Source organism: Tachysurus vachellii, chromosome 13 (assembly GCF_030014155.1).
Source record: "Tachysurus vachellii isolate PV-2020 chromosome 13, HZAU_Pvac_v1, whole genome shotgun sequence".
NCBI classification, from domain to species: domain Eukaryota; kingdom Metazoa; phylum Chordata; class Actinopteri; order Siluriformes; family Bagridae; genus Tachysurus; species Tachysurus vachellii.
In genome coordinates, this window is record NC_083472.1 from 12,302,597 (window position 1) to 12,446,775 (window position 144,179).

The window sequence follows — 144,179 nt, forward strand, 5'->3', positions numbered from 1 at the left end:
TTTAGCTTCAGAAAGCAGGGGCTTTCTGTCATGCATTAGGGATTTGGGATACGCAAGAACATTGGAATGTAAGGCCTCATTCCAACAAGGGAAGAACAATCAGGTCACAAGTGAACCAGCAGAGCTGTGTATGATCGATGAACTTCAACTCGACGGTACAGCACGTTGAGGCGGACTAACAGTAGAGCCTAGCGAAGCTGTTGATGACACGTGAACAGAGCACCGTTCATTTGGAAGCAATTCCAAATGAAGGCCTCAAAACTAAGACAATTGAAGCGGCAGGAGACACGAAGAGTCTAAACCAGCAATGGTGTTTGCCATTACCAGGGAGAGCAACAGCACATGGCTGTTTGCATACACACAAACAAATGTGTGAGAGTCTATGCATGCATATGAGCATGCGCATACACACAGAAGCACACTCAGAGGTAAAAGTACACTTGGAGGAAGGTAGAGGGTAGATTTGGTGGAAGATTAATGCCATTTGAAAAATTCCAGGGATATATAAACATTTACAATGAATATACCACCTATAATCTACAGGCTTTTATTAATATTCGAAAAATACTTGATGTTACAGCAATCAGCAAACTTGATCATATAAGCCATTTGGAAAAACAGACACTAAATTTGCCCAAGTTCAGAGAAAAGTTGTTTAACGATAAAGCAGCAATGGCCCATAGGTGTTTGGACCAAAGTTTGCCTTTTTGTGAAATTACATGCAAAACACGCATTTAATTGTATAATGTTTACTTTCATTGTACTTTTACAACAATTATATTTTACTTTAAATCACAGAGCCAGTAACAGAAAAGAGAGAAATATAAATTGTAATGAATACTAAAGATTAGAAGGAAAAGGCAGCAAATCTCCAGACATCACGTCACAGCACCACTGTATTACAACAAAGAAAAAGCCTGTGCAAAAGCCTGGCTCATCTCTAGTCCCAAAAGACCTTGTCTCCATACCCTGTTCTTTGGTACTTCAAATGAACAGAGACAAGCTAGGATGTTCAGCTTGGAAACAACCTTTCCTCCTTCCTTGAAAAGTGATTTAGTGTTATGGAAACACCACAATAGCAACTTGTGGTACCAAAAGGGAGAAAAATACATACGTAATTTACAATATATACATCTCTCTGTGCAAACCCTAAAGCCATTTTATTTATCTTCCCTTTATCAGCAAACCAGCAGAAAAAGATGACTGATATAAACTTTGACAAAGCGTAGGTAAGATTGAAAGAAATGTGCCAGATGCCGAATTCGAAGGACAAGCCGCAGAACCGTGTGCGCATTTACAAGGAATAGAGCAAGAGGGGCCCACTGGCAAGATGAGGTCAAACCCGTGATCATGTTTCCAAGTCCACAATGCGACAACACAGCCATGATGATTCTGATATAGCTGCTGGGCTCAAGAAACTGGATAGCAGTGATGCTGGTGGGAAGAGCAGCATTATTAGCCAAGTGCAAAAAAATGGAAACCTACACCAAGGTATTATACTTTAGTCATGGACATCCTTTATCCCATCTCCAATGTGATACAGACAGCTATGTCGATAAATCATTGAGGCCTAGGAGTAGAAGTCAGATATGCAAAAGCTGGCAGATCAAATGTGGCCACCTCTGTTTACTCAGAGATATTCACCATTTTGTTTTCTCAAATTCCTTCAAAGATCATACTCCGGCTATAGGCAGGAACTGATTGATGATGCTATCAGGAATCACAGGCCATAGGAAGGAATCACCAATCGTGTGCAGGTTTAGTTCCATATATTGTGCTGGCTGTGAAATTGGATGATGGCTGAAAACCATGTGTGGGCACCTTTAAAGGCTTTCGATCCAGCAAACCTCTCTCCGCTCTGCCTGATAATTCCTGGTTATCAAAGTTTTATTTAGTTATTTGTCTGATGTCTTTATTTAAAAATTAAAAAAAATAAATAAAAGAATTCACCTGCACAGTAACGTCACACACACCACATGTCCAAAGAGGACTGTATGAAACAACTGCTGATAAATAAACTCAAAAAATCCACTGACCATCTTTTCATGCATTTAGACATGGTACTGATTTGATATCCAGTGTCAGTGTTTGGCTGATCGTGGCAGAAAATATTGGCTTGGATATCAGAGGAAGAACAAAAGAGAATGCGTCAGAACAGAATCTGTAACAAATCAAGCATGAAGTATCACAGAATTTCTTTTAGCTGAACAGAACGCAGACATGAAGCAAAGGAAAGAAATTGGGACACAAAAATAACCAATATGATACATACCTTCTTTGACTTATTGCCTAAAATTGTACACATTCAGACTTAATGATTTTGGGTATTTCAGTTTAAAAAAGTTTCATCAAAGGATAGTAAGAGTGTTTATATGGCCATTTTGGTTTTAAATGGCCATTATAAGTTAAGTGCTTCAATTAAAAACCCAAATTAAAAGCATTTTCTATTCGTTTGTTTTTTTTTTGTTTGTTTAGTTTTTTCCATTTCATTGTGTGGTCATCTGTAGGAAACATTGTCTTAAGCTTAAGAACCAGAGGTCATTTTACTCCCCTGCTCTTTTACTACACATCAAATCACCACTGTCTTTTAATCTTCTTCAGAAGACTTTATGACATGTTAAGAAGGTCTGTAAAAGTGGGCTTGGGGAAGTGAGGGTGAATTACCAGTTCGAGCAGAGATCTGGTCTTTGGCTCATCCCGGTGAAGCTTATGGGAATTATTAAGAGGGATTTACAGAGCTTCTCTATGTTAGCAAAGCTGGGGAATCTGCCCAAAACCCAAAGCAAATCCCTGGCCAATGTCCTTCCTCTGTCTCCACAGCCAAAAAATGTTTCTCGAGGACCATAAAAACACCATAGTTATTGGCACCGTCAATACTATTATTCCCATTAAGATCGTTAGTAGTGGACGGCAACTCTCTCAGGGCTTCGTTTTCAATGAAGGCCAACAAGGGAGTTTCAACGTTATGCCTGGTAAGGGAAGAGTACCATCAAAAACATCAAGTTCGAGACTGCGGGAGATGGTGGACACTATTACATGCACAGATATAATACAACACCGCAACGTCTCCATTCAAAATCTGCACGTTTTCGCTGCTGAGCAGTTTGCCTCTGCAACAGATCCAAAGAGCATGATTAAACATGACCTCGTAACAACAATGTCTGTCAAGGCAAACATACAAAACAAGTTTTGGTATTAAATTCAACTGAAAGAGCGAAGAGAGCAGAAAGAAAAATAATGAAGGGTAATAAAAGAGGAGAGACCAGACCTTGGCTGAGGCCTTGGAGCAAGCCAGAACAGATAAAATGGCCCAACAGAATGAGGACAAAGGAAAGAAAAGCTTCTAGATGTTAAGGCTAGATAAAAAGGAATGCCTGCATCAACACTTCCTACAAAGCCTGCTCTTTAAGACAAGGCAGGATGCGTGAGCCAAGTGAATGGGCCCCAGGGAACTCCACATGCAAATTGGAAGTGTTAACAAGGAGCTTCGGTGACAGCCTCTATCTGCCTTGTGGTGAGGAAAAGGCACAAGTTTGGAGGCAGATTTCACAAAGCATCAATCAGAAGTGAGTCTGCACTGTACCGCACAGCCTGGTTCACTCAGAGAAGAACAGAGACTTAAACAATGTCACCAGAGACACAAGCTTCAAAGCTGTTTGAGTGTAGGGGTACGGAAAGGTCAGTGAGCATATGTCTCAACCATACAGAAAAAGTATGTGTATATCGGTAAAAACAAAAACATAAGGGCCAGGACAAGGCTCCAGAGACATCCAGCTATTCCCCAAAAGTGTAACACTCAAACATGCTTGAATCACACAGAGTGCCAACTCCATCCTGAGTTCTGTTCTCATCCTCAGACTAGGCTTCTCTTCCATCAGACAAAATCCCCCTGTAAGTTAAACTTATTGGTGCAGCCCATCAATCCTCTGTTGGTGCAGGCTTTGTTGCTGCTCTGAGCTCCCAGTGTGTGGGTCTTGGTGGTCTCATGTGGAATGTATTTTGGGGTAGGGGGTGGGGGTTACCCAATTGTTCCTGCACACAGCATTTACCCCCTGCTGTGCCGTCATTCACTGGAGGCTGTGCAGGGAGAGTGCCGGGTAACCATGTGGAGAAACCAGCACAAAATTAATGTTACAGTTAAAGTTGGGCAACAAAATCTGGTTGTCTTTAGAGAAATAATAAGGCAAAACAGGATACAAGACTCATAATTTTACATTCAGCATTCAGAGACCACAGGTTTAGTCAAAATATTAAAGAAATTGTTGGCTCCCAAAAAGTCTACATGCATGGCCAGCTGAATTAGAAACTGATTTATAGCTTCCGGTTGTTCCACACATCATGAAGTAACATGATTTGCCCATTATCTAAGCCATGTGTTCCCATGTAGCACTGTAACCAGGCACCATAACATTAATTCCTTCATCTCATGTGCACGGACTAATCTAATGCGAATCACGTAAACCAACTATCAGAAATGTAAAGCCGACCATTTCAAGACTCATATGTGCTTTCACGCCCACTCACACTTTATGTAATGCGAGTCAATGTGTTTCATATCTTCTTTCTGATAGCCAAATAGTCCGCCAGCCACAAGGCTTGGCCATGACACAGGAACAGGTTGCAGCAAGGTCATTTCAGCCTCACCCATGGCCAGAGGCTTTAATTACCCTTACTGATATCTTCCTCCAGCTCAATAACAGTACCTCAAAAAGCCTGCCAATGCCCTAAAGTACAGACCTATATACATTTTGATTGAAGTGAATTTTCACCATCACAGATTGAAGTTAGTCTAAACGTACAACTGTACTAAAATGGCAAAATAAAGACAAAAAAATAGACAAAAATATATTATTCTAAACATGCATGATTCCAAATTTCAGAACATGTTTATTGTGCTCATTGTCCACTTTATCAGGAATACTAATTATCCCCACAGCCAATCATGTGGCAGCAGCACAATTCATACAATTCTGGAACTACAGCATTAGTTAATCTAAATAATGTGATCTCAGCTACACTGATAGTTGAGTACATCAGAGAATTTTAGAAACTGATGATCTAAGATTTTCACACAGTTTCACAGAATTGGGCAAAAAAAAAAAAAAAAAAAAAAAATCCAGAGTGGCAGATTTGTGGCAGGAAGTGCCTTGTTGAGAGAGCGGTGAGAGGAGAGTGGCCAGGCTGGTTCAAGCTGACAGAAAGAGTAACACAAATAAGCACTCTTTACAACAGTGGTGATCAGAAAAGCATTTTAGGAAAAGAAAAAAAAACGTGTTGAATCCTTCAGAGGATGGGCTCACCACATCAGCAGAAGACTACATTATGCTCCATGATGGATTCTGATGGAATTTCCACACACAATGATATGCTGCCAGCTACAGTGATGTGCTTGAAATTATTCTCTGCTAAGCAGAAAACAGACAGGTGCAAAGTCAAACATTTCAGTGGAGCAGAATGAGTTTTCCACACACTTCAACACATTAAAAGACACGCGCATACACACACATCTTTGAGCAGTGCTTCTGTTTTAGAATTTGTGCTTTTGAAGACAGTGAGGTTAGTAGAAAGGAGAGCAAGTTTTTTGCACAAGTTCTTTTAGCTTGTTATCTTGCTGACAACAGGGAGGAACGTTTCTGTTGAGCCAGGATCAATTTCCTTCATTGATACTGTTGATATTCTATTCTACCCATTACCTGACAAAAGCGTTAATCCTTAGTCACTGACAAAAAGAAATATAATTCCTGATGTATTTGCTCTTACCCAACACTAGAAAGAACACAAAGCTGCGTTCACATGGGTCCTGCTGTTTAACTGCCGCTGCATATTTTACATGTACCAAGAGAAAACTGACAGAATGCAGCTGGATTTACTTAAATATGCTCTGCATTATTAAATATGTTCTCATAGCAAAAAAAAGTATTATGATCGGTGAAACCAGGCAAAATGATCTTGATTGGTTTAGACAAGACAATTTCTAAAATCACGGTTCAATAAGTAAAACACTTGTGTGCTAATGAATGAAGCCCATTTATCAGCACAACTAATTTAAATGTTGAAAAAGTATTATAGTAGAAATATTGTTGATTTTACTAAACCTAATATATATTACCAGTCCACAGCACTTATGAGAGGAACTCAGAGGTAACAGCATTAAATGCAAAAAAGAGACTTTTTTTTATTTGGGGTTACAGAAATAACTACTATGGAATCCAATACACAGATTAAAATGTAGATGCCACTGATCAGGATGTATTAGTTCAACTTCTTTCTACATTAATTTGACGGTGTAAAGCAAAGAGGTGGATATGTTTTTTCATATTTTGGGCATGTCAGAACTGTTACTAGACTCAAGTCTTATCTTAGAAGTGATCTAGCAATTACTCAATTATTATCCAGACAGCAAGAAGGAAATAGACGGTGAACGGCATAAGCCAATAGAAGTTTCCAATAGAAAATGTCAACAACTATTTTAAGGTATTGGTTTCAAAAGCAGAGGTGTATACTACATCAGGAAGTGGTAGAGCTGTGGTAATTAGAACAAGAATGATCCTTCGAGCATACAGATGGTAGAGCCTTTCATCTTCATCACTGTCCATACCTGAGCCATGACATAAGACCCTGCTGCCAATATGAAGCAAAACAGGCTGCTCTAGCACAGGAAAAAGTGTTCCAATGTCTCCCAATAAGAAACTGTTGACACAAAGAGATACCAATCTGGTCAGTGCTAACCACTCTCCTTTTGAAGAGCCACTGCGCAGCAGGAACTTAACACACACGTTTTACAACATCTAGGCCAATCATCAACCATCACAAACAGTGGGGATTTTCTTTAAAAGGCCAAGACCCTCTCTGCTTTGGTTAGAAATGGGAGGGTGTGAAAGCATCAGACCTTAGTGGGGAACTGTGCATTTCAGGGCTAAAGTAGCTATGAAGTCCCCCAAGATATCATAATCCTTAGTATATTTCAAGCAGAAAGGATCTGAGGAGAGCAACTGGTTGGTGAATAAACATTTTAAGCCCCGGACTGTATAGTGAAGTGCAACAATTTTTCCATTAGTCTGTGGAAAATGAATTTCACTGCGTTTACAGACAGGCAGACTGTTCCTCTGGTCAACGGCCACCTCAAACCACAAACCTACTTATCTAAAGTTAACACAACCCCCAACAACAGTATAAGAGACCGACTACAGTTGGTTTCGGTATGAATGTGTAAAATCCTAATTTTGTCAAAGGAGGACTAAAGGAATAATATTACAGATGTATATATTTAAAAAAAGAGGGGGGGGGGGACACTCAATAATTTTTTAGCCCTGGATCATGTGCAAAACACCACAAGCACTAGGTCTTAATCGAAAGTAGTGAAATTTGTTGGGCAAATACTATAATTTTTTAACCGCAAGCCAAAAACAAAAGATGCTTGTGGCTGGAAGATCACTAGTCATATTAGACGTTTTAAACTGTGCTCTTCTTGTTTTGGTTCTATCTGGGTGAAGATGAAATGACAGAATTTAATAACACCATGTTCACAATACCTCCATTATTGAATTGTGTGATGAACAATACCAACAGGACAAAAAAATCTGCACAAAAAAAATGAAACATTTTATTTGGCCGGATTGGCTGGAACATACCAGCTGAAAAAAATGCAGAGGGCAAAAATAATAATACCCTTGCTGATTAATCACAGAAAAGTTGGCTTGGAAAGGATATAATTTTGGCCACCGATGCTGTGTTGGATGTACTGGGTCTAGCTGTGGATAAAATGTGGATTCAGGACCATGGAAATATAGAGAATAGATGTTTTGACTACCAGGTGAAAAGGGCCACTGCTGAAAGCCAAAACCAGAAGGGAACACTGACGGTTCAATTAAGTTCTCCTGTGGACCATTTTCACCATTGCAACTGGAGACATTGTTATACAAAAGCAGAGCTTTGTGTGTTCTCTTTCTGCTCTCTAAGAAGCCTCCACCCTTCAGTGACAGTAGACCTTGTTACTTGCGCTGGATCAATTATCTCAGACTCTTCTATTGACAAAGAAATGAGTCCAGGACATAACAGGGTCTACTGGGAGATACACACGTGCATGGAACCCAGACAAGGCATTAGAAAACATTCACACTAACCCTCATTACAAAACTGGAGTTGGACTACAATAAGAGATTATCAATGCAGGTGAATGGGGTACAATCAGACACATTTAACAGTACAGTGATACACCAGGGGAAACTCTGGGCTGTTGGCCCAGTGTAAAATACAAGGCAAATCACAAGTAAATGGCCTCCAGGATTTGAGACAGCTGTTCCACCTCACATGTGACACTACTTAGAGCTACTAAAACATATGATTCTACCTCCAAACGTTCCGTGATAACAGCTAAGCGATTGACAACAGATAAGTTAAAGTTGAAGGGGAAAAAAACAATTGTGTTATAACAAGTATGTGCAATCTGTGTGTCAACTGGACAGGATTCGTATAATAAATAATTACAATATTACATTATGTGGGTTTATGCCAGCAGGTAATTTTAATGTCAGTAAAAAAAATAACTGATGTGATCTTTCTAAACACAAACACAACCCACAAAAGAAAAATTACAGTTATGATTAAATTTGAATGAGATGAATATCATAGCACATACTCCCATCATATTTATATTACACTATTGTGCATCATCAGGTAGCAGGATTCCACACAAATAAGGGCTTCAGGAACTGCAAAAGTTATTAATTCATCACAAATCATACATTAATCTGTACGGGTGGTGAAGGGGAGAGAGATTGTGTCTGAATTTCTCTGGAAATTGGCTGATTTTACAAACAAACAATGAAATACAAATAAAAACTGAAAAACAAACATGGCACATTCACTCCATATCTGGGGGTTTTCCTGCCTTGGAATTTATATAGCATGTATTTAAAACTAGCAGATAGTAAAAATGATTACTTGTGTAAAATAAAAACCTGGTTTTTACAATATCACTAACAGGTAATTCAACTAGCATTGATTTAAATGTTAGGGGATAGAAAGAAGACTCTCCTGGTCCAGTCAAGTTTTTCTAAACTCTCAACTGCACAGTTGTACAATTGAGATAAGAGTAAGACAAATTGCATAAATGTAAATGTACATGCCAACCAATACAGTGGTATAGGAAACCTTATTCTCCTAGTGGTATGATTCTCACTTCAGATGAAGGAGGTCAAATACAAGACAAACCCGTGTGTGTGTGTGTGTGTGTGTGTGTGTGTGTGTGTGTGTGTGTGTGTGTGTGTAAAAAACAGAGTGGGGGGACTGGGTTCAGTGTGTTTCTTAACATATAGTCCAGATCACAGGACTGTCTTGAGAGCCGCAGCTGAGCCCCTAGGCAAGTAAAGCTAGGAAACATTGATGCATCATCGAAACATATTCTATTCGTTTCAATATTACTTTTGATTATAAACAGTCCAAAATAAATGCATGTAAATATTAAAACCACGGGTTTCCTTTACTCCAGGGGGAAGTTATAAACAGAGTGTATCCTGGAGCCAGCTTCACTGATCCCGAACACACAGACAAACTTAGAGTATTCACCCCCCATCATCCACCCCCACCTAGATAAAAATCACTACATTTACATGTCCATTATGGGCTACTACGATAAGATTTGGGTTAAGAATCGGAGAATTTAACTCCTTTTCGATTCTACGCGCATTGCAGACCCATGTGTGCGTGGTTAAGGGTTTACACTGGGGAAAAAAATAATATTAAAACAGGTTTTATCCTCCACACACCTCAGTGCTGCCCTGATTTGCTTCCTCATACAAAAGAAACAAGAGGCGCCGGTTTTCTCTACGTAAAATCATAGCAAGACGTTTAACCTCCCTGGTTAAAAGATAAAGCGTGTATTAACACCTAACTCTATATTAAACGGTCTTAGTGCTGCTTTTAAATGGTATCGCGAATATAAACTAGAAGTCTCTTTTGTGCTTCAGCAAACTTTTTCCACTCCAAGTCCGCGGTATGAACCGAGTAATAAGGAGCTGTATATCAGTTGTTCACTGCAGACGAGACAGACACAGCTGTGGAAAGGGTCGTAAAGGTGAGAAAAGGCCGAGAGAGGCTCTTACCGTATACTCCTTTGTTGGGGACGTCGTTACTGTTGAAGCCTTTGGAGCTGTAAGCGGTTCGGACTTCATTGCAGTTCTTTGACTTCTGTTCACTCGGACTGGCGGAGACCAAAATCAGTGCGGATAAACAAACTGCAAGCGCAACAATCGCCTTCATCGTTGTGTCCAACTGACAAAAAGGTTTAGGAAAACGCAGCCGAGCACAAAATACAAAGTTCTCCTCGGTTACAATGTGACTTCTGGAGCCGCGTCGGATTTCCACATGGAGATGCGCGGTCTCACGGCGAAGGCACACAAAGTTTTAGCGGCTCGACGGAGTTGTAGTTTCTGCTTTAAAAGTTGGTACGAGATTAAAAAAACGACTGGAGGAAAAGATAAAAGTATCTGCTTGTAAAAGAGTCGGTTTGTGCTCGCAGTCCGAACTTTCGCGTGAAAAAGCGAGTCGCCTGAGAGCCGCCGCGAACACACGGTAAAAACACACGACTCGCGTTAAAACGGCCTCGAAAACGCGTCCGCTGGAAGGTGTCCGCTGAGATTTCGATTCCGTCTGAAGAGAATAATCGTGAACAGAATTAAAAGTTTTTGTGAAGTTTTTTTTTTTTTTTCTTCTTCTTCTTCTTCCGAGCTCCGTGTAGTATTCAGGACGGGACGCTTTAAGGCTGGAGTCACTCGTCGTGTGCTCGAGCGTTGGCTGCGCGCGCGCGGTACGACGTCTTCGCGCGCTCACGTGAACGAAGTTCCAGACAAAGCGGCGTGCACGCGCAACACGCGTTCACCTGGAGTCCAACACGCTCAGGTAGCTGAAGACGGGGGGGAGGGGAAGGTTGGTGAGGGGAGGGGAGGCAGATAAACACAACTTAAGAAAAATGTTTACAAACTGAATTATAGTAAAAGGAAGGATTCTTTCTGGAACGAAGTCTTCTGTAATCATTCAACTTCATCGATTGAAAACTATTAATTCCTCATAATAATAAAAAATATAATAATATAACTGATTTATTTATGTGCCTCACACAATATAAAACACCTCAACTTGTATAGTTGTACCTCATTTTTACAGTTAAAATGAGACAGTCAGTGATTAATTAGCTCAGTCTCACACTAATATATGTGAGGAATATAATTTTTAGCTGTTAAATTTATCATAAGAATTTTTTTTAAATGGCCATGTCAAAAGTTTGACTCTATTGTAATTTACTTTTGCATGGATTTGGATGTGTTTTTGATCTTTGTCCTGCTGACCTGTGTGTAGCTTCATGGCACAGGTAAATTTCCATTAAATGTTTTCTGGTACTCCCTGTAGTCTATGATGCCATTTATGCTCACAGGGCTTTTAAAGGGGGAAAATGACCCACAAAATCACTCCACGGGACCTCCACCATACTTAACACTGAGAATCAGAGTCCTTCTTTCTACATCAAACCCTCCTTCAGTTTTTTATGTCATTAGACTTTGTTTTTGTCGCATGTGTCCACAGAACTACCCAATGGGATTCGGTCAAAGTTTCAGTAGGGTCTTTGTGGCTAGACAAAAGAAAAAGCACATCTTGCATATAGTTTGCTGGCAAGGAGGTGTATAAATGTTGATTTGAACATTTTGGTGACCTCAAAATGCTACTGTCATCTGTCCACAGTGATCTGTGGAGAACACTTTGGCTCTCTAACCATGCTCCTTGATGTGTGTGTCATCTTCTGGGCAGGTTTATTACAGCTCTGGTTGTTCTTCATAATTATTGCTCTAACAGTAGATTCAATTCTGTATCTATTTTTATAGCCATTGCTTTTTTATTTATGATATGTTTGTGTATCACCCGATCTTCCAAATGTTGACTCAAGCCTGTGTACTTATGTACGTCGCTCTGGATAACGGCTTCTGCCAAATGCTGTAAATATAAATGTAAATATGTATACCACAGTGACACAGGAAGTCACTATTGTTGGCTTAAGAGTTTCTGAACATTTCAACTTTAATATATATATGTGATTTTTACCATTAAATGTGATTTCGTGTGTGTATATGGAATAAGGGTTTTGTATTTTCGTTCTTCAACTTTAGTGTATATTAGTGTATCATATTAAGCTACTAAGTTAACCACTAAGATAACATAATATTTTTAGCCATTTTTTGAATATATACTGTGAATTCAAGTAATACCAGGCATGAAGGGACATTAATGAAATATTCTTCTCAGAATTATATCTGTGCTAATCATCATCCTAATTAATAAAAGATGATTTTGATGTACTCACACCATGAGAAGGGGAAGTGCAGAGAGATTGCATTTAGAATAAACCTGTACAATTCAATTCGGTTCAAATTTATCTGTATAGCGCATTTAACAATTGACATTGTCTCAAAGCAGCTTTACAGAACATAAACATAAAACAAAAGGTAATATAAAGAATAATATAAAGATTAATATAATAATATAGGTTATTTATATTTGCTATTTTAACTGAATCAAGATTGATGTTAGGATATTTATTGAACAGTCATTCTTAGCATGTTATTACCCATATTGATTGAAACCTTTATTGCCCCGAAGGGAATTTGTTTTGCACTCAAGGAAGCCACATTAACATCCAACAACATTACAAAATAGAAGACACAAAAAGTTTACAAAAAAACTATTACCAACTTATGTTGTTAGATAATGTAGAAGTGCATGATTCAGGTAATGTGTGACACATGAAAGCATTTTTCGTTATGGAAAAAGAGAAGGGCAAAAAAAAATAGCAGTGAATCGAAAACAAACAGCGAAAAAAATTCTTCAAGGTGCACAGCTAGTGTAGAGACGTGAATCAGAAAGGAAATGTCAAGGCTTTATAGGCACACATAAGGTAGCATTACTGCCATACCAAAACAATTGCTGTTGTCTTGTGAAGCATGACTCATCAGCAGCGAGTCTCTTGATTTTTTTCAAATATTTCAACATTTTTGCCACTCTTTTAACTGAATAATAAACATTTTTATATATTAGATTACAACATTACACTGCTACAATGATTTATGAAGAACTATGGACACAATAGAGTATGTGTCAAGGTTAGCCTGTATTATAGAGAAGCACAGATTTAAAACCTACAGTACTTGGCCAAAAAAGGTTATTCTGATTCTGATAGTATAAACCTGCAGATCACATTATATAGCCCTGAGCCACAAACATGCCGCCATCTGATATTTCTGCATGTCATGAAATGTGACATAGTCATATGAACACACAGAGTAGCAGTGGTTTGTCAGAGGCATTGCATTCCAAGTCATGTTTCTGTATTGTGACAGCTCACACAGACTTTCTCTTACTCTGAACTGATGTACGATCAGCATTCAGTTCTGTTTGTTATACATTTGAGTCAACTCTTTTGAATGTGTCAGACTATAGAAATTGAAAAAGAGTATGTCAGAGAAGAAAAAAAATAGTTCCACATTGAACACAAATAGCATTCGGTGACAATATGCTACCTCCAGCCCAGTGGTAAAAATGTAACATAGACATATTGCATAGCATAAACATAGTGACATCATAAATTGTGAAGAGATTCTCATGATGCGAGTCTCTGACATACATTTGTGTGTGTGGTTGGTGTGAGATTCCTGAGGTTTGGCTTGCTCAGTAAGTGAGAATGAGGGACAAATGGAAAATGCCAATGTTTAACAATTGATTAACATCTATATCACTAATTTACTAAACTACATTAAATCGTTGAATGTAATAAAATCACAGTTTTCCCAACATGGCCAACAGTCATTTTCTGTTGTTTTTTTGTACCCCAAAATTATATAAAAAAAACAACATTGCCCTTTGTGTAAAGGTCAATCTGATGTGGAGAATAAGCAAGTTTAATAGAATAACAGCATCAAAATGCAGACTCAACCTAAATAAATTGAGAGAAAAAAATATTTTGAATTTATCTTAAATTGCAAAATAAAAAGCATAAAACAATTAAAAATATAAAATGTAAGAATTTCAAAATCGAGTGTAGAAAGTATTTTTTGCTTTTTTGCATTTTTTTAAAGACATGACAATGATTTAGAAATTTATTCGCCTGATTCATCTAAAGTAGGCAGTCAAAAAAAGGTATGTTATTTCCTTTGCTGATATTTTGACAAGCCATTTGGTTCACCATGTGACCAAAAAGAGGCAATAATTCATGACTGATGGCAAAAGTTAGATTTAAAAAAAAGTGTAATTTATAGCCTCTTTAAATTAGACCCATGATTTATCACTTAATGTCACACTGGTAATCGTGTATTTATGCACTCTTGGCCTAAAGTATATTTTCCCACACCAAACTTCATCAAGAGCACACTTGGGGCCTCAACATGTCTGGATTTGTGAAAGCATGTGTATGTATCACTGCGGCTGTGTGTGTGTCTGCATGGTTTGGGGGAGGCTTTCAGCAACCTCGCATTCCAGCTATTGTGTCCCGCATTCCTCAGCCAGCCCCATTCATTCTGTGTGACTGTGGCTTGGAAAGTGGACGACCAATGGAAAGCCACTGAGGAGTTCTGGGGATCTGTTGACTATGGATGTGAAAGTGGGCCGGTGTTACTTTCAGTGGACAACAAAAGGTGAGCACTGTTTGCCTCAGAACTCTCACTAATGGACAAATTTGTGGCCCTGGAATTCCACAGAACATGAATAGGATTGAGTGTTAAAAAAGAAAGAGAGAGAGAGTTATACTTGTCTCAGGAATGGCTCTTCAGGTTCAAACAATCATCACTTTCATTAACATGTCAATAGGAACTAGCTAGTGTGAAACATTTTGTTACAGCTTGATATCACATGGCTGATACTTTACAATTAACCTGTATGAAACGTTACAAATAATCTATACAGAATAAGTTTTAGTGGATGAATCATTATCTCACTGCCATCTAACAATGAGCTGATAATATCTGCAAGAATTAGCCTAATTGATGTTCTCAGTAATAGATAAATCAGTCTACACTCAGTTCCCCAGTGTCCCATTCACCCCCACATAATATGGACCAGTTGACCCTAAAATTGGGTCGTCCTTGTATTGCCACTTTATTACCCTAAGAAAACATTCATCCTACGCATCTCAATGGGACTGTTTGCCTATTCTCCCATCCCATTAACATTCAGAGTGTAGGCAGGAGCTGGGGTCAACTCAGCTGCTGCCTCCCTCTGTCAAGCCCCCACTGGCCCAGGCCTGATAACCAGGCTTTCGTTACCATTCTAAAGGTTCTTCGTAAGTTCTGAGAGAAAGGCACAGCTAGAGACGGGCAAGCTTTATCTGGCTTTGAGGGAGAAAGGAGCAAGTGTGAGAATGCAAAAGACGCTGCCTCAGGGTGTGTGGCCCCATGGTCAGTTAGGTGGCCAGATTAGGCGGGTAATGGGAAATAAATTAGAGCCTTCTAAATACATTGGTGGGGGGCATTAGAAGGTAAACACTGAGGCAAAATGAGGTTTGTTTGTTGCCATTGGTGTGAAACTCTATAGTTGTGTCTGACACTTTTTTTTACAGATCAAAGGAGTCGATGACTGAGTAAGAAGATTGTATTTTGTTTATATAGTTGGCCTTGTGTGGCTCCTCATACCTTAATTAGTCTGCATTTTTGACACACACATGTGAAACTGGATATCAAAATAGGCGTCTTTGAGTTGCAGAGCAAAAACACACAAAACTTAAATAAAGATCCTCTGTGTCTCATTAACAAACAAGAAACCTTCTCTAAAACCACCGAGAAAATTCACATCACACTGTCAACATGTTTATTGAGTTTAATAAATATGAAAACTGTGAAATCAGAATGTAGTCACAAAACCAGAAAACCTCTTAATCTGGTTTGGATATGACACACTCTGTTTACCACACACTCTAAAAAAAAAACATCCATATTGACTTCCACAAATCACAACTACTGGTCATCCAAGTAGAAGTGCTGCAAATACAAGAAGAACCTGTCACTGAATGTTGAACAGAGCTGCCAAATGGCCTCAGATACTCGCCCACTACGCAGTCTGCTGTAATATAAACAACAATGAGGGAATCTGGTGTTTAATTACAGGACTTCTTAACACAATCCACTTTAGGCCAGTGTGTAGTAACTAACTTAATACCAACTGGATTTTAGATGTGATTTAATTCAAGTCCTTGATTGTTTACTTGAACTTACAATGACTATGGCTTTCTGATGAGATTGGAATGAGACATTTTTATTTACTTAACCTCATAGACTGCTATAGGTCCGGGCAACATATATTAGTGGATACTGGCTCGTTTCTTCAGACAAACTGTAGCTCAAAATAACGTATATGAGAATATTTAGTATTCTACTCTGTAAAAAAAAAAAAAAAAAAAAAATCTTTACATTTCCAATATTCATTTTAAAGCAAAATACTGTTTCTACTGTATTCTATTGTAAACAATTTGATCAGTGTATTTGTTTTCAATAAAATACCAGAAAAAACAATACATATTGGAATAATAATTGTTTTAATTAAAAATTGCCATCATGTCAACAACTAAATATTAGCGGATCTGATTCTACAACTCTTTTAGGTCAGTTTATCATAATCCCTCCTGGATTTTGTGATTTTGTGATCACAGAAACTAACTCAAAATCGAGCAAACTTGACAATATTTGAATTAGCTTGATCCTTTTTTGTGGATTTTCTGCAGATTTTGTTCAAGACGTGTCAAATGACATCATCATGACTTGCAGTAGTTTAAAGGATAGTTTACAAGTAGAATGCAGTGCTTGCAATTTCACCAATTCAAGCAGTGTTTCGGTATAAAAAAAGAAAAAAAAAAAAACAACTCACAAAAATCCCTGCATCAAAAGCAACCATTTTTGGCCACAACAATCACAAAGAAAACCCTCATGATCTCCTTTAGGTGCCAACTCCTACTAAGTCAATTTTAATTGTAAGTTTAAAAAGTAGTAAATTCAAATCCCAGTACAAACTACCAAACTGCACTGGTTTAATTTTAACCTTTAAGTTTCATCTAACCTTCAATAAAAGCGTGAGCCAAATGAGTCATTGGAACTGACAGATAAAATTTACAGTACATTACTGAAACAATGGTATACTGTAAAAATGTATAAACGTAATTACCTGTAAACATATGACAGTATTTTATTGTAAATATGCTCCATGATTATTTAGTATAAATTGTACAGTGAATTATTACAGTGTTCTGTAATACAGTAATATCTATTTACATGCCAATTTGAGCAACAAAGAAAAACACAGTTCAACACTTCAGCCATCAACACAGTGCCTCCTTTCTTGGATGCCATTGTCTTAGCAATTTGTAAATCAAAGCACAGACAAGAGGAGGACACTTAAGGTTGTCCACATGGGCCATATCTTTAATAAACCAGCTCCAGTACACATCAAAATATGAAATGTCCGCTCACTGCCAGAGTCAGAGAGAAAGTAGAGAGAGAAAGGATACAAAGAAGGAGATAAATATATGCCTCCAAAGAGAGAAAAAAATCAAAGTAAGAGTGATGAATGGGAAAAAAGATAGCAAGACTGAAAAGGGGAAAGTCACCATTCTAATAAACTGTTATCTCTCCAAATAAAATGTAGCTGGTGTCACCCTGCAGTGAGAAGATTTCACAACGACATACCAATCCCTTGATCTCCTGCAAGGATCATTTACTGCAGAGGAAATGAGTGTCAGAATTAGGATGCAACGTGGTGTGTGTGTGTGTGTGTTTGTGTGTGTGTGTGTGTGTTTGAGCATGTCCAGGAATCAGACAGACCCCATATCCACTATAGAAGCACTACATTTCCCCGGACCACATTAGTCACCGTCTTCCTCCTTTAGAAAATTCAATAAATTACAAAAACAGAAGGAAAAAATAGGGTTGAGTCCTTTACCTACAAGACGCTTGATTTTTTTTTGTGTAAAGCCATGTGTAAAACACCAGAGAACAAATAATGTCCCATTTAAAACAGATGACTGTACTGTGGGATACAAGCACAATGGGATAGGATGAGTTAGGATATGTGACGTATTTATCATGCTCTGGGAGAGTACGTCTTTAATGGTTTGGCAGCTGAACAGGTCCTTGTAGAATTACAAAAAAAACAGACATTCATTAAGTAAAAGCAGAGATAGCACACATAAAGGGAGAAAGAGTCTTCTGTCCTCAGTCTAGATCATCTTTCACTGTATGTACAAAGGTTTAGCTGTGGTGTCCTTTCAAATTCTCTGGCCAGTTTAAAGGACAGTAAGGAGTTGATGAAGATGGGTTCGGGAGTAGAGTCTGTGGAAAACAGACTGGAGGGTTCACTGGAATCCAAAGTGAAGGAGAATGATGAACAGAAAGAAGACACGGGCGGGGACATACAGGCCGTCTGCTGCTCCGGGGACAGATGCTCCGCCACGTGTGTCTGTCGCGAGTCTCGGGGTCAGGAGCAACTCGTGAAAGGTCAAGTCATCCATTGCCAAATTATCTGCCAGATCTGAAAAAGAGAGAAATAGGAGAAGACAGTAAGCACCCACACAATGTCTAATTTGAAGTGGAAAGAAAGGGTTAGCCTCTTAAATTAAGTGCAGATAAAAGCTTGAAAAGTTCTTTCACCATTTAAACTGCTACTCTTATGCTGGTATAACACTTTACAATTGTATACTGGTATAAGGCTATAACACTTTTAAAAATAAAAGTAAAATAAAAAAATCTCTTTCATTGAGAATATTATATTGATATATAGATGACATTCTAGAAAAAAGGGTAATAATTATTGTTTGGGAGCAAATGGAACAAAAAGCCACTTCTACATCTCCATCCATTCTTCTTCTACATTCTACACAAGGTTGCAAGAAACCTAGAGTCTATCCCACTGGACAAATTGTACATTGTGTCAACCCCTCACAGGACACAATCACATACACACACACCTGTTCACACACTATGGTTTTAGAGATGCCAATCAGCACAGCATGTCACTGGACTGGGAAGAAAACCAGAGTACCCCAGGAAACCCTCAAAGAGAACATGAAAACTTTGCCCATGCAAATGCTACTTTCCTCTGCATTATCTGATTTCTGTCATTGTGTGACCTTATTGTACACCTTTCAAGATGTTGTCTTGCCTTGCATGCCATCGCCCTCAAAACGAGACTAAAACATTTTTTAACTTATGCCAGTATCCCAAATTGGGGCACAGTATCTGAGAAATGCACAAGAGAGACAGATATAAGTAGGGAGTTATGAGAAAGGCCAAGAGGATATCAGTAATGAAAGAGCACTAAGGAGAGGCACTTCAGCTATGTGTGGAAGTGCCTCCTATCAAGCCAGCTGTGCAGAGCCTCATTCTTTTAAGACTACACACAGCATGTGCACAGAAACACACCATACACACAATACATATACTCATGCAACCAATGAAGCAGTAGATTTCTAACATAGCTTTCCTGTGATAGCAGAATACACTCCCTATTATCCCAGACACAACAATCACACACACACATACACACACACAAAGTACTCTATGCTTATACAAATTTAGCTGATTCATAATAAACCACACATATCACAAGAATCTAATATTAACTTGCATAAAAATACCATTGCATAAAAATGCATTAATGCCATTGTAACATTTTCCATCCACCCATCCATTTTCTCTACTATTTATCCTACACAGAGTCACAGGAATCTTTTAGCCAATCCAAGAGGACTATGGACACTATGGACAATTTAGTTAAGCCAATCATCCTACAGTGCAAGTCTTCGAACTAGGGGAGGAAACTAGAGTACCCAGAGGAAACCTTTGTAGCACAGAGAGACCATGTAAACTCCACACCCACAGGGTGGACGCAGAAATCAAACCCCCAACCCTGAAGGTGTGTGGTAAACCTGCTACTCCAGCAACTTTCATGAATACTGAAACATGAATTTAAATAGTAAATCTCTTAGTTTGATCAACTCTGACTTATGTTAGCAATACTTTATTGCTAAAAAAAAAAAGCAATTCTGTCGATGTCAGTTTGTTGCTAGAAGCACGGGCATGTTGAGTATTTCATCTTTGCAAACGACCAAAAACACATAATACAAATTCAACAGATAAATGAATAACATGTAATGTTTTTGGGTGTAGCATACACCCTACCTCCCCCAGACTATTATTTATTTACCCTAAAGTATATTAATTATAGTAAATGCTAGTCATTATTCAGTAACTACAGTACAACTAATAGAAAATGTTACGAGTGAGGACAAGAAGTCTGGAACCGCTGACTATGATTAAAATGAGATAAGAAAAAAACAAAACAGCCATGATTATTTACTTAACCAAATGGCAAGAGTGCCTGGGTCTCACCATATAAGGTCATTTGAGGAGTGGATGTACTTATTACTGTGTGTATGGCTGTAAGACATTTTTTATATAAGGGCATTGAATAAATCATTCACAAGAAGGTTTACAAAATAAACATATGTCCACATTTAATTTTGTTCTATGCATGTCATTCTAAACAAGGCCCCAGGCCACTGTACAGCACTGTGCTGTCACTGCTACAATTTTCGAGCTATTGCTCCACAGGGAGGAAGTCCACCATTTGCACAAGTGGCTGTGTGGTTCTGGGATTGGCAGGAAAGCCCGGAACATAATTAATTCTGGGTCTTAAGATCGGTTGGCAGTGAGAACCAGGCCGAGTGCAGGAAGGGCAAAGAGATGGGGGCCTAATCTTGGGGAGGTGTCTAAATGCCAAGGGGCCCATTTCAGTGCTGCCACCTATAAAATAGGGGAAGGGGGTGAACAAATAAAGCTTGGGTACTGGAAACTCCTTGAAATATCTTTGCAATTACGACAAAGCTTGAACGTGAGCCAGAGGACAATTAACTTTTTCTTCCCCTGCCTCTATGGCCAGGCCAGCGGTTAGGGCACACCTCTAGCCTGAAAGCCCGATTTGTCATTGTGACAGCAGCACACTGTACAGCCACTCCCATTAAAACAGACATGCAATTTGATACAGCGTTTATATACACTCACCCTGCTTAAGAAAAGCGAATAAACCAGCAAGGCAGGCATACAAGTGTGTAAGAGCATTGTTCAGGGAAGGTATGGTGAGCTGTGAAAAGGTATGAATCATGAAGTAAAAATCTTGGCCTTAAGAGACATTCACTGAGTAGTAAAACAAAAAGGGGCGGCTAACTGAAACTAAACACCACACACAACCAGTGTTCTATGGAAAGAGTAAACAGGGCAGAGTATTTTCTGGGTCCACTCGTGTGTCCCAGCTCCTTTATACTGGGACTAATGGGACCAGTGTGATGCACAAATATGTGTATGTGTCAGGGAAAAGGAGAAACAGACATCAGAAGGAAGTTTACTTCCTTTCTCAAGGCCGCAATAACAAGACTGTATATAGTAGCAAGGCTATAATAATTACGTCAAGTAATGTATAGATGTAGCAAGTCGACTACAAATATCAACAGCACCCTCACTGGTGGTGAATGTTACCAACAGGGAACATTGTGACACACAATACAGCAGGGTCGTCCTGGTGCTGGAACAGTCTACAACCCCCCACCATGCCTATCAGTTTCCCAGAGGATAACGCCCCAAGGGTCAGCGCTGTGCCATCAGGGTCTGCCTTGTGGTATCACAAAGTTGCGAGATCCTGTTACCACTCACAGTGAAAGGTCAAAAGGCAACTATTGATTGTTAATGGTGGGACATAACTGGCTCAATGGTAGTGGTGGACTATATCACACAAACGCACACAAAAACAAGTTTATGGCAAATCTTCAGAGTGGAGTTCAAGACAATATGTGATTCTGTAGAGAGAAACGCACTGTTTAGTTTTCTTGCAACATTGTAATGGTCAATGGTGTTTTGACTGTGAGCAACTTTATATATATTTATATATATATATCTGATATAAATTTTGTATATGTATCCATAAACCTGCTTTTTAATATGTCCATAAGTCATTTTAAATTATGGAATGAAAATATGCCTTTATTTTTGTCACATATTCATTACAGCACAATGAAATTCTTTCTTCATATATCCCAACTTTGGAGGTTAGGGTCAGAGCACAGGGTCAGCCGTAGAGAAGAGAGGGTTAAGGGCCTTGCTCAAGGGCCCAACAGTGGCAGCTTGGCAGTGCTGGGACTTGAACCCTGATCCTCAGATCAACAACCCAGAGCCTTAGCCGCTTGAGCTACCACGGCCCCTGAAAGGCTGTTAATCCAGCCAAAAAATAACAAATAAAAAACAAAAGATACTAAGCCTAATGAGCACAAACATCTAAATCTAATTGCAGTACAACATAAAAAGTAAGTACCTATGGTGTTCATGTCACAAAATGTATTAAATAACAATGCACTAACCTATTCCATCTGAAAAAAACACGCTAATATTCTCTCTGTGATTCTCTCTATTTCATATCCGTGATTTTTGTTTGAGAAAATAGTATCCATGTTTTGACAAAAAAAAAAAGAAGAAATGAAATCCTTATACTCCCAGCAGACTCCACTGTTACCCACATGTCAATTTATTGCAGAACATTCCTCAAATCATAAAAGCTCTCTAGGGAGACTTGGATAGTATACATTATACAAATTTCTCTCAGATGTTCCAGACAAAAGACAAACCTCCACCTGTACATCTACAGTGTTTATCCTGCAGGCCCGAGCTGGGTACAGGTGTGCCTCAGAACTGCATGGTCTATGGAATGTGAGTTTCCAAACACAGGTGCTTTTTATGAAATGGGAAATGGTTCATATTGCAGCTGCATTTGCCGAGCTCATGCTTATAAAAATACACATGAATGCAGTAATATTACTGAGGATCCCAATAGCTTAAATGGTCTTCTGATATCATATATTGCAACCAAGTAGCTTGAATACAATGTTTAAGGCAGACTTCTGCATAAATTAAACTGTCATCGAGACAGGTAGGACAGGGCGGACTATCAGCAGACAGTTCATATCTCCCCTAAACTAGATTAGCTCAAAGTCCTTTTCAGCTTGTCAGAAATGGTACATAATGGGACATAATTCTATCGTATGTGATAAGTGGCCCATTTCTGTTTACTTTGAAAAATGTAAAAGTAAATGATACAGGCTGCCAGAGGTCCTTTTTACTAAAACATTCTTGAAAGATAAGTCAGCATAGAAAAATCAGGCATGTCAAACAAGATACGTTTTTAAAACATCTGTCACACACACACACACACACACACACACACACACACACACACACACACACACACACACACGCACACAGTGTGATTTCTGTGATTATCAGGACAAGTGAACATGAACCAAAGTCACGTTTATCTGTTGGGACCACACTGAATAAAATGAAATTTTCAATAATTCTCTGGTTAAATTTCCAAAAAGTCTCTCAGTAGGGTTAAGTCTGAACACAAGCCATAACACTGTGCAATATGCAAGTCATCATGATTATCATTGTATTCAAAATGATGTGCGGGTAAACTACACATCAGAGAGACAAGGAAAACATCCCCCATGATGATTTATTCATTGTGTCGTAAACTTTTAAGAAAAAAACAGTAAGGAACAAAGACAAGTATAATGAATACGCTTGAAGTCAGAAAGTTTTGACTGTATGACAGTATGAGCAGAGAGCACAATTATAGACCAGCTAAAAAGTATTCAAAAATTTGCTCCATTAATTACATTAAATTGAAATGAGGCCTGAAAGCACATCGAGTGTTGTCAGAAAACAACGTTGAACTATTTTTCCATTTAAAGTCAATAGTTACTTAGTTACTGAAGTAGTAACAATTTTATACAATAGCTTTATCTCTTGCAATCAAAACCATAATCAAGGCACAATAAGACACACTGGCAAAAACACAGTAAACCTTAAATTTAAAGGTAATTTCTAACAGCATTTTACTGCAAACAGAACGCAAAGATTTTTAAAATTTTCTTTAGCTTCTTTCAGTTTCTTTATCATTTAAAAAAATATACTTCTTAAAAACTTTTTTGTACTATTTGTTCACATTTGGAAGAATGTTAAGATTACTGCATGGTTAATCGTTAACTGTGAATTGTACTTGAAATATTCTTTATATATTGCAAAGGCAATATTAGACTCTTTGCTTTAAAATTGTTTCAAAACTCATACAAGAGCATATTGTTTTCCGGTTTCTTATACCAGTAGTTATAAAATAACAACAAATTATATTTTCTAAAATCAGTAATTTTTAGAAACTCTTTAAAAATATAACAGATTAAAGATATTACAGAAGAATTCTGTAAAAAGATGCGATGTTACCATAGGATACTGTATTCGGCAATAACAGCGCTATACTGTAAATTTTGAATACAGAAGTAGTGCTTTGAAAATACAATAAATCATCCATTATATTACTGTAAATTTACAGAGAAAAGTTATAATATAAAAAATATAAATCTACTGATGGAGTTTCTTAGCTCTGTATTTTTGCTTAATTGGTTTAATTGGTTTAGTATTCATGTGTGTGCCTTGCGATGGGTTGGCACTCCGTCCAGGGTGCATCCTGCCTTGATGCCCGATGACGCCTGAGATTGGCACACAGCGGTAGAAAACGAGTGAGGTTTAGTATTCACTTCACTGATATTTACTGGTTATTTAGTAAAATTGCATGGTGCTTGAATATGAAGATGTCTGAACAATTCAATTAAGGCTGTGATGTAATCGTAGGAGCTAGTGGACTGATCAGGTCTTACTGTGGATGAGTGAGGAAAGGAATATGGAGAGAGAGAGAGTGTCTGTAAGCATTAAATCAAAGCAAATGAATATGTAGTATAATGGTCAGGAAAAATTAATTGCTCATGTGAGGGACTATATCACTTAACTGTTAATAAACTGACAATGCATCTTAGAAGAGTGTTGAAGAGCTCATGGTTATAATACAATTCCTGTCATCTTGCCTATTACAAAACATTTTGAATGAGCTGGAGGAGTGAAAACATTCATCAAGAAAGACAAGTGGAGAAGTCTGTAGCTGCAAAATAAAATCAGCCAAGACTACGGAGAAAACAAGAACGGCAAGGAGTTTGAGTGGAGATGTGCAAAGGGCAAGCCTCTTTGTCTCTCCTAATGACTCAAGCAGACTAATGCAGGAAATATGACTACATTTTTGGACATAATTGATTTCTTTCCCTTAAAGCTGGACCGCAGCAGCCCATGGCTAACATTCCTCACTGCTCTCCAATGGGCCCCATGGTGGGCCAAATGCAAGTCAACAGCTATTAATTAGACAAACTGGTGTTTGCAGAGGGATGACCAACACACCGCAGACATAATGCTGCTCTCAATAAACCCTGACACAATTAGATTTGCCCTTGTGTATTTATATCTCTGACCTTTTGCTAGAGACAAATCAAATGTTTAAAGCCAAAGACATAGGGGCTGATGAAGAAAGAAATACATGTATAATGTCCTTATAGAGACTGCATTATTGTTTAACCAATATAAATAGGAACATTTGGAGATTTGCCCTAACTAACTACATAGCAATGAGAAGATGTGAATATCGCTTAAAAAAAAAAACAACAACAAAAAAAGAATCTGAGGAGTAAGAAATGTTGCCAGTCGCTTTACAGGCCTGCTTCTGAAAATGTTTGTAGAGAAATGTTTCCAGATATTAATCATTATGGCTAATCTGGAGAGCTCAGGTGTGCTGAACAGATTGGGGGGGAAAAACACTAGTAGTTACACAACTTGCAGGAGAATGTAATACGTAATGCAGACACGAAACACAACGAGGAGTTGCATTCATTTCCCTCTGAGTCATCTAAACCATCACTGTTATTAATGTCCTAACTCTTAAAGCAGTTCCTATCAATGATCTTTGCTTCTCTGTTGAAGCTCCCAAGAAGTTCTTAAGCTTTGTAAAGATGAAATTATGACTAAAGAGAAAGAAGAAGCCTAGTAAACTGGTCAATGTACTTCTTTTTATTTAGCAGTATGTTTTGTACTCTCTAATACTTTTCAAGTATTTCAAGTATTCTGCAGAAAGTTCGTTTTTTTCTTATGTGTCACATACTGCCACATGCCACAATTATAATGATAACCACAAATGTATAAAGCAACTCTAGTTAGCTTGTTAGCATCAGGCTAGGTACCATTAATTATCCAGCTAGATTTAATGCCTCAAATCTGTTCATACTAAAAAAAAATAGAGGATTTCCTCACATTCTCAAGCACTATAGAGTTAAATGTTTAGAAAATAATGGTGATTATATGCATTATTATGAACCAGCTTTCTGAAAGACGCGAGTCAGGGAGTGAGACTTCAACAAAAGAGTTTAACCCATTTTTAACGGTACACTAGTGGAAATGACATTTTCAATCATAATAAAGAAAATAATTATTTTAAAAAAGTATCACTGCTTCAGAGTTAGCCAGTAAAGTCACTTAGTTTTAACATTTCCTTTCAGGTACTAGCCTGCATGGTCACTATAGGCATGAACAGAGGAGCCCAGATGCTTTCTTCTGGCATTAGTCTCTAGAGGTTGTAGTCATGTTGACAGACATACTACAAGAAGCCGTCTGGACTCAATTTGTTACGTCAAGAGCTCTTGCTCAAGTAAATAACACTCTTAAACAAACAAGCATGATATGTGAAAGAGAAAAGCAAGACTCTTGTGAATGGAGGAGGCTCCCTGTAGATTATGGTAAATATTGTTTGGATTTATTCAGGATTTTCTCTTCTCTTCTCACAGCTGAAGTCAGACTTCAGCCCATTTTCCCACCATTGTCATGACTGGCCTCCTAAAGTGCTCTATTATATGAAACAATGCAATGTGACAGGTTTAAATTCCCAGTGATCAACTTGTCTTATAGTGGGAACCAGCAAGAACCCTAAAATCATCTATAGAGGCCGTCCATCACGAGCTTGAGCGCATCAGGCCAGATGCTGTTTACACAGATGGTGGTTAAGTTTCATTATTTTTGTGAATGTGTGGTTGGACGTTTATGTGTGAGCTGTGCAAGAGTGGGAAGGGACTGGTGTTTATAAGCCAAGGAAGAGGGGAGGGAACACTGCACAATCCTCTAGATCTGTTGTGCCGTTCCTCAAGGCAAACTTCCGCTCACTACGATCAGAATGATTTGCAGATGAGATGGTGCCGCCACTGCAGCTTCCTCCCAGGAGGGAAACAACCCCTTTGCTTCATTTCTGTTTAATGAGCTCATTTTCCAAACAGGCCATTAACCAATTCAAATGTGACTCAACAGTACTATAGATAGACATTGTTGCACTATCTTTAAAGCTCCAATCCCCCAAAATTTGTCCGCCATATCAGATTACTGGACCATGTAGCGCACATGAATGTGATCGAATGCGTGCTCAACTGCCTTCCTTCAAAGTCTTCATGCTGTACCTTGACAGATCAGAGCTCAGCATTTTCCCACAGAATATTCTAAAACAAGTACCAGCACTGATATATCGTATCTCAGCATTGCCAATGGCAATGTAGTGGAAGTGTTTGTAATAAAATTCCTTTGTCTGATTGAGCAATTGGTTAAACAGCTTACGTGTGTCGCACCTGTCTCTTCCGGAAACCATAAACTACACGTTTTTTACGATATCGCTAGCCAGCCAGCTAACTACATCATATAAACAAACACATGATACATATCCACTAACAAACACTACATTTTGATCAAGTAGACCACAGACCCCTCAGAGTCCCCAGAGATATTTGTGAATTCTCACTCCTGCATTCTTCATGTGACGTTGCAACGTTATTATTCTGTATATTCCTGTATTGCTTTGGATCCTGATCCTGGCTCTTCTCAGTCTGTAGATAATCTGACTCTTTGCCTGAGCCTGACTAAGGATGAGGCTGATTAAAGCTTTGCCCTTTGGGTTTATTTGCCCTGACCTTACTCAGTGAACTCAACCCTGCATTTGTGATAAATACTTAAAACCATAAAGATGGATTTAAACTGCAATTGATATGAAAAATGTTGCTATGATTTCCTGGTTATGTGATTGCACTTTATTGACCATATATCATATAATGATAAATGGGGAATTATTTACAATCACACTGTCTGGTGTCACCCAGATAGGTTGCCTTTTTAGGTTCTTTCAAGAGTCCAACCACATATCATCTTAGGGAGTGGGTTTTCTTTTCACATTTTAAATAACAAACATTGATATAAACTAAAGAAGTAGAAATTATTAACAACAAAATCTATGAGCCTCTCAAAAAAATAATCATTCGCAAAAAGCCAGTGATTCTGAGGGAGTAAAGGTAGATACCCCAGACAGACTGCAAAAAGCCAGTGATTCCGAGGGAGTAAAGGTAGATACCCCAGACAGACTGCAAAAAGCCAGTGATTCTGAGGGAGTAAAGGTAGATACCCCAGACAGACTGCAAAAAGGAAGTTTTTTTAAGATTGCACAGTCAGTGGAAACAGTCCAAAACCAATGAAGAACTAACTGGGGTAATATTTTGGCCAAAAGAAATAGAACAAACATACACAAGAGTGTAATAAGAATCAGAATAAACCTTTATCATGGTTAGATGCATGTAAGAAACCATGACTCCTTTAAAAGGAGTCACAGTGCACCATTGTAGAGTAGGATATAGTACAATAAGCACACAAGTTATAGAGTAAACTCACAAACACCACTATCACTAGAGAATATTACAGAAGAGGACCAGAAAATAGAATTTAAACAAGAAACCTATAGCAGAAAGAAACTTTAAAAAGCTTCAGAGTGAAATGAAGAAAAAGTATAGACAAGCTATGGGCATTGCAAAGCAGATAAAGTCTATGAGCTAAGGCAAAGCGAGAGAAGGAAACATGACCTAGTTTAGAGAGAACCAAAAGCTTGCAAAGGCTAGAACATAAAACTTGCAGGGTGAATAATATGTCCGCAACCACAACAAGTGCCATAAGGGCTGAAATGTGACTAAACAAAAGCCAGATTAGGAGACAGGCTGAAATCTGAGCTGACAAAAATTGAAAAGGGGAACGTGCTTAAAATGTATATAAAGACACTGAAGACCACTGGGACTTCAGGGCAAGTTGGGTGATTATGTCATCTGGTATCAGCTTTTTTTTTTTGCTGTACTGGTTGACTGCAAACCGTTCTCATCTGAATCCAGCCTTTTGATTGAGAATTTATTGCTTCATTTGTAGTTAGATTGTGTGAGGTTGTCTGGGCCAATGTAGGTTAAAGAAGATTTCCCCCACAGGAGTTTTTAAAATTTAAATTTTAAATGTATAAATTCTGTAAAGCTGATTTGTGACAATCGTTTGTGACAATGTTCCCGAATAAAGCCTGTCTGTGTCCTGAGCCTTCCAACTAAAATAATCTTTATTTAATCCCACTGTTAGAACAACAAACCTCACTGCTAGCACTCCTCATGTACTATTATCACTCAACTGGTTCATAAAACAAATACAATTTTACAGTTCTGATGCCACGATGGCCGATAATTGACCAGAAAACTTCCTAATCAAATAAACTTCACTTATTGGTGTGAGAAATTCCAACTCACAAATCCACACTTACTAAAAGGCATCCTTTATTCAAAGTTATACATAAAATTGCATATAAAAAAAAAGACATATAAAAGAATCCCGAATTCTCTCCAGCGCATGCAAAGTGTAAAATTCAAACAGGAACTTTCGTACATTCATTTTAGCCATGCTCAAACATGCACACATTTTGAGAATCTGTCTTTCATCTTTTTTGGACTGACTCATTTAAGAGATCTGTATTAAGATCAAAATACCCGAATCCGATGTGAATATCTGAAGCAGGTCATCTCTCACGGTGTCCTCTTTGCCAACAGATTAATTCAATACAATTATGCAAATCTACAGCTACACCCGTGTTTGAGCTGTGGTTCAGAGATCTAATTAGTGTGCTCCATTTACAGCAAATGCCGTCTAATCTCGCTGATACATCTGAAGCATTTGGTAGAATGACAACTGATACTTAAGACAACAATACAGAGTCATACAGGAAAATAAAGGAAGACATTTCTGACATGCCCATTAAGCTGCGCACATTAAATATTAATATATTATTAATTAAGTTATAATTGTAAGCTCTGTCCTAAATGAATTTGCTCTTTGTTTGTTTTTTTGTTTTTGTTTCCATTTTTCTTTTCCCTCAACTTATTATCTCAAGTAAATCGTCCAAATTTTGTATGAAAAAATCTCTAAAAATAAAAGTAGGACAGTTTTATGCATTTTTATTTTTCGGTTGCCTAAATTATTTTTACCTAAGTCTTTATTCTTTGTTTTTTTGGTGAGTTTGAACTAAATTTGCAATCTGGCAATGACTTTGATCTTCATCCTAAAATGAATGACAAAAACCAAAACATTCTTTTTGCGTTCATGGTAAATGCTTAAAATATCTTTTGTATTTATATTTTGCAAGCTCTATTAAAAGCAAAGCCATAAATTGAAAAGGGAAATTAGGATTATTTGAACAAAACTTAACAGAGCAGAACATCTTGTGAATGATTAGTCAGAACACAACCCCATAAACCTACACGAAGGATTGTTTTAGTTTCACTGTCGTTACTGAATAATTATATAACAGGTACTAAATAAGCTGAATAAATAAATAAAACTTGCCATGACCTTAGAATTACTTTTACTCACAGCCCATAAAGATCCTCTTGGCATGCATAAAGTAATAGACATGGGGCATGTTAGCTGGCAAGCTGGCTCTTTGCTCCTCACCTATCAGGTGCTGAGGGTCAAAGGTGCCACATGGAGCTCATTAGCATTCCAGCCTCCAAAATGGAAGAAGCATGGGATAAGGTATGTGTATTTTGAAAAGAGGGAATGAGTGTGTGAGTGTGTGTGTGTGTGTGTGAGTGAGTGTGTGTGTATTCATTTGTGTGAGTCAAACAAACTTCTGTTGTCTGTCACTGTTTTTGGAGCTCCACTCCATCCTCCTTCTTGCCACTCACAGTGTTTGAGTAAATGTGTAGCAGCCTTGAGGCTCGGTAAAGGCCCTGGCTCTTGCAGAGAGCTGCATGTTTCACATTGCAGGCATATTTCCACGCTCTATTTTGCTAACCTCTGCCTGCTGATAAAGGGCCAAAGAGCACTGAAGGGAAAAAAAAAGAGCGCCTACACCACACTTACAGTGACCGAGTGTCTGCTGAGCACTGGAAAATAACAAGAGCTCATTTGACACGGAGCTCACTGTGTGGTGCAGAGCTAGGGCACTTCCAGTCCTACAGGGAAGCCTCTACCACATTGCTCAGGCACTATAGTGACAGATACATTTGTCAATTTTTCCTGGGTTATACAATGCAAAAATAATTAAACAGGGATATGAAATGCAAAGCAAATACATCTTTAACGTATACAAAGGTAAGGCACAACACTTCTTTCCAGAACTTTCCAAAACCATGCTCTATGGTAAGAATTGTCATACAAAGTAATATAAAGAGAAAGGAGAGAAAGGAGAGTAAAAGAAAGAAAGAAAGGAGAGTAGAGAGAGCTGGAAATAATGTTTGGGAGGGCCAATAAGGATCCAGGAAAGAAGGTACAGAGCAGCAATACAAGGCAACAAGACCTTTAAAGGCAACTGGCAAGCTCAGAGTAAATGTCTATCTGTTTGTCTGTCACCATAACATTAAAACCACCTGTCTAATATTCTGTAAATCCTCCTTGTGCTGCCAAAACAGCTTTCAGCCATGGACCCATGGACCCCACAAGAACTCTGAAGGTGTGTTGTGGTATCTGGCACAAAGACCTTAGCAGCAGATCCTTTAAGTCCTGTAAGTCATGAGGTGGAGCCTCCATGGGTCAGACTTGTTTGTCCAGCACATCCCACAGATGCTTAATCAGATTGAGATCTGAGGAATTCAGAGGCCAATCAAAACCTTGAACTCTTTGTCAAACCATTCCTGAACAATTTTTGCAGTGTAGCAGGGAACATTATCCTGCTGAATGAAGCCACTGTCATTAGGGAATACTGTTGCCATGAAGGAGCGTACATAGATCCGTATAGTCATCTTGTGTAAATGGACTAGAAATGCTAAGCCCCCAAAAACAAAAGCACCACCACTAATAGTGAGAGAACAAAATGAAAAGCTGGGGTTCTTGGCTTTCTAATGCAAAGTAGTAATACACAGCTTATCAGTGACAGTCATGTCATATGAATACACAAGTATTTCCCCTTTTTGTGTGCATTCGGGATCATCTTTTTCAACCCATGATGCTAATGCATTTGTTACGCATCATTAGCTTTGATGGAGAAGGCTCATATGAAATACAGTTACTGTTGTGATTAATGTGAATGACATGGATTACTTACAATATTATCTTTTTTATTTATTTATTTATTTATTTATTTATTTGTTTGTTTATTTATTTATTTACAAAATGCCTATAGAGAAGAAATAAAGCTATATAGACTTAACACAAGTCAAAAATATGTATGGGTTACAACTTTTTGAATTAGTATGTTTAGAATTTATCAGAATCATGGTATAAAGCCAGTAGAGCATTACACACTTCTACATCACACACACACAAAAAAAAATGCAGCTGCAGATTTGCCTTAAAAGGCATGTCTGCCTTTAATTGTAAGTGAGAGTTTGTGTGATCATGTATAATAGTTTATTTAGACTCACATTATTCTTAGTATGCTTTATTATGAGGCCTTGTGATATATCACGATTCTCAACACTGACAGTCTGTAGGTTGTTACTCTATTAACAGACATCAGACTTTAGCCGCCCATCTAATATTTATGATATTTATGGAAGCTATTACTGCTTCTACACCTTTACTATACCTGAGTGTATATAGAGTACAACCACTCAAACAAAGAGACTAATCAATTTAAAAAAATGTACAGGGCTGACTAGCACTTCATATGCTGCATTTGGTTTAAAAAATAAAATAAAAGCTTTTAATAAAGGAATTTGAGGTAAACACACTTGTCACTGTGATGGTAACCTCAATGATAAATGTTTTGTACCTTTACATAGAACGCTTCAAGTCCTAAAGTAAAATAAATGGCCTTTGAAAACACTACAAAGTTTCTTATATCTTACATTGATTGAACAACGTAGAACAAAAATGCACCTGACACTGTAGAGTCATGTTATCAGGTCCTTATGGGGACCTTAGCCCTGTCTCTATACATCGCTGGGTGCCTGGACTGGACACACACAGGCTGCCTGGCCTGGAATAGCTCGGTTGCCCTGGAATGCTGCACAGAATGCATCAGGGTTAATTCCATGTCCAGTGAGAGAATAGGGAGGGACTAGGTGGAGGGGTTAGGATGTCTGGAATCCTACGTCTGAGCGAAACACTATCGATCAATCACTTCAGACCGTCCCTGATGTGGTCAGCTGACTGACAGATCTGACTTAGCAAGGTCTGAGTGCAGGCCATAAGTTGTCTGCACCTTGTTGCTGACTTGCCAGTCGCCCCTTCTGGGGCTCTCTCTTCTCTGCAGATCTTTGTGAAACCAGATCCACGTCGTCTATCTCATGGCACCAGGCACAGACAGGCCTCCCATTACAAAATCTGCGTGCTGATGACCTTTGGCACACTGACCCCTCACTCCCTCAGGCCCACCTGCCCAAAATGGGATGAAGAGACTCAAGAGGTCAACCATATTTGACTAGGTCATCAGCAGCCACCAAGTTATCAGCTGCTATCTGTATACCTGCCTCACCAGGGACGCCCACAAGGTCTTCAATCAAGACAAACAGTTTCCCCCACACACAAATGCCTTGATGTATTTAAAGAAAAGTCCAGGACTGTTCCTCTAACAACTGGCCAAATTCTCTCCATTTTCCCTAATTATAGCCGTAAATCCACCCAGATAGGTTTTGGTAGTTTCCGAAAACATTTGGAGCACCGAACTGTGACATGAGTCTGTCTGGATTTACTGCCTGTGCACTCAGTGTAAGTGTTAATTATTAACTTTATCCACCCCTTTCATATTTACTGCACACACCAGGGTTACAGCCTCATGTCTCAGCTTCTGATGGTGCTACTCAAAGTGCTACAACAACATGGCCTGGCTGTGTTTGTTCAGCTGGGCCGGTTTTGTCAACCAGTATCAATCTCCTTGTTCCTACACTTCTCCTGTTATTCTTTGATTGTGTTTGGTTTCTTTACATTTCTATGCTTTGTTGGCTCTGAAGAGCTTTGCTTTGCATCAAGCGAAACCCCTCCTGTTTTCTGCCTTTCTGTGTTGTCCAACAACAAAAAGGTCAAAAAGCAACTGATAAAGATGAAGTACTCCCTAATTCTGTACAACGGAGGTGCAACCTTATAAAATTATCTATTGAAAATAGATGTTTAGGAGTACTAAAAAAACAAAAATGAATGTGTGTGGCAGATAATTAAATGCTAAATGAAGAAAACGAGTGACTGACTTGCAACAGGGCTGGGTGTTTAATGTTTCACTAGCATGATTTACTATCACGGGACAGGCAGACTTCATGGAAACATCAAATTCAAATACTGTTTCTAAATATGTACTACACAATCGACATTTAAATGTATAAAGCTTAAAAAAAAAGTACAACTGACCGGAAAAAATACGTAAACGTTTGCGTCGTGTTGGTGGACCGAGTCCTGAAACTCCAGCACATTCATCTTCATCATCACAGTCGCCACTTTCCAGACCTTCCTCATCCTCTACCCCTTGGTTCAGTCGGTCTGGATCTCTTCGTGCGGTGCCCCCTCCTGGGCGAGCCTTCCACCGCTTCTCCGGTGAAGTCACCATTCGTAAAAGCTGGGAAGACAAACAAGAGATAGTGGTTTACATCCAAACAGCAAAAAAGCTTCGCTGTGATCTCCAAATTTTCTAACTAAACTGTTCATACTGTGATGAACTGCTAAAAATGTTATAATACCAAGACGCTACCTCTGTCTCAGTGAATTAACAAATGAGTTCTCCAGAAGTGCCTTCTTCCATAAACTACTATATCTGAGTAATCATAGCATAAGAGGGCTGCTATTAACAAAGCAGATATTTTATTTTTTTACATTATATATTCAATGGTCACAAATAACTGTAATTTAGGTGCAGTTAGCAAGGGATGTGTAATTTGCTGGCAGACACTTCCAGTTGCGTGTCGTCCCAGTTAGACTCATGATGCAAGTCTGTGAAGCTTATTCTGACTGTTTAGCTGCACACCAGTCTACGGGAAGTACAACATGTTTAGAAATGTTTACTAAAAGGAATTTATATGGTGTTTGGAAACTACACCTTTAAACATAAATGCTACATACTAAACGTGTTTTTGCTAATAAGTTTATTGATAAGGTCGGTCAGTATATTTAACATGATTAGCATACTGATCATACAAAAAACACAATTTACCAACATAATCCTTGCACATATTTCCCGGTCAGGAACCAATATTTCCAATAAAAACAGTAGAATTGTTATTTGATATCAAATGTATAATACATGTAGTACTCATTTAAGGCTTGACGGATTAGCAGAATGCTTTTAAGCCATGCCAAAACAAAAAACAAAAAAACTGCAATTTTTCTTGAGCGGAAAATCTAATGTGGGAAAGTAACAGAAACAACATGGATGTTTTAATAAGTATTCTATAACAAACAAGTTCATTGGTTTGCCAAAGTAAATTACTCTACATTGCACGCCTTCCGCTTTTTTCCTTTCATCTTTGCCTGTCTTCTGACTCTTTCTTTTTTATTGATTTCCTTCCGATGTGCAAACGCAAGCATGTGCTTGTTGTTGGGTTGTTTTTTTTTTTTTTTTGTGAATTTTTTGTCAACAGGAGAAAATTGAGATCAGATGGGTCGTGCTTCAGACTGCTTTCCTTAAAAACAAATCTACAAGCCATGGCCCATGACAGGGACCTTAATAGGGCAAAAGGGAGTACACGATAATCATCAAACTGCATCACACAGAGAGAAACCTGCCGCAATAAGTTCTCCTACACACAACGCATCTGTGATTTTAATGCTGGCTTAATGCTGGGGATCAGTTAGGACGCACATACAACATTTTCCACCGTACTAAACAAGTACTAAACAAGCCTCCATTCAGGGCAAGATACTGGAGGCATACATGAGTCTCTCTCTCTCTCTCTCTCTCTCTCTTCCTGAAAGCACATCTACTGCTTCTGGCCAAAGAACCTTGTGGTAAACACTGATTCTTTTAAACAGGCAGCTCACCAAAGCTCACTCACACTGAAACAGCATCGTTCTGTATGAAGAAGTCCCAACCAGAGTGCACTCTAGAAGCAGTGGGGCTTTTTTCATAGTGCCAGCTACTGAGACTCCTTTCCACTGGGTACAAACTGTTCCACTGAATGTAAGCGAACGCAACACAAGCGTTCTTTTTTCAGAGACGAATGGGTCATTAATGCATCTGGCCCTCTTTTCACTTGGGGCTTTTCCAGTAAACCACAAACATTCTTCTCTTTCCCATATGTTTGATTTTTGGTGACAAACGTTTTTTAATGCATCCGGCTCTCTCTCTTGTTTAAGCAGCGGCTTTGCGTGTGCCGCATGTGCCAGAGGCCTCAATGCAAGTAGCTCTGAATTCCTTCCCAAAAATGGTTGCTTGGAAACAGTAGGAGCCACGCTGACCCGCAAAACAAATGAAACTAAAGGCAAACAGTCATAAAGAGGGAGCATGAGTGGCGGTTGAGGGGATTTCAAAACAAACCCCCAATAAAGTAGGCTGAGGTGAAAATAAGACGAAAAAAGCTTTCCTTCGCTTGGTGCCTTGTTTGACGTGAGGTTTGTGGAGAACAAGATACGCTGACAGAGACCATGAACTTCCCCTCACCCACTAACACGTGCAAACACACACACTCACACCGCACCCTGCTGCGGTGGCATGGAATGGTTGCACAGAAAGTGACGTTTTGCTCCAGGCAGCTGGGACGCAAGAAACACCACAAGAGGAAAAACCACCTACAATTCAGAATTCATTAAAAACTTTCTCTTGTGTGCGCGCGCACACACACACACACACACACACACACACACACAAAGTCACGATGCAAAAGGAATTGTCGGAGAAAACAAATAAATGAAAACATCTGAAAAATCAAGAACACGCTTTATATATTAGGAACAAAATCAATCCCCTTCCCCCCTCCTTTCTCTTTGTGGTTTGCAGGCAAGCGCCGCACAGATCCTCTGGAATGTTTCTGAGCTGAACAACAAGAAACATGCAATCAGTGTGTCTGTGAACCTCCTCTCCCATAGCAGCAAGTCACAATGGAAAACGAGTCGACTCAAAGGCCAGAATATGGTGCTGATGTTCAACATGGGGGAGAGACACACACAGGACCACAGGACAGCTGTGTTAACAATAAACTGCACCACTGTCCAGTCTACCAGTGGTTTTACACGATCAGCATACCTTAACCTGCAGTGTCAGGCTTTGTGTTATTCATACTCGCAGCCTTCAAAGACTAGCGACTCCTAAATCTTTCAGACGTTTCTCAAAATCATCCTTCTTCACAATGCTCATGTTTTAAATCACCACCTATGTCACCCATGTCATAAAATAAATATGTGAAGATATTAGGATGTAACTCATCTTTTCTGTTAATGTATCTCTGTCTGTCTGACAATTTCCCAAGAGCTGCATCAATCTTCCCAGGATTTCAACTCTAACTTGCACTTGCAGGAAATTACAACACAGCTCAGCTCAGCTCAGCACAGTGCACATGACTGATGTTTTGATGTTCTGATGGTGTGCAATGATAACGCTTCCATTGAAAAGTCAGCGCTGTGTGCAGAACCTCCCTGCCCTAATATCCACCTGATTTCCTCCTTGAACTTATCACTTTTCCATCAGTAAACGTAACCACTCCCAGATTTAGCGGTTCTTTTCCCTCTTTGGCTAATAATCTGAGTGTCTCCACCTCAACCGTAACTCCTGTTTACAGTAACATCTGCAGCGAGAGCCTAGCAGACTCCTTGTTCTCTAGCAAGAGCAGACATGTTTTTTTCCTGCTGTCTTTTGTAACCACAACACACAGCATGGAGGCGGTGAGTGAGAGACAGAATGTTGTTAAGGGCCACGGGTGAAGGACCCCAGAGGGAACCATGCCTGCGGTTTGGTCCCATGCGTCATGCGGCAGCATCTTATTCTCTGTGTGTGTCCAGCGTAATGTAGAGGCATCATCCTTTAATAAAACCTCGACCCTTGTGTATGGCTGTAAATGAAGGACTGACAAAAGCGAGTTTCCACCGCCACACTTTTTTGATAAGCATCTGGCTGTGCACATCCTCTCTCTGGACAAGCGTGGACATGAGAAGACGTGTAAAATTTCGTACAGCCTGTCGACTGGAGCTTAGATACAGAGAAGTTATGACTCCTACCATGACCCATGACTACACACCTTACACACTGTATTATTGTATGCTTTAATTAAGAACGGTATGAGCACTCTGATCTTTTCGGGGCACTTGAGTGTAAATTTGGTATTTTGGTATAAGGAGCTGAATAACCAAATAAGCTTAGTGCTTAAATGTGTAGGCTATTTTATTTTAATCTCAATTTCTGGAATTCTTCACATTGTTACATTATTATCTTGGATCTGCAGGGAATCCACATGAATGTGTGCACTATGAAATCTCCCTCTCTCACACACACACATGCGAACACACATACACATGCGCACACACTCTCACACACTCTCACACACACTCTCACTCTCTCACACACACACGCGTGCACACATGCACTCACATACACTCACACACACTCACTCACACAAACACACACACACTCACACAATCTCACACACACTCTCACTCACACAAACACACACACACACTCACACACACTCACACACACAATCTCACACACAATCTCACTCACACACACTCACACAAACACACACTCACACACACTCTCACTCACACACACACACACACACTCACTCACACACACACACACACACAATCTCACACACACTCTCACTCACACACACACTCACACAAACACACACACAGACACTCACTCACACACACACACACACTCACACACACACAATCTCACACACACTCTCACTCAGCTTAGTGCTTAAATGTGTAGGCTATTTTATTTTAATCTCAATTTCTGGAATTCTTCACATTGTTACATTATTATCTTGGATCTGCAGGGAATCCACATGAATGTGTGCACTATGAAATCTCCCTCTCTCACACACACACATGCGAACACACATACACATGCGCACACACTCTCACACACTCTCACACACACTCTCACTCTCTCACACACACACGCGTGCACACATGCACTCACATACACTCACACACACTCACTCACACAAACACACACACACACACAATCTCACACACACTCTCACTCACACAAACACACACACACACTCACACACACTCACACACACAATCTCACACACAATCTCACTCACACACACTCACACAAACACACACTCACACACACGCTCACTCACACACACACACACTCACTCACACACGCACACACACACAATCTCACACACACTCTCACTCACACACACTCACAAAAACACACACACAGACACTCACTCACACACACACACACACAATCTCACACACACTCTCACTCACACACACACACGCTTATCTGACTATCATTGTGAGAAATGTATGCTGACAATCATTAATGCAATTAATTAATTAGTTAACAAAGCAGGAGCTTTAACTGCAATAAAAATCTCCTCAAGCAAATCAGAAAAATGTCCCCACAAGGTCAAAGCTCTCATATATTCCTGTTCTTAGGGGAATATTTGGTCCCCACCAAAATATAAAAACATTTCCTCACATATAAACACAGTGTTTAAAGAAGTTATGGATATCTAGAAGAGTGGAAAAAGTCAAATTTAAGAAAAGAAATGTCTAGTTTTTCAACAAAACATAATTTTATTATAACTATATAGAATAGCACAGTGGTAAAGTGTCTATTGTGAAACACCAGTGTCATGGGTTTGAGCTTGGTGTTATTTTATTCAAGACTTGAATAAAATCATGCCGGATGTACTTTTTTCAAGTGTATAAGAAAGTGGTTGAAAGAAATAAATGTTTTCTGAGGTGTAGCTCATCGTAACATCGATAGATGAATGATCAGGAAGATGACATACCCACTTCCTTTAAAATTTTATTAAATGGGGGAAAAAAATCACTTTGCTCTATATATTTGTGTCTTCCCACATGTTCTCGGTTTTCCAATCTGTATTGAGAGCAGCCATGTGTAGTAGAGGAAGCTGAGACAGCTGTCACAAGATACACTCATACTCCATCATTAGTAAGTGTGCATGTGTGTGAGAGACAGACAGAGAGAGACAGAGAGAGAGAGAGAGAGAGAGAGAGAGAGAGAGAGAGAGAGGAGAGAGAGAGAGAGGAGAGAGAGGAGAGAGAGAGAGAGAGAGAGAGAGAGAGAGAGAGAGAGATATCCTGCTCCACTGGGCATTTAAAACTGGGTGTGTGCCACTTTTACAATGAATTACTATGCTCTCACCACAGTTTTCTAGGTCATGTTCAAATCTAAAACATGTTTTTTGGGATCCTAATATTCCTCCCTGCTCTCCCTTCAGCCTCGACTAGTGACGCATCTTCAACAGAACTTGATTATATATTTCTGTTCTGTAAATGCATACAAATTTCCACATATACAAATGGACAATAAAGATGTATTCAGCATATTCTTTTTTGTTTGTTTGTTTTTCATGAATTAAATTCTTATGAATTCCCAAAACTTAAACAAAAATGATCACCAATAAATGCATGTATTTGTCACATGAGAAACTGGGCCTGAAAAGGTCATCTTCTGATGTTTTGGTAGCTAAATCTGATTAGAGATTTCAAACAGAGCACACTCGCCTCTGGGTTCAAAACATTAGCAGTGCAATACTCAGAGTCATGAGATCTAGTCGCAGGAGTAGAGTCTGTTGTCTATTGATGTTACAAATGGTATCGAGGCAGTACAGAATCATCGCTACCAATATATGTTTAATAAGCTTTACAATTCGGTTGATTTATCTGAGTATTGAGGTTAAATAAGGATGAATATGACTGTAGGTCTAGTGGTTCTAGCATAAACTCGCTGTTGTTACCAATTTGTCAACCGGCAGCACACATACACAACCAAAGTCATTGTCTTGATTACATAGTGTACACTTTATGGAATTGAAGAACAGTATATAACAATATAATTTGATTGGTTTGGGCTCCACATGCATTAGGTCAAACATTTACATTTTATAGTAACAGCTCATTTGTGCCAAATCTGATGGATTTCCACATACTTTAAGGCTAATAAAAACATGATGCTATAGAACAAAGAAAAAGGTATAATGATTGATATGGTCCATGTGGATCACTGTAACAGTCTGTAAGGTGGCTTCACACTGGGATTTGTATTGAAGGTATCTCGCATCTCGAGTCTTCCAGTGCAACCATACTCAGGCCACCTCATGCGCTTCCTGTTCTACATTACAGCTTCCACATTATCAGTTTTTCATGTAAAACACACTTTCAGTTTCAGCTTTCAAATGCCAGTGTACAAGCCCCCCAAGTCTTCCTCAGTGAAAGAGAACAGCTTACACTTTGTGGTTTCTTGATGCCATGTTGCATTTCATTGACTTCATTGTCTTATGGACTTCAACGAAGAGGAAAAAAGTAAGGCTACTGAGTGAATGATTGTTTATAGCTGTTTTAATGTAAGTGATGACAGTAACAAAATTGTCTTCTTGACGTTCCTTGACATTAGATGTAATTATATTGTAATCATTGGCAAAAAGCTTAGTGATGTGTTGGAGGAAAATATCACATCAGGCCACATCACATCATACCCTGTTGTGTTTAATTCCTTGCAACATTGGTTTGTATCTTTAGTTATGGTTAAGTATATTATATATTTTTTGTATGATATTTTGTGGAACATGTCTTGCTGTAAATATAAATGTGGGGTTTGGCACTTATTTTCTAACATCAGGCTTACAGCTGATGCTAGTGACACTAAGCAGTCCTTTCACACTCAGTGTGTGTGAGATCGTTCTCCCTCGCTTCTCTCTCATTGTAGAGATGGAGGCAAGGGTCGAGAGGCCCCCATAACAAAAGGGAAGAGAGGCAGAGGGTCGCACGACCCTCGCAAGTAGACCCTATGATGACCTGGCATAGACAGGAAACAGGAAGTGGGACCTCTGACACTGCCGAGAGGCTCCCATTGTGCTTCCTGGAGTGAAAATTGCTGACGGAGGTCCACGTGAGCGCCACAGGACTTACACGAGCCATGAGAACAAACCAGTGCAGCCGAACTCTCCCAGGCAGCCCAGGGGAGGCTCCGATTACACTGCAGTGTGAGAAAGAATGCAAGAACGCTGCCACCTGTAGGCCTCTTCCTCTCCCAGGCCTAAGACTTGGAAAATGACCTGAGCTGCATATATGGGAAACATTTTGCACATGAAGAAGGAGGAGCGTCAAAGCTTTGAGAATTGGGGAAGAAAACCTGTAATTATCTTTAGGTATGTGATTCATTTGCTCAGCTTGTTTCCTTATTTATCAGGGTAGTCTACAGGGGTATAAATCATCTTTTCACTGACATTACCTAAAATCTGTTTAATTCAGGTCCTAAGATGATCACAAGTAAATGAATACATAAGTGCAATGCTATCTATAACAATTATGCTGATCTTTGCATTACCCTGCCTGGGGGAATGAGAACCGTGCTCCGGCCTTGACATCTATGAATGTATTATAATTCACATAGAGTCAGCTCCCCTACCGCATCCTTGCCGGGGGTCTGTTGTCGACCTACAATGGGGTAATTGCAGTCTGCCGTGGGGATTAAGTAGAAGATGGGAGGTAAAAGCTGGAAGAGGAGGGGTAGATCACCCTTGGGTTTCCGGGCTATAGGGGTAGGAACGGAGCAAGAGAGGGAGGACAGAAGAGGTTCAGCCTCATTAGCAGCCAACTAATTGGGAGGAAAAGACCTCACATTCTTCACATAACCTCCTAGCCTGCAGGGGAGAGAGTGACAGCGAGGAGTAAGTATGAGAGGATGAATAAGTACAAGAATGTGAGTCTGAGTTGTACAGCAGATGTATGGAGAGGAAGAGATCAGAGCGGTAAAACAAAGCAAGAGGACTCAGGGGTAGAAAAGTGGAAATAAACGAGAGACATCATGAGAAGCGAACGGTAAAGAGTCGAGGAAAGAGAAAAAGAGCTAGGTTAGCGTGGGGAAAGACAACTGTGGGAAAGATATGCAGGTTTCCATCTACTGAATATAAAAAGGCACCTATACAGAGAGGTGAGAAAAGGATGAAAGAGAGGAGGAGGGATGCAGGGAGGGGTGGGAAGCTTTAATTTCAGTGTCGAACCTCACCCCACGCTGCACCTCTGCCTATAATCGAGGGTCCAAAGCCAAGGATTTAGATCAAGTGACACACCTCACTAGAGGAACTGTCAGGCTTGTGCCCCCATCACATATCATATTATACAAGCTGACAACTGCTTCTTCCATCTGTAACCCCAGACTTCAGCAAGTGCTCCACTCAACAGAGAATTACAGATAGTAAGCTGTACCAAAATCTCTACAACCTCTATAACATCAGGGCATAGAGAGAGAGAGAAGGCAGTGAGAATTGCAGCTGACACCAACGTCCATTGCTTTGCCAAGCTAACATCAGAGAGATGCTACAGGTCCATCCCCTTCCAAACTACACACCAACAGCATGGTTTCTTTCCCCAGTTCATAGCAACTCTTACTAAACCACCTCAAATGTTTTTTTGCATTGCAGTTTGCACACACTGAAACATTTGCCTAATGTCTGCTGTCTCATATCCTGTCTCTGTGGAATCATAAAACCAACGCAATTTTAACCAGTTTGAGTAGCTTTCTTCAAGAAAAACTCCCAAAAAAAAAAGCAGCAGAAAAATCAAACATTTTTGATCCTCCAGGAGGGAACTTCTGATATAGGAGTAAAGTAAAAAAATCTCTATACAATATGTCATGAAAGGGCAGCATTCACAATGGCACTTACTTTTATCAATTTAGAAGAATGTCTGTTTGAATATTTCTCCACAATGCAAAAAAAAAAAAAAGATCAAATAAAGAAATAAATAATCAAATAATGAAAACTCCACCAAAGCTGTTTATGAACTACGTGCATAATAGAGAGCAGCAGCAAGAGGCAACAGGTCAAAGACAAAATCATAACAGAATGGATTTTATACTAGTCTGTTTGAACAGAATGGATTTTATACTAGTCTGTGTGTGTTAAACACATGAAAACATGAAGAGAGAATGAATTCAAATTTCCATCTGATTCAGAGAAATCATTTTTTTGTATGCAATGTAATACACATATACTGCACCATCGGCATATGTTCAGTTTTGTAGATTTGATCCTAATGTTTGCTCCCTAAAAACAATCCCACAGTGATCACTATGTTTCTTTCCTGGAAATGACCTCATAGTTTCTGATGCTTCTCAACTCTAAACAAAATTTCGGACAGACGCTTTCTCTTGCTGTTGTAGCGCTCATGTTACTGAGGTTAGTGATTTTTTAGTGACTTTTTCTTTATGCTTTGTTTAGGTCTAACAAATTTTAATTGTTTATAATGATTTTAAAGCTCTACATGCTAGCCAAAAATTCTGATTGAAGCATCATTACATGCATTTTAAACAACATAATGTCAAAGATATCGATCTTGCCTGTTCATAAATGCCAGTGGTGATGTTTTACAACATGGCTGTGTAGTCATGTCTCCAGAAATTGAGTCATCACTGTCCCTATGTGTTGTGAGCCAGGCGCCAAACTGTCCAAACGTGTCCAAACTTGTGTATACAATATACTGATTCACCACATAGGGAGGGGAAGACTTTTTTGAGACACACCCTAATTTGATTAAGTGTGAGTAGTTTAGACATCCAGAAGCAAGACTAAACTAAAAACACCTGACCAGCAACACAGTAAAACTGTCTATATTAAAACACAGCACAGTTTAGTTTTTTAATGTATTTTAACAGAATACCAAATATTTAAGTAAGGCCCTTTTCAGCATACTCTGCCCAAACCGTTGTGTGTGTGTGTGTGTGTGTGTGTGTGTGTGTGTGTGTGTGTGTGTGTGTTTGTCTGTATATTGAAAAGAGAAACAGAGAAGGAGAGGGATGTCAGGAACAGGACTGTACTTTTTCATATAACAAAGGAGATTACAAAGCAGAAAGGCCACATGGGAGGGATAGAAGAATGAAAAAGAAATGAACATGGATGGACCTAAGAGATGTAAGAAGTCAGAATGGCACCCCAGGACAAATTAAGAAGTCATGAAGTCCAGATGAAGAGAGAGTGAAAAGAAACAGAAATGCAAGGGAGAGGACATGATGAGGAGAATGATGCAAGTAGGGTGTACGCACTGCGAACGTAGGCGCAAGTAAGTCCTAAAGCACAAAATCTGTTGTTTTTTTTATTCCAACAACACATCTTAGTGACACCCCTAGTGCCTCTACACCTCTGAAGCTGTGCTCAAGCGCTTCTCAAAACCTAGCTCTGGAATCAAAGGCCAATCAGATAATTGAGGCATTTTAATGTGAACTGCAGTGCTTGCTGGGAGAGAGACTGCCCTCTGCAGTAATCCTATACTCTGGGAATTTCAACAGATGGTTTCAATGAAGGTAGAGACAGCAAGACATGTTACACAAATATTAAAATCTAATTCAACAATCAGTGTAAGCGAAACTACATGCATTGCTACAGAGTTCACAGATCACATAAGCACATGACGACAATCTGCAAGTCTTTTTCTCGGTTCTCCCCAGAGTGCCTGCAAGCAACACACTTATATAAACAAAAAACACAAGAAGAGATCTTCTAGGAATGAGACGAAAATCCTTCTCCAGCACTCTTCCTTTCCCACAGCACATTAAGCTGCCTGAAGCTCAACACTGAGCTTCTTTCAGTGCGTCCATACAGCAAATCTGTGATCATGTGATGCTGTTTGTGTTGTAACATGGAATTACTATTACTGTTTAATGTTTAAATGATCAATATATTATTTTGCACATAAGGTAGAAAGGTTCAGGGTGAAAGTGGAGGAAAAGGGGAGAGACAATAAAGAGAACAGGATAAAAAAGAGAGCAAGCTAGATGCTAACAGAAAACTGGATCAATGGATGGATGGATGGATGGATGGATAGATAAACACTAGATCTCTCACAACCTCCTAACCATTCAATCATTTTTCTTCAGTAACTGCTTTACTTGTGTAAAGAGTTAATACACACACTGGTATTCAGACCTCGGGCATAAGTACAACACGTACTTATACACGTCTTTGACAGTTAAACAGGATTTTTGCATTAAGGATGGAGTTTGCCTAAAACTCCAGATCCAAATTGTTAACTAAAGTTGATAAAATCAGATAGCTGCCAAGCACTTAGGAAAGAACACAGCAAGAGAAGGACTAGAATCAGAAACCAGAGGAGGAAAAAAGATCATAACCAAATAAACAATCTTAAACATCAAGGCATGTTATGTCAGATGATAAAGCTACTCTGATGTGATTCTTCATTACATTTTGTGTGTGTGTGTGTGTGTGTGTGTGTGTGAGAGAGAGAGAGAGAAGAGAGAGAGAGAGAGAGAGAACAGGTGTGCTTGATCAGTAATCAGCTGAGCTTGAACATGTGTGTTTGAAGTTTACCCTGACAGCCATTTTTGTAATCATTAGACTTTTTTTAATTGCCTCTTGCTTTGGTTGCAAATTAAATTTGACAGCAAAAAAACAATGATTTGCATTCTCGGTCTGTATTTTCTATCCCCCAGTTTTTGTGGCTGTGTTTTAAAGGCACTGGTCTACATTGTAACGGTGGCTAAGAAGTGGTCAGACCCTGGACTGGGACAAAACCATTACAGAAGAAAGAAGGAAAGAAAAAAAGAAAGGAAGATAGATAGATAGATAAAAAGACAGAGAGACAGACAGACAGACAGACAGACAGACAGACAGACAGACAGATAGATAGATAGATAGATAGATAGATAGATAGATAGATAGATAGATAGATAGATAGATAGATAGATAGATAGATAGAGCTAATATTGACATATTTAAATAGAAGTTTAAAGTCTCTGAGAACCAGTTCTTAGAGAACCAGTATCACTGTATGCATTGATAGAGACTTCTGTAAGTCACTTTGTATAAGGCCTTCTGCCAAAGAATGCAAATGTAAATGTAAATGTAAGTGAGAATATGTAATGGAAACTATTTGTTTGCTTTGCACAAAATCTGATTGGTGCTATTTTGAGCAAAGGAGACATAATCACAGTACACAGGACATGATTTGAAAACTACTTGATGTCAGCATACAGACAATTCAAAGAGGACTGATAATCACTCGATGACCTACTGTATATGTCCCTGAAAAAATATTGGACTCCTATGATTATTTATTGATGATTGTTGGTTTGACCTTTTACTGCTGCCTGTAAACAGGTTTAATACATTTTTGACCTAGATAAATCAGATTAAATGATCTTTTTTTAACATTTGAAGATCGTATTAATTATATAGTTGACAACTCACCAAGTCATCCGTGTACAGCTGGACAAATCTAAACACACAGGTGCATGTGGTGTGGGCCATATAAACATGTGTATAACATTATGTCCACAAACAAGTCTTCCTAATTCCTGAGCATCATTAAACAGCCGATAATTACTTTCATACAGAGAATGCACTTATACCTTCCAACAATATTTTCAGTGTCAAAGCAAACTTCAGCATCAATAAAAAGAAATTAGAGTTCAGCCTGCAGATAAGTTCTTTGCAGATAAGTATGTTCTTTGAATACTTGCCGAAACAAAATAGCTTCAGCACAATGTCATTTTATTTCCTAAGTTTATGGAAGCATGTTCACTTTTTTCACAACTTGGCCCGTCTCAGGCATTACATCAGCCACGTTTAGGCGTGAGAAAGCCAATCCTAGAGGAACGGAAAAGGCTAAAGTTCGCTGCTTTCTAATTGTCTGATGTATTTCTGGGTGTTTAGCACAATCCCCACTGTTACAGTGTCAGGAGAGGTGTTAATCTAAAACCAAACACTCTACACCTCCCTTCTACTGAGCTCCACCACTGCTAGACATCCACAAGCCATTAGAGAGAAGCCAGTCACGCTAGGCGTCTGAAACTATGTCTCTAAAGTTGTGGGGAAATTTAACTGTTCCATAAAAATGGTTCAGTCAACACCCAGAGTTGTTTAATAGTTATAAAGCCGTATCAGTGTTTCCCACAGATCTGAAATATACTTACATCAGGGGACTGAAGACTGGCAAGACGCTGTCGTGTACTAGCATGTTTTATATATATTTAAACAGATACTGTATAATGTATAGGACTGAAAGACATGACAGATATTAAAAATAAAAACGATTTCAAATCTCTCTCTCTCTCTCTCTCTCTCTCTCTCTCTCTGAAGAATTTGCCATTTTAAAGAGCTAGAGAGCAAGAATTGTTATAACCAGTACAAAGCAGTGTATGAACTGATTTCACTGACTAAAACTAAGTGAAAGAATAGCACATTATGACATGTTATCAATTATTTTGGTTAACATTTATAAGCAACATTACTTTATTCCTGAAGTCTGACTTCTTTGTTGGTTTGTGAACATTGGATATGATATCATCATGTACTCCGTTACTGCACAGAAAAAGAGCATTAAAGCAACTGTTTGTCTGCTTGTTCAGAAGGAAAAGAAGGTACACTCAGATTCATGCTGAATAGTTTATATAATTTTGGCTTGTGTGGTTGATTATTTAATTAAGTATGATTAAATATTTTTACCGCCCTTTTAATTTGTTGTGTTTCTCAGCAATGCTTCTTTTTTTTTTCAAGTTGTTTATCAGTTATTTGATTATGAGGTGATTTACAATGATTGACCCATTAACCGTTATGTCAACTTCAGACAGAGGAGAAGTGAAGCAAACTCAGTCCCCTAAACTTCCCACACCTCCTAGCTTAGATCTGCCTGCCTTTTAAATAAAAGCACCATGTTCATCCAATTGTAGAATGTCTACTGAAAGCAGAACAACAGCTAGATCTCCAATGTGGAGGTTTTTGTACAAACCCACCCATTATTGTGATCTCCGGTGCAGAATTCTGTAGATGCTATTTTATGGATAAATGTTACGGATAAATGTAGATTTGTTGGTTTAGAAAATATATTTTTAATGGCCCCATAGAATATGCAAGACTCAACCTGCTTTTTGAGTTATTATTTGATTTATTTAGGTGGTGTAGGAAAGCTTTTATACCGCAGGCTTTTATCTGTGGTGCAGGTTATTACAGTGAACCTTATCTGTCCTCTCATTTGTTTTTGTCTTTGAGCTATCTCGATTTCACTGAAAAAACGTAAAGACAAAAACAAATGAGGGGACATATTTGGTCGTCAATTACAGTAATACCGTTGTTTATTTCTTAGGTGGGAAATTTTAATGACTTAATTGTATAAGGAAATAAACTGCATGAGAATGTTAAAATTGTGTTAAAAGATGCTACTGCTGATGAATAAATAAGTGTAAAAAGAAAAAGTGTCCTATGAATACATTTGTAGTATGAATTGTATAAAATGTTTTTATCTCTCTCTCTCTCTCTCTCTCTCTCTCTGTCTGCGTTGTCACTGTCAATTTCTCTTAATGGATTAATCATTACAATGGTCATTAAACTGTGTGCAACACCAAATGATTACATAAGTGTTGGAACCATTTGAAATAGTATTGGCACACACATCTGGGGGACTGAAGAGATCAGATCTTGCCTAGCTGAGGGAACTGATCTCTGCTCTTACATTAAACAGACTCCAGTGAGGGACACTCACAGGCAGCATGTGATGAGCAGAGCTCCTGACTGTAGAAACCTCTCTGAGACCTGCTTTACTTGAGAGAAAAAAAACAGAACACATGCCTCACAAAAGACAAACTGTGTCAGGTCTCTGAAAATATATCAGATAAAACCCTACGCAATGGTCACACCGGACGTTAACTCAATGCCTGAGCTGCTGAACAGTCAATCTGTAATCTAGCAATTGTTCATCTTAAGAAAACAGAATAAAAACTGCAGTGTTTATGTGGTTGCTGTTAGAACATGTTGTTATCTGACTCATTGGGGCCTTCAGGACAGTGTATGATGAAGGTAGCTTGTGGAATTTGTATTGTGATGTAGTTGACCTAGTCTTTCATGCTGGTTGGTGTTGTTTGTGAAGGAATACCACAGCACTGTTTGTACTAAACTCCAATGTATATGTACAATATCGTAACTCCAAACCAGCATCTCTGAACTTTTTTCAGAAATATACAAACACAGGGTCCTTTCTGCTTGTGTGTGTGTGTGTGTTTAGAAGAGTAACAGATGTGTGCCTAGCCCATGTAGAAACTATGGTTCCTCCAAAGCACACTCAGATGCCTTAAGGAAGTCAGCAATCCTCATAGCCTCCAGACAGCTGATCCATGATCATATGATGAGTTTATGTGTGTTTATGTGTGTGTATGTGCGTGTGGGTTTGATTGGCAATTTGTGGTTATAGCAGCATGTCTTGGATGTCTATCTTCATTTGTCTAGCACTCCTTCCCAAGCCAAACCCAGGCTCCCCATCTTTTTGACGTAGAGTGGGGAAGAGAAGAAATCTGCTGGCATGAGGTAATGCAGTAGAGTAATTGAGAAAATGACAGCTTGTCCCTGAGGAGGAGTGAACCTACCCCAGTCCCCTGGACTTCCCCCTACATCCTGCTCAGATCTGCCTCTCCATACTGTTTAAACAAGAGCACCATGGTATTCCACTCAGACATGCCTGGTGAGCGCAGAGCAGCAATGGGCTTCTCTGTCTGTCTGTCTCTCTCTCTCTCTCTCTCTCACTCTCTCTCTATCTCTCGCTCTCTCTCTCTCTCGCTCTCTCTCTCTCTCTCTCTCACACACACACAAACAAATTCTCTTGTACATATACAACATGAATACACACAGACCGGCACTATTACAACATGTCCATAAACCTCAAGTCTCACTCAATGACGAACGTTAAACACAGCACAGCAGTGGTTTTCTCTCTCTCTCTCTCTCTCTCTCTCTCTCTCTCTCTCTCTCTCTCTCTCTCGTATACACACACACACACACACAGGAAGAGGCAATAATCCTGACTTATGGCTCTGTACACTGAGGTTTCAACACCACATAACTTTTGCTTTGACCAAGCAGATACAACTGAGTGGAACTGAGTCAAACAAGTGGAATTGACAGACCTCACAGCTCTCTCATGACGACCTGCTCGAGCCAAGAAGCTGCTTTTCTACCTAAGACAAGGGCTGCTGCTGCAGCACCCCCAAATTCCAGGATTCCTTTAACACCAATTGCTAACATAGTTAAATAGCAATAAAAATAGAAATTAAGTCATTTGATTAGTTTGTTTTAGCTTGAAGGCATCTTAAACTACAGTTATTTGCAACTAATTACAATATTTCATTCATTTTTGAAAGAGACATTGTGTTTTAACTAACTTTCATTTCTAATGTTAGGGAGCATCTATGAAACTCACTCTCCAGAACATAGAAGTTTATGATTTCAGGATTCTCAGTAACTTGACAAGCTGTGTCTTGCTAACTTCAAGACTGTGAAAAAAAGAGATCGATTTATTGACTGAAGACTTAAAGTAAAAATTCTAGTGGTTTAAATGATGCCACAGTAACATGTTCTTTGTTTCCCAATTTAAAGCAGAAGCGTAAAAATAATAAACATAAATAATGAAGAGACATGAAGATGGACGAGAGAAAAAGAGAGTGAGTGTGTGTGTGTGTTTCTAAGTGCTCAGTGACAAAGATGAATGGCTCTTATCTCAACACAACGCTGTGTCTCCAGAGCTGCTCTGTTTTACAGCCCAGTGTGTGTTAAGTTGAGGAAAAAAGTGATACAGAGAATAACAGCATGTGATAATGCTTTTGATATGAATTGAGGGTTGTGTTTCAACTCTGTGTGCATGTGTGTGTTTGTGTGTGTGTGTGTGTGTGTGTGTGTGTGTGTGTGTGTGTGTGTGTGTGTGTAGATTCACACTCACTTGGTTGATGTGTTTGAGTTTGTCAATGATCTGGCTGACGACCGGCTCGGGCTGCTTGTGTTTGGTGTCTGATCCATGAGGGTGGCTCTTCCTCGTCCCTGAACCTGAAAACCTATTGAAACACAACAGAGTCATTAGGCAAACACTTATAGGTCATGCGTGCCAGTAATTTAATTCCTATAACCATGTAAACCAAAGTTTAGTTATTAGAGTAAACATGGACTTTATTGCCATCTAGAGGTGAAATAAACAAAAAGACTCCAGGAATGTAATGATTTTATTTAATAAAATGATTAGATCAATGATATGAAATAATAAAGGACACAATTAGACAGGAAGTTAGAGCTCTCTCACAAGAGAACGGCTGTATGGTGTTTAGGTGGAGATTTGAATGTCACATACTTAAACTTAAAACAGATTTTTGATGTGAAGCTCTGTGACATGAACCGTCATGAAGGGTCATAAAATATATACATAGTTATATAAATATTTCTGGAACTTCTATATGTAGGATGTGGGTATGTGTGTGTTTGCTCTCTCTCTCCCTCCCTCCCTCCCTCCCTCTCTCTCTCTCTCTCTCTCTCTCTCTCTCTCTCTCTCTCTCTCTCTCTCTCTCCCTCTCTCTCTCTCTCTCTCTCTATCGCTCTCCCTCTCTCTGAGGACCAGTGAGGCTCATGTTCCAGTAGATTACCCCCTATTAAAATATAATTAGTGTTGATGCAAAGAGACTTGCCAGGACAGACACTGAGGCACACAGAAGCACTGAGCGACTGCTACAAATCCCACTCTGACACACAAATTAAACTTGTACTAACATTGCACTGCCAACCTTAAAACTCCACTAAAGTCAATAACACATTTCATCACCTGTTTGATTGCGGTACAGTGTGAGAATTACATACACACTGTGAATTTACAATAAGTGCCATCGGTAAATATAAATATACCGATGTATGATTCATCAAAAATCTGAGAGAGAGCGAGAGAGAGAGAGAGATAGAGGATAAAATATTCAAAGATATGAGATCATAAGCCATTCTTAGCAATGACATAACCCATCATCATTCACAGTTCCTCTTTGCCCTGTTTCTTCATTAAACCAAATTACATTTGCATACTTATTTATTCTGCTTCTTAGCCATGATGGCAGCCCACCTTCCACCCCTAATTATTACATTAATAATGCATACATCTATTCCAGAAGGAAGTATTATGGAGATAGAAAAGATGAACAAAGATGCTATACAAAGGTACTAGAGAGAGAGAGAGAGAGAGAGAGAGAGAGAGAGAGAGAGGTGTGGGGGGGGACTCAAAGTGTTCAATGGCGAAGGTGAATGGTTATTATCTCAATATGAATCAAATTTTTAAAGATTAATTAAGCAGCCTTGTTTCAGTATAAGTATACATCATCGCTGATGAATCCTGGGAAATTTTGAATTTTGAACTTTGAAGCCTTTATTTTATTTGTCTGTCTGGCACGAAATCGATCAAATTAAGTACTTCTGTTGTTTAAGTCCATTATGCTTCAATATAGATTCATTACACAAATCTAGGTTACAGAAGAGTGAAAGAAGGTATGATGTGAAAGAGATACTGACTCTATATAATAATTACCATGGCAACCAACAAACCAGAATTAACTAAGAGAATCTACCATGCTGACTTCCAGTTGGCCAAATGTATCTGCTAAATGTGCCCAGAATCTTCAGCTTTGTAATCATGTGTGCATACCAGAGAAGTCAGATGAAGGAGTAAATAAAGGGAAAGGTTTTGTTTTGAGGTTATTCTTTTCACAAAATATTTCTGAAGATCCTTTTCTCTATATCTTCTAGACACATCACACATCTGGAGAAACGCAAGGAGAAGAAAAAACAGTAGAAGGAGCAAGAAGAAGCATGTCTGTAAAAGGGTAAGGCACAGTCTCCAAAAAGAATCGCTGACTATCTGATGCTAAAGATTCATTGCTCTTCTGGGTATTATGTGAGTTTATCAGAGTCAGATCCACCGATCCACACCACTAGAACGAAAACACACCCATGACTGGAAGGAGAACAAGAATAAGGACAAGTGCAAGGATACTAGGATATGGTATAATTATAAATACACTGGAGAAGCATTCTCTAAATCTTTATTTGAATAATTTCTCTCACTTTGATCCCAGCATAACTAGAAGGTAACCACGAATAAGGAACTGAAGGAAAAAGAGCTGATGGATAAAGTCGAGTCTCCAGAGAGCATCTCTGACCTCCATTGTTCTTACATGATCCCAGAGGTTTAGGAAACCGAGTTAAACCTGCTTCAGAAATAGTAATCCTTGAAAAGTCACCTTCTTCACTGCTTCCTGTCTGTGTTTATCTGAATTATCAGCAAGTGTATGTGATTGGTTAAGAAATGTAGAAAAGGTTGTGTACTAATTACAGCAAATAAGTTCCCAAACACCAAAACGATGTGTGCAGCTGGATGAACACAATGTACCAGAATGCAACACAGACACTGTCAGGATCCAGGACATGAAGTGTATGGTGTATAGGGACCAATCAACGTGATGAACATGATGCAACACCGGGACACTGCAAAATCACCAAACTGCAATCCTATAGAAAATTGTGTGGATCAGCAGGTTTAAGACAGCGACGGCATCAAAACCTGACAGAATTGGCCCTATTATTAAGGTGAGCTGAGACGTAAACAATACACAGGCATTTCTTTAGCTGTCTCTTTCACACACTGCTTACACCACTCATATGGAGTTGTGAGGCTTTATTTTTCTGTCCCAGTTTATCTTTGAAATGATGAATGTTTTGCAGGGCAGCATGATGGTAACATGAGGAGAATCATCACCATGTATTCTTATGTACTCTTTAGTGCAGTGTTCTGTTTGTGATTCAACATTTTGATGGAATTTATAGTTCTGTGGTAAGCTTGAGGGAGCACAGCGATGCATCGTGTAGCGTTATCACATCACAGCATCAGGATCCCCAGTTCACACAGTGCAACACAACCCAGTATCTCCAAAACCACTGACTGAGTCTCACATACACATTTATATGCATTGCACTGGCATATAAATAGCAAGTTATTGCACACACACACACACACACAGATTATTGCACATGTACTTCAAGTAATTACTGTCCCACTAGAATAATCTGGAGATTATTTATAATAAGAAGAATAAGAATAACTATTATTAATATTATATACAAATTTAAAATACACCAAAATGAAGCACATTATGTGAAATTACTGAACCAAACTCCTTTCTCTTATTTAAGTGTTTGTGTCACTTCAGTTTTAATTATTTCGCAAATGTAATAAACTATTTAAAATTTTATTCATAAACCTGTCATTTCAAAACATCTCACATCGTTATCTACATATAGATAACGTCCCCAAAAGTAATTTCAGCTTATGCACATTTTCTGAATAACAAAACAATTTTAATATAAATGCTTCATTGCTCTCTAAGGGTTTAACATTTTTTGGGAGTGCAGAACTCCAGGGCTTTACACAGAACCTAAAGGTCGCTTGTTTTTATAGCACAAAGACTTGTACAATATATACAGTCAATTCCATGAATAACAAAATGAAAAACAATTACAAACATATTTTTTCTTCAACATATAAGCTCTTATTTACTCCATTTTCTCTCGAAAAAACACAAGTTTAAAAATATCTGCAAATAAATATTTCATAATCCACACCTAAAGAACTATCTAGAGAGATATTAACGTTAAAACACAAAATATTTCAGTATGCTTCTCATTCTTAAGTTGGTGACTGTGTTTATGCTTATACAACTTAGTCAACAACAGGATTTTTAACAGGATTTAAATCTGGAGATTAAGATTAAACATTAAGGGCTAAAATTTCATATACATCACATGATTTCTTCAGTTCCACAACAACCTGTTGTCTCCTCCTTAAAAGCTTTTTGGCTATATTTGGACAAATAAAAAAATCATATCTATAAAGATAAATACATATAGTCCTTTGTGGTGCCAATACCTTTATTACATGTTTGAGATAAAATACACTATATATATACACTATATATATATATATTTATATATATATATATATAAAATATATAATATGTACGTCAAATATACTCTTAGGATGTGTAGTAGACTTAATGGTCACACTAAAAGAACTCGTAAAGGGTCTATGTAAAAGCCTGCAATACAGTGATTCTCTGAAAGAGTCACAAGACCCCTTTTTTGTAAGCCTTAATTATCCAATAAACCTGTAACCTCTGACTGTTCCACTAAAATGACTTGGAAATAATCCAGAAGTTGAAAAGCATTTCACTGCATGTTGTACCCTGTATGTATGTGTATGTGACAAATAAAATTTGATTTGATGTGACTTTATTACTAGCAAATTATTATCTCATCAAAATGGTCAATTCCAGGCATCGGAACAATCTCTCCTACAGCAGAAGTTTGTCTCCAACTGTCTGCTTCTAATTATCTCTGGAAGGCAAATAAGTGACCACTGACATTATCTGACTGCTCATCATGGAACAGTGATTGCGCTCTGCAGCTGCTTTCTACTCCACTCATAACTACATCTCATATCTGAAGCACTTGAGCTAGCAGCTTAGCCATGTAATGCCGAAACTGACAAATAATAATAATAATAATAATAATAATAATAATAATAGTAATAATAATAATAATAATAATAATAATAATAATGATGATGATGTTGGGACGTGGTAGCGGACGTGGTTAAGGTGTTGGACTACTGATCACAAGGTTGTGAGTTCAAATCCCAGGGCCACCAGACTACTACTACTCCTTGGTCCCCGAGCAAGGCCCGTAAACCTCAATTGCTCAGCTGTATAAATGAGATAAATGTAAATTGCTCTGGATAAGGACGTCTGCGAAATGGCATAAATGTAAATAACACAACAGTAGTCAGGGAGCTGATAAGAGAGTTGGTCATTTTAAGGGCTGTCTCCCTCAATCACAAAATCATTCCAGTGCATTGGAAATTCATCCTTTAAAAATCCCTAAAAAAAACCACACTGAACAGCAAAAATCCAAGGAGCATCAATGCTCACTGTGATCCCTTGCTGTAAATAAACGTCTTATTTTCTGAAGCTTCTCGGCTCTGAAAGAGGTGGACAAACTCTCAGCCAACTTCATCTACAAATACTGTATAAGTAGCTTGTTATCAATGTTATGGCTATCAAATGATCACTTAGGTTAGAGATTTTTAACTTTGTTTCGTGTTATATATGGTTTGTCTGAGTCTAACAAAGTTTATGATTCAAAAACGTCCACTGAGTAACCTACAATCCGGCTTGAATTGCCAGGACAGAAACCTGTGTGATTAACCTGACAAATAAAATGGCATATAAAATTGAAATATATTAGATTAGGAAATTGAATCATCAGTGTCCTTACTAGTGTCCAACGTCATGTACACTATATATTGACTCACTGCCTATGGAACTATGGAAAAATCTCATACATAAAAACCACATCCACCAGCCATTACAGCAGCATGAACCAATTGAGTATGTAGACAGACACACAGAAATAAATAATAATACAATACAATAATATATTTCAATCCCAAATTGTTAAAGTTATAATGACATAATTCGAAAATTCTAACAGCATTAATGACATTGCACTCGAAAGACAAAGTTACAGAAGGTACAGGTGCAGAGACACAAGGCAAAGTGATATACAACAAACTCCATATTGGGTTCTGCTGGGTGAGTGCAGAGCCAGGCAGAAGCGGAGAATGAGATCGAAGGAGCAATTAAGCAAGCGGAGAGAGGCAACAGCTTCGAACGACATTAATAACCCTTCACGCAGCCTGAGTCAAGATTTACACCCTAATGCCTGTCAAGCGAAGGATGGAGTGTGCAGAGCTCATCACTTCTCAACAAACACAACCTTCAGCTCACCTACATCTACTCTATCTCTGCCTCAGGCACACAACACAACAAAACTCAACTGTCTACCATTTAAACCATCTCACAGCATTACATCATAATATGTTTCTTTGGTCAGACTGGCACATTGGCAATATCCCAGGAAGTAATGCAACAGGATAAATGCACATCATTCTGCTCTAAAATACATAGAGTAGAAAATAATAATAATAATAATAATAATAATAAAATGAAATAAAATAAATGGTGTATTTGTGTAGTGGGTGTGTACTGTAACAGGGCTGTCGTTCACTCACTTGTCTGTCATTTCCTGCCCGTTCCAGCAGAGGGTGCCGTTGAGTGCCGCTGGGTCTCGGCTGCACAGAGTCTCCCCGAGATTAGCGTAGAAGAAACCGAAGCCCCTCAGGCTCTGGATAAACTCTCTGTAAATACAAATGTATAAAGATTAGAAATATGAAATGGTGATGATTAACACACAAATATGAATTAGTTCTGAGAATTAAAACAGCAGCAAAAAGAGAAGAGAATAAAAAGAAGTTGAAGAAATCTGTGAAATCAGATCTCAGAAATTTCCCTATGATTCCAGGAAGAATAAAAGTTGATTTGTAGTGTTTTGATGGTAAATGGACATCATTGAGGATCAGAATGAACAGACTGCTGCTCAGGACCAGGTTTACTCATGTGTTCATCAGTGAGAGGGAGGGAGGAAGCCTGCAAGACGGAGAAGGCAGAAGGCAGCTCAATGTCACTGTCACGGCAGGAGACAAAGCCAGTGTTAATGAGCCTCTCTCTGTCAGCATCACCACACACAGGCAGACACACACACACACTCATTGTACATTCAGACCTACAGACACACCTGTGCAGATCAAATTCCTACATTTATAACTGGCCCCCACACACACACACTCTCTCACACACTCACACACACACACTCATTGTACATTTAGACCTACAGTCACACCTGTACAGATCAAATTCCCACATTTATAACTCACACACACTCACACACACACACACTCACACACAAACACACACTCACACTCACTGCACTTTTACACCCCCCCAACACACACTCACACACTTTTGACTAATAAACTGTCTTTATAGAGTTGAAATGTCAATGTTTTTGGACCACAATTCCTACATGTATAACTGCCACACACACACACACCAGACACACCCCAGACACACACACATCTCAGGTCAGCATTGCTCAAGCCATCATTAGGAGAAGAGTCCAGTCTGAGCTGTATGCAAGCCCTCTAGATGTCTAGGTGAAGGTTAAGGGCAGAATCAAAGGAGAGCACTCAACATTAAGAGTGTGTGTGTGTGTGTGTTGTGCTGAAGAGCTATCTATTACAGTTTGCCAGACTACTCTCAGAGCTGCGGATGTAAGAGACATCAGTGAACTGTTTGATTTCTACAAAAGGCACAGATGCACCATGAGTAGCTTCAATCATTATTTAGCCATTAGATACACTATTGACTTACTGTCATTTTTTTTTTTCTATTTTCAAAAGTGAAGCAATAAGGAACCCAACAGTGTAATATACTATAGCTATCTCAAGTAGTCTAGTGCATTGCGTTTGGTCTCGGCTGCCAAGGCTGTTACTTCAGAGGCCCTGTCCAGACTGAACAGCTTTAAGACAATGCATTTCATTTCAGTATTCAGCAAATACAAAACCTTGCTTATAGAAAATCTTATTTTAATTAAGAAGGATGTTTAAATCAATACTCTATTTACATGAATGTTAAATTTAATACCATATTCTAACTCATTTATAATAATGCAAATATAATTTTGTCAAGTAGCTTAGAAAGGAGTTTTGTACTGCCTAAAGGCACATGTAAAAAAAGTTTATATAGCAAAAATGCTTTTAAAAATAATTAAATAAAAGAATTGCCATCTCTCTGCAGTTTCGAATCAGGTCTGATTTTTATTTTTTTAACTGATAAATGTTTTTTCTCTCACTCACTTTCTGTAAACACTTTATCCTGGTCAGGGTGTTGAAGGGTTTATCCCAGGAAAAGTGGGTGTGAAGTAGAAATACACCAGATGACCCTCCGCTGAAGAGCAACTTGAAGGGGGGGGGGCACTTAGGGGCAATTTATCTTACCCAATCCCAGTACTAGCATGTTTCAGATTTAGAAGGAAACCAGAGAATTTGGAGGAAACCCATACATGCATAAACAATAGCCTGAGCTCAGGATCTAACCTGGGACCCTGGAGCTATGCCACCTGATAAGTGGTCTGTTTCTCAGACATATAGAAACATTTCCTGGAACTTATTATTATTCTGGAAAAAGTAATTTAGAAAGCTACAATTCGATTCATTCTACTGACACAAAAATACAGAAATCTAAGATACAAATCTACAGAGAAATAGAGGTTATGGCCAGTAATGGATTTTAATTTTAGCAAATGCTAAAGTTTGAACGTGATCGCTTTGTAACAAGATTAAAAAATATGGCTAAAAAACTGCCATGAAAAAGGATTTGCCCCTCTACTTTTGCACATTTTCCACAATAGTTTTAAATCCTCTTACAAAATGTAATACATGACAAGAAAAACATGAGCAAAAACAAAAAAAAGTTTCTTAATGATTGTTTCATTTATTGAAGATAAAACAACTGCAAATAAATGCACCTGATAATTGGAGATCAGAAATTTACACCATCTTTCACATCACTGTAGAGGAATTTTGGCTTACTTGTCTTTGAAGAATTGCTTTTATAATTCATCCACATTGGAGACTATTGGACATACACTGTCCGTTTAAGTACGCTCCAAACCTTAATTTGCTTTTGTCTGATCCATTCCAATGTAGACTAGCTATTGTGCCAATCACTGTAAAAATTGGACCTACTCCTTTAGGATTTTCTAGTAGCGAGCAGAATTCATGTTGCTCTCAATTATGTCTTAGGCCCTAAAGCAGTAGAGTTTTCCCACACCATCACTCTAGCACTACCATGTTGTTGTTGTCATGATGTATTTTATCACAAAATTCTGTGTTAACTTCATGTCTAATGTAATGAGACCCATGTCTTTCAAAAAGTTCCATGTTCAACTAGTCCACTGTACATTATCTCCAAAGGTCTGGAGGTCATCAAATGGCTTTTTGGCAAACATAAGGCAAGCTTTTATGTTCTCTTTGTCAGCAGTGATTATCATCTTGCATATTTTCCATGAATACCGTTTTGCCTTTCTAAATGTGGAATCGTGAATACTACATTCTTGCAAGCCCGGCCTCTTCTGAGAAGCTTCAGCACTGTTCCAGGTTTTCTCCATTTGGAGATAATAGCTCTCGCTGTGGTTCACTGGATTCCCAGAACCTCAAAAATGGCTTTGCAACCCTTTTGAGGTTGATGTATTTCAGTAACCTTATTTTTCATTCAACAGGGCTGAATTCTTCTACGTGTCATGGCTGCACCAAAGCCGGTGCATAACTAAGATTCCCATCACCGCACCTCAATAAATCAAGTCACATGACTGCATTCACCTGTTATATGTTTTGGGTTTAATAAACACTAGTCTAAGAGACCAGTCTTGCACAGCACTCATTGTTTCGCATTTGTCTATTGTCTCAAAAGCGCAGTTAATGATTTGGTGTATAACTTTGTGCTGTATGAATCATTTGTTTGTCATTGAAACAGAATCTGTACTTTGCACTCTGTCGTTGCCCCACATCCCTGATGCTGGGTATGTCTAGACTACCTAAAGCCAGTTGTCAGTTACACTTAAGTGATTGATTGAATAACTAAGGTGGGAATTACTTTCACAAAGGGCCAGTTGATGTTGGGTAACATTTTTCATTCAGTAAATGAAATGATAGGTGCAGTCCCAATCCCAATGATGTCAGTCATCGGTGGCCAGCAGGGCAAAAAAGGCAAGTGTGTCAGAATTATAATAACACTATCTGATTAATAAAACACAAACATTTTGTCAAGAATTTACAACACAGACCACTACAGTATCCATTGTAACAATGGTGTCAAATGGGTCCTAATTTTTCCTCTGACCTTAACAAGTTTATCTTCTGATTCTTAAGAGGTCCTCTCTATTTCTGTCATCCAGTAGATTTCTAAAAGTTACTCTTGGCTCAATAAGAATTTAATATTGTCTTAATCACAAAAATATTTTTTTTGTATTCATATAAGTAAAACTATATGAATTGTTAATATGGTCCTTGCTAAGTTCATTAATAGGCCTCTAATGGAATTTGAACGGAAAATAGCACAAAATATTGTGGCTCGGATGCAGGGCAACACCTCTACGCATCTGTATTACACACTGTGCTACTTTAGTACAGGAAACACAACCATTCATTCAACCATTACCTGCGTTGTCCAGAAAGAGTCTCATCTGGATCGAAGTTGACGGGCTGAATGACTAACGCCGGCTCCACTGGTGATGTCACTGCACGAGCCTTGCGTTTGGGCGTGTGTGAACACATGCTGCTCACCTAAAAAACAAAGAGAATATTTAGGTCTACATGCCTGTTTACTGTCCCAAAACAAATATCCATATGACTACACCTCTGGTGACACACTGTGCTATTAAATACATTGTGTTGTACACTAGTGTGTAGCTTTGAACAGCTTTAAACATTTCATTCAGAGATGAGGCTGTGAAAGGAAAAAAAATTCAAACTTTTTTAAATTGCCCGTGTCAACTTGTAGTGTCCCCTGGGGGAATTCCCGCTGGCATCTTAAGGGCCTTCCAAGTGCGTGATGTAAACAGATTTGGAACGCAGGGCAAGACATTAATGAGCCAGAAAGGCCTGAAACTTTTTTCCCCTTATTCAGCTAATCACTTGGCTCACCGCACAGCCTTCTTCTCTAGTTTGTTTATTTGGGCGACGTGTGACAATAGGATTTACATAACAAAGCTACACCGCTGTCATGCTAGTCAGCTACTTGCACCTTGTTCTTTCACTAATCATCATCCTGTGCAGCTTCTTGTTCTCTCTGATAAACAGCATTGTTGTAATATGGGACAACATCATCATATTAAACACAGAGGCCCTTCTCTGTGCAGGGATGATAATAGAAAGTGTCTATTGTATTCAGGTGCAATAAAAATGCAAATGCATGTTACTGTTTAGCTTGTGCTTTAATGAATTGCTGGTGGATTAATTTCCCAGGGGGGTTGGGAACTTAATTCTTAATTCTGGACTGAATTCTGCGTTGTAATGTTAGGAGCTAATTGTGCCCGGCTGGCTGTAAGTGAATATGTGCAATACACCAGCTGCAGAATACCAACGGGACCAAACATCGCACTTCGACGTCTTCATCAAAAGGTGAGAGAAGAGAAGACATGCACACACATTTACATATGCACACACACAAGCACAAACACACACAGACACACAAAGCTCAGTTGCAAAAATCAGAATGTGAAAGGTGTAAGAATGAAGATGACAAACACATCTTTATCTTTTAACATATCTTCCACCTTTCAAGGGAAAAAGAAAGCAACAGAAAATGCTTACTGAAACACGGGAGTAACTGACGTCTGAAGGACTTTTGCTGTATTTCATCAAAACGCATTGCGGTAATTGTATTGCTTTGTATAATGCAGTGGTGTATTTCAGCTGTATGCTAAGTTTGTGGTTATGTTTTAGCGACATTGGTGTAACATGCAGTTTTGAATTCATATAGCCACAAACGCCCAAAGATAAACATTCATTAGCTTTAACTGGGATTTCAGTTATTTTCTGTTCTTTTCTCAGCACAAGGATGTCCAGTTATTATACAATGAAACACGAATAGTCCTTTACATTGTGTTGTTTGTGTTTGCACTAAATGTATTTTTTGTAAAGAGGTAGTTTTCACATGCTCTTCTTCTATTATCTCCTCTTTTCTAACCTCATTCCATTGTTAATTGTTGTTTTATATTGAACACATTGTTTCTCACATCATGTAACATTTACAGTATGTGGCATGCAGAAGTACAGATAATGGGAATATTAAATAAATTAATATTAAATCCAGAAATAAATAATACACTTCAAAATGTGCTATAATAAAAAATATTAAATAAAAGGGAACCATCTTGATGTTTTATTTCTTATAAACTGTACATTTAACAACAAAAAATATCAAATTATTTTAAAATGTTACACTTTTGGTACAGGGGCTAAACATTTTTGAACATTGAAGATTTTCGAGGTCAAATTTGTCCCATATCTAATATCTGAATTGGATTTTTAAGTACATGAAATTGTGAAACTGCACATGCCATGTGTATAGTATGGGGAAGTACAAGGGTTTTCAGGGGTCACCTTGACACCAGAACTGTCTGTGTTCCACCACATTTGTCCTGGTTTCCACTGAGACAAGCATCTGTTGCTCTGTGAAGGGCTGAGAGCAGGAAGCGTTACCTGTGACAACTTTTACATCTCATGTAAAGTCAGATGCTCCTACAAAATCCCAATGGTGGGCACTGTGAGAGAGGCACCACCTCTTAAATTAACTGAACACTGTATTGTATGCTTTATCTGTTAAACAAGTTTGTTTCTGTTGTCACTTATGCTATAACTAATTTAACTAAATTATAACTATATTCTATGTTATATATTTAATCATTCCATTACCCCTTTCTCTCTTTCTCTCTTTATTGATTGAAATTAAGACATATCTTGTCAAGCAAACCACAAACCCAACTGTCCTGAAGACTTCCCTATGATGGAAAACGTAAAGTTACTGTTTTATCTGTTACTGTAGAAAATGCGGACACTGGAGACTCCTTCCAGAAATGGCAAACAATTATCTCCTCAATGAACAAAACACACACACACACACACACACACACACACACACACACACACACACACACCTCCCCCACATTTTCAGCCAAGTTAATGTTGGCCTGTCCCACCCACTAACCAACTCTCACCTATAACAAGAGAACTACCAAACCCTGAAGATTTGGCAAATACATGCTTCCTCTGAGACATTTAAATCCAACCTCTGCTTTTCTGGACACTCAAAGGAAAGTACTATCTACTCTGTTCTGCATAAACAAGCTCACAGTTACCAAAGGATGTTGTTTCTCTTATTGAAAGAGGGAAGCAGTAATGCAACTCCTTCCTCCGCTGACATACACACCACACAGGATACTGTGTTAGATGTCACTATACAAATCATTATATATTATAAAGATGGCATTAATATAAACTTGTCATTTATTTGGCTCTAAGGAATGTATCAGAGCTGGAGTTCCAGAAAAAAACATTTGAGCTCTGTGATACAACCATCAATGTAAATCAATAGAAACTCTTTCTACAAGACAAAGCCACAGGAGAGTAGAATTTTGCTGAAGCTCGTGAAGAGACAGGAAGTGAGAAGGTGATCACACTATTCATAACAATTTAAATTCAGATTTATATTCGATCCTGATGCAACATGCTGCATATTAGTGTAAGTCCAAAATATCTCTGCAACACTCACACTATACGCACACACACACACACACACTTTTGCATCCAAACACACACTAATTCACAGCTATGGCACACTCTCTTCTCCTAATGCTCTTCCACTTGCTTGCTCTGGGGAAATCTTTAGTGGCCAGCCTCTCCCAGTGTAATTTTGTGTGTGCAGAGAGGCCTTTTCCGCCCCTGGCCTTGATTAATGTGGGGCTTGTGATTTTCCTCAGAGGTTGACGGCTGCACGTGTGGGACTCAGGGGACCTGTGGCACAGGGGAAAGCGTAGGTGAGATTGTTTCTCTCATTAGCAGAGTATTATTAACACGGAGAAGCAGCAGCTATACTGGATAAGACCACTGAGGGGATAAGAGCGATGTCAGCGAGGGTTCTGAAATATCTACCAACAATCTTTTATCTGTACTTCACACACCCAGAGAGCGGAGGAAAACACAGCACTCAGTAAATACACAGTCACAGTGTGTATCCCCAGTCATCAGTTACAGGAATACTCCAAAGCATTTCAACTTAATCTCATCCTACTGTATCTGTAGGTATGTCTGATTAATGTGACCATTTTGATTTGGATCCCTGCAGTGGGAAAATAATATAATTATCAACATTATCAAGACAGCTATCGTGTTTCAAGTAAATGAGTTTTCCTAACTTCATAACTTTATAGAGACTGGATAATGCAAACCATCTTACAAAACACAGTGAATGTTTCCAATGGTCCATGTGGGTTTTTCAGGATTCTCCAGGTTCCTCTCAAGCAACATGCTGCTAAGTAGTAAATGCTATTTGTGAATTAGTGTATGAACATGTGAATGTGTGTGTGTACATAAAACCCTAACCGGGGTGTATTCCTGGCTTGCATTCTTGGGATAGGTGACAAATTTACCACCACTGAGATACAGAGCTTAGTAATGATAATAAACAAATTAATACACTCATGAATTCATCAATGCTATTTGTAAATTAGGATGTTTGGATGGAACAGCTTTGAGATTTTCTTATGTCATGTTTATGTCATACTGAATTCATGTTATCTAATCAGCCAATCATGTGGCAGCAACACAATGCATAAAAGCATGCAGATGCAGCTCAAAAGCTTCAGTTACTGTTCAAAACATAAGAGTGGGAAAATGTGATCTCTGTGACTAACCATGGCATGGTTTTTGTGCCAGATGGTCTGGTTTGAGTATTTCAGAAATCTCCTGTGATGAAAGAGGCCACAGGATAATGACCAGACTGGTTTGAGCTGACAGGAAGGAGGTACACAAAAAAGCACTTTTTACAACCTTGGTGAGCAGAAGAACCTCCTAAGTTTGAGGAGGATGAGCTATAACCGCAGAGGACCACAATTTCCACAAAGCCTTCAACAGATCTAGGTTTGATGTTCTGTGCAGGCTGAGATGCTTTTCTGCTCACCACGGTTGTAAAGAGTGATTATTTAAGTTACTACATCCTTCTTAACAGATCAAACCAATCTGGCTATTGTCCCCTGTCCTTTCTATCAAAGGTATTTCCACCCAACAAGGTGGGTGACCAGCATCTCTTGACCAGCATCTTCAGATTCACTTTGCATTGTCCTGCTGCCATCTGATTGGCCGATGGAATAACAATGTGAGCAGATGTGAGTTCTCAGTTTTCTGACCTTTATTATCTTGATACAGGAAAACATATTATGCAATCATACCAACATTACAGAAGCAGCAAATATAGATAAGGTTGAAAAACAAACGGAAATAACATTGTCTTGGTCATAGATTATTGAATGCAGGTCATAGATTATTGAATGCAGCATAAAGGTTTGCCTGGAAAATAAGCTATAAATGAACTCGAAAGAACAGTCTGCTTTATGGAAATAAATAATGCAGCTGGCTAACTGTTCTTGTTATGCCCACGCTACAACTTTCTGACATCTTTGGAGAAGTCGGCAAAATTGGTCCACTGAGGAGTGAATAATACTGGAAACTCAGAGTGTGCTAGACAGATATATATTCATATTTTTATTTTTTCCTCTATGATGTGAAGTGGACAATCGAGTCTCCTTACTGCAGCCATACGCAGTCATCCGCATTCACCGCCCTCCAGTTCCTGTGAACATTCTAGCGGTAAATTTGTAAGTATCCCTTCTTTCTTTCTTTCTTTCTTTCTTTCTTTCTTTCTTTCTTTCTTTCTTTCTTTCTTTCCCTAGAGACATATGCACATCAAACTCTCTAATATCTACTCTCTAAAAAGTCTTGTCCTTGAAATCACTCCCCAATGCCTGAAAAATGTTTTTCCTCCAACATTTCTCATCAGATCATCATTAGTTTTCTACTTCTGCTCAGTAACTGGTAAAAATAGTGCTTCATAAATCATGCACCATCTTTTTGTCCCTTTTTCTCACACACAAATGTAATAGACATTAGTAAAAAAAAAGAAAGAAAGAAAGAAAGAAAGAAAGAAAGAAAGAAAGAAAGAAAGAAAGAATAGTTGGGTTGCCATCTTGGTTCAGATGTGATACAACAGTGTTTAAGCAGGAACGAGATCAACTAAAAGCACATAATCAATCTGAAAAACAGGCAGTACTCTTGTCCACAACCAAGAGTTTCTGTCTTTACGACTGATTAAAACCAACAGCTTCAGACTGCTTTCCATTGACAAACGATCAGTGTTCTTACATCTCCTAAATATAGAACCTGGTTCACTCCTCTGGTTACATGCTATAATCAATAGAAGACAGTTTATTTCTTTATACTCAAAACTCTCAGCTCTAAACCACAGACACATAAACACATGCACTTAGATTCTTTTAACAGTAGGACTGCGTTACATATCTGCATTAGCTTGCAGTCAAGGTCAAGGACACTGTAATATGAAGCTGTACTCTGATGTTGTCGTGATGCCAGTGCTCCAGTGATGCCAGTGCCAGTGCACTATGTCCACATCGATGCCCTCCTCCCTATCACCTACATGTGACCAAGTGTATTTAAGTATTATGTTGTTTTCTCTGTACCTTATTTAATGAAATAGTAAACTATAGAAAACTATAGCACACTACGCTTTTTGGATATGGCTGTTAGTGGCTTAGGCAAGAACTGATTTAAGGAAGAGATGAGGAAATATATTTTAGCAAAAACATGGCATGAGTTGTAAATTACAAGGATTAGTCTGACACACTCATGGATTTTGGGTAGACGCCAGACAGTAGAAGCAGTGATGGCAGACATATATTTATCATTTAAGCCAACAACCAATAAAGATGCCCCATAAAATACCTTTAAAACAGTTTGACTGACCGAAAATGATTAAAATAAGACTCTAGTAATTGGGGAAATTAGTTTTTAATCTCATACAATCAGATCTGCATTTTTTTTCTCCTTCTACAGTAAAAGCTGAAGTACTTCATCAGCTGTGCCCTTGGTATCACTATGTTCATAATCTGGTGTTCAAACAGTAACAGGACAATTGGATACTCTTGTTGTTGGTTATTACCTAAAAATGGGATTAATCAAAGAAGTCTATATAGTGCAAGTCTGTTCATTTGTTTAATCCCATTTTTAGGTAATAGCTACTATATATATATATATATATATATATATATATATATATATATATATATATATATATATATATATATATATATATATATATAAATATATATATATATATATATATATATATATATATATATATATATATATATATATTTGACCAGCAATTATTAATTTCTGTACTTCTACCACAGCGTGTCCATTGATCTTACTCACCTGATTCTAATTATTTTATTTCTCAGCCCTTTTGTGAATAAGTCAGAGCAGAACAGAGACAAAATAAATGCTGAGTATGAGGACTTTAAGACTGGGAGTCATTTTGGTGTTGTGTAAGTAGAGTAAGAGTAAGAGCCTTATTGTTAGACATTTTAAACTCTAGAAAACATTCCTTTGATGTGTTGATGCATGTGTGCATGCACCTTAGGGTTTGTCTGAATACAAATAATGTTTTCCTAACAGATATAAATACAAATACAAGTAGGAGGTGCACCGTCAGATTTCTGTTTGTTTTTTTCCTTAGAAAGCCTCTCAAAAAAAACTAAATGCATGCATCTAGAATGAGACTATAACAAAACAGTTTCTCAAGCAAATGGTATTTGCTTTCATGAAGACACATATAGACGGACACTGAACTATGCAATACATTTATTTACTTTACATAAGTTTTAAACAAGGCTATTAGTTTGTTTAGATTTAAATATATATATATATATAGGGCTTGTGTGTAGTAATTGAAAAAAGAATTAATCTTTACTTGCACCTTACTGTCCAGTCAGCGCTATACTCTGTGTACACTTTTGTAGGTTATTGCATTGTCCATCTTGCACTGTCTGCACTTTATGTTGAACTGCATTAGTGTACTTAGTTCTTAGTTCCATGTTATTGTACGTAGCTTTGTTCTTTATGAGCACCACGGCCCTGGAGGAACATTGTTTCATTTCACTGTGTACTGTACCAGCTATATAAGGTTGAAATGACAATAAAAGCTTCTTGATTCTGTTGACTCTTGATAGAATCCACTGAGCACACTGACAGTGCTGGCTCTTACAGTATTTTCCATTGTGGTAGGGTGTATATAGACCATGCTGACACTGTGTTTAAATCCAAATATGTATGGATATGGACATCTGGAACATTGAACAGATACAGATAGTTAAATTGGGTTACACTCCTACTAACCTGATGAGATTGGATAGATTATAGCCAAAAATAAATTCAACTTTGTTGCTTAGTTGCTAAAGATCACACCCACATCAAATCATGGGGAGCCTGATAATTACCTGATGTGTTGAATCAGGTGTTTTAAAGCAGGGAAAGCCCTCAAATGTGCAGCATGTGACCTTTCACGTCTGGAGTCTGACATAGTTTCACACCACGTTATAGATGCAAACAAAAATGCTGTTGCAGCAACTGGATTGCTGCTGACATTTCACACTTTAACATGGAGCTGAAATAAAATGAAATGCTGTATACTGTATGCAATGCCTCCATCTAGTGCTCTTAGAACTGAAGCCTGGACTGAGTAGACATTTCTCAACATAAAACATGCTGAAATACATTCAAATATTGCATATGCAGAGGACAAACAAATCCTCAAATTTCAAACACTGCACATGCACCAACATATACACACACAACCATGCAACTCACACACACACACACACACACACACATACACACACCAGACAATATCAAGTATCAAGCGGTAGAATCAAAACAGCATAATTTCAGACACACAGCTGAGAATTTTATTTACACTCATGTGAAAAAGAAAGTACACCCTCTTGAATTCCATTGAGTCCTATCAGGACATAACAAAAAAAATACTATGGTGCTTAGCAGGTCTTAGTTAGGTAAATATAATCTCAAATATACAACACCACATAAAATTTTACACCATGTCATTATTTACTGAACAGAAATGAAACCAAAACAAAGTCATGAGTCAAGTTACACCCTTACTGCTTCTATAGGAAGTAAAAGCAAGTAGGTATTGCTAATGAAATGCCCTGTGTAATTGATCATCAGCAAATGTTACCACCTCTATAAAAGCAGAAGTTTTGGCAGTTTGCTGGTCTCGAGCATTCAGTTGTGCAACCTTAATTCCTATGGAAGTAGTAAGGGTGTACTTAGTTTTTCACATATGGTAAAGTGTAAAACCAATGAGAATTCAAGACGGTGTACTTTCTTTTCCACATGAATGTAGTAAAGATTTTATGCAAGTAATAGACAGGTATAGGTTTATTATGTTCACGTGTGTGTCTGATAGACTTATAGGTGTTAAATATACCACCATGCAGAAACCAGATACAGAGCAAGATCTGAGCCAGCAGTTTTTCAATATTTCATGAGCATTTGCCCTTATGCACACAAGAGCAACTGGAGTGTGTTATTGCTGTTTAACTCCTTGCGCCCCACTGAAAGGATCACCACTGAGCAGCAAGACGAAATGCACTTGAGAGCTTGTCAGGTACTGCACTGCTTTATGGAAAGTGCTGGATACAGATGTGCTGTTAAAGCATTTTAGAGTGTAGTTAACCTGCGTGAAGGTAAAGAGTCACACAGCCTGTGGAGAATGTTAGTCATCTTTTTAAATTCCAAATATATGCAAATCAGATGTCACTCATTTCTTCAGGGCTGTATCAGTTAATAGAATAATACAGTGATTTTGAAAGCTTATCTCTGCACAACACATCTATAGTGTATGTGAAATTAACACAGCCCGAACAGTGACACGTTTCCTTGTACTGAGAAAAGAAAGGGAAATTTACTCACTTCTAACTGCAGACTAAAGTCAGTTGTATGACAGATTATGATGGACGAGTTCCCTTAAACTAAGATGAATGTGTTTGTTAGTTCAACATTCTGGTATAATATGAGCCTTTCCTGCCTGTACAAAAAGCAGTAGAATATTAAACAGGGAATTAGCATACATGATTGTGTAAGAAACATGGATCAGCTACCTATGAATACCTGCCATACTATTTAAAGAAAAAAATGATGTCTATATATAACTGACCTGTGCATTCACCCTGTTCTTGGCCCCCACAATGTGTCTGAGCGCCATCCGGATGATGACATGTAGCCTGAGCACCACTGCCTCAATGTCCTGTCCTCCTCTCATAGCAGCTGCCAAAGTGCCCAATCCCTCCACATAAGCCCTCCAATGTGGCTGCACCTCAGCTGCGCCCCCAAGACAGGTGCCCATAGTTACAAGACACGCTGCCTTACATGGTCGTGCCTCCATCAGCCCTTGACACAGTGGACAGTACCACAGGCGAAGCAGTGCCCGGCCACACTCCCGTCCTGCCTTCAGGTGCTGCGTGGTGTTTACCACCTCGATGCCCAGGTTCAGCGCCTGAAGGAAGAGACGCGTGGCCAGCAGGGAACGTGAGAGGCGCGTCATCATTAGCTTAGGGTAAGAGCCGAATGCTGAGACCTCACGCCACGTCCTCTGCATGCACTCCTCTGATATTCCTGCTGCTGCCCCATTGTCCAAGAGGCGGCGATAGGCAAGAGGAAAGAGACGTGAGAAGAAGGAAATCACCATGTCGTCCACATTTGCATCAGAGCCAAGGATGTAGAGGGACATTTCCATGAAGAGCTGAGTGGCAGCACCATTGGCTCCACTCCCCAGGCCGGGAAACTCCTCCCTCAGCAGGGTGAGAGTAGAGTTACGACCCAAGCGCAACACCATGTCAAAGGCCTCTGAGAGATGAGAGTGAGTGAGAGAGAGAGAGACAGAGAGACAGAGAGAGAAACCATTTATATCAATTTATTTATTTATATGTATATGCCTAATTAATCCTGTAATCCTGCTTGAAATGTTTATTCTCCCATTGTTATTCATAGTTAATGTTTATATATTACACATCAGAAAACATCTAAACATTAAATCTGATTAAAGTCCCCGGGGCTCTACAGTTGACTACAGACGACAGACAACAAAAACACTCTAAAGCTTCCCATCTTTCCATATCAAATGAAAACCCCAGTTTTCAGAAGTGACCTTCCTGAACAACAAAGGCTGCTTTTCAACAGTTTTAAATACTTAAAAGGAGAGAATTTATCCACACTGGAGGCTGTTTGAGTTGCTGAGCCTCAAAGATGCTGAGAGAAGAAAACAGCACAAATTGTAAGCCATAGCTCAGAAATAATCAGATGCATATGAGAGCTCTCAGTGGAGTCTTATCAGTGCAGAAGCAAAGAAGGGCTCCTTTCCAAATCCACACCAGCAAGCGGAGAGAGGGGAGTTGCAGTGAGAAGCTGAGATTTAGGAACATGAAGAGACAGAATAAGATAGACGGGTTAGATGAGGAAGGCATATCAGTGTGTGTGAGTAACTCATCAAGTATGTAGAATCTTGTTGGTGTACAGCATATTTCTTGTACTCATTCGATCAGAAATGGACCATCACTGACACAGCACACATTGCCCAATGTTGTTGGGCCTTAATCACATTTTATTCATATATCATTTATAGTAGCATTTACACAAGATTTTTTTTATTCACAAAAATTATAGGGGAGTGTAAACTATTTCAATTCCTGCCTCTGTCCTGCATTAACAGAGTTTCATGTTTGAGGGTTTCTTTCTCAAGTCCAAAGACATGCTGTGTAGGCTGATTGGCATCTCTAAATTGTCTGTAGTGTGTAAATGGTTGTGTGAATGTGTGTGTGTGTGTGCACACAATTGTGCCCCATGATGACTTGGCACCCTACACAGGGTGTCCTCTACTTTGTGTCTCAAGTACCCTGGGATATGCTCCAGGTTCCCTATTACCCTGTGTTGGACAAGTAGTACAGAAAATGGATGAATGGATGAATGGATGGATGGATGGTTGGATGGTTAGATGGTTGGAAAATCTTCAAGTTCAGAAAAACCTTTCTCCCTGTGTGTTAACTCCTCATAAGGAAATTAACAAATGAAACCTTGACTGATCAGATTCAAATCACATAAATTCGAAATACTGCACTATTATATAATTCAGTGTCAACTTTTTGTATTTTAATTACCCAAACATTTTATGAAAATACTGTGAAACCCAATCGTTTTATATGAATGGCATTAACTAAAGAAAAATTAAATATGATACATGAAAGAAGGAAAGAAAATCCACTAACGTTATAAGACAGCGATCTGATACGTCTCAAACTGCATTGTGCTGTACTCCTTAGTGTATTCCTATCATCGGGCTTCAACCATTCATACCTGCCTGATGCTCGTCCAACACGGGATCGGAGGGGATGCACCCTCACTTTGTGGCCGACAGTCTCAAGAAACTTTGCTTTGAATTTTTCACGTCTGCTCAACATCCAAATGATGTTTAGCTTGGCTCTGGATTTTGGCCTTTTCAGGCAGTGTAAGTGTGTATTTATAATAAATGCAAGTCAAATTAACTTCCACTTCTACGTCTGAAAATGTATCGTGGGCGTTTCTGAAAACTGTGGTTTGTGTTGAAATGAGACACGCCTACACTGTTAGTTCACCTTGTAGGTGTACAGTTTGAGAATATTTTTATCCATGCCCAAAATGTGTTAATCATTATCTAACTCATCATCAGTGGCAGTTTCTAGGCCCAGAGCTGCTGTTAATTGGATATTTTTTGATGCCTGACTATTCTTAACCTTGACAGTGACATCCCAGGAACTGTATCAAACATGACTATATTCGGGCCATGGCTATGCTGAAAATGGGCCACCACCCAGAAATAACTAATCACGGTTCAAATGGCTCTTTTACAATAATAAATAGAAATAATTGGGCAGTAGCAATTGTACAAAAAAATCAGCTATATGATAAATATATATAATAAATCAATCGATTCTCTGTATTAACAAATTAACCAATAAAAAAATCAGTTATTTTAATAAAGGAAATTTTAGTGAAATAATTGAGTGAAATAATAAAACTTAGGAAAGAGATCCTGAAAAAATATGCCTCATTAATGAACAGGTCAGAGAGGCTGAAGGTGATCCAAAAGAGTGGAGACTCTAATTAGGCCACACTCCTGGAGTGCCGTGACATCAGCATGCTGCTAAGCAGTCTGTTTTCAGCTGCAATCATTAACTGAACCATCCATCTCAACCAGCGAGTACTGCTGTCAGGGGCCAAGGCTGTTACTAAATCAATCCAAGCTGGACGAATCTATAACATACACTGATAAACATAAATCCCTAAACTGTAAAAGGGTTACTAACAAAGACTAAGACTAACAAAAACAAGGTTAGTAACCTCTTCATGCAGCCGGGTGAAGGTCGATTTAGCAAGTGTTTACAAGCTCATGCTAATGGTGCTGCAAATCCTATTGTTGGGGTTGCTAGATAAAGGCTGGTCCCAATTTTTAAAAGGTTATAAAACCTTATAAAAAACTTTGAAAATTAGAAACATGTTCCATCTGAAGTACAACAGTATAAATGCACCTGGAGCCTGAGGCTAGACCCTACAACCTAAATCATTTTTGCTCACCTTAGCAGATACAAAACTGCATCATTTCCTTTTGGAGCCTGCAGACATTGCGAAAGTAGATTATAAGAAAAATGATAGAAATTTTCATATCTCAAAAACCAAAAAGAATTGTCATATAGTGTATTAGCCATGATGGTTTTAAAATTACCCCCAGAGCCTAGCTTCCGGCACCTAATAGCTCACAAAGTGTAATGGCATGCTGATTAGAGTAATGTAGAGGAAGTGTGTTGCTTGGTATTGAAACACATGAACACATGAAACACATCAAACACAGCTGTACTGCCGGGTGATGGTCTCAGAGATGATGGAAAGTTTTAAACTGGTCGGTAGAACAATCTCTGTTGACCTGAAGAGCCTCATACTGCCTTTAAAAAGTCAGCTTACTAAAACAAATGCTCTAAAAGAAAAGGAAAGTGAGAACTAAACACACACCTTGCTTAAAGAACACACAAATACACAAAAGCAAGTGTACTCACAAACTGTTAAGCAAATACATTAATTGATGTAATATACATTATTGAAAAGGACAACAATTGGACTTATTACACACACGCACACACTACACAAGTATACAATGTGAACCATTCACATAAAAAAGAAATGCATATGCATATGCATTCTTGTCACAGTATTTTTGGATGCATTTGAAATAAACACTATTTAGTGCTTTATGTTTTGTCTTTTTTTAAATACCTAAAATACTTGATGATTTAGTGCTTAACACATTTGATATGCACCTCCAGGGCACTTGGGGTATAGTGTTTGCATGTACTATACTCCTGTGTATAGTGTTTGCATGTTTTTGCTGTGCTTTACTGGTTTCCTCCAGGTACTCCAGTTTCCTTCCTAAGTCTAAATACATGCACTATAGAAGTATAGGCCTCTTTAAATTGTCTGTAGTTTGTGTGTGTGTGTGTGTGTGTGTGTGTGTGTGTGTGTGTGTGTGTGTGTGTTATTGTTGGGACTCATAGCAGGACGCAATGTTCCCCGCTTTCTCCCCCCTGAGTCCCATGGCACAGACTCCAGTTTCCCTGTGTAGGAAAAGCTGTACAGAAAATGACTGACTGGCTATTTGACCTTGGGTGGAGAGGATAATTCTGGGAGATTCTGGGAGTAACTTTCAAATCCCTGACTAACTTAAAGTAAGAAAAAGCAATGGAGCAGATTTGCTTCTGACTACTGTGCTGCAAAGAAAACAAACATAACTCCTCTAACAGGATGTATAATAAGAATTTAAACAATTTCACACTATCAGTGATGCCATTTACCCATTTACTATTCAACAGACTTTTTTTCTAGCTAATTTGCATCCTAACTAGCAGACAAATTGAAGCTTACGGCTATAGTAAGCTCTCAACAACACAAAGATTAAAAAATGGCAGCAAGTTAACAAGAATAATTTAATAACCAAAGAGATAGTATCTATTCCAGTCCACCAAATATCATACATCACTCCTACTTTCTTGTATCGCTAGATTATTTTCAACTGGAAAGTTTGTAATGTTTATACTTCTGAGTGCTTTCATGGGCCTCATTCAAATAGAATTTACACAAGAAATTTGTTATTCATGAACGACCGGAAATTCAGAACAGCTGCATTCATGTCTCTGACTGTGTGTAAATGTACACATAAAAAGTCTAACTAATGCAAACATAGACCGATCGACTTCGATTATAAAGTTTGCATGGATTTGTGCACATTTAGATATGGATTCAAGTCAAGATTAAAGTGCATTCAGCAGACGCTCTTACCCAGAGAAAATTCTAGAAGTGTTATCAAAAACATATCCTCATGCTAGTTCACTAGGTCAGGGGCTAAGAACCAACATAAACCCATGAATTAGAAAAAATGAAGCTAGTCTTTCAATTATGACAAAGAAAGACAGACTGGTCTGTCTGTGCAGATCCGTAAAGCCATAAACACATGCCTCAGATGAAGGAAGATTTACTGCATGTCAGGATGAAAGCTGGATTTTAAATCATTTCTGTTTGTCACCGCATTTTCTTTTAATGCTGCGTGACACTTTCAGCATCTCGGCCAAGACTATTTTAAAATAACTGGTTTGCTTATGTTATGTGTGTCACATTTGGAGGCGGAGAGGATGCAAGTGCAGGTAAGCAGTGTATTAGGAACAGAAATGAAGTACAAAAACAGGCAAAGATCAGGTGATTTACAAGAAGAAAGTAAAAAATATGGCACGCATAAAAACGGCAAGGGAGGTGTGGATAATAAACCAGTGTAAAGAATACAAAACTAGTGGCTTGATAAGAGCAGAATAAATACTATTGAAACTGGACCTGGACCTGCTGCACACACTACACATAAGGATTTATATGAACAAACAAAATCAAGAGGTAAACTCAAAGCAGGTGCAGGAAAAAAGGACAAAAAACCTGTGCTGACATAAACAAAAGAAACACATGAATACCCTGGCTGTGTAGCTCGACTTGCAGTGCTTATCACCTGGACTATTTTCTCGTCACCTCACTAAATTCACACCCAGTTCACCTTTTCAGGTGCTCTTATGCTGCTAAATATTTTTTACTGGTATAGAAATGAGTCAAAATGACTTCTACTTCAGCCTTTTCTTTTCACCGCTGAGTAATCGTTTTGTGTTTCCAGGTGTCTAATTGCTTGACCACTAAATGTAAATAAGCTGCATCAGGAACATGCTTTGCACTTTATGGCTGATCATCATGTGCACATGAGTACAAAGATGATCAGCACTTCCGAAGAATTTGTAAATCCAGCATTAAATAAAGTTCAGTTTAGCTTAAGCAAACGTTCATGCAGTTTGTTTTTCCAATTTATGGTCAGATTTTGCTCTTTGTATTTATCTTTTTTAAACCTTTTCTCTGAATACAAGTTTGTCCCTGCATTTGGATTTGACACAGATTGTTACAGACAGTGCCAGTGTTTGACTTACTGATTGAAAGCATAGCACAGTGTGGTTTCTGAAGGATACGAAGCGATACTGATCATCCATCAAAATGCTAATATTACCCTGATCAACTGAAGTGTCACTACTGAAATCATCACTGCTGGTCTCCTTTTAAATTTACTGCATTTTCAAATATCATTTTTCCTTGATTGCCTAAAATGTGCAGTGTGCAGTCTAACCCTAACCCTATCTTATCATACTGTATCTTGATGTTTTTTGCCTATCCCTGCTCACTTTAATTTCAGTAAAACTCAGGGAAATAAATCACACAGAGAAGCTCTGTGTAGAACCAGATCATGTCCAACATATATGAGTATAAAAAAGAGACATCTCAATTCAGTAGCTTCTCTCCTTCATATAGACTTCTACAGCCTAAAGACAAATCATGTTTGAATCACTTAGAGATGACTAATAGAAGAGAGGAGGAAAATAACAGAGAGAGAGAGAGAGAGAGAGAGAGAGAGAGAGAGAGAGAGAGAGAGAGAGAGAGATAATCCCTTTTAATGCAATGCTTTATTTTAGTAAAAGGGTCATACAGATCAGTTGAACTGTGCACTGTTCATCATTTTTCTGATCAGAGGGTCTAAATCCAGGGGCAGGTCCCATATCAGGTATCCTCTAATGGAGTAAGCAAAGTTGCCTAACACAGCATGGACATGTAGTGAACAGAGAACTCTTATCTTTTCTAATGGATTACACATCCCCTTTACCGGGGCACTGCTATGGCGTGACCTCATTGAACAGAAAGCTTCTGCCCGATAATGCTCTTTATAGAAAGAGAAGAATCAGCTGTATGAAGGATGAAGTATATACAGTCTATGTATCTGTGGAAAAGGAAGATTTATGTAGAGAGGAAAGTGTACAGCGCACTGAAGGACAACAGATTAACTAAAACTTTTATTTCCATTTTACTCAGAGATACTGCTTATCTAAATTATTACACTATTAATGAGCTATTAGCATAGCAGATAAATGCTTGGTTGTCTTATCCTTTAAACTATGGGCATGTTCTTTAGAGAAGAGAGCATCAAATGAATCAAAACTCACTGATTTTGGAATTTACTAAGTGCACACAATTAACCGTCAATGCACAGTATGAAAAAATAAAATGCTAACTATTACGATATGCTGAATCAAGTACTCTGTCATATGCTGTTCAATAATTAAAGGTGTAAACCAAATTTTTTAATTAAACCAAATAGTTGCAGTAATGTATTGGCAATCTTCTCGTCATCTTGTCTTTGTAATTAATATACAGTATACATCACTGGATTAGTCTTTGTATTTTAAAATTGTTTCTTGCTTTTATGCTATGTCTATTACATCTGACAGCAAATACAAAACATGTGCTGTGTCTTTATATTCCTACTACACGATTATAAGGTAAGCAAAAAGCAGTATACCTAAAGAGTAGTATATCTTCAGTATTCATAAAACAGTAGGCGAGAAAACCCTGGATGATTTACTGCTTTTGCCGAGATTCTACAGAATGGAAACAATGAATACTGTACATAAGCCAATGGATATATCTTATAAGCCAATGGGACTGGAGCAGAAGCTGTCAGAATCACAAATGGCGGAAGGCAACACATCAGCTCTTTTTAAGTGTAAGTGATATAGGTATTAACCTTGGTCCTTATGGTTAAAATGTACTTGTTTAACAACACCTGAATAAATTCTTCATTTGTTGAAGGTTTAAACAAGAAATTTGTTTTTTCTGCAGTTATGATGACATCGTAAGTCATATTACAATGGCAACATGGTGGATGTAGTGTAAAATGTACTGACTGTATTTATATTATGCACATACAGTAGACTAAATAGTATGTACTGTATCAGTAACTGAGCACGTGGTCTGCTTCTTCAATCTGGATTTTATATCCTGGATTATCCCTGATCTGTCTCCTGCCTTAAAGGTACAGTAAGAGCTTATGTTTAAATGCAATGGTCTAAAAGCTATTGAAAACTCAGACTTCAACATCTCCTTCTCTAAAATGGTGTGAACTACACTCGGCTTACTCTGAATACTTTAATGAAAAAAAAACATTTCCCTGCATAAACAATAACTTTTGAACTTAATTTACCAACTCAGAATATGGCATGTGTATATAAACAGCCAAACTTGTATTTCTTTGTACCTTCATAAAGACAGAAAACCTTTGCAAAAATGCAAACAAATCCAAAAACAGCAAAGGCTAGATGATAATAAAAACTCTCTCAATCACTCTAATCTCACAGCTAAATGACTCACCAACAAAGGATCTAATTTCTACTTAGTCTGGCCATTTATCACTAATGTCAATAGATGTGTAACCAAGTAGCAGTGATATACCATATCTGAGCAAAAAATAGATGAGCATCAGCTTCGACCACCCACTGGAGGTGGATTATGGTCTCCGTCACGAATTTCCAGCAGTCTCACAGCAGTTTAGTGTGCTATGAGCATTGCATTGGTGTCTTTTTTTCAGGTTCATTTCTGTTCACACTCCCATGTGCTATTCTTTCTGTTCTAGTCCTGTCTCCTCTCCATTGTGTTCTGCTGCTCTGATTTTAGTCCTTAATTAGTTTGTCTATTTATACCCTGATATTTATTTGTCTCATCGCAAAAAGTATTATCGTGCGTTTCTTGCTGTAACTCTGAGCCTTGTTTTCATGCTCTAGTTTCTTTTGTGTTGACCCATTCCTGTTTATTTTGGCTTACGTTTATGGACATGCCTACGATTACCTTGTCTGCCTGTTTTCTGACTTTAAGTATGGACTTTCGAGATTTGCTCTAATAAAGCAAATGCTTTATTACCTTTGGGCCATACCTTCTCTTGTCTAGTCCTATTTAATGAAGCCATATTCCTTGACCAATATATGGTGATGTGGAGCTGTAATTAGACCTAATGACTCCCACAAGCAGCTCATACCATTATGGAGCTATACTTACAGACTCTGAAATGAACATACATTAGTTTGACAGACACCATTTAGCTTTTTTTTGTCTCATTGTTAGTCATGTGATTTTGCCCCGATGAACACCTAAACAGAAATATTCATTTGTATTCGGCTTTAATCGATATGTCCGTGTACTTGGTGCTCATCTAAACAAGTTGCTTGTCCCAGCTGACAGGCATGCAATGGTAATCCCAACTCTGCTACACAGACAATTCGGACATCAATCAGAAGCCTGTGAACTCATTATCCCTGCTAGGGGCAGATCATCAATAAATTAGCTGTGCAACGAGCACAATCAATTTCCCTGATGGAGTGTCACCTCTAGCCGCCAGGGAGAGCGATGAGGAGGAGCGGCGCCACCTGGCCATCGCAGCTAATACAGTCACTACCTGCCAGCTGAGAGCCACGCTCCATATATCACCTAAACATTCTGTTCATTCCCACTGGCTTCATTGATTAGAAGCAAGAAGCTTACGCAGAGCAGAAAGGATGATGGACGGCTCCTAATCACTTAGAGCTCAAGTGTAACCTGAGAAGACACTGGACACACCTGTGGAAGAGCGTCTGCGGGTTTAGCGTGAAGCGAATTGCATCTGACCACCAGGGTGCTGCAGAGATTTGTGCGGGAACACAGCTCACACTGAGAGGGGGTTGGTGCTTCCAGGAAGACAGGAGACAGAGTTCTGGTAAGGGCGCAATACCATCGTTCAGACCAGAGACCAACGCAGCGACGGATCATCAGATGAGAGCATTAAGTTACTCACTTTCCCAAGCCATCGCTCATCTCCGCCGGCTGCTATCACTCTCAGACAAATGGGCTGCTATAAACAGATGGATTTCTGACCTGAACACAGCAGCAGATTCTGCTCTATCTTTCTTCATTATCTTGTAGCAGTGTGGATATTCTGCTCTGAGCATTCTGCTCTGAAATCAGAGCATAAACATTGCTAAAAATTGTCTCTTGTTTTTAATTCACAAGAAACTCATGGTGTGTGTATAAGGCATAGTGTGCATCTGAGGCCAAAAATACCAGCAAATTTCCATTATCCACACAGCATTATTAAGGAACCCTGGTCATCCTAGCCACTCTTTCTTTGGCCTTATACCATCTGGCAGGTCTTTGCACTTTAACTCTATAGAACTTTCCTCTCAGAGTATCATTACATTTTTATTTACTTGGGGATTTGTGTTGGTACTGTATGAATGCAAATATCAGTGTGTTTGTGGATGTAGGCTGTGTATATGTCTTTGTATATTTATTGTTCCTATTTCCTTTTACTCAAGTATGCATTTTATTATCACAATGCATCCCAGAGGCTTAAAATGTGCCAGACATGGCAGCTTTAAACGTGCCAGAACTTGCCCAGAGAGCCTTGCTTTGAAACCCTAATCAAAGGCAGCCAGAGTCAAGTGATGGCAATCTCACAGTCACATGAAACACTCAATAAAACTTGAGTCACAGCCATTTCTTCAAAGTCCTTTTCTGTGAATGTCTACTATGCTTCATGTTGTATACGTCTGATGAACACACAACTCAATTCATTAGCATTCAGCTTTGTTCGGATTTTAACACACAGACAGACTGAAAAGAGCAAGCCAAGACCACAGAGTACAAAAAGAAATACGGCCACAAAGAAAACAAGTGAATCCACAAATGACAGAAAGACTCCAGTCTCTGCTCTCTGGCCTACCTTTCTACAGATGGCATTTGTTTTAAAATAAATAGGAAAGCTCACCCCACACCTCTCCTCCTCTCCTCAAGCTTTTTCATCTTTCTTCCTGGTTCTGTCATTTCTAAATATCACACCCATCCATCCAACTACTCTCTCTCTCCTTACTGCATTTTATTTCTCGGGTAGATCTTATTTAGCACTACACACACATATTAGCTACTGGATTTATATTAATAGAAGGCTTTAGTATGAGTAATGAAGAGATAATGAATGAAAACTTGCTTCCTTTTTGAAGCAGGTCTTAAAAGGCAGATAAAAGAGCATGGTGCTGAATTTAAAAGCAGAGCAGTGAGGGGATAGGGGCAGGGTTTGAAGTGCTTGCGCCAGATGTAACACAGACAGAGAAGGTAGCTGGGGGAGAGGAAGAGCGTATACGGGAGACGGCAAAAGAAATACAGAAAGACACACAAATTTAAAAAAGAAGAAGTCACTTGTGCTCAGTCCATCAAAAGTGAATGTAGACACGAAGAGCTCTGTATCTTTATGTTTCCTATTTCTACATTCTCTGAATCTGAACTTCTCACACAACATTGCATACATTCACTCGAACATGGAGATCAGCACATTTACGCATTCTATAAACACTTCATTATCCGGTATATTTATTGTTATCACTGAAGAGTTAATAAGGAAAATTAACTGAGCAAAGAACAACACCAGTCACACGGTCAATAAAGTTTAACCACGACAGCAAGCTGGCATTTCGTGCTTGGTTTTCTTCTACCTCATAGCACTGACAAAAATCTCTATTACTCTTGTGCAGTGTATTTTTCTTCTTCTCAAGCCATAAGCCTTTTTTTTTAATGCAGTCTTATGTTTATAAAATTATCATTTCTTTACTTATGCGTTTTTTAATCTCTAAGAGCATTTTGCTATTATGTTATCTGTTAAAAAAGACTCAGGTTTAATTGCAGCTGCTGTATTTTACCATCAGTTTATTAAAATGTACAGCAATGTTGATAATGAGGATTCAGAACTACAACCTTTACACTAACCATTGTAGTTGTGTAGTTTTATCCAATGTTCACATACTGGGACATTTTACTACAAAGTTTCCTGAACATTTTGTGCTACATCATTCTGAGTTCCATCTCTAAAGGGATTTTAGATTTTAGCAATTTTATAGATCTTGGTATTAATATACAAATGTATTTGACTTAGGAACTTGTTCATCCATTTATCATATGTAAACTCTTTATCCTTGTCAGGCCTTCATAGTCTACCCCTAAACCCAAGTCATAAAGCAGGACAATTTATGCCATGCACACCGAGATTCAATCTAACCTAGCCACGCTGCCTATATGCATGTTTTTGGACAGAAGGAGGAAGCTGAAGAACCTACAGTAGAGGAAACCCATGTGAACACAGGAGCTGTGAGGTCCTGAATTTAACAAATATATTTCACACAAACATTTACCGATATCCCAAGAGCTGTCCTCACATTCCAGTATGAGTGAGTTTCTGTTCATAAAACGTGCAGGGAAACTAAGTGCAGTTCTTGGCTCCCCATGTAGTAGAGATCAGGCTGAAAAATAAATGTTCAATGCTATTTTTTGAATCCTCGCCTGTATTGTTTGGTCCATTACAGTGATACATTGCTAGAAGCCACCAGTGTGTTTTTGCACAATTTATTAATCAGTTTATTTTAATAAGCTTAAAGCTTTGGTGATAATTTATTCCGGTTTTTCAGTCTCATGCTGACCTGCTTTACTGGCATAAACAGATAACAGTTAAAAAAATAAATGTAAATGCCACATCTTGAATTTATTTTTAGATTCTTTTGTATATAAATAGGACGAAATGATATATTTCATCTGAAGCCAGTTAACCAGTCCTGTCCTCTGTGGCCACATGGAATGGGTGATGAGATATAAGAACGAAAGCTCTTTTTATATACGTTACATCTAGCATTTAGTTTCGGTATATTTCAATTAAGGCAAACATTCTCTACTTTTAAGAGAACAGACTATGTTGCATTTTAGAGCATATGCTCTAAGGTACAGAGGCAAAACGAAAAAAAAAAAAGGAACAACGTTCATGTTTTTTTCAGGCTCCTCTGTACTGTATATAATTAACCTCCATTTCCAGTGTCATGAGTTTGAGGCAGTGTAATTCAAGCAGGACAGATTTACCTGCTTGATACGCAAGACCACTCAAGTGGAAGGAAGCGTGACTGTCAGCTTCAAGTCTGCTTTGATCCTGGGTAAAGTCGGGTTCCTTCATAAATAAACAGTTGTAGAATGTGAATGTGCACTGACATAAAACATGTCTAAATTAGTGATTTGCTTGCAGAAAATCACAGAATCATTTGTTCAAAGAAAAATTATAAATGATAAGATCAGAATTTTGAACAATGCGTGTTTGCAGAACGCAATCATGTGCACATGTGGAATATAATACATGTGGAATATAATACGTGTCAAAATGCTGCCCATTACCCTGCGTGCGCAGGATAATGGACAGCATTTTGACACGTATTATATTCCACATGCACACAGGAGAGGCTTTTTCAGACATTACTATCATCAGTAAAAGCTTCACAAGGTTGAATATACTCCTTTAAATATTCTGCTTTAAATGGTTCACTATGGCCAATTATTACATTTGATTTCTTCTTTGTCTTTTGTTTCGTTACAGGCCGAAAATCCATCACACATACTTTCAAGAGCAAAGCCTTTCAAATTTAATCAGATTTCTAAATGCCATATTCATTACTATACCAACAGAAGGCATTGAAATCAAATGTGAAAAAGTCAAAACGGTGCCGTGGGGTAGGCACTTAAATCAGATTGTCATCGGACTTAGCTCGACTGCCTGCTTCAGATGATGGAGCAGGAAGCAGTTTTGAAAGATTCTGTCTTCTAGAAGGCAGCGTTGCCGTTATTAGCTCTGATCCACGGCCCCTCCGGCTCCTAGAGGGAGCTGATCCCCCAGCTGACTAGGACATTAGTTCCACCCCGCAGAGCACTGCTCAAGTGAGAACGGCCAGTCAGGTAAGATCCATATCTCAGCGCCGCTTTGACAGGTCTCTCTGTCAGCTCTGATAAATGCAGCATGCGTAAAAAGCGCTGCAGGTTTAGGACGAGATCAAAAGACCAAATTTCCTGCTTCAATAAAAACAATTTTGAGCTGTACATGCAGAGCCAATGTCCAACCGTGTGTTCTAGTTAGCAGAGCTCAGGTATGATAATCAAAATTGGACAGCGTTGAGGTGGAAAGAGCCTAGGAAAAGTGACAAAAACTGCTAAAGGGTCTGTATGCTGGTAGGACAGCTGTTTGATGTGATTAAACGTTTGCTGTCACTAATAAGCACCTCTGTGAGATGAGTCGGGCTTTAAACCATGTTTCTTTACTACAAAGTGATCCTTCAAAATGGGTATTTTTCCCTGCACTTACTGTGCATTCAGACATGAGAGAAAACCAATGGCTCGGCAGGAGCGGAGAATAATTTTCACCTAGCGGTTGGCAAGCTCTTCCTGGTCATGAAAAATCCCCCCTCTGAGTCACACTTATTTACAGGCACAACTGGAGAAGTGTTTACAGTTATTTTGCCCATATCCCTCCAGGAAACTGATTTCCACCACGTCTGATTAAAAATGCTCAAGCTGGGCATATCTTTGTAATTCATGTGCGCTTGAATGAATATCCAAAAAAAGAGGAATGTTGTCTGTGAGATAGGAAAAACATGTACATGTGCATATTATACTGACTGTGCATCAGCTGGCAAAAAGGTGTGTGTGTGTATCTACAACAAAAAAAAGAGCAGAACAGGATGAGAAAAAGCCAATCCACCCACACGGCTGTGAAATGATTAGAGAAGCAGACCTCTCGGTTAGTTTGTTTGCCTCTTGTTAGGTTGATAGGAATACCATTAGCATAGATGCTCCATGCATGGCATCACCCCTGAAAACCTGCGTCTCTCCAGCTATCACTCTCCTCCACCTCTCTTTTTCACTTTCAAACTGAGTCACATCTTTTTCCGTCTTACCTATTTGAATTAGGCTGCAATATTTACGTATTATATATGTGCTTTATTTATAACGATGCAGTCTATTTAATTCTAGTGAATGGAACATAAACATCAGTAAAAGTATAAGAAGTAAAACAAATTAAGCGGTTGTGTTTGGGGTAACAGTGGGTATTAATCTTAAATACACTGTGCCTCTTATTACACTGTCTATACATCTTCTGTTCATGTGCTCACCTCAGCATTCTATACAATATTACTTGAACCTCTCAGCACAAACAATAACTACATCTTTCCTTTTAATCATAGAAGCGGTCAGGAGGGAGAAGAGAGAGAGACTCCCTCACCCTTTCTGCTGCTCTCTCTGGCTTCAAATTTTTTCCCCTCATCTTCTTTTACACCATATCTCCTTCTCTCTCTTGCTCCCCAAAGTCATAATGATGAATGGGTGAGAGCTGGCATCTGGACGCCCACCGGCAAGAAGCGAGGCCGTTTTCAGCGGCTCTCCTAGATCTGGATGGAAAGGAGATTAATTAATCCAGCAAACTGGGAGGCAGGACACTCTGGGTATAACACTGTGTGTGTGAGGAATGAGGTTGATGAGGTCTTTAAATAAACGCCACAAAGGTACATAGAAGAGCAGCCAGAGGCAAGGCATACCAGTCTGTCCTTGACCTCTCAGCACATAAACACAAATTTCACCATCATCTGTTCCCAACCAAGGGGGAGGGTAATGTATGGAGGGCTATTCTTAAACACTCAGCATGGCATTACTCCCCTCATCAGCACAGCATCGCAATACTGTGATGAAGACGTAAATGATCCGTCTGCCCTCACAACAACTCCGTCCTTCAGACCTGCCGAATATGCCCTTCCCAGCTCCATCCTGCTATGGGGAGGGAACTCTCAGGACTGAGTCATCTATCCACACTCTATGGCAGGCCTGCGCCTGAAAAAAAAACTTCTTTTTGTCCAGCTGACTGAGTCATTTGTTTTAAAAACGACAACTTCAGGAGACAAAAGAACCTTCTATAAAAACTTGTCTTTCTCTAAACATGACAAAGTGAAGTGTGTGGTTTTAAAACAGAATGCAACTAAGCTTGTTTGGTACTTGATTTGAACAAATATCCCCTTAGGAACAAGTTCAGAGTAGACACCAACACACACAAACTAACCCACTAACCCACTGAGTCCTGTGTACTAGACAATAATCACAAACATTGCCTGTGCAGAACTGCAGACATGGCTGAAGAGACAGAAAGTTGACCCAATCTGGGAAAAGACCTTGGAATTTTGAAAAAAAAAAAAGGATGGAGGGATATTCCCATTTGTCTCCCATCCCAATGGACAAGCGCAGTGACCCACATAGAGCAGACTGGAATAGCTACAGGGCTGGGGAACAACAGAGATGAAAGATTGAGTCAGAGAGAATGGGGCTGTTGAAATAAAATGGTCCTTTTCTGTAGCATCTCTTACAGTTAAACCCTAAATACCATAAATATCACAGGGTAAGGCAAAGGCATGTGCACTTTCAGCCCGAGAAAAAGAAAAATCCTGGGAGGCACAGTGTACTACTAACAACATCAAGTGTGTATGTGAGTAAAAAGATCAACATGGCAACAAGGTTTAACTAGTACAGACAATAACAATGTAATTAGCACATTCACGTGCCTGTTGATAAACCACTTTGAAATCTGCATCAATCCAAAAATAATCCACAGACATTTGTATCAATCTAGTTATTTTAAACACCTTAATTTTAAATCTCAGTGAGAAAACACACTGCAGTGAATGGACCATGTCAGACACATACACACTCAATGGATGGTATTATCCTGTTATTGGATGAATGGGAGTTATTATCCTGTTATTATTTTCTTGCCTTTCACAGCAGAATTTTTTTTTCGTTCAAAGCAAAATTCATATCCTTCATATCTTTTTTGGTGGAGTTGCTTTGAATAGCACCCCAAGCCATATAAAAGCAGAGAATAATAACAGGAGAGGACAAAAGAAAAGAAAGGTCACTGTGTCCTTGTGGAGGTGAAGTAGCCCAGTATTCCTCTCTCTTTAAAACGTAACAAATGCACTTTCATAACATAGCTTTCTGGTGCCATCAAGAAACAGCATTGAAAAGAGAGAAAAAGAGAAACTGAAGAGAGAAAGAGAATTTTGATTACAGGCTTAAAAGACCTGACATGCCAAAGTGTGTTACCAAATATAACACTTATCTTCTAATATGTGCAGACAAAATATATACTGTAAAATAAAAGTGTACAGTATTAGCTTCGATTTAGGGCAAGATAGAGTTATCAAAGAAATGGTAAAAAGAGTAGATCTTTCACTACAAATTTCCTCCTTAACTGTGAGGGCTAATCACATGCATGCAACAACCAACACACACCATGGCCTGTCTTTTATGTACAGGTAAGCTTATAGCTAAATTTCCTTTATGTCACACTACTGCATTGTGCCTTACTGACTTTAATATTCTAAACTATCAACCGACTTCAATCTCCTACTTGCATACTGCAAAAATGTTCAACAAATCCATCTTAGAAACAAAGGTCACTGCTCAGATACTTTTTAAATACTTTCACTCATTTTGATTAAGTGCAGCCTGCATGTTAGCAGCCTGACCCATTTCTACAAAAGAACCACAGCAGAACCTTAGCAACTCATCCAGAAGGTGTTGAAACAGAACACTCAAAAGCTTCCCACGGGTTTGCTGGCTATTGCAGCACAGGAAATACAATCATCTCTATTGGCTAACTGGTATAAGCTTGCCCAAAGGTCCTGTGGGTTACTTTGCTGATCTCCCCTTGACTTAATGCTCCATTGATTTGGTTTTCTCAACATCAACCCCAGAACACTTACTTTGTTTCATTAGCAGTGGCTCTGATGACATTCTCCACAGAGACCCAGGACCTCTGAATATTTACATGTAACTCACACAACCTACTATGAACCAGAAGCTGAACCAGGTCAGGTTTATTAACTTACACCCTCTCCAGACTCTCTGTATTTAATGCTGATTCCAAACTAATAACCACAAATACAACAAACAAATCCATTTTTTTTGCCAATCCAAATCCAAATTGTCTGCAGCTGAGCTACACTTTTCACATGAGTTAGTCTAGTACTAGGCTATTCGTATATTCGAGAGATTTATTCATTATAAGTGGAGACAAGCTTCTTCATGTGATGAACAATCCATTGCACTTTAATAGACTAACAAAAGATGCAAAGCTACATTTTTATCTGCACACATTCTTTACATTTATCCTTTAAAACTCTAAAGGTATAATCCCAGACAAGAATTCAAGAAGACACAAGACTTAGTTGATAGTAAATGTTCAAAAAAGGATGAAGCAGATGAAGAGAGTTGGAAAAAAGATGAAAAATTTAGAGTGACGCATTTAAAAAACTGATGATACTAAGAGTGTTGAGCTCAAAAAGAGATGGTTATAGAAAAGTCATATGAACTCAAAGGCATGTATGAAGTATCATCTTTGGCAGATAAAATAAAAGGAAGAGGAAGACAAAGTCTGAATAAAGCTCAAAGTTCAAATATTAAAGAGACATAAACATAGTAGAAATTTAAGACCTTGGGTACCATATCCCTACTGGAACTGTCCATAGTGCTGAAAATTCGACTTTTGTGTGTGTGTGCGTGTGTGTGTGTGTGTGTGTGTGTGTGTGTGCGCGTGTGTGTGTGTGTGGCAACAACCTGACAGTCAGAGGTCTCTCTCATGTCTCTCCCCTGTCTCTCACACACAAAGTGGATAGCACTGAAGTAAAACTGAAGACCCCAAGGACACCAGGACGCATTTGAAGCCAAAGCCAGCCCTGAAAGCTATATTCACACATCGGCCAGAGTTACTGAGAGGCCATGGATAGAATCGAACACTTCATAAGTGCCCCATGTGTGCCACAAACAAGTCTGGCAATCACTAGGAGGTCTAGTAAGCTATGCATGGATAACTCCTCAGCACTCCCCATGCCTACAGCTCTGGCCACAAGCCACACATTGGGACTAATTTGTTCTCTTGCTGTCAATTCAATTGCAGTGTGTCATGGTGAGCCCTCAGACAGTGGGGAATCCCAAAGCAATGGAGAGACAAACACAGGGAGTGAGCCTATACGTTTTGGCTAATCTAACAGACTCATCTTAGTTTCTACCTGTGTGATGGGGATCATTTGTACTCACAGATGAGCATCACTGTGATCTTAACCACCAGGTTAAGCACAAAACAAAGACCTAAAACAATGCCTTTCTCAACTCTTTTAAGCAGCAAGCTGATATTCCTTTCTTAAGGAAGCCACTGCTTAATAAGTTGCAGATTAAAATCAATTCAAGGCTGATACTGACAGACATCAGGGAGCAGATCTGCTGCTTTAGGTCACGATCAGAGCAGTACGAAGATGGAGAGCTGTGGTAAAAGGGCTGACTGTAGAGAACAGCAGAGAAGCCGTTTCTGGGTAATGGATGGATCCTGAAATGCTGAAGGCAACCTCCTGCAGTGCCTAGTAGGACATTTGTATCCAGTTCCAAACAGAAATCAGACACTCTTTCTCCCTTTTTCTTTCATAGGACACCTGATAGAGGCCATATTTAGGCACAAATGGTATACCTTAACTTGGCTGAATATGTCTGCTTGGGCAGATAGAAGATTATGGATATAGCACCACCATAACAACAGATCATCTGTGCATTACTCATAATGTATAAATATATTCACAATCTATTGTTTACCTCGATGTGATGTGAGCCGGTAAGCAAGTCAACACCTAACCTGTCAAACCCTACACATCAAAAGACTTCAGTTCTACCTGCAATATTCATATATAGGCGGTGAATACCAGCTCTCCACAGAGCTTTAGTTTATTTGTCACTGTTCAAAAGACATTCATGCTCCGCAGCTGAGCACTAATGAGGACAGTGAAATGTTAAACTCAGCAAGCAGCTTTGGCCCAGACATAACACGATCACACACAAAATATCCCAGCTACCCCCTGCTGGACATTTCCCTGGACACATACACACACATGCAGCAAGCCAGACAGTAGCATGCCTGAGAAACAAATCAATATTTTAAACTTATACTGTACCTAAAGCTCAGCAATCATTTACACAAATATCGTGGTCATTTTAGGTACCAATTACAACTGAGTAAGTATATAAAATGGAACAATATAAGAACTAGCTGGTGTGGTGGTTTGTTCACTGAGAGAATGTAAAGTGCCATGTAAAGAAGGAAGACAAAAATATGGCTCGTGTAATTACTCTGGCTGTGATCCAATCATTCGGCCTCCCTGATCCGACCACCTGTTGGCACACAGAGCTGTCTGAGGCAGGTTAATTAGACAAGCTGGAGCGGTAAGAGATAGTAAACAGATCGTGAGCTAGTCACTAACTAACAAGAAGATGCTCTCAAACACCCACACCCAAACATTCATGCCTGTCCACCCACTACTCCATCATCAAACAGGCATATAGCCACATATTGAGGGAAAGCATACCCAGCAGCACCTGCTCAGTTTGGCAGTGGCAGATTAAACAGAGGAGTGAATTTGCAGATGTCTAATGATCAGCTGCATTCTGGCACAAAGTCACCTCCTCTACACAGCAGTAAAGCTGACTCATTCGCTTAAACACTGAGAGACTTCTATTAAGGTTATGTGTGAATGTGAAGCATTCAGAAGACCTTGTCCACATTGTTAGTATCAGAGTGTATAGTGAGTTTGACCCTGCTATAAGTGAGAATGTAGATTTGGGTGCATTTTTCGATTTTATGAAATAAATTAAATTTGTAAAGCTAAAATACACAAGGCCATCACAGAGCACCATCCATACATGCATTGATTCTGGAAATCACACCCATTTTGAGAACTTATTTCTGACTTTAAGGGAGAAATATTTCTATGGCAATGATATCTTTTTCTTTTATCTCTTTCATTTTCTATGGTAGATATGGCAACAAATGCAAGTTTCTTTCACCAAAAAAAATGTAAAAACAATCAAAAGGATTAAAGGAGAGGAAAGAAAAAAAGAAGAGAGAAAGGGAAGATTATTTTAGACATGATGTAGTTGCCAAAATAATGTGACAAAACAGACAAAGGTCTATAGTGGAACATAAGTTAAAAACACATGTACAGATTCTAAGACTGGTGCTAGCCATCTGTATGGAAAGAAAGAAAGAAAGAAAGAAAGAAAGAAAGAAAGAAAGAAAGAAAGAAAGAAAGAAAGAAAGAACAGATATATAGCAATGAATGAAGGCAAGAGTAAGAGTAAGGTAGAGCAAAATAATCTTGGGAAAAAAGCAGAGGGTTCATTAAGACACCGCCAGGCTTGGAGATATGTGAAGCTGCTGGACAGAGAGATAAGTGTTGAGAGGTGTGCTGAACATGTCAAACAGTGCAGCATACAGCCAAAACACGGCCCACAGCCAAAGAAGAAGTGTCAATAAATGAAAGAGCTGAAGGCCAGGCAGCTAGTGAGCAACTCAACTGACGAAGAGAAAATCAGTAGACCCTCTAGCAATACTCTCTTCTTTTCATTTATCTATCCAGTCCAAACATACCGGGACTGTTAAACGCTGATGCTCATTCAGGGTTTTTGGTTCAACAATGTTAACTCCAACATAAATTTACTCCTGTAGAGAATTAATTTGCTCTTCCTCTGGTCTTCAGACGAGCCAGCATAAATCTCATTACTATTCCTAACAAATCTACAGCAAACAATTCTGTTTAGCACTAATTAGAATCACAGCTACAGAATTACTCCTTCCTCTAAAACCAGGGTCTACTTTTAATTGTTAATCTACATTAAAACCTTTTTTATCCCTTACCCTGGATAAGGCATGCTAATAGATTTTCACAAACACTCAGTAGCTGAGAGGCATTTTTGTTTTCATTAACAATACACTCTTAGGAGTTCAAGATTGTGTACACTCCAAACACTTCCCACACTCTGTCAGACCCCAGATGCTTCTCAGAGTCTTTAGATAACTCCAAAAAGGTACTAGTGGGTTGTAAAACAAGTCCAGCCATATGCCCCTAAAGACACAGCCACATCTTGCTTTTAATGTTTTGGGTATTATTGGGTATAGCTCACACACTGGAGGCTCATACTAAAGTGGCAGACAACGAAGGGGGCTCTGCCTAATGGCTTTTAATTCTCTGCCCTGAGGTGACAAATCTGCCATTAATGAGCAAGCCTCTTTAACAAACACCTCTGATGTTAGACGGCTAGAGGTTTCAGTCAACATTCCTCCATCTACTGAATGCTTTATAGTAAAATTCCTCCTGCTGTTGATGTGCTTTTACAAACAAATGCTTTTTCAAAACAAAAAAAAAGGCAAAGCTAAGCACTGGAGCTGTTAGCATGGTAGATATCACTAAAAACAATGAAACAATAGAAAGAAAATGGAAAGTGGGAGGACTGATGCAAATGGACCCGCTGGGAAAATGCAGTATGGTGCTCTGCAGGGGTCCTTATTTGAGATCCAATACCATACAGCACAATTACACACAAAAAAAACATACCCATGCGCTGAATTGTGTTAAGCAAGGACATAGTGACATGACTCACACTCTGCCTTCGCCTGGTTATCAAAGTAAGATGACGTGCAGATGGCACATACACACATCACACTTTCAAAGAGCTTAATTCCCTCCGAGGGCCCAGGTGAAAATGTGGAGTATGTGTGAGACGTGTGTGTAGTGTATAACGTGTGAAAACGGCAAAGGTAACAGATGGTGCAGTGGAGGCCAGCACAGACCATAGCAGCATGACGGTAACAGGATGGCCAGTCGGCCTCGAGCAGCATGGTCACAACAGAGCAGAAGCCACACGGCAGGACACTGAGCTTATTCTCACAGCTACAGGAAGCATGGTCACTCTCAACCAATCACAAAGCCACACACATAAAGGAAATAGAGTGGGGGGTTGTGGGGGGATGTAGGCAGCAATGTTTTAACAGGTCTGCTCTCAACAGGAGGTGGAGGGTCTGAGGGAGAATGGAAATTAAGATAAGAGGAGGATATGAAAAGTAAAAAAGACAGCAGGTCTGTGACTAGATGAACATGCAAAAAAAGGAGAAAGGAATTTAGAATAGGTCACGTCATAGTTAATGTACTGAGCCATTTCATTTACTGAATAATTCAGCTAGTGGGTTAAGAGTGCAAGTGTCAAGTACAGAGTTCAGACTCTCCACATCCTGTGTGACATGCTCACATCATGCCATACAGAAAATCTCCAGTGTGCCATTAAAACTACATGAACCTGTGACCTTTATATGACTTCTCATACAGTAAGAATATGCAGATACGGGAAAAGCAGCACACTCTTGACAGGACTAGGATGTTGAATTGACTAAAAACTTGATCTCATGTACAGTTCACTTCCTTTAAATGTCCTATCATGAAACAGAAAAAAATGTCTATGTCGATCTAAGGAAAGTCTTTCAGTTATTTTTCAGTCAATTTCAACCAAATTATTGACACCTAGTTTTGACTGTTTTTGCACCGCTAATGTAATAACAAATCAAATTTTAAATAAATATTAGTGGAAGTGACCAGCTGGCATCATGCCATATACACCACAGCAACCCATATTTGCCATTAACTGCATTACCAATGATCCGTCAAGGATTACCTTAAAATTCTGACTTCACTTGACCTCCGGAGTGCCGCAATCACCCTCATTTCCCTAGTGCGTGAGAGAGTGTGAGGATGAGTGACGGGGTGATCCTCTGAGCCCCGGCATGCCCTGCTCTTCAGGGGAGCCCAGCAGCATGTTCAGCCTCAGTAAACAGCTAAAGTGGTAAGAGATCCTTAATAATTAATGGATGAAAATTCCCCTAGCCAGCCAGAGGTCTGGCCACAGCCCATGCCCTCAACACTGCCGTCAGCTTACACTTATTGCCTTCAGTGTCCACTGACCTGAAGTGAAAACACTAAAGTGCTAACAATGAATTCTATCAAAAGCAGATTTTTATTATGATGTTAGCAAATTCTGAAATCCTAAAGGAGAAATGCTTTAAGTTTATAAACCTATTATTTACTGGCCAGTGTGGGAGAGACTTTAGATCAAAATATTATTCACCATTATGAGAAATAGTTTAATTGTTGCTTTGAGTTCTCAGATAAAACTTGGTGCCAATAGCTTACCTAAAGAATGTTGATGAAAAGGATAATGAACCAAAGAATGCGTAAGAGCATTAAAAGGTCTGGGACAGCCATTCTGTATACGCTGTATCTTCACTGTGAAGATACTGCATCTAGAACTTTACCCTCTTTTTTAAACACATAATCTGCTGCATCGGTGTCAGTCAAGAAGGGAATACATTATGAATAAAAGGGCACTCAATCTGGACAAAATCAATACTAACATGGTCCAATTTAACTGCTCCAGCACAAGGGACCCTGTTTGTCTGCCATCTCGCTTCACCATATAAGCATACACACACACACACACACACACACACACACACATCTTCCTATACAGCATGCAAGCAGTTATCTGTCTCTTTCAGCATCACAAAAAGCAGGATACCTGCTTTTCATTGGAGACTCAATCTCACCAGTACAATGCAGGCGTTCACAAACAAGGACAGAAAGGGCAGCAAACTACTCATCTACTTCCCATTTATCCACCCATCAGGATCCATCCATCAGTATGAGGGTCTGACTGCTGCTGTCAGGGGCCAGAATCATGAAGACAGAGGGTGATTGGGCATGGCAGACAGCTGCCTTCATCATGCCAGTTAGTTCCGGGTTTGTACTTTGAGTTCAGTTTCATAGTGGACAGAAAAACTGACAAGCATCTATTAAACAGGCCGACTCTTTTTCAAAAAGAACTTTAAACGTAAGAAGTGAAAAAGAGGACATTGGCCACAGTCTCAGGCCACTGGCTGACTTCACATGTTGCATAAGCTGCTCAATATTGTAAGGTACTGAATGAAAAATACATTGACTGGATGTTAAATACATGGGCAGATCAGGGGCAAAAGAAATCTTCAGTGACAAGGTAAGGATGAATAACACAAACATCCACATGAAAGGGGCCATCGTGAAATGACTAAGGTGTCAAAAACCATGAACTACACAAGCTACAGAATGCAAAAATGTTTGCCATTAAATGTATACGTGTAGCAACACCTGAGCCCAGACATGTGTTTGTAGCCTTGAACTTTAACAACAACAGCAAGTTAACTATATGAGCCCAACTATGATTGGGAAGCTCCTACACACAATACTGTAATAACATACTTAGCATAGCATAGGAAACAAAAAAGTATTTTAAAGAAAAGCTTCATTTTATACTGTCAGAGTGCTCAATCCACACTTTGATTAAGATTAAAAAGAATTTTGGATTAATCAAGATTACAAGACAATATCCACCCCATCTATCTAATACACAATTCCATTATATAAATATTTCTCCCTTAAAGTCTGCAAGATGAAGCCTAATTACACACGGTTCTGTGAAGAAAGGCTTAAGAAATAATTTAGCATTACTTCAAAACGTTCCTTGTTTTCAGCATTCAGAAGCATGATATGCCAGTCATGTATTTTTCGATGCTTTATAATTGTAAGCAGTAAGAATCAATCGTACATTTGGTGCACATGCCATAAGAAAAAAACAGCATCAGGCGAAATGTCCTGTTTGTCCTTTTCTGCTTGTTTTCTTGCGTTCTCCCGCTAACTTGGACATCACTATAAAGCATTTCATTGCCGTAATCAAGGACTCAGCTTTCACCTTTCTGCTGTGATCATTTGGCTGCTGGTGTACCTTTCCCAGCTCCGGCTTAAATAAAAATGCTAATTCACCCTATGAAGTGCTTGCTGCACTATCAACAGAGAGGCAGCTGCTGAAGTTAGAGAGAATGGACCAAATCAAACGACAGACGGACAATTACACACACGAACACACAAAATGCACAGAAAAGTGGGTGTGTTTTTTTTTCCAGCAGAGAGTGAAAATGGTAATATTATGCATGACAAAGCATATGATGATAGCCAGGTGAGATGAGCTAATAAGGGAGGTGCAGATAGCATTAATGGGGGATTTACAAGTGTTCCAAGAGGATTTTAAACATGGTCACCACTACATTGACTCTAGTGACAGAACTGGGACATAATGAACATGGTGGGTTTAGTTCTGATATTAAGATCTCTTGTGTTGACCTAGAAGCACAGGTGAGAATAAGAGCTGATCTACATAAAGTCAGAAGCAAAAAAGCATTTTCCGTTATTAGAGGACATTTGCCCTCAGCTTCTCAGGATTTCTCAGCTGTGTCTCTGGGGCTCTCTCCATCTCTCACTCTCACCATCTGCTTCCTCGGGACTCCAATCCCCCGCTCCACTGCTCCTTTTCACTCACAAACCACAAACATTCAAACTACGTGCTATTTCAGAAATAGCTGCTACACCACAATCAATTCAGTATTCTTTGTGGTATTCCTAATAGACAGACAAGCACCATGTCTGAAAGATCTACCAGAGTGGTCTACCAGCACTTTCACTCCAGTATTAACTTTCCGGTCGGTACTGACCACACAATGCCTTCAATGACCAAAAATTTAACTTGTGCCTAAATAAATCATATTTATTTAAAAAAAAAGTGCCCAAATTCTTTCCATAAATATTTTTTATTCATAATATCACCGTGTTGCACTCAAACCTGCCAATAGGAAGATATCCGAGTATGGCTTTTAAATACCCTAAGAATCATTCATTTGGTAAATGTCTGAAAACATTAAATGTGTGAAACCCCTTAAATACTGGAACCATTTCAGTATAATTTATTTAGAAAGTCTAAAATCTGTGGGGGACACGGTGGCTTAGTGGTTAGCACGTTTGCCTCATACCTCCAGGGTTGGGGGTTCGATTCCCGCCTCCGCCTTGTGTGTGTGGAGTTTGCATGTTCTCCCCGTGCCTCGGGGGTTTCCTCCGGGTACTCCGGTTTCATCCCCCGGTCCAAAGACATGCATGGTAGGTTGATTGGCATCTCTGGAAAAGTGTCCGTAGTGTGTAAGTGCGTGAGTGAATGAGAGTGTGTGTGTGTGCCCTGCGATGGGTTGGCACTCTTTCCAGGGTGTAGGCACAGGCTCCCCGTGACCCGAGAATAGTTCGGATAAGCGGTAGAAAATGAATGAATGAATGAATGAATAAAATCTGAGGCAGTGAACAGTGTGGAGAACAGCCCGTTAGAATCTGAAATCAAGAAATCAAATTCATTACACAAAGCAGATCCCTGAATCCGGTTTAGAATCATATAAACATCTGTGTCTAAGAAAAATTATTTTGCATTTCAAACAGAAAAAATAAACATGGTCCCTAGTGATGCACAGTATAATTTTTATATACAATTTATTTATTTATATAAATATATTTATATAAATTTTTTTTTATATAAAATATTTTTTGCACTATAGTTCCAGAACACCTGTGTCTACCCAACCAGCTGTACCTCCATTATTTTTGTGGCACAAAGTCATAATAGACAGCACTCAATTTAATTTTCACAAGAAAGCATGACTTGGAACCAGCAAGCTCATCTGTGATCAAACGTCATTCAGTGTCTGACCCTGAACCATGAAATCTCCTACATCCAACAACTGATTGCAAGCAATTAAAGTCATGTAGTATATGCATGCCAGTAATTTTGAGTTCGTTAAACTGCACTCGGGTTAAAATAATGTCTATTTTGTGTCACTATTTGTTGACCATATAAATATGTATGTATTGGGTATTCTGATTGGTGTTCCATTGTGGGAATATTCTCACTTTGTGCCGTATTCCTGAGAATATACTCTCGATCCACTGCATCCCTGACCAGGATAAATGAAGACAACTGACTGAATTAATTAATACACTAATACTATCTATATCTACTATTCCATTGTTTTTGTCCCCAGCAACAATGTCATATAGAATCCACCCAAAAACAGCCAACTATGTATTTATGGGGAAAAGGGATTTCAGTGTTACATTCCCAAACAGGTTCTACTTTTTTCCTAAAAGGAAAACTTTCCCTTAGAGGAACATACTGGAGAACCTTTAGAGTGCTAAATGAAACCTGCCTAAATCTTAGGAATATTAGATAGCTTGGCTTATCCAGTGTGGCTAACATTCCAGCCTGGTCTAGGTGTCTCCAGCTACAAAAACAACCATAAAACAACCAAGTTGGAAAACTAATTATAAGTTGATTGCAAAAGATGCAATAATGACCAGTCTATTCATGCTCATCAGGCAAATGATGCACAAAGGGCTTGTTTGTGGGATGCTGCTGCCTCTTTTACCATCATTAAGCTATTAAATTTGCCCCAGGCGATGAGAAAACAACTTCAAAAGGCTTGCATGTCTGGTTGTTATTGGGTTATGGCAAAACTTCCACAGCGAAGTAAATTACTCTAATGATTGAGTGAGACAGGATTTATAAAACAAAACACAAGTACGACTGCAAAAGAGCAACAATTCTAAAAAGGAAGCATAGTGAAAAAAATTATTGTTAAGGACATAGAGTTGAGACATACTAATGAGGACAGAACATCCTGTGCATTAGGGTCATTACTGTAACTCTGAGGGAAGATGTCTAATTGCAAGAAGTGTTTCTTGGTGTGACTACTTGTAGAATGAATGAGGTAAATGTTTCTGCTAATTAAAGCTAATTCAGAGGAGAGGGTATTGTGTCAATGATGTTAGCTGGTTATGAGAGTTTTTTTAATGAGATCCATATATTCATATGCACCAGGGTTACTTAAAATACGCTAATAACCTCTGACACACCTGAAGCTCCACATTCTCCCAACTTAACTTCCTGTAAACTTCTATAGATCATTCTTCTATAGAGATTCCATACCCACTTCCTGCTTCTAGCCTAGCTGTGTAGCACAGCATAGAAGCCATGCAGCAATATGTTAACTGTGTGCTAATTTTGGTTGGTTTCAGGAGTAGCCATGTTGTGTATTGTTTTACTGTTTGTCAAGTTTGCACTAAAATCTGATAGTAGTGTTAACCTAATTCATACATTCCCTCCTGTAACAATAGCAGGGTCTCATTGGATTCAGAGTGTATTCCGGAACCGATTGAGTGGCAAGATGAGAATACACACTGTATGGGACACCAGTCTGTCTCATGCCTGGCTTAACCTAATATACTTGTTAATTGAATTTACTTATTAACTGATTTTCTTCCGCCATTTCCGCAGCAGCTCATACAAAATGTTTTTTAGTCTGTTCTTCAAATGTTCTGCAAATATTCTTTGTATTTTGCTCAGATCAAATCGTTCCTACGGTCAGCAGCTAGTCAAAACAAACACACATCAATCCTAAACTGTATGTGTGTCTTACCAACACTGTTAAAAGAAGACAATTGTACAGAATGTTTTTAGATACTATGGCATTACAATTTCCCTTCACTAGAACTAATGGTCTGTTAAGCCAGGTCCATGAAGACGTGGGTTGGAGTGGAAAAACTCGAGTGAGCTATACAGAGAACTGACCTCAACTCCATTTCCCTTCACCCAACACTTCACTGACCTCACTAATGCTCTTGTGGATGAGTTAAATGTTAAATGTCTGAAAAATCCCTACAGCCATGCTCCAAACTGTAGCAGAGAGTCTTCCCATAAGGGTGGAGTTATAATAACAGAAAAGGGGAACTAAATCTGGAATGGAATGTTCTTAAAAACACATGATGGTGATGGTCAGATGTCCATAAACTTTTGCCCATGGAGTGTAGTCTTTAAATATTTCACACACAACTGAGGGAAAAATGCGCTAAAATAGAAATAGAATGTATCCTGATCTTTACTATAGCCAATGTGTTTTAACTTATCTTGTGATGACCTCGAACAGGGAGCAGCCGAAGGAAGAAAAGAAAAAAAATGTCTTTACATAGTCCTTCTCACACCTTTATATTTAATTTATAGATGTGAAAAATTGGAGAGCTAATGACTTAATTGTTTGGACTGTGACCCAATTAAATGGCTCTGATTTTGAATCATGCTGTGGATGGAGAAATTTGGTGTGGCTACATTTTATTAGAATTTTCTTGTGTGTATTTTTCAATTTTCTTGCATTTCAAGAAATCATGAAAAATATATTATCAAAAAGCATTCTCAGCATAAACACGGTAAACCCAGATTAAATCCTTTATTCCTGTCCTAGGAATTACATGTTAATTTGTTGTTGTTTTTTAATGAATAAGGGAAGGTGTAAATTAGTCCTGTCTTTAAGCAGCTAAACAAAGCCTGGTGTAGCATAAAAAAATCCCCCCAAGCTCAGCCGCTGGAATAAAACTGTCAGTCACTATAAATGGCATGCAGGTTACAAAAAACTGATTAAGATTATCATCTTTTATTTTGTAGCATTTCCATTATCACTAATTAGCCTGTAAATATTCTTTGCAAATCACATACTTTAATGAACAAGATGTAATTTGAACACATAACAAAATGTGCCTTCGAGTATGTAGTATGTAAGTAGGATTTTATGTTACGTTTAGCAAAAAAGGAAGTGACTGTTACCCAATGGCGAGTAATATAAGCCCATTTATTAAAAAGTACAGTTTCCAGGAGGAGTTGTATTTAAAAAAAAAATTTTTTTTGTTCCATTACACACTAAATGAACAGACACCTCTTACAGGAAATATGAAGAAAATATTTATTTGTCAAATACAGCTAGATAATTAGGAGTTAAATGGTAAGAACATAACAGCCTGCTTATGTGACATGCTGCACTGTTTCTTCTTACTTAATCTTGCTATAAATGTGTCCAAGAAGATAAAACACAGAAAAATAGATAATCATGTAAAAGCATGTCATTGTTGAGCTTCTTCAAGCTCTGAGCATATAGTTCCTTTATGCAGGTTTTCCTAATTAAGTAGGTCAGTTGAAGTCCAAAACCTTGATTAAGGGTTCTGTTGTGATATTGTCGGAAACAGTTATCAGTATTTGAGTCTAGTTTAATCGCTGCATATATGCACATCTGTGCAATTAAGCAAAGGTAAATATTTGCTAGCGCATTCTATGAAGAAGATATAGCGTGACTGTATACACAGCTGTTTTTAAAATGCCTGTGTTAAGCAATTGTAATGAGAATGGAAAATGTAAATCAAGCTGTCTCTTGGACTAAGAGGCTTATGTTGTTGTATTCACTATAAAGAATACAGTGTTCCTAAATACAACCAGAGCAAAAAGAGGAGCGCTAAGAAAACTAGCTGTGCTCAGAAGTGATGCAAGCGGCTTGTCATCAGATCCCTGGGAAAGTCCCAGTGACAGAGCCTCTTAACTTTTATGATTGTTTGACAAAGTTGACTTCAAAGGAATAAACCTTTAGCCGTGTTTTGCGGCACGATAAAACAGCCAGGTTGGCTTGGGGAGGGGCAGTAGGGGCTCATGGGAGTAAAGGACGAGAAAGGAAGATGCTGGAGTGGAGAGGGGAAGCCCTTTGATCTGTCTCTACAGCAAAAACTACAAAAAGATAAAAAGCAATGGGGAGAGACGAGTAGAGAAGATTGTAAGCAAAGCTCACTCTCTACTCCCCAAAGGATGGTGCTGGGGCAAAAAAAGAAGAGAAAAGAGCAGGCTGTTTTAGAGATCTGCCTGCTTAGGGAGTTATTCCAAGCCTGTCACTGAAGTAATTTGCATTGAACCACATTCCATAAGCAGAAAAGGGTCCAGCCACCACCAGTGCATCTAACATTGTTAGTATAAAGCAATTACCTGAGGCTACCAACTCATACCAGATAAGACAATTTGTTTAAGTGGCAGGTCAGTAGATCCATTATAGGTCGTCTTATGTGTATTAACCTGTAAGATAACCTACTCTGCAACCCCTAGCTGCTAGCATCGTATACTGAAGGGACCGACCTTGAAAGAGAGCTGCGTTCTGGATGATGAGGAGTTTGAGCTGGGCGCTGCTGGACTGCAGATTTGACTCCAAGTTCTGTTTGGCGGTGAGGAGGTAACGCTCTTCCATTTTGCGAGAGCAGCAAGTGAGGCCTTTCGACTGGCAAACTTGCAGGTCTGAGCCTGTTAGAGAGAGAGAGAGAGAGAGAGAGAGAGAGAGAGAGAGAGAGAGGTGTTTGTACTTCATCAGTCAAAAAAAGTAAATAGACTTCTGTAATGTTCTATGCAATCCTCCTGAGACAGTGTTTGTTTAATGACTTAGGCTAGCAGAAGAACAACAGTAAATTGGCTGTTTTAAACAAGCAAATGCTTAAATAAGCTACATGGACCAGCAACCAAATCAAGTTTTTTTTATCAAGCAAAACCAAATTCCCAATTATATATACATACAGGAAGTTTGACATTCACATACATATGCATGTTACTCCCACCAGAGAACATTATATTTGGCACTACTCTAATGAGCAGTCCGTGGACAATTTCTCTTGTTTTCCTTCTGCAAATTTTCAATCCCAAGCGTCATAGAGCTAAAACTACTGTGTCATCAAAATAAAAATACATGCTATGTGACACCCATAAAGACATCCATGCACAATCCAGCATGCAGTATATAAAAACCTTACCCCATTTACATCAACCCAACTACTACAACTACTACGGTCTAATTGCAAATCAATCCATGCATTGCTGCTAGGCAGATCAGTCTCACAAGAACCACAATAAGGTATGAAAAAAGTACAGTTGTTGTAAGCCACGATGCAGAAAAGTAAGAAACCTGTAAGTAAATAAGTGAATAAAGTAAAGTACCCTGGGAATGTAAGCCGACAACATTATTTTCCACAACACGTGTACTGTGTGTGGCAGTGGAACATTTGATGGAAGAGTTGATGCCTTACTGCAAATAACAGCACTGAAATAATAATAATAATGATAATAAAAAAAGAGTCATATTGTGTTTTCCATGAACGGCTGATGACGTAACATAACACAAACGCACCGGGTTCAACAGAATCAAGTGAGTCTGAAACCCGACCAATGCTGTGAGGGTGCAAATGTGCCCAGTGTGAAAACAGTGTGCAGCATCTTTCCTTCCTGGAGTAACAAAGTTTCTTGATTCTCAACAGTCACAAGGTGCTGATTAGTTTTCTTTTACAGCATGAATCCGGCAGTAGTGTAAATTAGTAGGATTTCCACCACAGGTAAGAGTTTTTGAACTTTCTTTTTTTAAAAATAGATAGGTTGGTGAGGAGCAACTGTGTAATGCTGATTTTTGGACATTTCACAACATAAAATATAGAAAGAAACAGTTAATATTATGGCATACAGTCGTATATGAAAAAGATCTGGACCAGACATAATTTATTCTTACTTCAGAATTACTTTAGCTCATTTTTAGGAATGCATAGCTCAGACCCTGTGATATTGGGCAGAACTAAAATGTTTTAATTAACTTTTACAGTCTGTTCCTTTCCTTCTAGCTGGAAGTCACAGACCATTAATTCTATATGCAGCATTTCCTAATTTTAAAGCATTGTTCCTAAATAATTAGAGCACTTCTGCAGCAGAATTGTGGTCTCTGTCAAAACCATACCGGGTTAAAATAAATGAATTGCACTTGTTTGTTGAAAGCTTTGCACCAAAGTTCCTCTGCTTTTAATTCTGAAGGACCATGACCCTGCTCGGCTCTGTTGGAACTTGTTACTCTGATTTATAACCACTAGTCAGCTAATTATTAAACATGTTGTAAAATAAATGAGAAACGTTGTGAGCTGAACAAGACCTGAAAAACCGATAAACACTGCGGTATTATTGCACACAGTGATACTTCTGCTGTAAACTGGAGGACTGTTTACAGGCTGCCACACTTTAAATGTCGCTCAAATTTACACAAAAAAACAACATGGCATATAAGTGAAGCTTCATGTCAAAATGTAAACTAACCAAGGAATAAAAAAAAATTAGCAATTTCTTCTGGTCAAACGGAAGTATGGGACTAGAAATGAATCTCATTAGGAACATCTCATGCAGATGGATTACCTAAATGATCACAGTGACGGCTGATTCGTTGGCAGCCGTTACAGCGGGCCTGTCTACTTAAGGATCGTAATTGGATTTACAAGGTTCCAGCGAATGAGACAACATGGTAACTTAAGCTTTGTTCTTCACATTATAACCATCCAAATTGTGAGCCTCAACAGAAGGACTTTATTTAAAAATAAAGCAAATCAATTTGAATATATGACCATGTTGTGTGAAGACACTAGCCACATTAACAAACAAGAAAAAAAGAATTCTAGAGTAGAAAATGGCAATAATAAATTGTACATAAGTACAGAATTTATGGCCCGTAACATAATTTTCTGACAAAAATCTGCATTGTGCAATGATTTACTGTATATGCACCACAATAAACTTTTAGATGTTTGCAGAGCATCTATTTCTTTCGCAGAGCTGAACGGCAGAGAGGTGACTTGTGTGTCTTTGAGCTGCTAAGGGGGTGGATCTAGTCTGATTAATGGTGCTATGAACAACCATCAGATGTGTCAAAATTTGTCACAGTGCAGACAGGGGGTGAAGATGATAGCGAGATGAAGAACGGGTATGAAGGGAGGAGGGAAAGGGTGGATGGTAGGGAATGACACAGTTTAGAGAGAGACAAAAGATATCTGTACTACTACGCAAGGGTCTGTGTGAAGCAATCTGGAAAAACACCACAGGTATCTATATATAGGTGTTAGATCACATGGGGCCATGGGGACAATAGATTAACACCATACGTGACTGATGCTGACAGATGCCAACAGGCAATAGAATGATAGCTAGACAAGTCTAAGAAGTGATAAAAGAAATTTCAGTTCAGTTTCAGAAATTATATTTTTAATACATACAGTGAAACAGAAAAGGTTCGTAGATGCAACAATGAGGAATGGAAGTCTGGATGCAAACACTTAGGTCATGTTTTATTCCAAATACAAGTTTAAAGAAAATTAAACCTTTATTAAAAAGAACGGATTCTGAAGTTTCAAAATTTAAAATTACCAGCACAAGTCTTTCAGGCAAATTGCTTCATTTGGCAAAGTTAATTTGCTTAATTTTGCAGAACTAATTTATCAGTTATTGAATGGGGCTTTAGTGCAGCAGATGCAGCCCCAGGCTCCAGACTCCTAAAGAATACCCTAAGGACCTCCAGCATCCTAGAGTCTCTGATGAGAGTTCACATCCAATATCCAGAAATGCTACAGTGTTTGCTTTCAGCTCAATTCAAGATAATCATTCTCATGAGCTCAAAGTTTCATGGTGCTCTTTGCTCCTTATTCCTATCATTGTTACAGGATGACTTTCAGTGAGCCACCAAAAAAAAATATCTATCCATGGCTTTGGTGATTTCCATGTAACATTTTAACATGCAAAATAGATATTCCTTATGCCGTATGCTTCAGATGCAGAGAGGATAAGATAACCTAAGTGTCATTTGTTAGCCCCTTCAATTGTTTGTGATTGTTGTGTCCCAAAATGCTCGACTTCGCAATGCAGCTTGCAGTGTTCTCTGTGCTTGTTTTTGTGAAAAACAACACTGCAAGCACAGGATTCTTCTTTTAATCTACTACCAATAAAGGCACATATGTAATCACTGATGTTGATAGCTGTACTCATGATGGATTCATGTGAACCAAAGAGGTCTTTGGCGGAATGCACGTTGTGATGTCACACAACACGTCTTGGCTAAACTTGAAGAAAATCTGTGGTAGTTCAGAAAAGTTGAAAGCTCCTCTGAATTTTTTAGAGTTTTCTTGACTTGCGATCGTAAAATCCTGAATGGAATGATTTAAAATTGTAGGATAGGCAGTCAAAAGTAACATGAGGTATTACTAGAAGAAATATAATGCAGATCTTGCAAAAACTTGGGATACTAACATAATTTAACAAGATGAGTGAATAAATGCATTATCCTTCAAATATATGCAAATTCTTCACAAACCCACAACCCACCCACACCTTTAAATGAATTGGAACTTATTCTGAAAAACACACACGTACACACACAAGCCACATTATGAAAGAAAAAACAGCAAGGGAGAAGCTGCCACATTGGCCAGCTACTGACTTTTGTGCTCACACTGACAGGTTTAATATCCTAAATCAATACTTGCAAAAGATTGGCGACAGATACAATCAAGTTAATTTTAGACTGCAGGCCAAATTTATTAAGCTGTCAATAGCAAACTGCAAACGGAGAAAGAGCAGGTATTAAAGGATGACAAAAGCAGGCAGATTTGGTAATTATCTGCAGCAAAACAGACAATTTCTGCCTGTCTATTGTGCGGAGTTGATAAATGTATTTCATTAGAAAAGTTTGGAGCAGAGAATAGTGAAAGTCTATGAGGACAGATTATTCCCCACAGTGACACATGAACAAAGACTGTATCATACTATCTAAATAAAGCCTGCTCTTGGGGACTGATGGTAAAGGATGAAACTGTATGTAGACAGGAAGGAGAAAGCTTCTGCATAAGGCCTTATAGATAAATCATTCTGTCTCATTGTTCACAGTGTACAGTGTTATACATGCTCTTTTACTTTTTACACTATCCCCCTTCTATGGTCACCATTACTGGCAGGTAGCATTCTATGAGCAACCAACACATCTCTTTCCTTACCCAGTTTTATTTTAAACATCCACCACCTTCTGTTTCTTCACAGTGTGCGGCTTTTTACCGTGAGCACTCACTGTCTACCCTGCATAAAAACAGCACAATATGCATGAGGATGCATTATTAAAGAAAGCCACCTTGGCAAATCAGCAACTTTTCTGTCAGAGTTAATTAAAGTAGATTATACAGTAACTCCACCTGACCATTCTTCTGCACCACCTTTAAAAGAAACACTTCCGGCCTTCCTGAATTCACTTCTCCTGCAGTGTGATCCATGTTCCTATATTCAGTAAATACCTCTGCAAAACACAGATGAGCAATCACTTCCAGTTCCTGGGGCTAGTGCATACATCTCATCCAGCTACTCCTCCCTCCCAGCTGGGAGACATGGAGGACCACCAAACTCTATGCATACCCAATTTCCTAGGCAACTATCAGCATAGAGTAATGACACCTTAAAATGTATTTAGTAAAAAGAAAAAAAAAGGGATAAGAGCAACATGAAAGTTGTTTGGTTGAATACACTACATTATGAATACTAATGAATAAAAAGGCAGGGTAAGAATATTTTAATCATCAAGGCAATTTTAATAGTGCTACAGCTAGAAATATTGGTGTTAGACTGCTAAAGAGTATAAAAATGTAGCAATTTATGCTACTGATGCAAAATTTTAGGAACCCCTGAGAATTTCCATGATTTTCATTTATAAATATTTGGGTGTTTGAATCAGAAATTTCATTTTGATCTATCAAATAACTGAAGGACACAGTAATATTTCAGTGCAATATGCAACAATGTGCAAATATTACTGTGTCCTTCAGTTATTTGATAGATCAAAATGAAATTGCTGATCCAAACACCCAAATATTTATTAATGAAAATCATGGAAATTGTCAGGGGTTCTAAAACTTTTGCATACGACTGTATGTATTGACAAGTCGTGTTTGGATACTTATCACTTCAGCATCTTAAGGACATGTAAGAAATAATATAAGCTACTAACAGTAGGGCCCGTATTTTAACTTCTTTATATAAACAAGTACAGTCTTGATAGAAATCTCCAGGAGCTGAAGATGTTGCTTCACCCAGCCAAGTTTCAAGTTTCATATTTATTGTCATGTGTACATACAATGGACTTTTTCTGCTAAATTTGTACACTCCTGCCTAGACAAAAAAATGATGTAAACAGTGTCATAAAGAGGCATAGTGGGAGATATTGCACATATCTAGGACTATAAATTAACATAATATGAAAAGGGCATCAGCTTTCAAAATCCAAGATTATAATACTGTTATTAAATCTGAATTCTGAGGGCAAAACCAGACACTGCCAACATCCAGTTTTAGACTCAGATACTTTGCCCATAGATGACAGAACATCAGATACTTCTATATACTTATCTGACCACAGAGTTTTCGCACTTGGCTCACTTGGAGTGTTTGAGCCTCCTGGTGGTCCAGCGGCAGGATCCTGCGCTCTCATTGCTGTGGCCTGGGTTTGACTGCCACGAAGGAATCCAACCAAGCCACGGAAGAGTTAACTCTCAGTGCTGGTCCCAAGCCCAGATGAAATGGGAGGGTTGCATCAGGAAGGGAATCTGGTGTGAAACCTGCGCCAAATTTAATAAGTGAACCACGTGATCCATTGATCACGTCCATGAACAGGAAGCAGCCGAACTCACTTGGAGCATTTGTTCTGTAACCTGGTGTGTTTTGTCCATTGATTTGGTTAGTTTAGACATATATGAGCACGGCAATCGTGCTTGCATCCACACCAAAACAATCAACCTCTGCAAACAAACTCTGGAGAGATTCACTTGTGGTGAGAAAGCAAACCACCCTGTATAGCAATACATGCTGAAAACTGTCCGATTACATAGCGTGTTATGTAGCGTGTTAGGTTAATAGCTACAATATGATTCATGAGTTTGCTGATAAAAGGACTTGTCATGGCTATTCAACAACAAAGCACACCTCTTCATTTGAAAATGGCATATAATGGATTTTCTTTGAAATAGCTGAATTCGATGTTGTCCTGATGAAACCTTAATTCCTGTTCAGTCTGAGAAATTATAATGACTACGAGTAAAAAGAAAGCCACAGTAAGCTCACAGAGCTGCTGACTATCCATATTGATGGATAAGCTCTAAGAGCAGAACCCCAGTAAACTGAGCCAAAGCCAAAATGCAGCATTGTAACTATTTAAGGCCCATGTATTGGAATAAAGCAGAGATCCAAAGGTCTGAAAACCCTTCTGCACGCTGACTGGATCTGTGCACTTACCTCTCTATGCGCCTCGGTGCCCCGGTTTCCAAAAGAAAAACAAACTTATGAACACTGTCACATAATAGGGATATTGATGCAAAATATAGTAAGTAGATTACTTAAAGTTCACATAAAAGACTTCTTTAAAGACTCCCCAACCTACTTTGCTTGGTGAAGGCTAAACAAACTTGAAAGAAATCTAGTTTTGTGTGTATGGACACATGTAAACAGTCCATCTGTATTTGAGTGTGGACCAGACAGCTGAACCCTGATCTGTCAGATCTCGGGCCTCTATCCTTGTCCAAGTGTCCCATGGTTCATTTGTTGATGTGAACACAGGTGATTGTGAACAAGTATAGAGGTTGACGGGATAATCAGTATGACTGCTGTCACTGTGAAATACAGCATATAAATTGCTACAATATTCCTAAAAAATAAAGTCAACCCTCTTACTCCAAACCAAGAGATTTAGTTTCAGAGCACATGCATGTCAATGCACACTCAATTATTTTGTTTTTAAATGGCTTATACAAAATATAAGATACATGTTTTCATCTCTGTAGCACTTCTAACAATAAAAAAACAGCTCAATGAGTGTAGCAGAAATTGTTATTGAACCTAAGCTTCGGGCAGAAGTACCACATTATTAAATGGCAATCAACAATAATAGGCTATTATATCTTTTCCATAATAAAAACGCAGTTGGATGACCTTAAGAGGTAAAAAAAACCTTTATGAGGGCCATTAAGAAATGTCAAAGCACCCTGCAAAATTTTAGAGCAATCGTGAACATACCCTCTACATTTACTCTGTCTGAAATTTCTATTAATATGAAACCCAGTGAACCAAATCAAAGATACAATGCAAATAAATTCTAGTTTGGACTTTAGCTAGCAAACTAGGTGTAAAAACTGCCTACAAATTATTAGTGAACCAGTTGCAGCAGTCAGTCAGTCTAACTCATTATGTGATTTATATTTTTAAATGTTTAAAAAAAATCCTTCAAACTCTATAAAGCATCACCAATAAGATTTACAAATGAACACTTGGGATCTCACTGCACCATCTCAGCACCATGTCAGACTCCTGATAAAAATATAATGTAATTCTGAAGAACAAAAACATACATTCTAACTTGTGTTTATGTATTTCTGATGAATGTACCTCAGTCCTTACATACAGTGAGTAAGTATAAAGACAAGAGGCAGACTAGACTTTTGTTCTCCTTTCAGTCCTCACCATAATCAGATTAAGCCCTGAAAATCTATATGGATCTATGGTTTAATTGAAAGTCTGGTTTTAAACATTCCAAATAAATACCATTGCTGCAAGGAGGGCTAGGCCATCACCTTCACATAAACAACTCTAAATGATTTCACTGAAAGCCTGGCCCAAATCATTACAACATAATTACAGAAGCTCCAAGGACATTTAACATGATCCAAGAGTTTGACGCTACTCAAGGGGCTGTTTCAGGCACCCTGACACAAGAATGACAAGTTGCTCTACTTTTTTTCTTTTCCATCCAAAGACATAAAGCGTCTTATTTCTGCTTGTTGTATGAAGCTAAGCTCAATGGGGAATTAATTATTCAATGCATCCCTGAAAAATATTTAAGCATCATCTCTGTTGCTACAATGTCCTAGAAAACAACACTGCATCTCGGCACATGATGAATGCTTTCTACTTTTAAGAGCCACAAGAGCTCTAGTAATGCCGTACAATTAAGGCCATTAATACAAAAATGTCCGCATGCTAGAGGTCAACCTCATCCTAATGGTTTGATCCATTTGTGCTGATGGATAATAATTCAACTCTTTTCTCATTTACATGACACACTGTTGTGTTCTGTTCTGAGAGTGTGCTATGACTGTAAGCTAGATGCAGATTCTTCTTGTTCCCCCTGTATGGATCCCAGGACAGCCGTTTTCCAACTGGAGCTGACCTCCTCTCCTCTGCAACTAATTACTCCATTATTAATTAATTACTCAAGACTTGGAGGACCTTGTTACAGTAGTATTGAATGCCTTGTTCTAAAGATAATAGTCTTTTAGGAAGCCACAAAATGAAAAACGCAATACAACCAGTCTGAGATGTCTGTCAGGGAATTTGGTTTTAGATGTAATAGATGTTATTAAGAAAATGGCACATTAAGGGCAAGCAGTAAGGAAGTGACAAAAAGCTGAACATTGTTAAGTCAAGTTGTATTAGTGTGGGTGAAAAGTGTTAAGCCTGAAAGGACAGCAATTTGTCCTTCATGCTCTGACATCCAACTCTCATTAATATGTGCAAACCTATCCTCGTGGGCAGAGAGGCTGCAATGCATGACTTTTCCTCACCACAGAGGAGAGGTTAAAAAATCCACACTGGCTTTTTCGTTTTGTGCCCCTTGGCACCACATGCAGCATCATTAGAATTCAGCTCAATCTTGCTGTGTCTATGCACAGTGCCTATCCTTCTCTACTTCCAGCACAGACCAAGCACTAAGCCCCTCATCTCTATCTTGTGCATGCACACAAGCTCTCGTTCATGAACAGCAAAAGAAAAAAAAAGTTCAACGCCTGTATTTATAAACTACTACATTTCATCCCACTCAAAAACACCACTGGAGGCAGCAACTGGCAAAGATACTGACAAAGTAGTGAGTCTATATCCATGACTAATCTTCCCACATAGCAACATGGGCTTCAAATGGGTTCAGGTTTACTGGCATGTTAGCTGTGGAGTTAGATGGAATGTATTCCATGGAGACATGCTATAAGAAAATAAGAACAGCATGACAATGAGTTCATGATTACACGGCTTCCAGTCAGCATTTCAAGGGCTGAGCTATGAACTAAACACGACGTTAACAGAAACAAGGGAAACAGTATACTTTGGCTAAAGGGGATTTGTTAATAAGTTTTACTGTGTGATGGTATCCAGGAAGTGCAAAACAACAAATCAGTAAACACAAGAAAAAACAAACACAAACATTATCTCAAGAGAGAAAGGGTAGGTCTTTATTGAACCTTACTGCTGGTTTTGTGGGGTTTTTGTTTGTTTGTTTTCTTGTTTCTATGTCATTTTTTGGAGCATTTTTGGTACGTTTCACACTTTCAGGTCACCAATGGAATGCAGGTAAAAACTGCAATTTGAAATAATTAAGAATCAACACAGATGAACTTCTGGATGAAACCCTGATGAGTGTTAAATTCTCAAAGGAATGAACCCAGTCCTATGATGGACACAGCTGCACTGCAGAATGTACAGTTGCTCCTATTTCAATTAACATTAAGGTTTTCTGCATTCATTTACGACTCCAACGCTAGAGAGTTCCATTTGGGAGGTCGGTTAATACTGTTAAAACACTCTGACCCATGCTTCACAGTTATGTGTGGGAGGCAATGAAATGTTTCACAAAACCATCGCCACAGCCATTACTGTTTCACAAACCTGTTAACATGAGTGATGAGAGCATGTAATTGAGTGTGGAAAATCATATCTTCAATTTCTTTTTTACCGGTTTTGCAGTTTGTACTTTGTGTAAAATATTATAGCTTCATTGTCCCCATAATTGACATGGGTAGTGCAATTTGCCTCGCATTATTGCATAATCTGACATGCTACACACATCTTCTAGCATTTCAAACATGTGGCATGCATACAATTTCTACATTCAAAAGCCAAGTAAAGGGCAGAGTAATATTTGCTCAGTCTGTGACAGTCCTTCACAAAGATTAGTATAATTTTACATTGCCTGTGGCATGAAACTTTCCCCTCCAAAAAATAAGGTTTTTGGTGCTAACATGGTACTACATTTTGTTGATACATTTTGTTATAAAGACTGCACGTAAATAAACTATTTGCCGTGTAATATAGTTTGTTGAATTAACAATACTTCTAAAATACTGTACATGGCCAAATAATAATAACTAATGAATATAGCTAATTGTTAGCTAACCTTAGAAATCAAAAGAATTTTTAAAACATACTGAATTCTTTTTTTTTTCTTTTTATTTTAAAGCCATATAAACACATTATAATTGTTCTATAACCCGTATTATTCAATCCCCTGTGGTAACTTGATAAACACCAGTTTGTCCTGCAGGTGCATCGAGACATCAGCTTTTATATTTGATGGATCCACTCCAACAAGTTGATGCATAATACATGACAAGCTTTTAGGACAAGTATGTAGGACCACTTTGATACTTGTTTCCTGTTCCTGTAAGTTATTCCATTTCATTCCAGTCTAACCCCAGTGAGGTTCATATGTTAATATTCCTTCCTCTGAGGCAATAGAGTAATGGTGTACGCTAGGCTGTGCAAGCTCTTTTGTCCCATTTGCCGGACCTGATTTAAATTGCAAATATGTAGAATTCAAAAAAATTCAAGGAACATTATTTTTGATTAAATGCCACTATCGAAAGGATCGGGTTAGTTCTCTAAGAACGTACAGCCCTCCTCAAATTTCACACTATCAACTCATTCAAAATCTTCCCCACCACAGTAAATAAACATAAAATACAGTTTGTGTTTAACAGATTTTGCCTTTTAAACAAACAGTAAATTAGGCAATATCATGATTGTCGAAAGTTTAATTACTACTGTTTTATCTAAGATTTATGAACCCATTATATACAGTGACTTATCATCATTTTTACACTTAGTGACACTGATTTTGTACTGTGGTGTAATGCCAAACAATAACGTGTTTGTTGGGCCATTTCACACATTTCTGTGCAGTTGAAGAAGCACATCATACAAACCAACAAGGGAGATGTAAAACAGAGGGTCACTTAACCATTGTGTCCATTAGTTTATCTAAACTTCTCCGTTTTCTCCACTGGGAAATGTGGCTGCTCCAGTAAATTTACTACTTTAGCAGAGACTGCATACAAGACAGGAATACACTTACAATTCTCCCCAAGCAATACTAGCAATCTCTACACACTGATGTAGAATTATTACATCTGGAAATGTTGGGGAAATAGGCTACATGAGCTCTAAGAGAAACAACTACACACTTTGATAATTACTTGTCACATCTCTTCTCACCACTTTGTGGACACCTCTTTGTTGCAAAGAGCAGTGTGAAAATAATAGAGAAAAGAAAAGTAATGTATCCATGTGGCTTTGCGAGACTGATACATATGTAGACTACTTCGATTTTTCTCACTCTGTCAGATGAACCTGTTCTAAAAGCTGTTTAGAGACGTGCATGTGTTATTTACTGAGAAAACCAAAGATCTCTTTTTCCCAGCATGACTGATTTACCTGACACTGGGGTTTCCGGAGCCCACTTGGTGCCTGGATGCAGAAACTGGAAGGATGAGCGCACTTCGTGGCACTTCAGGATCTGACCGCTCGGCTCAGAAAGCGGCAAAAACAAAGCGCACAAAACCAAAGACCCGAAGAAGTTCGATCCGCTCATGGCCACAGAGAAAAAAAAATCAGAAATTGTAATTCAAAAAAAAAGTAGATTTTCTTGGTCACTCAGCATGAGACGTGTCCTGATTCGGATTCCGTCAAGCCTCTTGTTAGGACACAGCAGCCCACAAACTATTCTCCTGGTGGTCTTCCTCTAGATCAGCACGGATCCTTGTTACCAGGAGTTAAACAGCAGATCTGGGCTTGACATGAACAGTCTTCATGCTCCCGGTGTGTTCTTTTATAAACTCTCCTTCCATTGGCGACATCCACAGCTGAATGGTTGCCAGTTCTCGACAGAGGCGCGCACGTGTTGTGCGCTATAATATCGCCCTCCAGCGTGTATTCAGGATCACTCACAGAATGGGACAATATATCAGCGTTAATAGAAATAAAGTAGGCTTTAAATATAACGCTTGCGATTTCTTAATACAAACAATGTTTATAATTTAGACTATATGTGGATCATCATATTAATTACTTAGTAATATGTAAGCTGTGTAAGAACCAGATAAACCATCATAAACCTAATCTTCTCAGGAAAGTAGTGCTCATGTCAGACAAACAAATAAAAATGCATTCAAATTGTGTTTATTGTTCAATGGAAATCACTTTAAAACTTTGTATGTAATGCAGGCAAAGATGCAGTTACTACACTCAGTGTAACATACAGGAATTCTCCAAAAGGACATATATATATTTGCATATTTGGTCGATTATGTTTTGAAAAATACAACCAAAGGTTCCAGGAAAGCCGATTTTTTTTTTTCTTTTTACTTCAGTCTACTGCGCCACCTGGTGGCCGAAATCTATGAATTGATGTCTCTGAAATCTCACATTTATACATCAATATGTAGATAAAGAGGCTGGGTAGGATTCTTAGAAGCAACAATTTTGTTGCTGTTTTTGTTTTTGTTTTGTTTTTTTTAGAGAAAATTTCGAGTATCGCTAAAATTGCAAAGTCATCCACCCGAAAACAGCAAGACAAATGTTTGCATGCAACTAGAAAAAGACTGACCAAAATAGAAAAGCTAGAAATCAGCTGGTGAAACAACAAATTTCACGTGTTTACATTCTTATCTAAAAAGGGTAATACATACAATCTTATTGTAATGTAATTTAAAAGTATGTCATGTCTAATTTTAGATTCGGGTTAACTGAAATTTTCCCCTGTAACCGCCAGTTTTGCATGGATTTGCACAGCATATTGTATTAAAGCTGGATGCAAACCTGCAAAACTCGCCGTGCAACAGAGCATCCCATTGTTGCTCCAATTGTCCTGCTGCAGATGTCCGGCAGTACATGAAGTGCACACACTGCAGTAGATCAGCTGCCACTACCTGCACTGTGAGCACTTTGGAACCGCCAGGACGACCAGCCGTGTGCGTAATGTGCCATTACATGCGCTTTGAAGAGTGCGTTAATAAATAGGACAAACAAGAGGTTTAACACAGGGCATGATTTCCAGTCGTTAATGTACACTGTCTACTGCCTGAAGGAGCATCTAGCGCAGTAGATACTACACTACTTCACTGACTACACAAGATGCACCTTAGCAGGAAAAGCGTAGAAGCCATATTTTGCTTACTCCATTTCAGAGTGGAGGCAGGATCCAGAGGAACATTCCAACACCCTGCAGGACAAAACCATCAAAACAAATTAAAATAATCTCAAATGACCGAAATAAACATGAATGAATAATTTGGAGAAGATCCCCAAATAAATAACTTTGTGTTTTTAAAATAGTAAATAAAAATAGCATGCATATGTAAAAATGATAAAAGCGTATAGTATAAATTATATAATACATAATTTAATACATGAAGGGGAAAATCAATTGGCAAAAACCTTTATTAAAATAAATAAATAAACAAACAAATAAAAAACCTGTTATGGAATTAACCACATCCAGAAACATATTAGATTTCCTACATTAGTTTCAGAATCCGGATGTTTCGTGCATTCAGACTACTATTTAAGCCTCGGCTACTTTATGGTTTGATGACCCATCACTTGTCCTTCCAACTCACTTAATGAAGTGTATTACTGGGTAAATTAAGTAGATTAAGGGGGGGAAACAGTACAAGACCAAGCACGTGACTTGCTTTTTTTTTTTGTAGAAACTCATTTGAGTTAAATTATTGAAATTCAGGCATATCCGACTTTCCAAATGTAAATGTTAATAATACGTGAATCATTTAGTGAAAGTGAAAAACTTATGTAAAACAGATCTGGATCACTTACAGAATAATAGTACCAGTTCAAAGGCAAGTCACGTGGCCTCCCAAATCTCTTAATGAAGAAGAATATTAAGGAATTACCCAAAGCGAGTGAAATATTACCTGTCGGATCTCTTTTTTTTCTCTTCAGTTTTGTAATTAAAGTTTGAAATATGCAGTTATCTAAACTAGCAGTTGAATTATTCGAGCTCTTCTGCAGCGTGTTTTCCACGCGCTCTTCATCATCATCAAAATGGAGGATCTTCGTTGAGGAGAACGGAAGGAACCAATCAGAAACCAACCCAAAACTACAATCTAACCTAAAGTTTAAAGCAATCTCAAACTCGGGAGCTAGATTATTCTTCTCATACTACATATGTAGAACATAAATCTGCCATTTCCGTTTTGGGCTCAGTGTTAAATAAATAAACAAATAAATAAATGAATAAATAAATAAATAAATAAGTAGAAGGCCTGCTCTCCAAGCGCCTCCTCACTGTTGCAGATGGAGAGCTTGTAGAATCAGCTTCTCAGACACTCCGGCAGGATCTCGTGGTGTGGCTTCGTATTTTACAGCTATTATAAGGTATAAAAAGAAAAGATGGTAATCCATCAGATCTGGTTGGCCTTAGATTAGGCGAGATTGAGAGTCTGACCTCGTGTAAATCGTTCTGTTGCTTTTAGGTTGCAGGTGGCCCAAAGCACAACACGTTTAAAGGGGGAAGGGGAGTTACAAATAACCCCAGGAAGTGCTGGGGTAAAATTTAGACTACTATATAAACAGAAACTCTTTAACATCACAGTGTCCATATATCCGCAGTTTCACTACTCCACTGCTATAAAGTGATTTTAAGAAATCTAGATAGTTATTCAGTCTAACAACACAGCTAATGACTGCAGCTTATTGGAATAACCAGGATTTGACTGATGAATTTGTCCCAAAGTTTGGGAATGTTGCTGTGAATCCACTTTGGGTCTCTAATAAAAATACCTGGACTTCAGGGAACCACAGATTTTGAAGTACAGATTGGATTTCACCTATAAACCAACACAGTAACCAAGATATCACATTAGAGCCGATAGGTGTGAAGAACAGCTGGGAAAAACATGAAAACACTTTTTATTTGAAATGTATTTGAAAAAACTAGACATAGATGTATTAGCTAATTTAGGTTTTTAGTGTTAAATCTAACAGGTGTTGGTGAAATATTAAAAAACATGCAAAATACCAATCAAAACAGAGCATTTCTCGTAAATAATAATAACAATAAAAGGTTTAGTTTTTAAAAGCCGAGCATACAGCTAACAATGTTAGCACTATAGGCGCTCCACACCAGTCTATATGTTAACTATTGTTATGTTTTCTACCCTGGAAGCTTTGGTCTGTCACACAAAAGCCTCTGCAACGAAAACACGACGAGTTTTAAGACACGCACTAAAGTCAGGAAATATTCAAGGAAAATGGTAAAGTCACAGAAACACTTTGTTACCTTATTTAAGAGAGTTAAATCTGTCAATTACCTCGAAAACTTGTTTTGAATCTTCGAGTATCCAAAAGAGGCGCGAACGTCTGGTCATGTGTTGGGATTGTGTTGGGCGCCTCCCCAGTGCGCTCGTGCCTTCTTTCTCTCTCTCTCACACACACACACACACACACACACTCTCTCTCTCTTTCTCTCTCTCTCTCTCACACTCACACACACTCTCTCTCTTTCTCTCTCTCTCTCTCTCTCACACTCACACACACTCTCTCTCTCTCTCTCTCTCTCTCTCTCTCTCTCTCACACACACACTCTCTCTCTCTCTCTCTGTCTCACACACACTCTCACTCTCTCTCTCTCTCTCTCTCTCTCTCTCTCTCACACACACCCTCTCTCTATCTCTCTCTCTCTCACACACACACACACACCCCCGCTACAATACCGTGTTGTATTTGCGGCTCCTTGTCTTTGACTCCAGTTTATTATAAACACAATCCAAAATACTTCCAGCTTTAAACATTTTTTTCTCATGTAAAATATGTTTTTTTTTTTTTTTTTTTTGCCCAGAAACTAAACAAATAGTTATAACGTATCATAATGCTATAACGCTTGATGAGTTAAACTCCTATTTAAAACCATAAGAACTTACAAATAAATAAATAAATACTAGTAAGGAACAATGGAGGCAATAATCAGTTTTTATTTTATATTATTTGTTTATTACTCTTGGGATCTTGATTTCCAAAGTATTAAATCCCTGAAGACTTGTCTAACTTGGAGTTATATGTAAAAAAATAAATAAATAAATAAATAAATAAATAAATAATCTAGTTTTGGTTGTGATGGGATTTAAATCATACACAAATCTTAATCCTAAATGTCTTTGTAGTTCAGCTAGTGTGCAGATGTTTTATGCTGACCCCTTGTCTCCAGCACAAAAAGATATGTCATGCATGGAATTGAAAAGCATCCTTTTGTTGTTGTTGTTTCTGGGGGTTGGTAAGAGAAGACTTATGTGCCATCCAAATGTGTGAACGGATTTAAAGCTGAATTCAATGTGAACAAAATTAGTTCATAAATTATAAGCTCTGGGAAAAGCAGTTCTTATGTAAGAAAACTGAGCTGAGAGTTAATAGTTAATAGACCAAGTATTTTAAGTGTGTTTGTGGAGAATTTCCTTTTGGTTTAGGTGCCTTATGGAATAGATGGAAAGCCCTAGGAAGGCTGCGATGACCTCTGACCTGTGTAAACCCAACCCCCACAACTCTATAGACCCATTGTGCTGTGCATCAAAGGCAGAGTTTCCTTAAACATTCCCTGCTGGATTTCCCTCTAAGCTACAAACTGAATTCATATTGCTATTTCTGGTGGTGTTTAAATTACAATATGCATTCAAACAGTTATGCAAAGCTGTTACCTAAGCAATCAGCTCAAAATAATTTCTTAAGAATTAGACATTAATATTTGGAAGAAAAAAAAAAACACTAGGCAGTACAGGGTAAACAATTTCCCATGTGCAAAAGTTAAAATAAACTAAAGTAAACTTAGATGCACAGTTTCATTTAAGTGTTCACTGTTTGTATCATGAGATATTGGTCGCATTTTATAATCCGAGTCGGGGAAAAAACACTAATATCCTACTACTGTGCAGTTTGGCATTCTGAGACTTTCAGAGTTTAGACATTATTTAATTATTATTTAGAAGTGTTATTGCTAGGTCAAGACAGCAGGGGGCAGTATGAACACAGAACATGTACAACACGCCACCTTCTTATGTTTCTTACACACAGCATGCTTCGATGTTTAAAACATTAAAGTTTACAGTAAACATTTTGTACATTGTTCACGTCACTATTATATGAAGACAGTATTGTATATAAAAGCGTTGGGCTACCAGTAACAAACTATATTTTGCAGTTTCACCACTAGATGTCAGTTTCACTAACAGCATAGACTTAAAAATAAAAAGGTGGAAGTTCTCCAGTTGTTTTTCCTTCTTCTTCTTCTAAAATAATATATTATTTAATGCAATAATTTATAACATGGTTAGTTATTCATCGCCGATACACGATTTGATTCTGATGTCATGAACCGAGTCCCCCATGGTTATAGATTACAATAAAATGTAGAATCAGTCTTCACTCAAGGAATCAGAATCAAAATCAGGTATATTGTCCAAGGAATTTGGTTCCAGCTGTTTGTGACAGCTGGAACCATCAAGGAAGTAATGGTAGCTTCTGACCAGACGTGTGACTCCAACCTGTACACCAATAAATCTGCCATCTGACAGAACTGAGTATAGGAATCAAGAGGAGGAACCTGAAGCAGATGAGTATCCAGTTAATATATGCACAATCATCTAGTTGACTCACAGAACTTTTGTTTGAATAACGAAACACAGACTGTAATGAGAGAGTGACATGCATCTGGAACAAAAAGTACATCTTAACAATCTGGGCAGCCTGAACAAAATACAAAGACAGAGATGGAGGCTTAGGGCAAAAGTGCAAAATGTTTAAGGAACAACTAAGCAGCAAGACAGCACATCAAACCTTTGTGGTGAAGCTCCCAGACTGGAAATTCAAAAATGTGTGTTCAGTTAGAGGAGCCTGCTATACAAAGCCAAGAAAAGGTCATGGAGGCAAACAAGTTAAGGGCTGATCTGAGAAAAGCCAATGGAAATCGGTAGATTAGGCACGAGTGCATAGAATTAGCCCAAGAGAGCTGAAGAAAGTGAAGATTGAGTGTGCAAGGAAAGTGCAGGCAACCAGGATGGAGCATGAGGCTGCTGTGGTGAGGCTGCAGATGGAGCTGGATGAGACTTGAGCCCAACCATGCACAGAATCTAATAGCTCTGGAGCTTCTATGCCAATGCTTTGATATTCAATGACTTGGTTCATGTTTTGTTTATGAGGTTTAAATTGTTTTAACTGCTCTGAGGAGCATCAAAGCTCCTGTAACGTCTGTAGATATTTAAAGCATAAGCTATTGATAAGAATCCAAAAAGCCCTCGATTTCTTAATAGAATATAACCTGTCAAAATATAAAGTGAACATGTCAGTGATGAGACAAGTGCTACTTGAAAGCTACTTTCAAACCTTTTCCAACAATTTACAGTTATGCCATTTTGCAGACACCTTTATCCAGAGTGACTTGATCTAATTTTTCACTATTGTTGCTCAGGGTCCAACAATAGTAGCTTGGTGGACCTGGGATTCAAACTCATTCCAATTGGTAGCCCATCACCTTGACCACTAAGCAATAACATCTCTCAACAATGTTACACACACACACACACACACACACACACACACACACACACCCCACCCCTACAGGCAAGAATAACGTTTATTGTTTGTTATAGCACTGGCATAAAAATTATATATTTTTTAAAGTCATGACATTTTTTGTACCATTGACTAATAATTTATTTGTGGTGAGGCTACAGAGGAGAGTGGAGGAGGCTCATGGCTCCAGAGCACCAATTGCAGCATTTTATAGTGACTCCATGAAAGACAAGAAAGTCCAGTGTTCATTTTAAGCCACATCACTGCAGCATGTAGTGTTTCCCCTCAAACAGCTCAAGGATTGAACTAAGTCTACGAAAAGGTTGGGGAATTCTTCCCTGAAGAAAATTTGATCCTGTGGAACAGGAAGCAAAAAACACTGAGGAAGTCTGTGTATATACACAGTACTCAATCCAGCATTGTACCTGCATCCCCACTAATAAAATGGCCATTTCTTCTGTACTAGGTCAGCTTTTTTTTTTTTTGCAAACAAGCAATGCTGTTAATATATTTCAGAAATGCAAGCAGTACATATTGATCTTTAGCAAAACTGAACAAGTTGTTTCTCCGTTACTTTTTTAAAGGATGAATGATGAGCCATGTACAGTTGTTTATTTTATTTCCAATAGGTCTTCACACTTGTTTCTTAAAATAAACCTTTTATGTACATATTTATAATCCTAATATAGCAGAACAGACAACTGAAAACATACAGGAAACTGAAAGTGGACTAGTAAAATGTATATTTAAACCCAGTCCTGAAGCCAGAATGGTTTAATAAGCATTTTTATTCTCAATCACTTTCAACAGCTCAAAAGCTGGCATTTGCATCCTGTCCAAAACCAATCTTAATAGAAACTATATAGCTAAATAATTAGATTCATTTTAAATCCACTCATCCTAAATTTGGCCTTTATATAGGTTTAAGCTTTATAAAACAAAATAAGATAAGCTTGTGTTAACTTAGGACAGAAAGACTTATCTTGTATTGATAAAGGTTCACGGTCACGCTTGAAATGGATGGTTTGCAAAAGACTAAGGCAGAAACATACATAATGTCCTTATTAAACCTTGCACTTAACTTGCCATTCACATTTGCTTGCCTTGGCACAATCATGCTATATTGAAAAACGATTTTTTTTTACTCTATAAAGTCTTATAGAACTAAAACATCCACATACACGGAGAAAAAAAAAAAAAAAAACGTCAGCACACACATTCAAGAGTACCATACCAGCACATATCACAGTTAATGTTGTCCCTTGTAGATCCTATTCAGCAACTGAAGGTCAAATTTGGTTGTAAGATTTTACATTTCCTTGCATAATTGACCATGGTAAATGAATATAAAACTGGTCTAAATGGGGGTAGGGCACATAAGTACACAGCACTTAAGCAACTCAAATCCTATGAGGTATATAAGAGAAGAATTTGTGCAAACAGAGTACATTGAATAAATGGTTGAACTTAAGGTAAATTCACTAATTCAATAAGGGCCTTTCAGTAGAATCCTGTTTTGCATTTCCAGTCAAAAAGACCTTCCAATTACCAAGCTGTACCGAAAAGTGCAAAATAAACTTGAACCTAAAAACGCAACTTAGAGAAAACACATTACCACAGCTTTGACTCATTCAACGTAGACAGTACATGATGATGGCATAAAATGGTGTTAAATGTGTGTGTGTGAGAGAGAGAACTGGATACATCTGTTAAAGGCTTCAATGGTCTCTAGGTTCATGTGAGTAGGTTCAAATTTAAAAACGTAGCACCTGAGAAGCATCAAACATGGATCCGTAATCATAATTCTTACAATTTTACAGTGTATGTGAAGAGGTTAATGTTCCACATATTATGTGTAGATCAGTGAAGTATGCAAACCCAGAATTAGTTTCACAGCTAATATGTAACAATACCCAATTTTTAAAAATTCACATCCAGTTAAAATAAGATGCTGACCAAACTAATACAGAATAACAGAATAAAAGTTGAAAGGCAATGTAATTCAAGAGAATCAACCAATCAATGCTGCTGAAATAATGTAACCACTAGGGGAAGTGAGCACATTGTCAGAAATGAGACCATGAAGTCTGTAAGTGCCTAATTACAGGCTGGAATCTGGTAAAATTTTGTAAAATTCCTAAAAATATAGAAAATTCTCCTCTGAAAGTATAAACACATTTCCAACTGGCTTTTGATGAGAAGGAAAACTGCTATAATAAATATTATATTAAAGCTGGAATTACAATTGTGCTTTACTTTCTAAACCCATGACATCTCTGGGATTTACACCCTTGCTTCAAATGCTTTTGATGCACCCCTAAAAACAGCTTTAAAAGCCTACTTAAAAGTTGAAATGTAGTCAAAATGACTGACATGATGTTCCTCCTTAAGCACTAAACTTCCTGCTTCATTAAAAATTTTAACCGACACCGAAAGCTCTCAATTAATTATTTAAACTGCTTTTATACCATTAAAAAACTGTCAGAAACACAGAAGGCTCAATATAATCCATCAAACACAAACAAGGGGGAAAAGCTTTGGAGCATAGAGTGACTGGGACCCTCTTGCTTTCACACAGCAAATTCTCACACACACAAAAAAAAAAAAAACCTTTTTGCACATATTGACTAAATTTTTTTGCACATTTTGGATGTCAGCTGCAAAGAAATGGGAAGAGGCCTGTTTGTCATACTTTCTTTGTTATTTCCTCAACTGCATAAAACATGTCAGTATCCCAACTGTTCAGTCCTGTTCTTTTGTCCTTTATGCTTCCTCTGGTGGTGCGGGCCTCTTGAGATCTCGTATTTGCTTGATGAGATAGTTCTTTTCGTCACAGAACTGCTCGTCCTCTGAGCGGTCTGTTTGGAATTGGCTCAGGAAGTCCACCAGTTTGGATTGGTTCTTCAACAGGATGTCCAAAACAGGTTGTGTCTTATTTGGATTTGCCACAAACACCTGATAAACACACCAGATTAAGTTTAAGCCGAGGCCACTCTACTAATTTAGCATCACGGCGGTTAAAATGAGAAATAACACCCAACCCTGTATTCATTTACTGCTTTTTAATATCAGCCTTCATCAATCCTTGTCATTATTTGTAATGGCAGTACCGTTACCAGTTGAAGTGAGATTTGTAAGTTGTCCCCCATGGAGGCCGGTGACAAACAGCTAAGAATAAGCATTTTTTTTTTGCTTACAATAACTTCTGTGCAAGTTTCCACATTTTGAGGCATTTATCTATGTATTATATCAGCCATCAATAACCTAAACTTTGTACCTAGTGCTTGTCAACAACTTGGTACTGTGACTATATTAATTGTAATCGTGTAATTCTAACCTGTAATAATTAGAGATTTCTATCCATTTTCAGCTATTTTTGATGTAGCTAAATCTCAAATTCATTAGGTTATTAGTCTCTTTATCCTGTTATTATGTAGTGAACAAAGTTAAAAAGAAAGCCTTACTTATAGACTGCTACATGGTTTATTAGCAAGAAATGTAAAATAAAGTTAAACATCAAAAGACATTGATACACTAACATGGGAAAGTGACATTAAATCTATCCCACTACATGATAAAGTTGCATTATTGCCCAACAGGAGCCATCATTACACTAACAACAATATTTTGGCTCTGCACCGTACAGTACAACAATTCATTTTGTTAGACACACAATAGTCAGAATTAACAGAAACATACCTTAAAGACATGAAAAGCTTCAAACTGTATGTTGCGACTGTTGTCTCTCAACATGTTCATCATCAGTTTCAGGTTCTCGGCTCGACTGATGTATTTGGTCATGACTGTAAAGTTGTGTCTGTCCAGCAAGAGTTCTCCCAAGAGCTGTGTGTGGAATGAAATAGAATGTGTCTTCAATAAAGCAGTTTCAAGCACCTGTCAGTCCTATGTTTTACATCAACAAGTATTTTTCGATGGGTTCTTAAAACATAGTAAGATTTCATTAAAAACAATACATATTGAATGTCCACCTCAGTTGATGTTTAAATCGGCCTCAGCTCATTTATCTACAGCACGATTCTATTCACAAATATTGTCCAGATCAGTATGATTGCTAAAAGACACAAGTGACCATCTCTATTTTAGAGGACAAAACTGCTGCAACAACCAGCAACATGACTCATTTTACCGATAAATGCAGACCGATCAATTACCCAAATATGTGGATATGCCAGTCAAAGCAAAAAAATCAACACAGCTGTGTGTGTCTGAACAGCTGAATGTCCTGAATCTATCCTTACCTTCAGTGACTGCCGTTTGGTGACATAATTGTCAGAATGCAGTAGCTTTTCGTACTCTGTAAATACCTGAGAAATTGACAAGATTTTCAATCAGATGCACAGTTGTATTTCTGCAAACCTCACTGTTCACATTAAACTATTAGTAATTGTACTATAAAGAATAGAAAACATTATAGGAAGCTAGAGAAAGTGGTGCTTACTCTGTCATAATTTGTCTCCAAGAAATCAGCACACATGATTTTGTGTCTTGTAAGGAGATCCTAAAAAAAAAAGTGTCATTATTGTGTTAGCTGGGATTTGTTTCTAACTGAAGTCATGTAAACAGGTAAGTTGAATAATTGTACCTTAAACGAAGCAAAGGCATCTGAGGCAATGTCAAAAGTGGAGAGTTCCACAAAGTGGAAGAAGCAATAGAAGTCCTCAGAGAAGAGAACAGTGCGGGCCAAGGGCTCGTGACGGAGACACTCTCTCAACATCATGCCGCAGTTTAGAGCCACTTCTGGAGTCTCATAGCTGCAATTATCAGAGAATACATAGCTACCAATGAAGACATTACTAAAAGATAGCTAATTGTTCAGGAAAAAAAAGGAAGAAGCTTCTGAAAAATCTGGTTCTTTTAGCAGTTATGAAATTTTAATTGTGTGAGACATGAATTTCCCCATGTGAAAAGATCCGTGTTATTATTCTATATCTGGTGCTAACCATTTAGACCGGATATTATTTCTAGACATACACTCAAAAAGACCAAGTGTAGCACATTCATGCAGTGATCTAATCTGTTAATCATGAGGCAGACTTGAACCATGGCATGGTTGTTGGAGAGCAGAAAAGTATCACACACAATAGATCAAACCTTGAGGTGGATTGTGTATAATAGCAGAAGACAAGATACACCAGGTTCCACTCTTGTCATCCAAGGAGAAGAATCTGAGGTGTGCTACAGACTCACTTAAATTGCACAGCTGACGACAGAAAAAGTTTACCTTGAGCGATTGTGTGTCCACGATAGCCTCAAATTCCTGTTCTTGACTGACAGAAGAGGAAGATGATGAAGTCTTCTGCTGTTGAAGCCTATCCATCCTAAGGTTTATTGTTTTGTGCATGCTGAGATGCCTTTCTACTCACCACAGTTATATAGAGTGATTAAAATTACCGTTTATCCTTCCTTGCATCTCAAAACAATCAGGCCATTTTTCTGTGACTCCCTTTTAGCAACAAGGTCACTCGCTGTTCACTCAGTGTTTTTGCACCATTCTGTGTAAACGCTAAAGATTGTTGGGTTTGAGAAATCCTGCGACATCAGAAGTTTCTCAGTTACTCAAACCCACCCATCTGGCACCAACAACCATGCCACAGTTAAAGTCAGAGATTTTATATAGCCAACAATTTCATGCATTTTGTTGGTCCACATAACCAGCTGATTAGAAAAGTATATGTGCAGTTGTACATGTTGTCCTAATAACGTGGACATTAAGTCTATGCCTGTTATGTATTGCTGTTGAATGAATGCACAGCCCTAATACATTTGCTATATCTCATACCTTTACCTAAAAGGGCAGCTTTGAGCCTTAGACCATTTTGTTGGCCACACACGCTGATCATTGCATGTTCAGAGGCCATCAACCCACCTACAGCACCAGGAGTCTAACATTCCAGAGAAACAAAGCCAATAATTACATTACCCTTCATCCCCTACTAATCCAATCTGAATTGCCATCATTTTAATCATTTAATCCTATACATAATGTTTTCAAACAGCGACTAAACTGCATTTTCTTAATAATAAATAGTAACTAGGTGCAGTTGCTAAGTTGCTTGGTAAATATTCGGATAAAACAGTTATTTGGAATCAACTCAGAACTTCTGGTCTATATGGTATGCTTTTTTTTTTCTCCTTGATAATCAATGGTCAATTTCCACACACTCTTTCTCGCTCCCTTATTGAACACTAGCTAAAAACCTGGACTGGAATAGGCAGACACTACATCAGTTTGAGGTGCCACTAATGCAATGTCATGGCACAGCTGGATTTGCCTGGAGACTAATGATAAATTAACAAATCTGAGTGCACAATCAACAACACATGCACCAATGGGCAGCATTGCACAAAACCAGCAACAACTTCTCGCCATTAAAATAACGCTAACACATCGAAAGCTGTCACAAAGGAAATCAAATTTGACTTCATGCAAGAGGTCAATGCAGCTTCCTGTTATACTAGTAAACAAATATTTGTTTATGTTTGTGAATATGGAGAGGAGAGAACAAGCAATGTTGAGAAATAAACTAGCCTATTAACTTAAAATGACATCATTTATGGACTAAAAGGTGTCCAGTGCTTGCAGCTATAAGAACAGAAACAGGAAATGTACACTCTGATGCGATAAGATGGTTAAAAACAACATATCAGTAAAGACAACAGGAACTGACAGCATAATCAATGTTTTTCTTAGGAATGTGCTCATCATTATTGCACCCTAAGGCTTGGAAAACTCACCCTTTCAGCAGCATGAAGAGGATCTGAGAGTGGGAGGAAATGTACTCGACTGTTGGAGTGCGGGTACCAATCTGACGCCTCACTATGTTGCTGAACAGATGAACCACATCCTTCTTTCCCTTTGGTGAGCAAAATTAAGCCCAATTGAGTGCAAATGCTAAATCAATCTAAATGCATGCACAAGGTAAACCAGAAATTAAAAGCCACATAACTAAGCACAAATAAATGAAAAACAAATTTAACAAACCCATTAAAAAAAACAAAAAATAGTAGCAGCTAAACGGCATCTTAAATGTTGTATCCCTCTTTAAATATAATAAATCACACACACACACACACACACACACACACACACACACACACACACACACACACACACACACACACCAAATGTATTAAAAGCTACAAAAACTAAAGATAAATCCAAATAGAAAAGTCACCTCAAAATCAATCCTCTGCAGGTTGGCTATGAGGGCGATGAAGAGGTTGGTATTGTAAAGCTCCTGTGCCAGTTGGGCCACTGCTTCAGTCTGAGGCTCTTTGTCTCCGGTGCCGCACAACACCTCTTTCAACGAGGCTAGATTCTTTGAAATTTCCTCAGCAACCTGTTGAAAAAGTTTTCCTCTTATCACTCACATGACTACTGCCTTGTCATGCACAGATCATTAATGTTTAATTGATGCATAAATGCTGTCGTTTACCTTTTCACTCTTCTTGTTGTCAGATGATTCCAGCTTCTCTAAGCATGCCACATTCTCCTTGAGATTCTTCACAATCTCTGCTGGACTCTTCTGAGATTTCCCAAAAGGGAACGGCATGTTGTTTAGATGGTTTGCTTGGGTTTAGATGAAGCAAGAAACCTTTCACCTTCCAAGGAACCAACAAATACAAAATCTGTAATGATACAACGTATGACATTAAAAATAACTCTGGTATTAGAGACAAATAAGTACTGAAGTCATGTGCAAACTTGCTGATCAGGTTTTATCCTCTGTATTTCAATGAATACAAAGATATGCAAAAATACACAGCTCTGCCAGGGTATTATGTACCTGTCTTCTATCAGATACTTCTACTAGGTGAGCTTTGAGGAAATGACTATTGCTTTACATAATTTGTCAGCCAGCGATAGAAATGATCGGTCACAGGCCCAGCATTAACCAGACATTTCTTTGCACCAATTCTCTGGAGAGTAATGGCACTGCCATGGCAGCCGTACTTCACAAGATGTTGTGGATGTGTGTGTCTGTGTCTAAATTTCTTTCAGCATTGGTGCCTCGTCTTATAAAGACCTCTATGTTATTTGGGGTGTTACAGAATCAACTAAAAGTATGCAGAGGTTAGCACTAGATAATGATCATAACAAACTGTGCAAACAAAAAAAAAAAAAGGGCAGCTAGTTTCTAAAAACTCAGATCTACAAGGTGGACCATGCCTGAGTCAGTACCAGCTTAAGAGAAACCCATCTTTCATAAAAATTTCTGGTGAGAGGTGGTTATTTAATGGATCAAGCTATAATATAACATAATATCACCTGTAAGCTCCTAACTAATGGTTTATTGTAAATTTAATAATCAGGATTTATCAAAAGCATCGAAGTTAAGATGTACAGTTCCTGCTTAAACTGAGAAAATGGTAGAAGTAACTTGAAATATATAAAATAAATAAAGGTTATTTGCACTGTAGAAGGTGGGACCATAGAAAAACAGAAATGAGATGCAGTCTCCAATTACATGTCAGGACTTTTCCCCCCTGTGACTGTCAACAGACTTCTGAATCAACGATTTGCTATTCAAAGTCACCAACATTTGTCACACAGACGTCACAGGTGACGTCAAGATGATATTCTTCGAACGCACTGAAACAAGAAGACTGTGTCATTTAATGCAAAGAATTTTGCAGTCTATCAAACAAAATTCCACAACAGAGTTAACCATGTGATTTTCCTTCCTGCAGCAAAGGAACAGCTTTATCCTTGGTTCAAAAATAAATTACAAAATGCTCCATTTTAAGATCAATGTTCATACATAAAAATGATAATATATGAATAATAAAAAATAAATAAAAAAGGAAAAAAGATGCAAGATCTTGGGGGTGGTATGCCTATGGTAATATGTAAAAGAAGAAACCACTAACTAGTACATTTTTATAATTAATAGTGAATATCTTTAATAACTTATCAGAAAAAAAAATTCTATGAGTGTTTGGACTGATATACAGACCATTTCTCAGGATTTCATTTATTTTTTTGGGGTGCTCACTTAATCTCTAAGTGTAGATTATGAGGCAACTGAAGTTGACAAGAAATATGTAGGCAAAGCACAATCACACCACAGTTAAATATTTCAAGAAGTAATTTATTTGTGTCATGCAAGTTTTTTAAAAATAGCTTAACTAGCTAATGGATTCTCCAAAACCTAAAAATAAAAGGCAGGAAAAAGAGCATTTCCACTCTTTATGGTGTTAAGGTGAGTAGTGAAGGCATAATTATCTTACCAGCTGTGCAATTGGGAACTGCAAATATTGTCCATTTGCCCCGACACAAAGCAAGAGCGCATCATATTGGAGAAAGGAGATGCGGCTTCCAGGAAGTGTCCTAATATCTGAGTGTTCAAAATGCCTGCTCTAATCATTCCAGATTCACTCTTCTGGCTCATCCTTTGGTTGGTTGGGGAGAAAAATGCTTTTTTGGCTGTATTTTTGTGAGCAAAATCAAAATGCCAGATGGAGATTGCAGCATTTAAAAGAAAAAAGATTTCTTTGATTCCTGACGGTATTTAAAACTCAAATAAGTTCATATATAAAAATGTCGTTTTACTAATAAGACCAAAAAAACCAGGGCAAACCACTTCTAAAATTATTCTGTCATCAGTGTGATGTATTTAGCTATTAATCAGTCTGTGATAATAATGGTCAACGTTGTGTCTGACCCTATACATCTTTAGAAACTCAATCAAGTGCAAGCGGGGTGCTTTTCTACCACCTCTCATTACTCTTAACTTCTTAGGCAAGATATTTATAGCCTTTACATGGATTAGCTGTTATTAAACAACCTACAATACTCCACATTATCTTGGTTATATTACGTCAACTGGCTACTGATTTGGCATGAAGAGACAAATCGTATTTATCAGTAATAAGGACTTTCATACGCATTTTAAACACCTGATAAGCCTGAACTTTTTGTGTTTATATGTTTAATAATAAGCTGATTGGCTCTTGTACTGAAGGGTGGGACTCCTTATAATACAGGCACTGCCCCATTACACACGGCCCCATTCATGTTTCAAGCAGCAGTCTGTCTCTAGTCATCTGCCAAGTCTGATAAAGCTCTCTTTGCAGTATGTACTCAGAACCACACCTCCAAAACACACACATGTGGGCTGCATGAGCAAGAACACGTGAACTGACAGGCAAGTAGAGATGTCTCCTTTCCCTGATTGGTAGGATGTACACAGTCCTTATTATTTGTTTTGTTTTTTCTCTACAGTTTACAAAACATCACAGACACTGAGGATTTTATCTCAAATAGCCATTTAACTAATAGCTTTGAGGGAGTCAGGAGAACATTATATTTATTATTATATTTAGAATTAAAAAAGCTGTCTAAATTACAAACATTTAAATATTCTGTTGCTGCTGTTTCTTTGGCCAGCTATTTCTGTGTTTTTAAAGGAACTTGCTTAAGTTCCTATTGCCTTCTATATTATCGTCTACAATCATGGTGATGATCTTTTAGTCTAAAAAGTAATAGACCTGAATTTAGCTGCAAAATTGAACAAAAGTCCACCTACAATTAAAACCTTTTACTTGGTTATTTTGGCTGGATGATTTGGATTAAAGCCTATATATATAAATGTGTCCATTTTCTCAGTATTTCCATCAATTTTAAAAAAAAAACATTGCGGATTTGAAAACAAGTTCTTTTGGCTTCGGCAATCTCAAAGTCAACAAGTATCTCACCAGCCTACATTTCAAGCATACTTTACCTTCAACAGAAACAATGCCGACTTTTTTTTGTTGTACATTACAAACACATAACATTCACTTAGAACAATGAACAAAAGTAAAATAGGGCCACATTCTATTATTTAACTAGAGGATCAGGTAACTGAATCTTTGAAAAACATACAAGGTGGAAGTTATCATCATTTATATACATTATATAGTGAATTTTCCAAGTGGATTTTTGACGTCTGCTTGCTTTAAAAGTTTAACATCACTTTTAGTTTGTGTTGCTATTCCTTAGACTTTCGCAGCAGTCTTGCAGGACGCTAATAAAACAGTGAGGCATGAGATGATAAAGAACCACCATGATGTAGAGCTCCACTAACCAAGCCAGCGTTATTTAGCCGAATTGGCTAAGCTACTAGACAAGCAAGCTGAAGTCTGATAGCTATCGATCGCCACCACCCAGTCAAAATGACTGACAGAGCCAGCAGGTATCGGTCAAGTTTGATGAAAATATCTTTAAAAGCTAGATTTTAAAGACTTATGTTGCTTTCTAAAGTACTAAAAACAAAAACCTGTGTGATTCATCTTCAGCCCATTTTGGACTTTTTGTGCCTCGCTAGCTAGCGTTAGCCCCCTGGGTAACTCACTTAGGGCAAGTCGATTTCCTGTCGTTGATTAGCAAGCTAAGCGAGTTTGCTAACTTTTTAAGCCGGCTTCGACCAGAAAAGGCAGATTATTTCAAAACATAAACATGTTTACAATATCAGAATATGCGGGGATGTGGCCAGGATTAACAATAAGGGTTAGTTTTTTACACAGACATGAGCAGAGCTCCTGAGGTACTGAACTTTTTTCAATGACAGCAAGCTAACGCAACTGAATTACAGTCATAAAAGCGGTGCTAACGAACAACACAGAAAAACACTGCAACCCAAGTCAACGTTAAACAGAAACGACCAACGAATTTGCAATAAACAAACAAACAAACAAACAAACAAATAAATAAGATAAAAAGACACTTAGCAGGCTGGGTTTAACTTCTTCTGAATAGCCACATTAGCTAGCATGAACATGAGCCAGTTTAGCAGGTTGTGAGAGGAGCTCCAGTGGGATCTACTCACCACATTCACTTTTCACACTTGGGAAAATCACTTGTGCAAGTCGTTCGAAAGAAAACGTCTAGGAGCAGCAAAAAAAATAAACGAAAACAGAATTTAAATAACTTTGTACACGCTGTTCACGCCTCAAAATGGTTTCGGCGCTGGAGAAAACTATCAGATTTGCTGTCAGCCGTTTATCGTCTGGAGCTCACTGAAGCCCTTCACCGAAGAATAACTCTATCAGGGAAGTTCGAGTGTTTGTAGATCCGCCCACCGCTCATGATTGACATATTTTTGACCAATAGGATCTTTGATAAGGGATCCCCCCCTTTCCTCCTCCCCCTTGATATATTAGTAGCTGTTTTTGATGCAAACAGATTTTATCAACTAGAACAGACAGCAAACAAACAGGGTTATTACCAGGATTACACCCAGGTTTCCATCAATAGTTAAAGCGGTAATCTTAAAATGCATTAAATCTATCTGTATTAAAACGTCTCTACCAGTAGCTTCTTTCCATTAAACAGACATGTATGTAATGATGGTGCTTCCTGCATCAATCTCTTGCATAATTTCTGTTTCACGCCCAAGTCATAAAGTGAATGTTTAACAGTGTCCAGAAAATTAAAATGACAGGCTGATAACAACATAGACCTCCTATTTCCCCATTCCAAGGTTATCAGATGTCATTCATGATGTGCCACCACAAAACTGGTTCATGTCTATGGAACTGTATGAATCATATTTTCCAGTTCCCATCACTGTACAACACTGATGCTTTTAGAGGTTTTGATTTCAAGGACAGACACCTTTTTTTTTAAGTTCTTCCTTGTGGCCCACTTTAGCCCAACATGTTTTCTCAAGATGCATGCAGGCAGCCCTGTTACCTTTCAATGGTCAATGCTACTAATCATACTGCCTCTTTATACAACTGGCTCAAATATGCTCCCACCAAAAAGCAGGCGACCCATGACCCATTATCGCCACTTTACAGTACTCTGTCTCATGGTGAACTTGGAGTGCATTCTGGGATTGTTGTGAATGAAGCCGCCCGGAGACTGTCATGCCTTCTTTTAAATCAATGTTGTGTCAGTCAGCTGTATGGCCTGGTCTTTATCAGCAATCAGGTCTGCACTGAACTCAGAGATTACAATGACCCATTAGTTCCTCAGGAGCTCTCGGTTGCACTATTATAAACTGTTGTAGAAAGGACATTATTTACATTTACACTATTTACTGTAGAATGTCACCCAAATGATGATGGGTTCCCTTCTGTGTCTGGTTCCTCTCAAGGTTTCTTCCTCATATCATCTCAAGGAGTTTTTCCTTGCCGCCGTCGCCTCCGGCTTGCTCATTAGGGGTAGGGATAGATATATAGTATCATAAATTTTAAGTTAATATTTTCATTCATTCATTCATCTTCTACCGCTTATCCGAACTACCTCGGGTCACGGGGAGCCTGTGCCTATCTCAGGTGTCATCGGGCATAAAGGCAGGATACACCCTGGACGGAGTGCCAACCCATCGCAGGGCACACACACACACTCATTCACTCACACAATATGGACAATTTTCCAGAGATGCCAATCAACCTACCATGCATGTCTTTGGACTGGGGGAGGAAACCGGAGTACCCGGAGGAAACCCCCGAGGCACAGGGAGAACATGCAAACTCCACACACACAAGGTGGAGGCGGGAATCGAACCCCGACCCTGGAGGTGTGAGGCGAACGTGCTAACCACTAAGCCACCATGCCCCCCCAAGTTAATATTTTTTAAATTAATTTCAAACTTTAATTTTATATATTCACTTATTTACTTTTATTCTTATTTTTTTCTTCATCTTATTATTATTCTATATTTATTTCCTTTTCTCTCTCTTCTGTTTCCATACTTCTGTAAAGCTGCTTTGAGACAATGGGAAATTGTTAAAAGAGCTATACAAATAAATTGAATTGAATTGAATTGAAATTCTCAGTGCATTCTCATCAACGGCACAATAGTGCAGTAGATATAATGTACAGCATATAATCCTGGGAAAATTATGTTCCATCCAGTAGACATTTTATATAAACATATACGGTTTAGTTACCAAGCAAGCAACACTTTTCCATTGCCCTAAACCCAATTGATAGAGAGATAGATAGCAATCAATTTTATGATTTTGGAACTCACAAACCATAAACAGTAAAACACACACACACACACACACACACACACACACACATTTTTCATTGTACTTCCCTATTCTAACTCACTAGTGGCAATTTCTGTTTCCCCAAAGCATTTTGAAGTAGCATGCTGAGTTGAGCTACTCTTACATGGAGAGCATTCTTTATTTTGCTACCAATAAATAGTTTGAAATCTTGGATGTTTGGAAAAAAGATATATATATAATCACATAGTCTCCTCAAAACTTTAGGCTGTTGAATATTACTCATAGCAATTTATTTATTAATGAATTTTTGCACATGCACTTAAAGGGTGCCACAAATGTCTTGGAGCTGACTGTAAAACATCATTTTAAGAAATCAAATCAAACTGATTTTCTGGAATTCAACTTTATATATCTGTACATGCACATCTCTACCCACAGGTTTGCTTTGTTTTAAAAGGAAATTGCATCAAACACAGTGCTTTCTGAGTAAATTCTGCTTCTTGTCATCACATTTGAATTGTTCTTTTGGACATTTAAGGATTAACAAGCTTCACATCTACTTTTAAAATGATAACGACATGGAAAGGCAATTTCCCTGAAGGAGAAATGGTTATTAAAATAATATTGGCACACAGCCTATGAAGGGCTGTGAGAAATGCAATAAAACGTTTGTTTTTTCCATACTGTTAACCTTTATTTGCTTGGATATCTACATTAAACACAATCCAATCAAACGTCCTATTCATTCAGTAAAGTCTTTCCTAGAGTATTTTGTTTTCTATGTAGACTCGTGGTGGTAAAGGGAACATAAATAGGGAGCATGAGGGTGTAATGAGACAAGGCCAGCTGTAGGGGGCGTGGCGTCACATCCGTGGTGAACAAACCACGCCTTTTTTTGCAGTGGCCAATGCAACGTAACTTGAAAGCTCCGCAATGGTTAGAAACTAACTGCAGCCGTTCAGTGCTCAGTAGACGGAAGAGGTTCAAGCCTTCAACCTTCTGTTTCTCGTCTCTAATAGCGTAACGTGATTATAGAAGGCCGGTGGTAAGGACTTATTATATGATGTTTATCAGAGACAAGGTGTGTGTTTGATGGAGTGAGGAACTGTAATGTTTCTAGTCTCTGTGTGTTTGGTTTGATGTAACGCCTTATGGCGGAGTGGGACACGGGACGAGGCTAAAATACGACCAAACACTAATACACGTGAAGATATTCTCCTTCTGATTCAAATTATTTACAAAATGAAGTTGACAGGAACGAATCGAATCCTGATTCGACTCATGAAACTCGGGCCTTAACGCGATGTACGTGTTTGTGTCGAATCTGTAGTTATGTTTTTACCACACGTTCAGTAAAACATCAGCATCGGTGTCAAAACACTGTGTAGAATACAATGACATTAAATTGTCTTGTTTCTGAACCGTCATGTCAGTTTTTAGGGTTTAGGGCCTAGGTGGGGATTTTTTTATTTTTCACACCTTTTAACGGACACATGAAGTAAAACGGGTCTGATGTGGTTCTGCTCCACTTTTCATTCAGACTCTGGAGATCTTGTTCTGGGATGTTTATTTACTACACGGTACTTGTGCACGTTGTGTGGTGTTTTTACGGCTCTTGCTGCTCTGTGTTTCTGAGCTTTATCGTGGTAGGAGGCCTGCTAACGCTGAAGCCAAGCGGAAAAAACGATTTGACCAAAAAATAGTTGTGTTTTTGTTGTTGTTTTTTTTAGATGAACCAGAACCGAGAGTTTTTACGTTAGTGTAAGAAAACAGTGAAATCCTCAGGCTTGTGTCTCGACCCTGCGCCACTAGTTTTGTAGCTCAGCTTTGTCCTGGCTTTGAGTTTCTTAGTGAGCTAACAAGCTGCGCCACTGTTCACTATTCACTCCATAGTTCTTGTGAAAATATTAAACGCGATGTTAATCCGGTTTAATTTAAAGGTGTTCTAAGGATCTATCTGGACGTTATGGTTGTTCGAGTTCAGCGTCTTTAGCTTCGGTTTCACTTTCGCGCGTTTTTTTTTTCTGAGGCGATTTTCCTAATTTCAGCTTTTCACTATTTAACCTGAATGTTGACTTTGTTTGACCAAAACACGTTTGATATGATGAGTTAAATATTCATATTTCTATCTAGCTATTTCCCCACACGGAGCCCATTGCTTACCCACAGATGGATGTCGTGTTTAGTCACACAGGCCTTTTATACATGTCTGTCGTCATGACTGATGTTTTTAACCATATTAAAGTTTTGAATAATCTCATAACCACGACTATCACACTGTTAGCATAGATGCTCGCCTGCAAATGCACAAAACTAAGATTTTAGGAAGATCTATAAATTTTCCTGTCTTTAAATAGGTTATGACACAAAAATACTAAATAACTGATTTAACATTTACATTTCCAGCATTTAGCAGACACCTTTTACATTATATCTTTATATAAAATATATATATATATATATATATATATATATATATATGTGTGTGTGTGTGTGTGTGTGTGTGTATGTATGTGTATATGTATGTAGTATGTGTGTGTGTGTGTGTGTATATATATTATTAATATATATTACACACACACACATACATCTGAGTAATTGAGGTTTAGGGGCCCAGTTTAGGAGCTTGGTGGATCTGGGATTTGAACTTACAACCATCCTATTGATTGATAGCCCAACACTTTAACCACTAGCCTACCACATGCCCGTTAGTTTTCTTTGACATTATTAATACAATTACTTCATTAAACACTCACTTTAAATAATGAGGTTAAAGACGTGTTTTCTAAAATGTATGTAAGGAGTTGATGAAGTCAGGAGAACATGTCATATTTTTTAAATATACAATTAAATGTTACGTCTTAAATCTTCTGCGGTAAACATATTTTTATCACATTTTTTCCTATGATATACACTTTGTTTCAGGACTCAATCCATGGTCTGTTTGACACATTTGCTTACAGTGTAAATGTAGTTTAGCGGTTTTGATTATTTGTTATATGCTCCGCATATTTGGTTACAGCATTATGTCTTTTAATCAACATGATATCTCGCAGTTTTACTTATGGAGTAAATTAATTAGAGTAAATGAAGTTAACTACAAAAGGGAAAAAAAACTATTTGTTCACCCTGAATCTTGCAATCAAAAGATGATTTGAATTGAATCACTTTTGTAAATAATATGGTAATTAGTATAATAACTATCCTATTCCTTTTTCTGTTCACATCTGTTTACTGACAGCATCTTTGCTAATTTTAAGGACTCAACCGAAGAGTGGAAGTGTCTAGCTATGTCAGGGCAAAGGAAAGGAGCTTCATTGCGCCTGCGAAAATGTGCCTTCTGTAGAACAACCAGAGAGAAAGAGTGTGGTCAGCTCCTAGTATCAGACAACCAGAAGGTGGCAGCTCACCACAAATGTATGGTGAGTGGACAATCTACAAAAAAGAGACCTCTTCCAGAAGCTTGTTCATGTCAATTTGGTTACTGAAATTGAATTATCAAATATCTGACAGTGGTTTCTATGGAAGCATGTTCCAGACTTATTTTTAAGAAATTGCCATTTGTATTTGGAGGTGACGTCAGTCACAGCTGACGACCAAGAAGGAAAATGTACTGAACGCTCAATGCGTTTCTGATTTTCCTGATAAGCATCGGCATAATCGTCTGTTTAGCACGTTTTCCTCCTTGGCAGTTGACTGTGACGTCAAATCCAAATTCAATACAAATGCAAAGGGACCTGCGTTTCCATTTAAATTTTGTCAGTCTCCATATGTGATGAAGTAAAATATTGACACGAAATTTACATTTGAATTATGTTACAGTTCATACATTCACAAATAGTTTGCAGCTAGTTCTCAAAATAGTTTGTGAAAATACTTCCATGGGTTTCAATGCATGGTTGAAATGATTTAACAGTTTCGTTTGTTTTTTGTTTTTTTGGGTTTTTTTTTTTTAAAACACAGTGTCACCTTTCTAAGTTGCTTAAATATTTAGTGCTTTTACATATTAAAATAAAAAATTCTGCTCTTATTTTGCAGCTTTTTTCATCTGCTCTAGTAACATCTCACTCAGACAGTGAAAACATTGGGGGATTTTCTGTTGAAGATGTAAAAAAAGAAATCAAAAGAGGAAACAAATTGGTAAGTGACAACCGTCTTAATAAACCTACATCAGACATAGTGGATTTCAGGATTTCATGTTGCCACTATTAGACAACATTTTATTAATTTGTTTAACAAATATAACATACAAAATCAACCTAGGGAAAAATATGTGCAGAGCAGAAGAAGGCGATCAAAAGCAGAACCATCCAGATATAGAAATATATTGAAATTATGCCACTGGGCAAGCAGAGTTTTGATACAAATGTCTTTACATTTTTGTCGTTTTTTTAGGAGCTGTGTGCAAATAAAAACGACAGTTCAAGACTGTGGTTGTTGCAAATGAATTATTTAATTTTGACTAGATTTATTTCTAAATATGAGACATTTTTATTAAAGATCTTTATTTACTGGGTTATCTTTTCATTCAGGATGTAATGTGAAAGCTGACTGAAGTCTAGAGTAATAGAACGTATAGTGACGTTAAATAAAGTACTTTAACAGACTTTAATTTACATTTTTCTGTGAGGTTTTGTTATGTGTAAAAGGTTTTGCCAAACTGAAGAAGGATTTGTGAATTTTCTTTTTGTTATTTCACATTTATTGACTGATGCACTGGGGAAGACCTTTTAATATAATGGAACAACATTTGTTCTTTTCAGTATTTCACAATGGTAAATCCAGTGCAATCACATCACTGGTAAATACAATGCAGTGTAAATAACCAGCTATATTCTTTACAATTTGAGTAATTCAATCCAGCCTTTTAAAGTAGGATAAACCTAATAGGTGGATGCTTTCCATTATCAATGTCCTTGTTTAAATAGGAACCAGCTATGGCACAATAGAGCTAAATAAGTTAAATCCTATGTGTCTATTATGCATGTATGACATAGTCTGAGGTTATTTGGCCTTCTTTACCTAATGTGATCATTCTCGAACAGCACTGGATACAAACTAGTACATTTGCTTATTTATAAGTGCTATGATTGCATTTAATTCTGCCACACATCTAACCTTGTTTGGACAAAAGGCAAAAAAAAAAAATTTGCAAACAAAAGAATGTAAATGTTCTTTTTGATGTTCTTGCTGTGTAACCAGATGTGTTCGTCCTGCCACCGGCCAGGGGCTACCATAGGTTGCGATGTTAAGACATGCCGGAGGACATATCACTACTACTGTGCCCTGTGGGACAAAGCTCAGACCAAGGAGAACCCCTCACAAGGCATCTACCTGTAACGGGATTTTTTTTTTTAAATATAAATTTATCTTCCAAAAAACATAAGCTGATAGTCTTTTATTTCGGTTTTTCAGTGTTTACTGTCGTAAACATCGTGATGCGTCTCAAGATGCCAGTGATGGTAATAAACGCTTACTATTATAATTTGATTATTATAATATAACTATAACATTAAAGAAGAAGCTTTATTATTCTATATTACAAACCTAACAGACCGTTCTAACGCGTATATGGAAATTATTTGGCATGAAAGCATTAAATGCTCATAATTCATAATTTTTTATGTGCTAAATATATTTGACATGTGTACACTTTGACAGAGGATCCAGGAGTCCCAGCAAATGATTCCGATTCATCTCCACCCCGGAGCAGAGGCCGTGGCAGATTTGAAAAGAGCCGGATCAGAGGTGTACCTCGTGGCCAGTCAGAAGACGCACGTTCAACTTCTTCACAAGGCGTAGATGAAACAGAAAGCTCTTCAAATGTAGGACCCTATGTTTTCTTCCCCACTCATTCACTCTTATTTGAAGTTCTTACAGCTAAAGTAAAACATAACACGTATTTTTTGATGACTGTCTTGTCTTTACTCTTAAGAAAATCTCCTGATTGTGTCAACCAATCATTTTGCAAAAAGCATGCTAATGTGTAGTGGTTGTGGTTGTAGAGGGACCGCTCCCCTTTGAGGGGCAGCCCTAGTGAGTCAGGCCTTCGCTGTGGTTTCTGCCATGCTGGTGATGAGGAGAATCAGACACGTGGTGTTCTCCATTGTGATAACGCAAAAAAGGTTGCTGCCCACTATAAGTGCATGGTGAGTTCCATGTCAGCATCATCATTTGATCGTACTGGGGCTTTTATATCACTTTTCAATAAAACACTGGAAAGTACTACTGGAAAGTAATGATTCATTATTGTAATATCTGATATGATGTGTGTGTGTGTGTGTATATGTATATATATATATATATATATATATATATATATATATATATATATATATATATATATATATATATATATATATATATATATATATATATATATATATTATATAATTTTTTTTTTTTTAAATAAAAATATATATATATAAAAATTTTACACACATTTATAAATGACTGAAATTCAGAAAATACATGCACTATTGAAAAGTTGCAAGATACTTTAACTTACCGATTGTCATGTTTTACCTACCTTGATCTTGCCTTAAAAATAACCATTGCTGCTGATTAGAAGAACAAGAAATGCATAGTAACAAATATTATTAATAATTAATTTAATTAAATAATTTGGAGTGAGTGACAACTTTTTTTTTTTTTTTTTGGCAGCTTTTCTCTTCAGGGACTGTCCAACTCACTACGACATCACGTGCAGAATTTGGTAACTTTGACATTAAAACAGTCATTCAGGAAATAAGGAGAGGGAAAAGAATGGTGAGCTCTTTTCATTTTCTGAGCTTTTAAGAGTCTGAAGAATGTATAGCAGTCTATTAGTGTTACTGTCACTTACTGAGTATTGGGTGAAATAAAAAATTTTCTGAGTTGCTCTTCACAGCAGATCTGCCTTCCCATTAAGTCTAGCTTTCT

At 38.3% G+C, this 144,179-nt stretch overlaps 4 protein-coding genes across 7 annotated transcripts in view; 1 reads left to right on the forward strand and 3 right to left on the reverse strand.

Annotated features, from left to right (window-relative positions):
- gpc4 (glypican 4) overlaps positions 1–10,874 on the reverse strand; it is a 30,091-nt gene extending 19,217 nt beyond the window's left edge. The window contains exon 1 of the mRNA XM_060884845.1: positions 10,104–10,874. Coding sequence (XP_060740828.1) covers positions 10,104–10,260 — 157 coding nt within the window. The 5' untranslated portion in view covers positions 10,261–10,874. The remainder of the gene's footprint in view (positions 1–10,103) is intronic.
- A 6,359-nt stretch (positions 10,875–17,233) lies between these two features.
- gpc3 (glypican 3) lies at positions 17,234–116,550 on the reverse strand. Its single transcript, XM_060885966.1, has 8 exons — positions 116,151–116,550; positions 103,935–104,096; positions 72,025–72,713; positions 62,374–62,498; positions 58,329–58,454; positions 52,119–52,230; positions 34,608–34,812; positions 17,234–18,552 (listed from the first exon to the last, which is right to left on the reverse strand). The coding sequence occupies exons 1-8, from the start codon at positions 116,305–116,307 to the stop codon at positions 18,377–18,379; spliced, it is 1,752 nt and encodes a 583-aa protein (XP_060741949.1). The 5' UTR covers positions 116,308–116,550; the 3' UTR covers positions 17,234–18,376.
- A 7,342-nt stretch (positions 116,551–123,892) lies between these two features.
- Positions 123,893–135,341, reverse strand: cab39l1 (calcium binding protein 39, like 1). 2 transcript variants are annotated; one of them, XM_060885026.1, is made up of 9 exons: positions 135,122–135,341; positions 130,748–130,940; positions 130,487–130,651; positions 130,047–130,165; positions 127,894–128,062; positions 127,750–127,809; positions 127,550–127,615; positions 126,990–127,133; positions 123,893–126,245 (listed from the first exon to the last, which is right to left on the reverse strand). In XM_060885026.1, exons 2-9 carry the CDS (start codon positions 130,862–130,864, stop codon positions 126,054–126,056), a joined length of 1,032 nt encoding a protein of 343 aa, XP_060741009.1. In that variant the 5' UTR covers positions 130,865–130,940; positions 135,122–135,341; the 3' UTR covers positions 123,893–126,053. The 2 variants fall into 2 exon arrangements, with proteins under 2 accessions (XP_060741009.1, XP_060741010.1); XM_060885027.1 differs by lacking the exon at positions 135,122–135,341 and adding an exon at positions 132,269–132,297.
- Positions 135,342–138,153: 2,812 nt separating this feature from the next.
- phf6 (PHD finger protein 6) overlaps positions 138,154–144,179 on the forward strand; it is a 10,060-nt gene continuing 4,034 nt past the window's right edge. For 2 of the 3 annotated variants that reach the window (XM_060885605.1, XM_060885607.1), the window contains exons 1-8: positions 138,154–138,303; positions 140,500–140,680; positions 141,297–141,398; positions 142,461–142,594; positions 142,674–142,720; positions 142,920–143,083; positions 143,264–143,407; positions 143,922–144,026. In XM_060885605.1, coding sequence (XP_060741588.1) covers positions 140,549–140,680; positions 141,297–141,398; positions 142,461–142,594; positions 142,674–142,720; positions 142,920–143,083; positions 143,264–143,407; positions 143,922–144,026 — 828 coding nt within the window. In that variant the 5' untranslated portion in view covers positions 138,154–138,303; positions 140,500–140,548. The remainder of the gene's footprint in view (positions 138,304–140,499; positions 140,681–141,296; positions 141,399–142,460; positions 142,595–142,673; positions 142,721–142,919; positions 143,084–143,263; positions 143,408–143,921; positions 144,027–144,179) is intronic. The other variant, XM_060885606.1, reaches the window with a different exon arrangement.

Bases quoted from the DNA above. Each gene is read 5' to 3' on its own strand.
- gpc3 (XM_060885966.1), bottom strand. From the start codon at position 116,307: ATGAGCGGATCGAACTTCTTCGGGTCTTTGGTTTTGTGCGCTTTGTTT. The intron at 62,499-72,024 runs GTCAGTTATATA...TTTGTTTTTTAG, and splicing joins AGAACAGGGTGAATGCACAG to GTGAGCAGCATGTGTTCACA. The intron at 52,231-58,328 runs GTGAGTGAACGA...GTGTTTCAATAG, and splicing joins GGGCAGGAAATGACAGACAA to GTTTTCAGGTTCAGGGACGA.
- cab39l1 (XM_060885026.1), bottom strand. From the start codon at position 130,864: ATGCCGTTCCCTTTTGGGAAATCTCAGAAGAGTCCAGCAGAGATTGTG. The intron at 130,166-130,486 runs GTGACTTTTCTA...TGCTCACCAAAG, and splicing joins TGCAGAGGATTGATTTTGAG to GGAAAGAAGGATGTGGTTCA. The intron at 127,810-127,893 runs GTACAATTATTC...TTTTTTTTTTAG, and splicing joins ATGCCTTTGCTTCGTTTAAG to GATCTCCTTACAAGACACAA.